General features: G+C 37.1%; 1 protein-coding gene across 1 annotated transcript; it reads right to left on the bottom strand.

Annotated features, from left to right (window-relative positions):
- Positions 1 to 57271: 57271 nt before the first annotated feature.
- Positions 57272 to 119651, bottom strand: Dthd1 (death domain containing 1). The gene is made up of 11 exons (XM_041671066.1): positions 119381 to 119651; positions 117062 to 117674; positions 112854 to 113184; positions 110305 to 110484; positions 108497 to 108747; positions 100189 to 100353; positions 96428 to 96717; positions 91918 to 92156; positions 71628 to 71685; positions 65621 to 65945; positions 57272 to 57415 (listed from the first exon to the last, which is right to left on the bottom strand). The coding sequence occupies exons 1-10, from the start codon at positions 119649 to 119651 to the stop codon at positions 65623 to 65625; spliced, it is 2721 nt and encodes a 906-aa protein (XP_041527000.1). The 3' UTR covers positions 57272 to 57415; positions 65621 to 65622.
- Between the last annotated feature and the right edge of the window lie 24417 nt (positions 119652 to 144068).

A 144068-nucleotide genomic window follows, 5' to 3' on the forward strand; every position in this document is an offset into this window, starting at 1 on the left:
AAAGATGAATTGAAATTTTTGAGGCTTAGAGAAATTCCTGCTCTTCTAAAATTGTATATTATTTTATTACATTAATGTGTGTATGTATGTATGTGTACTTATTGCCTTTAAAATGAAAGTGACCTGCTTAACAATGGATAATAAAAATAAAAATTGAGATTTGGTTCAGGGTTTACTAGATACCCTAAATGCCCCAAATACTGACCGCTGAGTACCTGGTTTATAGTATCATTAGTGCTGATTATTTTGGAGAAATGTAATAAATGACGGAATAAATATCATTTTAACTTTTAGCTTTTTACTTTTAACTCAGAATATAAACTAATTCACTAAATAAACATTTTAATGTTGTCTAATAGGAACTCATTGCTGGGCATGAGGGATCTGAACACAAATTGAGAAAAGAGCAGAGCAGAGAGAGGAGGGGGCAGCAGAGAGTGGATACAGTTCCTCCACAATTGCTATTAGTAGGATCTTGGGTAAAATCATTTCTGTGCCTCAATTTGCTTAATGTAAGACTGGGACAAAATTACCACACTTTAATAGAATTTTGTGAGAGTTAAAAGAAATAATCGATATAACAAAACAGACACATGTTACACATTAGAAAATGATGTTTTTGCTTTTCTTCTTCCTTTTTTTGTGTTTCTTTCTTATGAGCTTGTTCCCAGAGCTCTTTATATTCTTAATGATGGCCAAGGAAATTAAATTTTCTAACAACACCATATAAGAGAAGAGGACTAATTAAAATGATACTTTGAGAGAATTACCTAAGTACTCTCAATTGTAATTATGGAATTCAAGCCGCAAGTAAATAAAAACAATTTAATCAAGATTAAATTGTGTGATTGGGATCAGAAGTGGTCCCATCAAGCTCTCAGAGAGTTATTTGGACTTCACAATGCTACTCATTGGGCATCTTTACTCATGCTTTCTTCCTTTCCAAAAAACCCAAGATGGAAGTTTATCACCCAAGAACTCACGTCAGTAGTTATACATGCTTTTCTCCAATTCTGTCACAGATATGATTCTCAATGCCTTTCCCTCTAAAGAATGGCTTTTTCCTAGACTTCTGTCCAGTTAGGAATGACCTTAGGATGACAGTCTTGTCAAGAAAGATAGACAGGATGTCTCCTGAAGGGATTCTGAAAATTGTACAGTGTTTGAAAATGGGCCATTTCTTCCTTTCTCGATACTTGATCTCAAACCAGATGTCTAGAGTTTCCTTAATCATCTTAAGCTGAAATTAAATGAATAGAAGGCGTGATTGGAGGAGAATTCAGCTCTTTCATGAGATTGAGGTACAATGTTTCTTCTGTTTATCAACAAATCCCACATATTGTCAGCCATTCAGGAAAGAGAACAGAGAATAGTTGATGACAGGTGCAAACATTGGACATAAGCCCTGGAGTCACCGATAGGAAATACAGAATATGGGCTGAATCTTTACACTTCTTAAACAACTCATGAATAATCCAGTTATTGCAAAAACATTATTCATTAAAAACAATCCATTGCCAGAATACTCAAGTGGTACAATAATATGAAAATACGTCTTTAAGTATTTTAAATGCAAAAAAATTATTTCAAGGTATTTTCTTTAACTAACAACATTTAATAAAAAACAAAACACTTACTTAATTTGAGTACATCCTCAAGTAAGGGTAAATTAAGTTTGTATTTGAAATACCATTATTCAATAAAACATTTAAGTATTTTCAAAGTTATAAATACAAATAAAGAGAAGGAACATACTATGCAGCCTTGTGAATATTTTTGAAAATGACTTACTTCAAGTTTTATTTGTGAAGATATCATGATGCATGTTTACTTGATATAATAAAAAGATAAAGGGTTAATTCAAAGGAGCACTTGTTTAGATAGATCTTAAACTATATTGTTAAATCATAGTAATAAAAACAATATGGCACTGATAAAAAATCAGACATGTAGATTAATGAAAGAAAATTAAAGATTCAATATAACTATGCATCCAAAGTTTGACAAACATGCCAAAGATGCATACTGAAGAAAAGAATGCATCTTCAACAATTGGTGATTGGAAAACAGGATGTCCACATATAGATGAATGAAATTTAATCCATATCTATCAATTTGTACAAAACTAACCCCAAATGGTTCAAAACCTAAAAAAATATGAAAAACAGAAACTGCTGGAAGAAAATACAGGCAGAGACTTTTCTCTCTCATATGTGTGGCTTGGTTCCAAATCTTCAGATGTGTGGAGGTTGCCTGAGGTAACTGCAGAAGCAAGGGAGCAAAGATAAATTAATGGGAGAAGCAATAGCAAGCAGAATACCAGTATTAAAGGGGAAAAGTGAGAAAAATAAGTGGATGCTTTTGTTAGGGAAGAGAAGTAAAATCGTACAAAAGAAGAAAAGTGAATAGTGAATAACAGTAAGGATGTCTGAAAATTATAAAAAGCATATTATTTTCTATCTACTCTACTCAAAATTATATTTGGTACATAGAATTATGATTATAAACACACATATATATTTCATATATAGTTAAAATGCAGTTTTCCCATCTAGACTGACAATACTTCTGCCAAGTGTCATAGACTAATAAAAATATTCCAACACTAGACACAAGACACCTTAGGGTTGTCTAAGAGACTCTCATTTGTTGTTGTGTATTGGGATCAGTGAGACCCCAGATGCTGAATTTCTTGTAATCCCCTGATCTGAGTGCCTGCTGCTGCTCTGAGCACGAGACCTTCAGGAGTTCCTGATGGCAGGACAGTGGTTTCTGGTGGGTTTGGCTGGGGCGTGGCTGTCTCTATATAATCTGCCCCTGAACACAATAAAGGGGGCATTCTTGGGGAATTTAAGGATGACCCGTGTTGCTGTCTCTCTGTCTGTGTGTGTCTGTGTATTTTAACCTCCAGCCCCCTTGCCGGAAGCTCGCGAACTGGGTGCCAGCGCACAGAGCGCAGACACGGGGGCGCGGTGTGCGGCAATTGCAGGTCCCCACAGAGATAGCAGCAGTTGTGCTTGGTTGTCTCCCAAAAGTTGAGAGTAAGTCTCCATTGCTAATCAAATCATGCACTTGAGACATGGGACCCAGAGGATACAAGGTCAAGGCTGAAAGAATCTGCATCAAAGACTAGCTCTCGTGGTACCAGAAGGAACCACTTTGTTTCAAGTAAGGAAGGTTGCCACAAGCGACAACATACAGGTAATTGCTCCGCCATCTTTTCACAAGCAATTTATCAGAATCAAGGGCTCTGGTAAAGATTAAACTAAGAGACACCGAAACTTTGGCATTATTGCTTTTTGAATAGTGGCTATCCTTTGCTGTAGATTTCTCTGTAGCTACCTTCCCTTAGCTACATATTTGGAAGTTATTCCCATAGTTCAGAACTGTTTCTGCTTAACTACAAGTGAAACAGTTTCTCATTGCCAGGCCTGCAATCCTCTGTCCTAGGTAAACGCTGATATCTGTGTTCCTGAAATTATCTTTATCAGCAGGCGTTTGGTCAGTGGTCAGCCACCAGGAAAAAGTACTTCATTTAAGATATTCACAGATATCCAAGGACATAGTTACTACTTGCGCAAGCTTCAGCTCTAGTTTTACCCTACTAAAAAAATTCTTAACTCCTTATGATCATTTTCACCACAGTTTACTGATGATTTCAGTTCAGGAAATTTACATTTTATGTTTTAATCTCAAGGACATCAGAAGAGATAATAACTGCAACCCAGAGAAAGAACCACAACGCCCACGATCAGAACGGATTATAACAGCATACCCCGAAACTGATAATTTAGAGACTTGGCTCTCATCCTTGTCTCTAATGCTTAGGTGTATACTTCAGCCTCATAGGCCTGTAGAAGCTGCAACCTCTGCTGTATGTGCTAGCAGATCAAAAGCTGCGGCTTCTCCCTGACTATGTAGGTTGCTTGGTTACCTGATTCTATGCATGCTGGGAGAAGAAAAAAAGTGGAGCATTGAAAATAAACATTTTAGCTTTTTACTAATCACCTAAAATATAGCGTAGCACACTAACCTTCCCCTCTATAATTCCCTGATGATTTACCTTTTAAAACTAACTTTCTCTATTAAAGAGTTCACTGGACGTTCACTAGCCACCACTAAGCTGACAGACATGGATCTCTCTCTCTCTCTCTCTCTCTCTCTCTCTCTCTCTCTCTCTCTGTGTGTGTGTGTGTGTGTGTGTGTGTGTGTGTGTGTGTGTGAAAGTCCTTGCTTGTTTTAAGGATAAATATGTCTGGCGTGTGTAATTGGTAAAACAAGGGTAGAACAAAGTGGAACAAGAGAGAACGGATAGAAATAAGAAAGAACAATAAAGAAACATGGACAGATGGATTCCGTTGTTAGTAGATTTCTTACCGCTTAGACTTCTAGCCCCCCCCCCCTTTAGCTTATAGCAGTGTCTTTAATTGAACCCTGAAAGGAAGGCTTAAAGGCTGAAACTTTAAGGCTCCCAATAGAAGGTAACCAGTGGCTCCACCTAGGAATCAAGAATCACAAAAGAAGGGAATAATTATTGTAAGAGCTGGAGGAACAGAAAGTCTTCTGGGAAATTTCATGTCCTACTCTGTGGGAAGCTACACTCATTAAGTCTCATTAACATGGATGCTTAAATGAGACATGAACAAGGCCTTTCCCAACAGACCTGCTTACATGGAAGGAGAAAGGTTATCAAGCCTCCACCCTAAACAAATACCTATAAGCATCTAAGATATTTTGAGAGTGGAGAGAATCACCCTGTCCCAGAGGAAAGCCCCTAAAATGTTTTAGTTATTCAATGCCAAGTTCTCAGGCCTGAAATCATGCAAGTAACATTGTATGAATTGAGCACGTTGTAGTTGTTCTTCTCTCTCTCTCTCTCTCTCTCTCTCTCTCTCTCTCTCTCGCTCTCTCTCTCTCTCTGTGTCTCTCTCTCTCTCTCTGTGTGTGTGTGTGTGTGTGTGTGAGTGTGTCTGTGCTTCTATATGTGTATAACAACAATTAAAGAAATATAGGCCTTGAATTAGGGAGAAATCAATGGAGGTACATGGCAAGGGTTCAGGGTGAGGAAAGGAAAGAGGAAAATAATGTAACTATATATTAATTTCAAATATATATAGCACTAATCAAAGAGTGATTATATTCATCAAACAACTAGCTGAGCTAACAGATATGAACTAGCTGGCTAATATATAAAATCCCAAGCTTCTCCAAGCCAGCTATTAGTTCTTTTGTCATTACAACTCAGCCACCTTCCTTGCAAAGGCAGTGCTTCATCCAGCTCAACATCCATTGTACAATGTACCAATCATCACCCTCATTATTGCTGTGATCATGGTGTCTGCCTCTTTAAGAACTGAAATAAGAGTATCCAAAAAGCACAGCTTTGGGGCAGATAGACCTATACTTGATCCTTTTCTCTAGTTTTTCATTTAAAGCTTGTCTTGAACATCTTTCTTTCACTTTTCTGATCCTTAAATTTCCTCACTTACAAACTGGAGAGAATGGCCACCACTTCAAGTAAAACTGCTTATTTTAAGGGGTGCTGTCTCCCATGTGAAAATAACTCCATGTGTTCGTTTCACAGTATTTGTAGTTTGAATACTCGGTGACTGTGCATGAATTTCTCTTCTATGGTGTTGACTTTTGCATATCAAAGTGCGGATGATGTCAAACTTTCCACAGCACTGAATCCTAGTAAATCCACACTTACCTGTTTACTTATCTAAGTCTGCATGTTGGCAATACCCTAGGCATGCATGTTACCTGCATTGTGTAGTGCTTCTAGAAAGATGTCCTTAATTCAAATGTAGGATTTTGTGGGGAAAGAGTATACATCCTACTCATACCCATAATGTTTCATACTGTGCTTTGCACAGAAAATTTGAATATTTCTGACAAGATGTCCTTGGATGTAGACACAGATATCAAAATTCTAAAAAACTCAAGGTCACTTCTCTCTGTTTCTGAGTGAGTTTTCCAACTGACACCATATGTTAAAGGTTCTTACATCCCCAAGTCCCAGAAGAAAGCACAGCATGGGAAATAGACCTATTTTTCTCTTGACTTATAAATCTGTGTCTCTACCATGGTTTCAATAATAAGGTTTCAGCAGGAATTCAATGTTGAAGAATTACTGTCACCTAGGAAACAAATTGTAAATTTCTCAAAGGACTACAATTTTAAATTTCAGGCATCTTAGAAAAAAATACACTCTCAAAAGTATATTTTTCACTGGCCTGGAGAAAATTAATCAGATGAAACAGTGTTTACATCTCTCTTAATTCTGAAAAGTGTGCACAGAAACTTCTACTCCCAGATTTCCTTTTGGTTGTCTTTTCCATCAATACATAACTTCCAAAGTCAACAGGAAGTCAAAATTTATATGTTCCAATGTAATAATAAAGAATATTTTAAAATGATGTCCAGGTTACTGTGTTTCTTGATATATAATACCTAGAAGAGATTGTACAGGTAGAGGATAGCATAACAACATGAAATTCTCCACAAAATGAAGTTGCATAATTCTAGGAATAAATGCCTATCATAGTGTCATCTCTAGCCACCAAATACAACCGGTGCACACATAAAATATACTGTTACATTTTCTTACGTGGAGACTTAGTCTTATTACTACTGGTTTGTTCCAGTGAAGGATTTTTTTTTATTGGTAAGCAACCGGTGTTTCTATTTGTACTCTGTTTTCTGTCTTAACTATTTTCTTTACTGAGCATTTTAAGCATTAATGCCAACAATATCAAGCTTGATGCTGCTTAATTTTGTTACCATTATCTCTTTGCTTTTTCTTAAAAGTTGGTGTCTTGTCCAGACCAATGGCAGTCTTATCAAAACATTCATTCTGAATATGATTCCATTTGCCGTCCTGCCCTCTCCTGACACCGACAAAGTGATGGCTCAATCTAGGCACTATCCTTAGCAGTAAGATGATTAACTAACTATTGTTAAGATCCTTCTAGACAACAATCCACTGTGGTTTGAGGACTGCTAACTTACACAGAAATCTATTTTACATGGTCTATGAAATCACATGCAAACTGAATGAGAAGCCCCTTGCAAATTTTGCTAAGGAGTGAGTAAACTCTAGACTCATGCGTGGATATATTCTGGGTCCATGTTTTCTCCCTGTGCACCTCCACGCTTCTCTGTGCTTGCTGATCTGGTCTTCTCCCATTTTATGTCGGTTTCAGTGTCTTGCTAGAACATCATGGTTTCTTGTTATGTCTTTTGTAAAGTGATCAAAGTAAAGCAACTTTCTGATAAAAATAACTATAAGTCTCTAACTAGTTCTCTACTTATTGTGTTGGTCTCTTTCCCCAGAACTCACAGAATCACATTCTTGGGAATAGAAATCACATGTGCAGTTCACCATTGCCACATACAAGGTCACTCATACAGGAAAATCACGAGGCAGACTGACAGACAAGAGTCCAAAACCTCTCAGTACAGAGTATAAATTCCTTATATAGCTGGGAAAGAGGCTAAAACATATTTATTTAACAGTTTTCCAGCCTGATCCATAACTTTTTATTATTCAGACATATGACATATGGCTCTCCGTTTGGATTTCTGCTCTAGGCCTGGCAAATATTTAGAGATCTCTACAAAATGGTTTCCTCTAACAGAAAATAATATATTTTTTTTTCATTCTCAGCCTTTAAGTTACAGTTACAGAGAACATAAAGAGCCAGGGATTTCTGACGTAACACATTGAGTGGAACATGTGCAGTCTTCTGAAGCCTGCCAATAAACTCAGAGTGTGGCATGTTTTCCTTCTAAATACTATTAAGCTATTTACACCAGGACTTGTATTGTGCTTCAGGAAGGAGGAGTGCTAGAATCATATTAATACATATTGACAGGTTCTTTCTGATTTTCTGTCTTCAGAATCTCTCTAGAAATTTGGTCATATTTTCATACTGTAAAATTTATATTTATACTACCTTGAGAAGTATAAGCAATATAAAGGTGTATTTGTCATTAGAGCTCAAGATTTGAGGCTGAGACAAAATACTACCAATGAAAAAGAAAGTGCTTCTAAATGGGACTGGGCTCCTGGTATTTATTTATGATGGCTTCAAGTTTGTTCATTGAACTCTTGGTTCCTAGGATAAACTGGCTTACTTGGATGCATTTAACAAATTATAAATAAACCAAGAGGAGAAATGCAAAAATAGTTCTCTAAAATTCCACCACCAGCCGATATGTAACTAAGACTTTAGTGGCTGTACTTGCATATATATATGAAATATATATATTACTCTATTTTATCACTTCATTAAAATGTTAGATTTAATTTCCTGTAAATATTAATATGTATTATTCTTAATGCTGCATGTTATTCATTATGTAGCTAGATATGTAACTTTTCTTCTGCTTTAGAAAATATATTATTCTGATGCAAAAAAAAGTAGCCATCATCAAGAAGTTGATGGTTAAAAGAAAAAAAGGACAGTGATCATAGTACAGTTTCCTGTGATTCTGGTCCAGGAGAGGGATGGGCTACACCATAGAAACATCCCTTCCAATACCCTGTAGTCTCAGAAGTGCCAGTTTAACTTCTCATCAATTCCTGGTAGCATTAGGTCCTCACTTTTCTATCTCTTTACAAAACTGCTGACACATGGCCAGTGTTACAGATGCTGCTGACATCCACTGACATTCTGTCCCAGTCCTTCGCAATACAATAGAGAAAACACCTGGGTTTACTAGGACAGTTTCTCCTTATTTTGTTGCTCCAGTAGTTACCTGTAATTCCTTACCCCTGCTCCAGTCACACCTTTGTATGCAGCGAGGGCCCAGCACCTACGTAACTAGTCTTGCTGCTTCACATGCTGACCTGAACCTGCTTGCATCTGCCTGATCCCTTCCTTGTCTGTAACTAGATTATCTTTAACTTAACTAAAGCCTGTGGCTTCCCCTTTAATTTTTCCGGCTTCTGTGCATTTCTGCTAACAAATATCAAAAACATTTCACACCTAAAGCATTTTGTGATTGAAACAATATGTTTCTCAGCAAGAGCAAGCATAGTGGATGAGATGAAGCAGCTGACCACCTTAAGGAGCCAGCAAGCTGACCATTTAAAGCAAAACAAATGTCTGCATTTGTGTTCTTGTTGATGGTATTATATTTGCTGATTGTTTTGCCTCATTTTATTTTTAAGATAATGAATAGTTTCACAGTAGTCCATCTAAAATGAGAAAATATGGATGATAGAAATATTGAGTGTTTCAACAAACTGTTGGAAGTATGCAGAAGAACAGATACAGGCAGGTAAATAGGATGAAAGTCTGGTGCATAAACAGTACTAGATATCTCTCCAATGTTTCCCAAGCCTAAAATATAACCTCTAAATAAGCCAATATAAAAAGCAATTGTATTCCAGTAGGAGATGCTCTGCTGTTTACAATTGGCTTACTTTTGATAACTAACTTCTAAAAGAATGGGATTTTAACCAACAATGAAATAATAGTGATACTCTGAATTGAAGAATGCCCATCACATGTGAACAGGACTTGATACCAAAAGGAGAAAAGATAAACAACACCATGCGGAGTGTGAAATGGGAAACTCTGTCTTGTCCATGTAAGTTCCCAGGACGCTCAGACTATCTCCACAAATAGCCAGAAATTTTCCTAATAATAACTCAAACCTATCAGAGGGGTAAGTCAAGTGTGTGTATGTGAGGGCTGAAGAAAGAATACCTTAGTAATATAGAATGTTTTTCTTTGTATTCTTGTATTCTTTAAAAATAAGCATACATTTCCTTTTTCTTTAATCATAAAGTTAATTAAGTTAGTACTTGTACTAGTACAGTATAGTTAGTAATTTAAATTCAGTATCAATTATCACAGTAACTTCATAGATTAGGTATTAAAAGAGGTGGATTTTAGAGGTTAATATATTGTCCAAAATCATGTGTCTAATAAGCAATTAAGTAGTTTTAACAAACTCTTTCTTGTTCTAAACCTCAATCACAATTAAAATTTCCAGATCAGTGAAATTGATTTTTCAAAATGAAGAGTTTCTTACTTACCCACCCTAAGTGTGTTTCCTCTCCACGTTCACACTTTATCCAAGTAACTGGGATGAAGTCTGAGAGTACCTGGAGATCATTAGGTAGAAATTACATGGTTGCTATGGTACAGGTAAATTAAGTGGGAGGGGACTGTGAAAGGTTACAGTCCTTCTAGATTGAGATGTAAGAACTCAGAAATATGTTACTATGGGTGCAGCTTCCTGTGTACACATACACATAGAAAATTATGTTTCTACTTCATGCAATGAGGTTCTCCAGTGCCCTTAATTATCACTTTTAGAACTAATATTTGAGTGTGTTATAAATCCTCATAAAATTATGTCACTATCTAATATATAAAAAATAATTTACTAAAATAGGACCAAAATATAATAGAAACATTTGAAAGGATATACTACTCTGAAAGAATATTTTAATCAAAATGTAATCATTTCTTTTTCACCTTTCCACTTCTTACCTCTCCCATAGATCCAACCCCTTACTTTCTTTCAAAATCATACTCTCAGACATCTTCAGTTTATAAAAAGAAATCACCATTAATATCCTGTGGAAAATGTAGGAATTGCTACATCTAAAATGAAATAAAGTTAAAAATAAAACAGATGCAGGAATAAAATAAAAAATGGTAGAGAAGGGAAAATAGATAAAATATAATGGTAGGGAGCAAAGATTCATAGGATATTGAAGAATAAAGTTGGAGAAAACTTTCAGAAAGTAGAGCCAAAGCCGATGAGATAAAAAGAGAAGAAAATGAGAGAACAAATCCAGAAAAGTCCTTTGCAGGGCTGCCAGAAATAAAGAACAGGGGACAGAAAAAAATGCAGAGAACACGAAGTCATCAAAAGAATTTCAGGATTATTTCCAAGAACCAGAGAACACGAAATTTTAGTTTCACGGCGCCTATAAAAGGTTCATAAAAATGGAAGAAAAACAGATCTAGCCCAAAGTGCCTATAAAAGTGGAAGAAAGTTCTCAAGAGAAAATTTTATGAGCTGAAACAAAGAGAAAGTAGGAGGGAGGATGAAGAGGCAGAGATCACTCAGAGATCTTATCACTCTGTTATGACATTTTCAGGAACATAACACATTCAACCTGACTTCCATGTGACCATCCTAAAGAAGAGGAATAGGACCACTCCCAACTCACAGGATGGAAGAGCAGATACTGCAACGTGGGGAAGAGACAGAGAGGGAAAAGTAATTTTCAGGATGGTGATGGATTGCAGCACCCATGTTAACAATGGCAATCTATGTTGTCACCACAGGTGAATTTATAGTCTTCAAAAGTCTTCATAGTTATACTAGATATAAGAATAGCTGATATGTATGGATATATTTAACATGTTTTGATTAACAGCAGGGAATATCTGGTTCAGGATATTGATCTTTGACATCAAGATGTTTGGAAATAAAGAGTTTATATTAAAACTTAAAACAACTACTTTTGTATGACTTATATAAATCATAGTGGAAGAAATAATAGAGAAATGACAACGTGGGAAGAGCAAAAATAAAAATATATAAAGCATGAAATGGAACAATCCATAAAAACCATTTATCATATTTGATTCTGAAAGAATATGATAAATTTAAAAATAAATTCATTTTGAGCGATCATCTCTGTTAAGAACAGCCAGAGGAACGTTATCTCTGACTAAAGTCCAAGCATGCCAAGCTTGATATGGGTGATGTGGGTTCAGTGGTTAGAATACATGGAGAAAAGATGACAAACAAGGAAAACAAATTTAAATAGATTAGAGTAATTAACTTTCCATAAGAAACGATCTCATTGTCTTAACAGATTAAATACAAAATAATAAAATCCTAGAATTAACATACTGATTTGCTCATTAGTGGAAGGTGAATATGACTAAAACAATTATATGTGTCTTCTACATCTCACTCTAAACACTAAAGACGACTCAGGTAAGAGTCTTAGTGAGGACAATTATCATCTCATTTTCTTTCCTTTAAATTCAAGGGAAAAGAGAATCAAGACTTAAAATAAACCTAGAACATATAAATGTGTTCATATTTGCATTTATATTATTTATTCACATGCAAATAGCTGGCCACATATGGGGCAGGAGAGATAACCCAGTGATGGCATGCACTTGTTCGTCTTACAGAATACACAGGTTTGGTTCCCAGCACCCACATCAGGCAGCTCAGAATCACCTGTAACTCTAGTTCTGTAAGATCCTATGCCCTCCACAGGCACTGCACATATGTGATGCGAATAGACATGTACACATATACATAAATAAAAAATAAGTATTTTTAATTAAAAAGAGTAGAGTATCCTCATTGGAGCTAGAAAGATGATGCAGTGGTTAAGAACAGTTGCTGCTCTTCCAAAGGATCCAGTTCAGTTTTCTCATCCCCTGTCATGTAGTTCACAACCACCCTGAGAATTCAACACATGTGAGCCAACTGACTCCTATGGCACACACACACACACACACACACACACACACACACACACACACATACACACACACATACACACACACACACATACACACACACACATACACACACACACACACACACTTACACATTAACAAAATGACAAAAATAAATCCATCTTGAAATGATTAGCTACAGAGAAGAACAAATTGTTCAGTGGTGGAAATCACAGTAGGTATTAAATATATATCAATTATCCATTAAAAAGAAATTTCATAACACTGATATTTTCTAATCAAAGCAAATATTTAAAACAGCAAGGTGTCTTTCAATAACTAATGAGATGTTTTCATCAGGAAGATTTATGACAATTTGTTTGTTCCACATAATGGCAAAATTTGCTGCTTGAACACATTCAATGAAAGCAGCTATCTGACAGCATGTTTCTTTTTATAGAATCAACATGCAGTTTTGCCTGCCTAAGAATAGTGTACCTTTTATGCTTAACTCAATCCAGGGTTAGAGAATCCTTTCCAATTGCCACAAAAGCACTCAAATCTCACAACTTACATCATCAAAAACATACTAATGAAAACAGGGCAGATTGTGGGGAGATACAAGCTTTTATATGAATATAAACCTCTAGTCGCCCTTTTATGTTTTCTAAGTCATTGAAGAACAAATGCCAAAAGGAAGAAAAACTGAACACTAGCCAAAATTTTTCTTTGTACAAAAATCCTGGACTTTAAAGAAGACAAGGGGAGAGACACCATGTTTTCAAACTGTAGCATTTCTGCAAATTAGAGAATGTATTTCATCACTGGGCTATCTCTCCAGCCCCATATTTGGCTAATCATTTGCATGTAAATAAATAATATAAATATAAAGCGTCTTTTTGAAAAAAGAAACATTAAGACAACCAACACCACAGATTTCCACTTTCAGTTACAAAGTAACGCCGCCAAAGTTTGTTAAGCACAGGAAACTATTTCTGAATTCTAGAGTGCCCCCATGTGGAAGTAAGTAAGCATTACTGTCTTATACTAAGATCCATTGGCTTGTCTCACACCTGTCCGGAGGCTTATAAAGATTTTTTTTTAAATTTTAAATTGATTTTATTGAGCTATACATTTCTCTCTGCTCCCCTCCCTTCCTTCCCCCTTCCCTTCAACCCACTCACATGGTCCCCAGGCTCCCAACTTACTCATGTAATTTTGTCTTTTTCTACTTCCCATGTAGATTAGATCTATGTGTATCTTTCTTAGGGTTCTTATTGCTGTCTAGGTTCTCTAGGATTGTGATTTGTGGGCTGGTTTTCTTTGCTTTATGTCTAAAAGACACTTATGAGTGAGTACATATAATATTTGTCTTTCTAGGTCTGGGCTACGTAATTCAACATGATGTTCGAGATTTATCCATTTGCCTGCAAATTTCAAGATGTCATTATTTTTTCTGCTGTGTAGTACTCCATTGTGCAATTGTATCACATTTTCCTTATCCATTCTTCAGTTAATGGGCATTTAGGTTGTTTCCAGGTTCTGGCTATGACAAACAATGCTACTATGAACATAGTTAAGCACATGTCCTTGTGGTACAATTGAGCATCCTTTGTGATATACCCAAAAGTGGTATTGCTGGGACTTGAGGAAAGTTGTTTCATAGTTTTCTGAGAAATCACCATATTAGTATACAAAGGGGCTGTACCAGCTTGCACTCCCACCAACAATGCAGTAGTGTTCCCTTAACCCACAACCTATCCAGCATAAATTGTCATCAGTGTTTTTGATCTTGGCCATTCTTACAGGTATAAGATGGAATTTCAGAGTTGTGTTTATTTGCATTTCTTGATGGCTAAGGATGTTAAGCATTTCCTTAAGTGTCTTTCAGCCATTTTAGATTCTTCTGTTTAGAGTTTTCTATTTAGGTCTCTACTCCATTTTTTATTGGATTATTTGTTCTTTTGATGATCAATTTCTTGAGTTCTTTGTATATTTTGGAGATCAGTCCTTTGTCTGATGTGGGGTTGGTGAAGATCTTTTCCCATTCTGTAAGCTACTGTTTTATCTTGTTGACAATGTCCTTTGCTTTACAGAAGCTTTTCAGTTCCAGGAGGTTCCATTTATTAACTGTTTCTCTCAGTGTCTGTGCTACTGGGGTTATATTTCGGAAGTCCCTGTGCCAATGCATTCTCTTTTACATTTTTTATTTTTTAATTCTTACAAAAATTAAATCAAGACCAGATAAGCAAATTGAATAGACCTATAACTGCTAAAGAAATAGAAACCGTCATAAAAAGTCTCCTAACCAAAAAAGCCCAGGACCAGATGGTTTTGGCTCAGAATTTTACAAGATTTTCATATAAGAACTTATACCAATACTTCTCAAATTGTTCCACATAATAGAAACAGAAGGAACATTGCCAAACTCTGTCTATGAACCTACAATTACCCTAATACCCAAACCACATAAAGACATTACTAAGAAAGAGAATTACAGACCAATCTCACTCATGAATATTGATAAAAATACACAATAAAATACTGACAAATTGAATCCAAGAACACATCAGACACAACATCCAACATGATCAAGTTGCCTTCATTCCAGAGATGCAGGGATGGTTCAACATATAAAATCTGTCAACATAATCCACCATATAAACAAACTGAAAAATAAAAACCACACGATCACCTTGTTAGATGCTGAAAAAGCTTTTGACAAAATAAAACATCCCTTCATGATAAATGTCTTGGAAAGAGCAGGGATACAAGGAACATACTGAAACATAATAAAGGCAATATATAGCAAGTCAACAGACAACGTCAAACTAAATGGAAAGAAACTCACAGCGATCCCACTGAAATCAGGAACAAGACAAAGTTGTCCACTCTCTCAATATCTATTCAATATGGTTCTTGAGGTCCTAGCTGGAGAGGAAAGACAAGAAAAAGAAAACAAGGGGATACAAATTGGAAAAGAAGTCAAACCCTCACTATTTGCTGATGATATGATAGTTAACATAAATGACTCCAAAAGTTCTGCCAAGGAACTTCTATAACTCATATACATTTTCAGTAATGTAGCAGATACAAGATTAACTCAAAAAAATCAGTATCCCTCTTTCAGAGGTAAATGAACTAAGAAAGAAATCAGAGAAACATCACCTTTCACAAAAACCAGAAACAACAAAAAATATCTCAGAGTAACTCTGACCAAACTAGTGGAAGACCTTTATAACAAGAACTTTAAATCTTTGAAGAAAGCAATTTTAAAAAACAACAGAAAGTGGAAAGACCTCCCATGCTCTTGGTTAGGTAGAATTAACAGAGGAAAAAATGGCAATCTTACCAAAAACAATCTATAGATTCAATGCAATGCCCATCAAAATCCCAGCAAAATTCTTCCCAGACCTCCAAAGAATGGTACTCAATTTCATATTGAAAAGCAAAAACCCAGGATAGCCAAAACAATCCTGTACAGTAAAGAACCAATCCCTGACTTCAAACTCTACTACAGAGCTACAGTGCTAAAAACAGCCTGTTACTGGCATAAAAACAGACAGGAGGACCAATAAAACCGAATAGACGATCCAGGTATTAATCCACATACCTATGAATAACTGATTTTTGACAAAGAAAATTTCTTTTTTAAATTTTTCTTATTGATTTTTATTGAGCTCTACATTTTTTTTCTGTTTCCCTTGCTGTCTCTCCCTTCCCCATCAACTCTCTCCCAAGGTACCCATGCTCCCAATTTACTCAGTAGATTTTATCTTTCTTTACTTCCTATGTATATTAGATCTATGTATGTCTCTCTTAAGATCCTCATTGTTGATGCTCTGGGATTGTGATTTTTGGGCTGGTTTTCTTTGCTTTATGTTTAAAAACCACTTATGAGTGAGTACATGTGACTTTTGTCTTTTTGGGTCTGGGTTACCTCACTCAATATGATGTTTTCTAGATCCATCCATTTGCCCACAAATTTCAAGATATCACTCTTTAATGCTCTTTAGTATGCCATTGTGTAAATGTACCACATTTTCCTTATTCATTCTTTGGTTGAGGGGCATTTAGGTTGTTTCCAGGTTCTGGCTATGACAAACAATGCTGCTATGAATATAGTTGAGCACATGTCCTTATGGCATGATTGAACATCCTTTATATATATACCCAAAAGTGTCATTACTGGGTCTTGAGGAAGGATGTTTCCTAATTTTCTGAGAAATTGCCACAGTGATATCCAAATGTGGCCGTACTAGCTTGCATTCCCACCACAATGCAGTGGGAGAAGATTTCTTTTTGAGTATGGCTTCTGTTGAAATTTTTTTTTCCTTGTCAACTTCATACAAGCACAGTGCATTCTGATTTTTCTCACTCCCTTTCTTATCTCTGTCACAACCTTGTCAAATTCCTCCCACAAGTACCTCTCTTATATTCATGTCTTTGTTTTGTTACCTACAGTAATTAACCAGAGTGATCTGTAAAACCATGGATTTAGACTATCCATAAATAGAAGCTTTCCAAATCAACACAGAAAAACAACAGTTTATCGTGCTTTCTTTTTTATTTGGTTAAACTCTTAATAGGTGCACAGTAAAGATATAAATACACTGCACAATCACTGTGTGCATCCCTGCATCTTAATGCTTACCAAAGTTTCTGACACAAAGCAAAGAGATCTTAGTTTCTTTTCAGTTTTCATGATAAAATACTCCGACAAAAGCAAATTAAAAGGTCAACAATTTATTTAACCTCACAGCTTCAGGTTACAGACCATCATTATGGGTAAAGGCACAGTGTCTGAAGTTTGACACATTGCACTCAGAATGAAGATGCAAAGGACTTGCTTGCTGTTCAGCTCCCTTTCTTTACTGATATTATCCAGAATACAAAGTAGGGAATAATACCACCAACAGTGACTGATCATGCTGATCAAGCATTCATTGGTAGTAGAGGCTACTGAAGGCAAACAGCCTACTAACTACTGCTTTTTATTTTCTCAGGAAATAAATAGTTGAGGGGCGAAGAGAGAGAGAGAGAGAGAGAGAGAGAGAGAGAGAGAGAGTTATGGAAAAGAACATTTTTGGTTTGGAGGAATAGGAAGTTTGGTCCACTTTCTTCCCCTTCCCACATAACTGAAATTGTATAAAATATTTAATACTGCTAAGACTCAATGAATGACAATGAGCTGAAATATTTTTCCATGGTTGTCATTGCTTCATGCTTAGATAGTCATTCTGGTAGAGATTCGGAGAAACAACATACAGTAGCATGGGACCAAACTGAAATTTCAGTCTCTAGTACCGGTTTTTAAACCTTGCTAAGCTTAATATACTTTTTCTTGTTCTCATCAGTTATTACTTTGACACTTTAGAGACAAATATTTTGATGATTTTATGTCACTAAAGCAGTAAAAACTAGAATTATTTCCAGTAACAAAACTTAGAACCAGCAAACTAAAGCTTTTGCTATTGTCATTGAAATAAATTAAGTCAAGGACAATTTTAACTAGAATTTCACAACATTCATTAAACTTATTCATGAAGAAAAGAAAGAGGCTAAGCTATTTAATCTTGAGAATTCAAAGTACACATCTTATGAGAAATTATGTTTTAAACTTCTTTTGTAATCAAAATTATGAATACTTGGTTTAAATATATGCGGTAGAGTCTGAGAATTGATTAATAAAAAAAGTGAAGTTTCCCCATTACAATAATATAAAAAATAAGTTCTTACTATTCTACATTTTTGTTCTTCTCTCTGTTTCCTAGTTAATTTATAATTATAATACAAACAATGATGTAAAATTATATCCTGCAAACTAGAGCCATAGTCTATACTATTATTAAGAAATTTAAAAATGAGTTTTATAAATTCTCATTATAAAAATGTCAATCATGCACTTTAGATTTGTATACCTTTAGATGCGGTATTTTCTACATAAATTATCGATATGTATTTCTTTTTCACAGAAATATAAAATCAAGTTGACTACAATAATGCTCTCTTCTTTTTAAACAGGAAAATGTTTCATCTAGTAAATTATATTCTTTTGTGTTTTCTCAGAAAAAGAATAAAGTCTGCAAATAATTGAAGATACTTTTAGGAAAAATTAACATATATATGCATATATAAATATGTATTCTATAAAATACTAGTTGACATAAACAATATAGAAATCCAAGTCTTCACATGTGCATCTCAAATACAGATCTAAGAAAGAAATTTATGTATAGAATCCATAAAATTATTGGTTCTTGTAACACCAACCAACGATTTGACTCTAGTGAAAACAAGCCTTCGATGTTTTATTGTCCACAATCCCTTTGTGTAAACTCTGATTCTCAAACTGGTGGACCTTCATCTTCCTCCATCACATCATTAGATAAATACCAACACGATGATGTCACTTAATCTTCTTCACCAGGTTCTACTGACTTGAGAGAAGAGTCAGAGTTGATTTTCTCTTTTCTCTAGAAAGACTATCCTCCTTCTCCTACCTCACAACTCTTCCATCAGTAATTTCTGATTCTTCTAAGTTAGTGGGCCACAAGTCTCTGTAGCTCCTGCTGCTTTCTCTACCCAATTCTTTTCTCTAGTTCTCTCTGTACTCTTTTTAACTGTATCTGGAAAATTAATGGATTTAGTATTTAGGTCCCCCATGAGAGATGCATAACTTCCCACTTGGGCAAGAACCCATTAGACAGTACAATGCCAGTAGTGTCCATGATTCTATTACTCCTCTCATAGTTCATGCCTTTACTTATACTTCTACATTACAAGGCAACCATAAACCCGTAGAGATAAGGAACAACACATCATATAGCAAGCATCCTGAGGCATGTTGGATTCTAAATACATGTTTTGTGAGAAAGAAAAAAAATTGCAAAACTTTTAAGCAGAGGATCCCACAGGGGTTTCCATGTAGAAAATAACCAGGAAAGACTGAGTTCTTGTGGAAATTGTGTATGTGGTAGCTTTTAAACCAACGAGAACAGAATAATGGGAGGGAAATTGGACACTGAGGCCTGGAAACTCAAGAGGCTCCATATGGCTATTCAATATAAATAATTTCACTTCTGTACTTCCCATACTACTACTACTTTCATAGGGATTTACTACATTAGAATAGTTTACATGCATAATATTTTCATAATATTTGTTTAAATTGACTCATACTTTCATTAAACTTACTATAAAAAGAATTTTGTATCGTTATTATCTAGAGAAAATTCAGGTTTGTCCCAAGAACACAAATTATACATAAGGATAATGGGTGTTTGGTTTTAGCTAATTCCACAATAGGTAATTAGGACTAATCCTCCCACCAAAAACAACTAGGAAAGCTAAGAGGATATTTTTAAAAGTAGTTTTAACACATTAGAGATCTCCCAAGGCTAGGACAAAATAAAGAGAAAAATCTTGGAGAATACAGGACAACAAGGGTTGAGTCTCATGCCCAGACTAACCCCCTCCAAACCTCTTCTCCCAGAAAACCCCAGTTCTAATATGTTTTCTTTGTCAGATGTTGATGTTTAATGAAGACAAATTAATTCCAAGCCTCCCATTTCTCCTTCATTGCTGTAATGACGACCATGGCAAAAAGTAACTTGTGAAGAAAAGGGCTTAATTCAGCTCACATGTGCAGAACACAGTTCACCGCTGAGAGGGCAACACAGGGAATGAACTATAGGCAGGAACCTGGAGGCACCGTGTGAAGAAGTGTCATGGAAGGTCGTTGCTTGCTGTCTTGTTCTTGGCTAGCTCAGTTTGCTTTGATGTACTACCCAGGACAACGTGTCTAGAGAGTGGCACTGCCGATAGTGATTTGAAACTTCCAGTATTAATCAGTAATAAAGAAAATGCCCCGTAGACTTGCTTACAGGCCATCTGGTAGAGGCCATCCCTGGATTAAGGTTTCCTCTTAGCTCTCCAGCGTGTGTCAAGTTGAAGAAACTAAGCAGCACCCAGGCTGTTTTAGAAATGGAATCCATGGCAACAGCAAACTTTTATAATAAAGCCTTTTCCATAGAGAAATTGCCTAGAGTCGCCCAAATTAAAGCACAGCCTTATTTGGAATGGTGCTTTCTTCCTTTGTCTGCGTAGATTCTCTCACTTTTTCTCTCACTTTCTCCTGTGTGTTCACACAGTAACACTTCCTGGCTCTCACGGATCGTTCTTCAGTAAAGACAACGTAGGTCAGATGGAGATGGTTTCGGATCTAACAGTTCTACAGCTCGGCAGAGTTCTAGAGCTTAAAGAGAAACAACGTTCTGTTTCACATTAGTACCAATCCCTGGGCTATGGCAATTCTTGAAGAGTCTCAGTCAAATTAATCTGTCAGAAAGAAGGACAAAATTAATAAATTGATTTCAGAGTTTTAAAAATTAGAGAGGCTCTTATCCAACAGTAGGTTTACAAAGATTAAAACATTGCCCATGCTTATCTTTCGCCAGTGTTTTGTCAATGTTTTCCTGGAGTATTTTCAAATTTCAGTTATTCAACGAAGATTTCCTATTGATTTTTCCATTTATGTTTATTCGGAGTGAGGAAAATATGACCAAGTTTCAGTCATCTATATGTAAAAAGGCATTTTTCCATCACCATTTGTTAAAGATATTGTTTTTCCCCCACAATGTATGGATTTTTTGTATCTTTATTGAAAATTAGATGTTTGGAGCCATGTGGACTTATTTCTAGACATTCTATTTCTTTCCACTGGTCTATTGTGCCTATAACAAAAAGTCTTTGAGTCTGTAGTATAATTTTCAGGGAGGTATTATAATGACTTTACCATTGCCTTTTCTGCTTCTGCTTACTCTAGCACTTTATAGCCATTTGTTGGTCCATATGAACCCAATTTTTTCTTATCATGTGATAAATGTAATTGAAATTTTGGTAAAACTTGTTATGAATCTGAAAGTTACCTTCAAACTCTAGCTATTTTATAAAATTAATCATGTTAATCCATACATAGTGGAGACTTTTTCCTTCTCCAGTGTTATTTTATTTGTCATGTTAATTTTTTTAATAATACACACATTTTTATCTCCTTTGTAAGGTTTTTTCCTGGATATTTTATTATTTTTGTAGCTATTGTGAATGAGATTTTTTTTTTACCAATTTGGTATTTTTATATGGGATGACTATTGATTTTGAATGTTGATTATGTGTCCTGCTACTATGCTGAAATTGTTTGGGTCTAAGACTGTTCTGAGGGAGCTTTTTGTACTTTTATGCAAATGATCATGTCCTCCAAATAGGAGTAATCTAACTCCCTGCTTTCCTATTTGTATCTCCTTTTACCCCTTTCTCTTAACTTATTGTTCAGCTCATACTTTGTATACTTTATTTGATAGGATTAGAATAACAAGCAAAGGATTTTTAAAGAGAAATATAATAGTATTAGAAAAATTCTCAAATATTGAAAAATTGGATTTCATTAATTAAAAATTTGGATTACTTCTTTGGAGTTGTTGATCAGTAATGTCTTAAAGATTACCAAACATTAGAAGCTATTGAGATGTTCCTGGCTACCTTTGGAACTTGATGATAAGGCCTTGTTCCTGAAGATACCACGTAATTGAGTCATAAAATATGGAGGAATTAATCCTGTTCTGATCAGGAAGGTCCATTCATCCTGGCGGCTTTCAACAGTGCTCAAAGGTGTTAGACATTTTATTGTAATTGAAATGTAATCATTAATCTTACCCAGTCATGAATGCTTTGAGCTACAATAATGACTTGTGTTGCAAGACACATTCACAGATACTATAGTGTCGTGAACACCACAGGAAGTAACTAACTTCTTTCTGATTAGATTTACATTCTACTCCACAAATGAAGCCTATAATAGGTACCATGATTGGGTCAAGAATATATGGGTAGACAGGTCATAAACATATTATTATTTGCCAATGGCCACAGTGTTAAAACCAATTCTAATTATATACTGTTATAATATACTATTATATATTAATACATCTCACAGACTTCATTAGAGAAGCTATTTTTTAGTAGATGATGATTAACACAGAGACCCCCCAACTGAACAAAGAACATAAAATATGAGATTATAGAATGCTTACCTCTAATTGGAATGTAAATACCACACTCTCTTCTCCAAAGTCTCAAATATAATTGTACAGGAGGGGAGGGGTAGAGTATAGCGCCAGAACTGGCGAATGACTACAAGGAAACAGTGTCTTCTGGACACAATAGACATAGGCTCACAGCAGTTGTAGAAACCTAAGCCAGACCAAATCTCAACATGGAAAGGGGAATTGGGCATGGAACTCCACCCCTAAATGAGGTGCTATTGGCAATTATCAGCTAGCTTCTGGTAGAAGGAAGGAGAGATTTCCCTAATAGGGTGATCCCTGATAAGTCAACTGTGCATGCAAGACTATTTGGGGCTGCACAAATTAGTCTTTATGGTAATACAGAGCAGAGGCAGAGTTGCGTGGGTATAAAAGGAAGAATGGATCTGTGAGGAGTTGGAAGAGGGAGAAAGAATATGATCAAAACATGTTTTATAAAATAGTCAAAGAACAAAGAACACATATATCACCTTCTGGCAGGAAGTAGATACCACAAATGTGCTTTTCAGTTCTCTTATGTTCATTGTGATTGTTGCAGGACTAGGATCATAGCCTGTACCCCAATAATCCTGGTTTAGGTATGCCTCATCTATTAGATAATTAAAACAACAAATTTGATAATGAATAGCAGGAAAGATCTATTTTACTCACTGTGACCGCATTGGGAAGAAAGACAGAGATATAATGACGCCTAAGCTCATCTTCCTCTGTAATGATGCTTAATAAATCCTCTTCTATTTTGTATATTCCCAATAGAATCTTCACATTAACTTTTATTTGCATAAGACAATGAACTTGGAACCACTTGGAACAATGAACCAATCCCAAGTTGATCTTTGATGAGTATGATTATCCTGCATCTTAGGTCCTTGTGAGCTATGAAAGATTCTGTTACTCTCAGTTGAAGCAGCAGATACAGAGTAAGATATATTTCAAGGAACTGCTTTATGTCATAATCAGTATCAAATGGGAAAGACCAAAAATCCTGGTCAGGTTATCAAAAAAGACAAGTGGGAACACTTTGGTTCATGGCAAAGTTGCTGCTTAGTGGCTATATCTTCTTTATCACAAGTTTTTGAATACCATTCAGTAGATTGAAGTGGGTCTGCTCATGTCATCTAAAACATCTCTATTGCTTGAATTCAGTTTTATTGTTACAGCAATGACAGCTGCAAAATGTCTTTAAGCAGCATTCACATTTCGATTTGTAGCCCAGCCAAGCTGAGCTATCAATAGACACTAGGCTATATATTGTACATTAAAGATGGAGCAGATACCACACTTGCAATTGAAGTAAACACAGTAGGTACAGCATTCAATACCACATACATTTGTCTAAAACATAATCTCATATATTTGCCTTCCCTCATGGCCTTCATTCACATGTGGTCCAGTTTCTACATGTTTGAACTGTCAATGACTGGAGTGTAATATTCATAACAGTTCCTGCTAAGAAGGTTTAACTGATACAGTATCCAAAGATAATCATCTTTCCCTAAAATGATAGATTACACTTTCAGAATATTTCCTTTGAAGTCTGAAGAGTTCTATCATCATTTATACATTAAAGTAATAAGTCTGAATCTTAAAATGTGGGTGAATAAAGAGTGTACCATGACTGATCAATAATATAAAGATACATTATCAAAAATATTAAAAGGATGCTCTCTACCTTCATGCCTGTAATAGTAAAGGGATATTCCAGTTATACACAGCATAATACTACAACAGTCTTTTTTCTTGGAAGGGACTATTTCCACAGCAAATTCAATTGTGCTAAAGGCAAAATTGTGAAGTACCTTTAACATATTTCATATCAATTTATTTTGCTCTATAATCTTGTTTGGTCTCTGTCATGTTCCAAATAGTTCAACAGAAAGATTTTAAACCAGTTTCCCCACTAACAGTGATTCATTTTTCCAGGAAATATCTTTTCTGTCTCTTATCATTATAAAAGAAATTACCAGCTATTCCACCAGCAATTTTCAGAGTCCTTGGAAACAAACTCGGTGACTTCTTTTCAATAAAGATCCAGAGAAAGTCACATGTGCTCTGAAAACAAATTTATTTAACTAGTTTTTGAAAGGAAAAATTGCCAGTTTCCTAATTTAATCATACTATATTGAAAGCTATCAAAAATATAAAAGGAACAAGTCATATTTAAACAAATAAGGAATTTAAAATCAGATCCTACACAGCAAATAAGAGAGAGGACATGCTTTTTTAAAATTCAGTAATAATTATTTAACAGGAAACATTTTCTTCCTACACCCAACATTGTTGGCTATTCCTGTATTATATTTTCCTTTACCGTCATTGTCAAAAATTAAATGCAAAATCTTCCTTCTGTAAAATTGGTTTCTAGAAATCACTGGTTTAAATAGACATTTTATACTTGACCTCAAAGTGCTTGTGGGAGGAAACTGTGTGTATTCAATTGGATTGTTTGTCTTCTGTGTTTAAAAGCACTGGGTGGAGTTTCCTGTCTCTGACAGAGACTGATGAGATGCTAGCTAGAGTTTGTCAGAGGGCACTGCATTTGTCTTTGTCTCTAAGCTGACCATTCCTAAGATGGATGAGGTTAACCAAGACATCTCTATAATTCTTTACACTCTGCAAATCTTTTCTTGTCATATTGTACTATTTAAATGCTTAAGCATGATTTTCATGCTACTCCTCATGATTTTAAGTGGCTGAAGATTTCAGAAATTGAATCCAATGTTTTAGAGCACTTAGTTACATTTCTGACTCTGAATCACATAGATCTTTATAGAAATGAATTTGTGTCTCAAATTATATGTCATATTTATATTTATATATTATCAATTTATATTTAATTATATATTTTACATGTATGGGTCAGATGGCTTGAGGTTGGATAATGTATCAGAAGGCTCAACTCTAGAGAAGACTGATTCTCCCTCTCAACTACTTGCCTGTAGTTCTTCATTTGGGAGTGTTTGGACCTGGGTGATCTGTCCTAGCAATGTAAGCATATCAGCTGTACTGTTACAGGTTAGGCCATGTTTAGGCAACCATGCTGTTAAGATATGAAAAACAATAAACTTGCTCATCAGTATATGTGTGTGTATACTGTCAGTATATATTTTAAATCAATAATTTTTTTCTCATATATATGTATATATATATGTACATATATAAGCAAAAATAAAATTAAAGAAGAAGTCATAAAAGTGAGACAGAATGGGGAAAACATGACATGGTAGAGTTTGGAGGGAGAGAAAAAGGTAGAGAGAAATGATGCAAATATAGTATTCATGAATGATACATTTTAGGAAACAGGTTATATAAGAAAAGTTATGTAAGTCCTGAGAAAGAATCAAAAATTCTCTAAATAATCTAAATAAGAAGGGAATTTGCAGGTTCCATGAATTTTAGAGGTCTGAAGAAAATTAATTTTGTAGACAAATATAGATGCAGAAAATAAGCTAGCATAGTAATATAAAGAACTCAATAATGGAAAAATTAAAACTAGACATAGGTTCTTCTGATATTCATAGTAGTGCTGTAACCATTAAGCCATGTGCATCTTACAGTCCAGATTTTGTATTTATCACAGGGAATTTAAAATAATATCCCAAAGTCTCTAACAACCTAATAATATAAAGAGTGGAGGCATGTAAAGAAACTGATCATAGAAAAAGAAAGATGTAAAATCAAAATGAAATTCTATATAACAACAAATACAGTATGGGAGAAATGAAGACCATTAGTGACAGTTCATAAGAAGACAGTTCATCGCATCAGTGAGTAAGGAAAGAGAGCTTGGGAATACCTCTTAAGGAATCTAACATCTTGCTCACTCTCGGCCTCTATTTAGAGCTTCTTCCCAATGCTAAAAGTCACAGATGTATTGTTATCTCCTTTGTACACTCTGTCTCGGTCTTATTTCCAAACCTCTTACCATGTAGAAGTGCAGGCTACTATTATTTCCCTTATATAATGCAGTTGTCTTGATTACCATCTTTGTCCATATTTCATTTAGTTTTTTAGGACTTAAGGTATACATACTACCTTAATTCTATATGGAGGTAAATTATATGACTGTAAATGTACTATTTATTTCCATTTATTTTTAATAAAATATCATTTTATCATATCCTTTCTCATCCCCTACGTCTCTCAGATTGTTTTCACCTCCACAGCTATCCAGTCTCCTGTTCTGTGCATCAAAATAAATAAATAAATAAATAAATAATCAAAACAAATGAACTTCCAACAAGACAAACAGCAACAGAGTCTGTTTTGTTTGCTGTTTTGTTTGTTTTGTTTTGGTAGGGATACTGAAGAAGTTATAGGGCAAACATGGTTGGGAATAATACAAATACAGTATAACTATATTCAAAACGTGAAAAGTTTATTAAAAAAGTCATGAGTGTGGCAAGGAGATTTGTAGGGAGGAAGGGAGGTGTGTATGGGAGAGAAAGATAGGAGTTTAATAATCAGAGTACACATACATGGATGAAATTGCCAAGGAAAATACTTAATAAAAGCTTAAAATTTATATACTATTGTGTATATTTTGTACGAACAATCACTTAGAAACCTAGCGATATCTATGGATGAGGCAAAAAAGGTCTCCCACATTGGGTTTCTAGGATTTCACTTCAAGCCGATTGTTTGAAATAATCATATCTGGTTAGGCTTTTGGAGTCTAGTTTAGCTGGGTCATTTCCAGTGGGGGAAACAAGTTTCATTCTGATCTCCTCCAGCCACTTAGTCAAAAGGTTTTTGTCAAAATCCTCCTATATATCATATTGGGTTTGTCATTCATGCAATACAGAAAATGAGGGGAAATACACACACACACACACACACACACACACACACACACAGACACACACACAGTTTTAGAGGAAAGAAATAAGGAAGGAAGAAGAAAAGGCACTAAGTAGAGCGATACTCAACAGAATCAGTACTGTGTGTGTGTGTGTGTGTGTGTGTGTGTGTATCTGTGTATAAGTAAATCTAGTATAGAAAAAGAGGTGATGAATTCAAAAGGATGTGGTTGGTAGGGATACTGAAGAAGTTATAGGGCAAACATGGTTGGGATATATATTGTAAACAATAGTGATTAGCTAAATTACACAGAGAAGTCACAGTACACAAAAGTATGAACTAATCCTTTTTTAGAGTTTAGGAGCAGCTACCTTGAGGTGGCAAAATAAGCAAAACACCATCATAGCTAATCCAAAGTAAGTAAAGAATAATTTCATAAAGGATTTCTAAGAAAACACCCCAGATGGAAGAAAGTAAAAATAGCCCCCATGAAGTACATCATGATAGATAACAGGATGAAGGAAACGAATGTTTAGACTTAGAGTTTAGTCTAAAAGAATTACTGTGTAGGTGGTTATGCTAATCATTTGCATTCTTTTGAGATATACCTGCTATTCAGGCCCTTGATCCAGTGTCAACTTAGCCTTATGACAGCAGTAATATCAATCTAGAGCCATATTCATTTAGAACATGACCTGGAGAGTTACTACAAAAAACGTGATAATATTCATTGAATTTAATTAAATTAAGACTTGTGACTTAGTGATGGTTTGAATGAGAACGATCCCTATGGAGGATCATATTATGCCATAGACTGATATGTTTGAATACTTGATCTCCAGTAAATGGAATTGTTTGGGTTTGGGAAGTGATAGAAAGTACGGCCTTATTGGAGGATGGGTGTCATTGGAGCATGAGCCTTGAGGCTTCAAAAGACTCCTGCCATTTCCAATGTGCTCTCCACTTCTTCTTCTTCTTCTTTTTTTTAATTTTTTATTGGGAAAAAGAAAAAAAAATTCTGCCTGCTCCCAGCCTCGCACTTCCCTCCCCCTCCTCCCACCCTTCTCCCCCTCCCTCTCCAGTCCAAAGAGCATTCAGGGTTCCCTGCCCTGTGGAGAGTCCAAGGTCCTCCCCTCTCGGTCCATGTCTAGGAAGGTGAACATCCAAACTGGCTAGGCTCCCACAAAGCCAGAACATGAAGTAGGATCAAAACCCCGTGCCATTGTCCTTGGCATCTCATCAGCCCTCATTGTTCGCCGTGTTCAGAGAATCCGGTCAAGGAAGCACAAATCTTAGTTAAGGGAGCTACCTTAGAGTTGGCAGGAGACTTGAACCTAGAGTGGCTCCCAGGAGCCCAAGGCGATGTCCCCAGTTAGTTCCTTGGGCAGCTGAGGATAGGGAACCTGAAATGACCCTATCCTATAGCAATACTGAAGAATATCTTGCATATCACCATAGAATCTTCATCTGGTGATGGATGGAGATAGAGACAGAGACCCACACTGGAGCACCGGACTGAGCTCCCAAGGTCCCAATGAGGAGCAGAAGGAGGGAGAACATGAGCAAGGAAGTCAGGACCACGAGGGGTGCACCCACCCACTGAGACAGTGGGGCTGATCTATTGGGAGCTCACCAAGGCCAGCTGGACTATGACTGAAAAAGCATGGGATAAAACCGGACTCTCTGCTTCTTCTTTGCTTCTGGTCTGCATCTGGCTGCTTGCTATCTTTGCTCTTCCATAACACACTCTATTCCTTTGGCACTGTAACTTAGTGTGTGTGTGTGTATGTGTGCGTGTGTGTTATAGTTTTACATTAAAAACAGACCTAAGAGATTTCTACCAATATCCATGTTATGTCTCTGTCTTAAACATAATGTTTTATTAAAATGGAAAGCTTTTTCATGTTTGTCTTCCTAAGAAAATAATTTTAAAACTAAAGAAAATACAATGAACATGACGTAAAGGAGCAGGAGAAATAGTAGAATAGCATAGAAGAAGTGACAGAACAATGGAATTGTAATATATCTAATTATTATAATTACTGTGCATCTACTACCAAGTCACCTAGAGTTCAACATTGGATTAGAGTATATTTTTTATATTACTATACTAAAGTAATACTATCAGAGCTGTATCACAAGCATGTTATGGTTTTGATAGAGGCAGTAAATATGAAACCAAAGAGGCAATGTGGTAATTTCTATAATCAGGGGAATGAAATTAAAGGGAAAACTGAAGCAAAGAAAGGTAAGTAGAACAGGGTAATCCCCCTTTATTTTTATCTCTAGTTGTCACTGTTTTCTCTCATGAAAACACATCAGACTATGTATTATTCCCTGAAGTCAAGAGAATGTTCTTGTAGCCAGACCAGCTGAACATGGTAATGTAGAACTTCATCACTAAGCCCAGTAATTTTTTTCGATGAGTCAACTAACTCACCTTTTTGTAAACAATTGTTTTCAAGAATTATTAGGAAAGGTCAAAGTACTCATTTCCACTTAGAATATTGAAATTGAAACCATGAATTCATGACTTCTGGTAGGCATCTATAAAACCTTTAGTATGGACCAAACTAAACAAGAGAGACAGAATCAAAGAGAGAGACAAGGGCTTATTATGCCTGATATGAGCAATGGTCCATAACTACTAAAGCAGTGCAAGCTCTTGACCCTCAGTGGAGATAAAAGGAATACTTACTATTGTTACTATAATGAATTGTTGGTATACGTATTTTAAAGATCAGGATTTTGAATCTCAAAATCAGAGAGTAAATCATAGTTTTTGAACTTAAGGTTAATAAATATGGATTTTCACAATGTTCATTAAGCAATGGTAGGTCCTCATAATAGCGGACAATGAGGACTACAGAGAACTCAAGAACAATGGCAATGGGTTTTTGATCCTACTGAACGTACTGGCTTTGTGGGAGCCTATTCAGTTTGGATGCTCACCCTACTAGACCTGGATCGAGGTGGGTGGTCCTTGGACTTCCCACAGGGCAGGGAACACTGATTGCTCTTTGGGAACCCTAAAAAAGTGACCAGAGTTACAACCACTGGTCATTAATATCACTTAATGTCAATGGACTCAACTCACCTATAAAAAGGCACAGGCTAAGAGACTGGATATGAAAACAGGATCTAACATTCTGCTGTTTACAAGAAACACACCTTAACCACAAAGACAGGCACCTACTCAGAGTAAAGCGATGGGAAAAGGTTTATCAAGCAAATGGACCTAAGAAACAAGCAGGTGTGGCCATACTAATTTCTAAAAAGGTTGACTTCAAACTCAAATCAATCAGAAAAGATGGAGAGGGACAGTTTATACTCATAACAGGAACAATTCATCAGGATGAAGTCTCAATCCTGAATATCTATGCCCCTAATATAAAAGCACCCACGTACATAAAAGAAACATTACTAAAACTCAAGGCTGTTATCAAACCACACACACTAATAGTAGGAGACTTCAACACTCCTCTCTCACCAATGGACAGGTCAATCAGACAGAAACCTAACAGAGAAATAAGAGAATTAATGGAGGTAATGAATCAAATGGACTTAACAGACATCTATAGAAAATTCCACCCAAATAGGAAAGAATATACCTTCTTCTCTGCAGCTCATGGAACCTTCTTGAAAATTGACCAAATACTTGGTAACAAAGCAAACTTCCACAGTTACAAAAAAATATTCGTAACCACCTGTGTCTTATCAGATCACCATGGATTAAAGTTAGAATTCAACAACAATGCTACCCCCAGAAAGCCTACAAATTCATGGAAACTGAACAGTCAACTACTGAACCACACCTGGATCAAGGAAGAAATAAAGAAAGAAATTAAAGTCTTCCTTGAACTCAATGAAAATAAAGAAACAACCTACTCAAACTTATGGGACACTATGAAAGCAGTCCTAAGAGGAAAGTTCATAGCACTAAGTGCCCACTTAAAGAAAACAGAAAAAGCACACATTGAAGACTTAAAAGCCCACCTGAAAGCTCTAGAAAAAAAAAGAAGCAGACTCACCTAGGATGAGTAGAAGACTGGAAATAATCAAACTGAGGGTAGAAATCACCAAAATAGAAACACAGAAAACAATACAAAGAATCAATGAAAAAAACGCTGGTTCCTGGAGAAAATCAACAAGATTGATAAACCCCTATCCAAACTAATCAAATGGCAGAGAGAGAATATGCAAATTAATAGGACCAGAAATGAAAAGGGGGAAATAATCACAGACACAGAGGAAATTCAGAGAATCATTAGATCTTACTACAAAAGCCTATATGCCACAAAACTGGAAAATATAAAAGAAATGAACACTTCTTTAGATAAATACCATATACCAAAGTTAAACCAGGACCAGGTGAACAATCTAAATAGACCTGTTAGTCGTGAAGAATTAGAAGCTGTTATCAAAAACCTCCCTACCAAAAAAAGCCCAGGACCAGATGGTTTCAATGCGGAATTCTACCAGAACTTCCAAGAAGACCTAATACCTATACTCCTTAATGTATTTCACAATATAGAAACAAAAGAGTCATTGCCAAATTCCTTTTATGAAGCTACAGTCACTCTGATATCAAAACCACACAAAACTCAACCAGGAAAGAGAATTACAGGCCAATCTCACTCATGAACATAGACGCAAAAATCCTCAACAAAATACTGGCAAACTTTATCCAAGAACACATTAGAAAAGTTATCCATTATGATCAAGTAGGCTTCATCTCAGAGATGCAGGGCTGGTTCAACATAAAAAAATCTATCAATGTAATCCGTCATATAAATAAACTGAAAGAAAAACAACCATACGATCATTTCATTAGATGCTGAAAAAGCATTTGACAAAATTCAACATCCCTTTATGATAAAAGTATTGGAGAGAGTAGGGATACAAGGGTCCTACCTAAATATAATAAAAGCTATATACAGCAAGCCGACAGCTAACATCAAATTAAATGGAGAGAAACTCAAAGCCATCCCACTAAACTCAGGAACACGACAAGGCTGTCCATTCTTGCCATACCTCTTCAATATAGTGCTTGAAGTTCTAGCAATAGCAATAAGATAACATAATGGGATCAAGGGCATTCGAATTGGAAAGGAAAAAGTTAAACTTTCGTTATTTGCAGATGATATGATAGTATACATAAGCGACCCCCAAACTTCACCAAAGAACTTTTACAGCTGATAAACAGCTTTAGCAATGTGGCAGGATACAAGATCAACTCCAAAAAATCAGTCACCCTCTTATATGCAAAGGATATGGAAGCAGAGAGGGAAATCAGAGAAGCTTCACCTTTCACGATAGCCACAAACAGCATAAAATATCTTGGGGTAAATCTAACCAAGGAAGTGAAAGATCTATTTGACAAGAACTTTAAGGCATTGAAGAAAGAAATTGAAGAGGATACCAGAAAATGGAAGGACCTCCCTTGCTCTTGGATTGGGAGGATCAACATAGTAAAAAGGGCAATTCTACCAAAGGCAATTTATAGATTCAATGCAATCCCCATCAAGGTCCCATCAAAATTCTTCACAGATCTTGAGAGGACAATAATCAACTTTATATGGAAAAACAAAAAAACCCAAGATAGCCAAAACAATCTTTTTTTTTCTTTTTCTTTTTTTTTATTTAAATTTATTTATTTATTAAGGATTTCTGCCTCGTCCCCACAACCGCTTCCCATTTCCCTCCCCCTCCCCCGATCAAGTCCCCCTCCCTCATCTGCTCGAAGAGCAATCAGGGTTCCCTGACCTGTGGGAAGCCCAAGGACTGCCCACCTATATCCAGGTCTCGTAAGGTGAGCATCCAAACTGCCTAGGCTCCCACAAAACCAGTACGTGCAGTAGGATCAAAAACCCACTGCAATTGTTCTTGAATTCTCAGTATTCCTCATTGTCCGCTATGTTCAGCTAGTCCGGATTTATCCCATGCTTTTTCAGACCTAGGCCAGCTGGCCTTGGTGAGATCCCAATAGAACATCCCCATTGTCTTAGTGTGTGGGTGCACCCCTCGTGGTCCTGAGTTCCTTGCCAAAACAATCTTATACAATAAAGGATCTTCTGGAGGCATTACCAACCCTGACTTCAAACTCTATTACAGAGCTACAGTAATGAAAACAGTGTGGTACTGGCATAAAAACAGAGAGGTCGACCAATGGAATCGTATAGAAGACGCGGATTTTAACCCACAAACCTATGAACACCTCATTTTTGATAAAGGAGCTAAAAGTATACAATGGAAGAAAGAAAGCATCTTCAACAAATGGTGCTGGCACAACTGGATGTCAACCTGTAGAAGAATGAAAATAGATCCATATCTATCACCATGCACAAAACTCAAGTCCAAATGGATTAAAGACCTCAATATCAGTCTGAACACACTGAACCTGATAGAAGAGAAAGTGGGAAGTACCCTACAACAGATGGTCACAGGAGATGGCTTCCTAGGTATAACCCCAGCAGCACAGACATTAGGGGCAACAGTGAATAAATGGGACCTACTAATACTGAGAAGCTTCTGTAAAGCAAAAGACACTGTCACTAAGACAATAAGGCAACCTACTGACTGGGAAAGATCTTCACCAACCCCGCAACAGACAAAGGTCTGATCTCCAAAATATATAGAGAATTAAAGAAACTAGACTTTAAAATGCTAATTAACCCAATTAAAAAAATGGGGCACTGAACTGAACAGAGAATTCTCAACGGAAGAAGTTCAAATGGCCAAAAGACACTTAAGGTCATGCTCAACCTCCTTAGCGATCAGGGAAATGCAAATCAAAACAACTTTGAGATATCATCTTACACCTGTCAGAATGGCTAAAATCAAAAACACCAATGATAGCCTTTGCTGGAGAGGATGTGGAGGAAGGGGTACCCTCATCCATTGCTGGTGGGAATGCAATCTTGTGCAACCACTTTGGAAATCAGTGTTTCAGTTTCTCAGGAAATTCGGGATCAACCTACCCCTGGACCCAGCAATACCATTCTTGGGAATATACCCAAGAGATGCCCTATCATACGACAAAAACATTTGTTCAACTATGTTCATAGCAGTATTATCTGTAATAGCCAGAACCTGGAAACAACCTAGATGTCCTTCAATGGAAGAATGGATGAAGAAAGTGTGGAATATATACACATTAGAGAACTACGCTGTGGTAAAAAACAATGACTTCTCGAATTTTGCATGCAAATGGATGGAAATAGAAAACACTATCCTGAGTGAGGTAACCCAGACCCAAAAAGATGAACATGGGATGTACTCACTCATAATTGGTTTCTAACCATAAATAAGGGTCACGGAGTCTACAATTGGTGAACCTAAAGAAGCTAAGTAAGAAGGTGAACCCAAGGAAAAACATATAGTTATCCTCTTGGCTATGGGAAGTAGACAAAATTGCCGGGGAGAAAATTGGGATCTTGGGGGTGGGGTGGGATGGGGGTAAAGGGAGATGGGGAGAGAAAAGTGAGAAGGGGAGTATGGGGGGAACTTGTTGAAACAGGATGATTGGGATAAAGGAACGTTTGATAGGGGAGGAGGGAAGCACAATTCTTAGTTAAGGGAGCCACCTTAGGGTTGGCAAGAGACTTGAACCTACGGTGGCTCCCAGGAGCCCATGGTGATGTCCCCAATTAGTCCCTTGGGCAGCTGAGGATAGGGAACCTGAAATGACCCTATCCTATAGCAATACTGATGAATATCTTGCTTATCACCATAGCGCCTTCATCTGGTGATGGATGGAGATAGAGACAGAGACCCACACTGGAGCACTGGACGGAGCTCCCAAGGTCCCAATGAGGAGCGGAAGGAGGGAGAAGATGAGCAAAGAAGTCAGGACCACGAGGGGTGCACCTACCCACTGAGACAGTGGGGCTGATCTATTGGGAGCTCACCAAGGCCAGCTGGACTATGACTGAAAAAGCATGGGATAAAACCGGACTCTCTGAACATGGCGAACAATGAGGGCTGATGAGAAGCCAAGGACAATGGCATGGGGTTTTGATCCTACTTCATGTTCTGACTTTGTGGGAGCCTAGCCAGTTTGGATGTTCACCTTACTAGACATGGACGGAGGGTGGAGGACCTTGGACTTTCCACTGGGCAGGGAACCCTGACTGCTTTTTGGACTGGAGAGGGAGGGGGAGAGGAGTGGGGGGAGGGGAGAAGGTTGGGAGGAGGGGGAGGGAAATGGGAGGCTGGGAGGAGGCTGAACCTTTTTTTTTCCTTTTCTCAATAAAAAAAAATTATTGATGGGGAAAAAAAAAGAAATGGGTGGTGTTGGTAGGAAAAAGGTTTCTTGTCATTTTAGAGAGCAATTATAGATAAGTAATAGGGGGCTAAAATAATCTACATGGAGATATATAGAGCTAGTGACATCAATGACAATGCTTTGTAAATTACTGTAGTCTCAACTAGGTATACATTAAAAATATGTACATGTCTATGTGCACAGGAAGCATATATGAAATCATAAACCTTGCTGTAACTGCTCCAAGGACCTAAGCGTGACCTGCCAACCAGGGGCCATGAGTGCAATGCTCACATCTAATGATTATTGAAGAGTTGGCTGACTGTAATCCTGGATGTCATGTAAGGTGCACCAAGAGCATCTTAGTGGCTGACAGTAAGAAACTTTTGGGGAAGAAGAGGCAAAGTGAACAATCCTATTGTTGGAGTATGTTGAAGAGACACAGAAGCCAACTGATAACACTGTAAATTGACAAAGATGAAACAGTTTGAGTGACAAAATTAATAAGAATTTAATTACAACCCAAAGTATCGCTTCTGCCATACATAAATGACATATAATAGTCACAATTTAAATATAGTAGCGTTCAAAATAACCTGCATTGCTCTTTTATCCTCAGGAGTGGGAAGTGTTTTGTAAATGTTAGGAGTTACATTGACTCTTCCTAGTGTTTATCCATTGCAGATTTATTTGCCAGTACTTCAGAATGTGACTTTACTTGAAAACAGAGTCTTTGCAGGTAGAATTAATTATGGTGAGATCACAGAAAAAGGAATCTCTATTGAAATCTGACTGATATCTAGAAAAACATACAAATATAGTTGCCATGTAAGCAGGAAAAGAAGTAATGTATCAACAATAAATTCCAAAACTTGGTAGCAAATTGCCCAAAGCCAAGTGAAAGCTCTAAAACAGAACTCTTTCACCAAGCCATCAATACTACTGACACTTTGGTCTTAGCCTTCAAGTCCAAGTATGCAGCTACATGATTTTCCAAAGGCTCATGGGGTTAATATTTGTCTTCAGCTTGGTAGGATTGGCAATGATGAAACCCTTATGAGCTAGCGCCTAGTGAATGGAAGCTAGGTCATTAGGATTTTACTGTTGAATAGTATATGGGGATTTCGACTTTGCTTTTTCTCTCATTTCTGGGATGGTATGGGTGAACTGCTTTGTTCCTTCCCAGACTCCCCATACCTTATGTGCTGACTCACAATAGGTTCAGTGGTGATTGGTCAACTTATCATGAACTAAAACATCAGAAACCAGGAAATAAGCCATTTCTCCTTAAAAGTAATGGTCTCAGACATTTTGTCACAATGCTGGGAAGTTGAATAATATTCCATTAAGATGAGATGATTAATTTTTGTAAGTCATTTAACATGTGGTAATTTTTATATCAGCTCCAGCTAACTAATATGTTCACTTCAAAAAGTTCTAGTATGAAAAAAGACATAAATAAATAACTGTATAGTAGAGAAACCTGTTGTGTTTGTTTGAATAAGAATGGCACCCATAGGCTCATATATTTGAATGCTTGATCACCAAGGATTGGCACTCTTTGAAATGATTGGGCAATGTGGTCTTGTTAGAGGAAGTTTGTCACTGAAGATGGACTTTAAGATTAAGCCAAGCCCAGTGACTCTCTCTTCCTGCTGCCTGTGGGTCAAGATGCAGAAATCTTAGCTACTTCTCCAGCACCATGACTGCCTGAATGCCATCATACTTCCTGTCATGATTCCAATGGACTAAACTTCTGAAACTATAAGAAAGCCCCAGTTAAATGCTTTTCTTTATAAAAGTTGTCATGGACATGGTGTCTCTTCATAGCAATAGAATACTAAGACACCAGGCAAATACTTCTCAGCAAGGCTGTCGTGGTAATTACCATAGGGATGTGTCAAAGAGTAAGTGTGTACCCTTAATGTGACATGGTATCAGAGTAGTTTAGCTATAGTCCTCTGTAGCTATTCCAACTCAAGGGAGGGGAGAGCCTTATAATATCCAGAAAGCTAATGAAAGGTACAGAATCTGGAAGCTTCTGAATCACAAGAATGATAAACTCCTTCCCCAAATATATGTAAGTAGTAGTGACTGCTGAAAAGAGGAGAGAGTCCCATGCAGCTGAAAGTGAGTTACACAGACAACTCAAAGTTTAGTGGTTTTGTGAGACCTCACTCATGTGGGTAGGCCTTTGGGTGATGTAGCTATCTTAGCTCAGTCATGTTCCTGTGAGTAACCCCTCACGCATACTCTTTTGTGTGTGTGTGTGTGTGTGTGTGTGTGTGTGTTATTTATTTATTTATTTATTTATTAAAGATTTTTGTCTCTTCCTGGATGGAGGTGGGTGGTCCTTGGACTTCCCACAGGGCAGGGAACCCTGATTGCTCTTCACGCATACTCTTGTAAGTACCTCCTCTCCCATATTCATGTAAATAGCATCTTATATATCCTGTAAAATGTCATTTACCATGGTCCTATAAATAATACCAATAAACCCACGAGATAACTAGAGATGGGTGGAATTCTTTATTTGGTCTATTGTCAGAATCCTGTCTGGGATGAATAAACATTTGTTTGTGTCGCCCCAGAAAAAAAAATCATTCAATAGATTGATCTCACAAAAGCTACAATACAGTTTTTGTTGTAATAAAAGTATGAGACATGTTTAAGAACATACATTTTACAAAATACCTGATGAGTATTTCCCACAACTGTCAAGTCATGAAAGTATAGAAAAGCCTGGGGGACTATTGGAAGTATAAAAAGGAGATAGGGTAACCGAATAAATTATATTCTAACTAGAGTCTAGGAATAGAAAATAAACATTAGGTTAAAAAGTAGTGAAGTCTCAGTAAATAGGATCCAGTTACTAATAGGTGAATATTGATTAATTAATGTGTTATACTAATATAATTCATTAATAACAGAAAACTAGATGTGGAATGCATAAGAATTCTCTGGTTTAGCTTCTCAAATTTTATGTAAATCTAAATATATTTTATAATGATAAATTTACTTTAAAATACATTTTAAAAGTGTGAGCTGCACATAAAATATTCTAAACACATAAGACAGTCTAAAAATTTCAACATACTCATGAAAGTTAATGTGTATATTTAATAAAAAATATGATCATAAATAATTCACTCAAGTCATAGTGTTTGTTGAAGAATGTATATTTTTATCTTTTTGAAACCACAGTGAGTAAATTTTCTAGACATGTAACAATCTTTGATATACTATCCTTAGACAACTAAGTAAACAATTCATGCTTCATTAATTTCATTTAAGCAATATTTTATGTTCTACTGTAACGAAAGAAAACATAGACAACATCAAAATTTCATCACTAGGTTTCATCTAATGTATTACAAGCAAAATCAAAATTGCCTATGTGTCTGACCCTGAATAGCCCTATCATACCTCCCTGAGGACTTGTCAAACTATCACTTCTTAATCAATTGAAGTCAATGTTTACAGCAACATTTGAGGCATTAAAATTCCAAGTCATGTTTGGATGTTGTCAGTACGTGTGATGTTCTTAGTTAGGGCTTCTATAGCTGCAATGAAACACAATGGTCAAAAACTAATTTGGGGAGGAAAGGTTTTATTTCTCTTAGACTTCACCATTGCTGTTCATCACTGAAGGAAGTCATAACAGGAATGCAAATAGGACAGGATGCTGAAGGCCTGAGCTAATGCAGAGGTCGTGAAGAGGTGCTGCTTACTGGCTTGCTTACCCTGGGTTGCTCAACCGACCTTTTTATAGAATGCAGGGACAACCCACCATGGGCTGGACCATACCCCCATTGAACACTAAATGAGAAAATGCCTTACAGCTGGATCTCATGGAGGCTTTTCCTCAACTAAGGATCCTTCTTCTGATAGCACTAGCTTGTGCACACATAAAACCAGCTAGTACAGATTACTAGTCTTGTTTGTCAATTTAACTGCATCTAGAATTAACTAAAATTCAAAAATAGAAGGCACACCTGTGAAAGATTTTTGCTTAATTTGAAATAGGAAGATCCACTTCTGATGTGAATCTTTGAGGGAGGAAGACACGCCTTTAATTCAGATCTTTTGATCTGGGAAAACCCAGATCATTTGAGCTGGAAAAACCCACCTCTAATGTGGGCCACACCTTCTGCTGGAACCCCATATAAAGACACGGAAGAAAGAAGATTTTGCTCTTTGTCTGTTTCCTCTTGTTTCATTAACAAATCAATTCGGTCACTGGCATCAGAGTCTACTTCTTTGGCATTCCAGCATACTGAAGAACACGTGTGTGTGTGTGTGTGTGTGTGTGTGTGTGTGTGTGTGTGTGTGTGCGCGCGCGCGCGCGCGCACGAGAGAGAGAGAGAGAGAGAGAGAGAGAGAGAGAGAGAGAAAGGTTCATTTACAAGCTCTGTTACTCTAGAGAACCCTGACTATTGCATTAGGTAAACTCTTCTTTAAAAGAAATTAGGAATGTTAAGTTGCAATTATATAAATTCTGTCTGGGAATAATTAACACATCGAATCCCATTTCCCAAACTATTAGCATTCTTGTTTTGCTGATGACTCAACTAAAGTCCAATCACTAACGAGGTATCAGTCTAAAAGTTAGAGGAGAAGAAATTAGCCCAGGTAATAGACTTTACAAAATAGCAAGGAGTATGGGGCCAGAAAATAGACTCCATCAGTGACGAAGTTTCAAGGCATGTCCTGCTAGCTTCAGACAGTGAACTCCAAGTGGCAAGCCTATGGAAAAGCCAGTAGTATTCCCAGGTAGTTGTGGTGAGCAGCTCCAAATGTTAGAGAAATAAATGAACACCAAGTGAGTCATCTGTGACCATCTCCCTAACATGTAAGTTTGTGGGAAACATTTAATAGAATAATGGGCCCTCTCACATATCTGTCTTCCAAATTCAAATGAATAATTCTAGTCAGCATTGACTTTGAAGAATACAGAGAAAGGCAACTCTCCAGCAGAATCAGCTTAACCCCAAAAAGTACTATGTGCTCATCCAGGGAGTGCCACAGTGTCCTTGAACCTGACATCACCATCCATCCTAATCTGTATGAAGCTCTGTAATCATCTGACAAATAGAGGACACTTTATTATACAGCTGAAAATAATATTTTAGAACAGTTCTTACAAACCAAAGATTACCAATGATGCTGATTAAGTTTTACCTTTACAAGAAACGTAGAAAACAAAATAGAGAGTGTTCATGATGTGTTATTAGCGCATCTGTCTTGATTGAATAAGAGGATGCATCATATCTGGAGGCCAGGTTTGTTATGAGGTAGAAACACCTCAGGAAAAAGCCAAGGCAACAAAAGCAAGATGGTGGCCTGGGTTTGATGACACAGGGCCAAGGATTTCACAGAACATAAATGAGCACAGCAGGAGACTGCACAAATACCTCTCACAGCAGGCATCAGACAACAAGACCTCTAAGCCATGAAAGCCCTGAATAGGAGACAGCATTCACCACTGGAACCCTGCATCAGGAATTCAATCTTTCTAAGCTTCATCCATCTCATCCTGTAATTTCAACGACTTTACAATAGAGAAACCATTTCAAATGCTGAGAAACATTATTATTAGTGATAATTATATTTGCTTTTAATTTTATTCTTAAATTAAAATTTTAAATTAAATTTTTAAATTAAAAATTGATGATGATGATGATGATAATATAAACATGGCTATGAGACTATGAAAATTGAGCACAACTGTCCAGAGCACACAGCAACCCCAGAGACTTTATGTGTAGTGATTTAAAAAAATCTCTTGTTGTTCTTAGTGACTCAATTCCTCCTGATCTTGATTACTAGCCTTTAAGATAATTTAATAATAATTTAAATTATTAATTACTGGCAGGTAATTGTATTGTTATATATATATTAGAATAAATATATATTAGAATAAAATATATACATATATTAGAATAAAATTGTACCCTGCATGGTATTCATAACAGATATTAATGCACTCATTTGATTTGTTGGTCTCAACTATTATCCATAAATACCCTACCCTCAAAATATTTTAGGAAGGTAGATTTGCTGACTTCCCAATATTCTAGAACTTTCGAAAGCTTGGGTGTAGTCTCAGGAATTAGTGTTCTCTGAGATGCTCTTTTCTCAACAGCACTTTTGTCCCTATAACTCTTCACATGAGTGCCCTTTTAAATATTTCTAGTGATCTCCTTTGATTTTTATTTCTGGCCTTGAGCATTGTACCATAACTTTGCAGAACAAAATGCTGTAATTTTCCAGAATTACTTTTTAACACTAAAAGTCATATGTCATTTTTGCATCTTATTTTTTTTCCTTAGCTTCTAGACACAGCAAATGCCACTGTTGTTTCACGTAACCTTTGCAGTACCTTGCATTTAAAGTGAGGGTGTAAAATGTGTCCTTTTAAAGGCTAAGCCATCTCTAAATTCTAGGGTGTATGTCAAGATCCTCTTCTTGCTTCTCTAGGGGCATTTGTGATGACCCTTTTTATCTTATAGACTTAATAAATTGAACAAATGAAAATGTACAGGCCTCAGACCAATCCGTTGATAATTTGATTTTTTATTTAATCACATAAGAGGCTCTATTGAGTGTTTAGATTGAGTTTGTCTTGCAGAAATTGTGCTGTTAAATATATTGATTTCTATAACTGAGAGCAGGTGATAAGGGCAAGTAAAAAGAAAAAAAAGGAATTCACATCAAATATAGAGAGTCAAGACCGTAAAGTTAGATAAGAGGACAGAAGCTGTAAAAGATATGTCCTATATTCAGAGAACTCAAATTGATAAGTATGTCCAGCATATGAAAGGGAGAAAATTATCAACCACTTTCATCTTCTTTTCAACATCACAATTCTCTTTATTTTCAGAAGATAAATTCTAGAACCTGATGATTAGCATTTAAATCCTCGATAATTACTATTAGTTCCATATCATTATAAGATTTATGTCATTTTTTGGCTCATCACTGACACATCTATAAAGTGTGGATAATCATTCACGTATCAAATCAATCACAGTGTAACTAAGCACACATTGTTAGAATTCATGCTACTGCATTTCCTCTGTATTAGTTGTTTTTCTATTGCTGTTATGAAAAACCATGATCATTGCAACTTATAAAAGAAAGTTTATGAACCAGGCAGAGGTGATGCACGCCTTTAATCCCAGCACTCGGGAGGCAGAGGCAGGCAGATCTCTATGAGTTCAAGGCTAGCCTGGTCTTCAAGAGCTAGTTCCAGGACAGGCTCCAAAGCTACAGAGAAACCCCATCTAGGAAAACAAACAAACAAAAAATGAGAGAGAGAGAGAAAAAGAAAGTTTATTTATGATAATAGTTCTGGAAGGTTAAACTCCATGACAGCAGAGGGAAGGCATGACCGCAGGAACAGGAAGCAGAGGGCTCATATTTTAAAGAGCAAGCACAAAAATAAGACAAAGGGGATGGTGTGAGTCTTCAAACTCTAAAAACCCACTCCCAGTGACAAACTTCTTCCCCAAAATATATCTCAGCCTACTCTGGTGGAGCCAACAACTGAGGACAAAGCATTCAAATTCCAAGGAATATGGGGAATAAGGGAAAATTTTCATTCAAACCCCCACAGATTGTTTCTGAAACCAACTGCAAACATAGAACCTGATATTAGATATTTTTAGTGACACACTTAGGGATAAAGAACGGTATAGAATGACAGTCATCATTAGACACCCAGAGGCAACTTTAGGGGATAAAAAGTGCCAAACAAAACAAGACAGATTTCTATAATATGTAAGGGGGAACTTATAAAACTTTGGGAAGAGACCTACAGTTCCTGAAGCTATTTGCTGTGGGATCTCAGATTATGGTTGCTTGTGATGTGGGATTTCCCTCTGTATGTTTACCATTAATGAATAAAGAAACTGTTTTGGACCTATAGCAAGGCAGAATTTAGGTAGGCAGGCAGGAAAATCTAAACTGAATGTTGGGAGAAGAAAAGGCAGAGTCAGAGGGAAGCCATCGAGATGACGTAGACAGAAGCCGGTTAGAATCTTGCCGATAAGCCACAGCCATATGGCAATACACAGATTACTATAAATGGGTTAAATTAATATGTATGAGTTAGCCAATAAGAAGCTAGAGCTAATGGTCCAAGCAGATATTTAATTAATACAGTTTCTGTGCGATTATTTCGGGTCGAAGCTAGCCAGGTGGCTGGGAACCATCAAATGTCCTTCTTCTACATGCTTATGTGTTCAAAACCAATAACTTCCTTCCTTCCTTCCCATTTATAAGATAGGATTTCTATGTGCAGTCCTAGATGTCCCAGAACTTGCTCTATAGACCAGGATGTCCCAAATACAGAGATACACTGCCTCTGCCTCCTGGGTGCTGAGATCAAAGCCATGTGCCACCACTGCCCTTGAGAGAAGATTTTTCTAAGTTTTCTGCACACTTTGGCTGTAATCAATCTTCTTCTTTTGCCTTTAATTCAGCTTTTAAGTGGATTTCAGTATACTACTTCATAAAAGATTCTCTTTATAGAGATTGCTAGTGAGCCTGAATTGCTAAATCCACCTTTTCAGGTGATCTTTCAGAACTTTTGTCACTGCTTGTCACAATCTGATCTAGGAAATTCTGTAACTGTTGACTTTCCACATAACCCTTCTGTTAGTGTTCCTCCTCTTTTCATGGATGTTTTTCTTCTCTTGGTGGTTCTTCTCTAGCTCCTCCTTCTTTTAATTAAAACATATAACACATCTTTCTCCAACTAGATTTTTTTATTCAGTCTCATGGACTTAAATTTATTGTATATTATGATGTGTCACAATTTTACAATCCCTAGCTAAGACTTCAACTCTGAATTTCAGAGAATACAACTGTCTAATTTTATCTTGTGCTTGGAAATTAACATGCAAAAGCCATAGTTCCCTCTGGCTGCTCTATACCTTAAAAAAAGAGAGCTCCATTTCTATAAGTAGCAACTATTTTTGTTTCCAAAACTTACTAATTTGTAGGCAGAGATTTCCTGTTCTGGCAGCTGCTTCCAAATTACCTCACTGGGGTTTATATTACTTATGCATGCTTGGCTCTTACAATTTAAATCAACCCATTTCTATTAATCTACACCCTGCTACGGGGTTCTTGTCATCCTACATCAAATTTGTGGGCAAGCCTAATGTACTCCATTATGAAAGCATATTCACAGATGGACTATTTATTGCCTTCACTGCAACTACCCCCTAAAAATACCATTATTTCTCTTAATGCTTTCTACCCTTTAGTTTTAATTCTTCTAAGTCCATTGTATTCATAAACCACCAAATAAATTGACAATCATCATGACATACATTGATAACTTCTCAATCACTTTTTTTTAATTAGAAATACAGACAAAAGTGGTTTTTCTATAGTTCGTAGCCCTTACATCATTTGATATCATCTCAAAATACTAATTTCTTATTTACCTTCGCACCACTCATGGTGGAAACACTGTTCTATCATTTTATCCTCTTGGTGCCTAGATGATTCTTCATCTAGACTCATACTGCTAGTTCACAGATTGTCTATGGGTTGTCAACAGCCTGCAAATAGAAACGACATTAGGCATTTCAGAGAAAAAAAATTCAGTGTGGAACTGGCTGTTGAAGGATGTTGACAAGAGTTGTTGAAAGACGGTAACAGTCCTAGGAAGCATAAAAGTGAACGTGAAATAGTAAATGCAGAAAACAGCTATCACCTTTACAAACGGAGAAATTTCAGAAAGGTTGTGGGGTTGTCAGAAGATTATGGTTCAGAAAACTGTGATTCAAACATTTAAGCCTGGGCTATACCCACTTGGTGGTGGAATCCAGGGGAGCTGGAGGTGTTTTCTACTTGTTTCTGTTGCCTGTTGTGTGATTCTCATTTTCCGGCGAGGAGTGGGGAGCACATAGGGTGAGATGTGGAAGCAATGACACAGACTCTCAGAGATTCCAATTCCAATGTAAAAGGCTTTTTATTCCAAAAGGGTCGGGAATTTTTGTGGGGTTAGGGAAATTAAGTTGCCACAAAAATGTTTTTGGTTGGTGCTTTTGAAACTGGCAGTCACTGCTGGCACGTTATGATTGGTTAGAAGTGAGTGCGCATCATTAGTTACTGTGCTTTTGGTCCACTGAGTGGCTGTTTGGGCTAATGTTGTTTATTCATTGTGAGTTTGCATGTACTTGCTTGTGCTTGGGCTATTGCCATGTCTCACTGGAGGAAAAGTCCTATAAGATTTATTGTCACATCTAGAAGAAGTCTATGTTACAGGAAAAAAAAATAGTGTGTCTGTCACAATTTACATATCAAAGTCCCTAATGTGACTGTATGTCAAGATGGGAAATGTGAAAGGCAAATAAGAATAAACTAAATAAAGCATGAGGGTGGAGCTCTGACACAATATGACTGATCAGAAGCAGGATGTATGTACACAGAGCAGCAGGTTCGGGTAGCAATAGCAAGATGGTGGCTATTACAGGCTGCCGCAAAGGCAGTCCTCCAAAGTTTGTTTGTTCTTGAACTTTTAGACCCCAACATTATAGCAATCAAATCTTTTTTTCTTTTTTTAATTAATTAATTTATTTATTTATAAAAGATTTCTGCCTCCTCCCTGCCACCGCCTCCCATTTCCCTCCCCCTCCCCCCAATCAAGTCCCCCTCCCTCGTCAGCCCAAAGAGCAATTAGGGTTCCCTGCCCTGTGGGAAATCCAAGGACCACCCATCTCCATCCAGGTCTACTAAGGTGAGCATCCAAACTGCCTAGGCACCCACAAAGCCAGTACGTGCAGTAGGATCAAAACCCAGTGCCATTGTTCTTGAGTTCTCAGTAGTCCTCATTGTCTGCTATGTTCAGCGAGTCCAGTTTTATTCCATGATTTTTCAGATCCAGGCCAGCTGGCCTTGGTGAGTTCCTGATAGAACATCCCCATTGTCTCAGTGTGTGGGTGCACCCCTCGTGGTCCTATGCTCAACTATGTTCATAGCAGCATTGTTTGTAATAGCCAGAACCTGGAAACAACCTAGATGCCCTTCAATGGAAGAATGGATTAAGAAAGTATGGAATATATACATATTAGAGTATTACTCAGCAGTAAAAAACAATGACTTCTTGAATTTTGCAAGCAAATGGACAGAAATAGAAAACACTATCCTGAGTGAGGTAAGCCAGACCCAAAAAGAGGAACATGGGATGTACTCACTCCTATTTGGTTTCTAGCCATAGATAAAGGACATTGAGCCTATAATTCTCGATCCTAGAGAAGCTAAATAAGAAAGTGAACCCAAAGAAAATCATATAGGCATCCTCCTGAATATTAACCTTCATCAGGCGATGAAAGGAGACAGAGACCCACATTGGAACACTAGACTGAAATCTCAAGTTCCAAATCAGGAGCAGAAGGAGAGAGAGCACGAGCAAGGAACTTAGGATAGCAATCAAATCTTTATCCTCAAAGTTATCCAGGCTATTTTGTTCTATTTGACAGACAGAAACATTTAATAAGATTACCACCTGTTAGAGCCAGAGCTTCAGGAAATCAAATGAGAAGTTTGGAGAAGTACGTATAAAATTCAGAGGGAGAATTCCATTAATTCAAAATTTACAACAGAAGTTGAAAGCTAAGGTCATCTCTTGCAGAATGAAAGGACCACCTCTAGAGTGATGCCTACAGAAGCAAAATGTGGACAGGAGGAAGAGCTTTCTCTACTCCTCCACTTATTGTCTGCTGGGTAGAAGTTGAGATTCATCACCTCAACTTTGGTAACCAGTTGGCCCATGCTGCAACCAAATAACTTGCAGCATGCTGCTTATAAACCCCATTCAAGTGCTCAGCCTCTTGAAAGAGCCAGAATTTGTGCTGACAGCACAGCCCATTTTGAAACCATGCATTTTTTTTTCTTTTGCTACTACCACTGAATCAGGAAGACCTCTCCTAAAGGAGCCACAGAATTCCGCCAGCAAGCAGAGCTCGTCCAAATATAAAATGTGGCTAAATTTTGTTTTTTAGTGTCTAGAATTCCTTTGCAAGCCCTCTCAGGTTTTATGTGAATTTAGCTAATACACATTGGAGCGCCAATTCTGGCCACCCAGACACCCAAAATAACCACTCAGAAACTATATTAGCTAAATCACTGCTTGGCCATCTAGAATTAACCCATTCCCATTATTTTATATTTTACCACAAGATTTACAGCCTACTGGCAAGGTTCACGCTGCCAGCTTGTGTCTTCCTCTTCTGGTGCCTCCATGGTGTCTCCTGACTCTGCCTCCTTTCTCCCAGTATTCATTGTTTTTCTCACCTATTTTTATTATGCACTACCAGGCCCAAGACAGATTATTTATTCATTAACCAATAAAAGCAATACATATACAGAAAGACTTCCCACATCACCTGGCCATGTCTACTTTGTTGCCCCCTGTATTAAAATATGAACTAACTTTTATTAAACTTGTAATTTATTCACAATGACAAAGCTTTTGCTTTTTGTTTTGCTGGAAAGATCCTATGAGAATTTCCCCCTGAATTTCATACTCTGCTCCACTGACAGCAGTATACAGAGAAGAAACACATGTGCTGGACTTCACATGACATCTGGTGGCTAACCATGTGCATGGTAAATACCTTGGTTGTTTTTCTTCAAATACATAAACATAGAGCTTCCCAAGTCCACCTGCATGAGGACAGTTCCTCAAAAGCTTTCTTCTTTAAATAAGATTTCATTTTGCATAACCAAGAAATTCTAGAGTGAACGATAGTCCACTTGAAACATTTTAACTTTTTTTATCCTGTATCTTATTAGACTTGAAGATATGAACTGTGCCTCTCAAAACACTTTAACTAGGTGCAGCATAAAAGGAAATGGCTTAGGAGATTTTGATTGATGTAAAGCAGAAACATATTTTAATAACATGGAAGGTCTGTGCTAGGGTTAGCAGCTTGTAACAGCTCTATAGTCAACTTAAGGAAAACATCATTATCCAAAAATATATCTTAACATTTTCTTAAAATTCATGTTAGAAGACTTTGCATTAATTTAGATAGTTCCTTAACGCTGAATATTGAAATAGTGAAGTGTTTCCTTCTGAATCATTATTTGAATATGTTTCATTTTGAAAATTTCCTATATACATCCTTTCTAGAGCCAGCCTCAGCTTTACTCACTGCAGTGTTGGCCTAGGTAACCCAGGTTAGCCTATGGGTTGCTCTTAGATTGAATGGCCAGTGTGAGGCAATATAGGAAGTTGAGATACAGTATGAGTCTTGTTCATGTCTCTCCTGATGAAAGCTGTGTCTCTCAAAGGAGTCAAGTGTCTTCATGACTAACGTTCCTGTATAGGCTCTATCTAGGTCTAGCACTTTCTTCTGCTCTAGAACTTTCTTTGTCCAGGTCTAGAAATTCCTTCTTTTGAGGAATTTGTTGATAGTTTCTAAGTTCTTCTGCAACCCTTTGTTTGAGGTAAACTTTTTGCTATGTCTCTTGAAGAATGGCTTCAAAAATCAATCCTCATTTAAACTTTCTGTGTATGTGACGAGACATTTGAGGATATCTTTCTAGATATGGGACTGTTTACATAAGGGAAAAAACATAAAGGATATAGCATAAAAAGAAAGAGCAGTAAAAGGCCACAAAGCTATCAGACTGGATGCTATGTATTTTAAGTAAACACGAACTTCTTCAAAGTAACACATTTAGGTTCAGGAAGCCCCTAGCCTGAAAAATAGTATTATTTGTTTGGATAGGAAATGTTATATATTGTTTCTTTAAAAGTGGACTTCCTGAAAGTGTGATATTAATATTAATTAGAGTAAATATTTACCTCTTTGGTCTATCAATATCCAAATGTCTAGAACTTAGAATACAATCATTACTTAATAAATAAATTTTCAAATTGAAGAGGTGTGAGAGTCTTTATTTAAAGATACACATTAACAGACAATTGGGTCAATGATTTAACTTGTGGATTGGTAGATGAATGAACAAAAAAGTCCTTAACTATTTTATTTAAAGGAGCTTTGAAACATTGAATCTGATTTTGAATATTTCTCAGAAATACAGTGATGTATACTAAGAGAAACTCAGGAAAGATTAGCAGAAGAAGCATGCTGTAATTGAGAAGGCTGCCACCAAGTATTCTGTTGCCTAAAAATTGTCCAAATTGTATTTCTAGTTTTTTAAGTACACCGTTACCAAAGCAACCTGGGGAGGAAAGGATTTATTTTGTATTAAAGTTTGTGAACCATCATGAAAAGAAGTCAAGGCAGGAAGTCAAGGGAGGACTCTAGAGGCAGATACTGAAACCATGCTAGAAAGCTGCTTACTGGCTTGTTCTTAGACTTATGTTCAGTTCAGTTACCTTTCCTATGTCTCCCAAGGTCAATTTCTCAGGGATTGCAAGCACTACCTACAGTGGCCTGGAAACTCTTTTTTTTTTTTTAATTGAGAAAAGGAGAAAAAAAAAAAACAAGTTTCCACCTCCTCCCAGCCTCCCATTTCCCTCCCCCTCATCCCCCCCTACGCCCCCTCCTCCCACCCTTCTGCCCCTCCCCACACTCCTTTCCCCCTCCCTCTCCAGTCCAAAGAGCAGTCAGGGTTTTCTTTTTTTTTTTTTCCATAAAACATAAACTTTGCCATCTTGATCATTGACAAGTGTGTCGTTTTGTGTTAAGTATCGTTGTGGAACTAATTCACAAGAACTGAGACTCTGTCCTTCACACACACACCACCCTTGATCCTACTGCAGTTCTTAGCAGCTTCAAATGGCCAAAAGACACTTAAGGTCATGCTCAACTTCCTTAGCAATCAGGGAAATGCAAATCAAAACAACTTTGAGATATCATCTTACACCTGTCAGAATGGCTAAACTCAAAAACACCAACGGTAACCTTTGCTGGAGAGGTTGTGGAGGAAGGGGTACCCTCATCCATTGCTGGTGGGAATGCAATCTTGTGCAACCACTATGGAAGTCAGTGTTTCGGTTTCTTAGGAAATTCGGGATCAACCTACCCCTGGACCCAGCAATACCACTCTTGGGAATATACCCAAGAAATGCCCTATCATATGACAAAAGCATTTGTTCAACTATGTTCATAGCAGTATTATTTGTAATAGCCAGAACCTGGAAACAACCTAGATGCCCTTCAATGGAAGGATGGATGAAGAAAGTATGGAATATCTACACATTAGAGTACTACTCAGCGGTAAAAAACAATGACTTCTCGAATTTTGCATGCAAATGGATGGAAATAGAAAACACTATCCTGAGTGAGGTATCCCAGACCCAAAAAGATGAACATGGGATGCAGTCAGGGTTTTCTGCCCTGTGGTAAGACCTAGGACCTCCCACCTCCGTCCATATCTAGGAAGGTGAACATCCAAACTGGCTGGGCTCCCACAAAGCCATCACATTACGTAGGATCAAACCCCCGTGCCATTGTCCTTTGCGTCTCATCAGCCCTCATAGTTCGCCATGTCAGAGAGTCCAGTTTTTTTTGTTTTTTTTTTTTTTTTTTTGGTTTTTCGAGACAGGGTTTCTCAGAGAGTCCAGTTTTATCCCATGCTTTTTCAGTCACAGTCCAGCTGGTCTTGGTGAGCTCTCAATAATTCAATCACCAATCGGAAAACCGCCTTATAGGCTTGCATTCAGGTCAATCTGATGTAAGCATTTTCTCCATTGAAGTTCCCTCTTCATAGCTGAGTCTAGCATGTGTTATGTTGACAAAAAAGAATAAAAAACTACAAACATATTTATGTTATTTTTCTCTTTTTTTTTTTTAACTGAAGCTGAGGACTGAACCCAGGGTCTTCGTCTTGCTAGGCAAGTGCTCTGCCATTGAGCTAAATTTAGAGGACTTCGGATTTACTTGTAAACTCATGAAAATCTGAATATAGGAGAGTGAGGTGTTGCCAATAGGGATTTTTCTCAAAGATAATTTCAATTTTCAGTCTGTTTATTTGATAAAGGATATCAAATATGTATGAAAACAAAAACTTGCTTATGTCTTAATTACAACAAATATTTTATGAAACAACTGAATTCCATTTCATTCTATTTGACTTCTTCATATTTCTATTTCCTTATAACTTTCATTAGAAAACACCATAATAAAATGATATGAGTACATGCTGGAGTATACTAAATATCTCCAATGGAAAAAATACTTCATTTATAACATTTGCTAATTTTGTGGTATAAATTCTACCCATACTTTCATTCACTGTGAGGTTGCTCATAGTGTAAGACATCCTTCTTAGACTACATCTCTGATCCCGCTCCTATTTTCACATCACTTTATCTGCCCATAGGTGGGAAAGGGTCTCCATCAATAAGGTCTCATTGATGGGAATACATCTGCCTGCCTACACCAGTACACATTACCCAGCTCAAGGTCACTTCCTGTCAAGATATCTTCAAAGTCCCCTTTGCCAGATAAAGTAACATAACTACAAGTTTTGGACACTCAAAGATGCATTTTTCTTCAGAATGAGATTTGATAATATAGATAATACAAATAAATATAAAATGTAAAAAGTCAATAGATGTTAACCACAGTTTTCATGATCATTATCTTTTTAAACATTTTTATGTTAGATGTTAAAAGAACAAATGTTCATTTATACAAGGAAGCTAAGCAGTAAATCCCCATACAAATAGTGATCAAGTATTTAGAAAGCTCAAAGCTCATATCTTTCTCCAAGACACTGTGATTTATGCTCACAATGATTATTATAAAGTGTATCAGCAGGATCACAGACCTTCTGAAACTTCAAAGACAGATGAAATCGATCTGCTATGTTACTACTCTGTACTAGCCAATTTCCTATGTGCTTTAGTTGGAATTTTCTTGTGAGTACAATATCAATTTTTAATAAGGAAAAGTGCCCTAAAATTTAAGAGTAAGGTGACTTTGGATGCAGGGAAAACAATAATTCATATTAGGAACATATTCTGTTCAATAAGAATGTGGGTGAAACATAAGCAAGAACAAAAGAGCCAGGCAAGAAGGTTCCTTTAAGTTCAATAGGATTCTGACACTGCATTTTGTCTTGAACACCTGTTTCCCTCTTACTGAAAGAGGAAGTGAAAAGAGCAAGATAGGAACCTGCCAAGGACAGCATCCCCCAAAACTCATTTACCCTGACCTGGTTCCTGCAGCATTATACCACCTCAGTTTTAGAACTTCACAAAACAGAGCTTCTGTTTGGGGACTAAACTTCTAACCATGAGCATATGGAGGGCATCACATATTCAAAACACAATATGGGTATTCTAGTCTTTCCAATCACCTCCTTTCACTAGGAAATAAACATCATTTGGACCTTGGAATCACAGGATAGATTTCCAGGCAGTAATTGGCATGCAAAATATTCCTCTGTTTCTTTCCTACTTCTATACAGATTTTCTCAGAGATGGTATAGATCAAAATATTCACACTCATTTATCTCAATATAAGACAATTTCTATTATCACAGAAAATGTCTCTTTGACAATTTTATTATTATTGAGAATGTTAAGTGGTTCAAATAAAAGGATCATCTTTTCCTCACATCTCCAACATACTTGATTTTCCCTGTTATCAACATCTTTAATTGATGTGATGTATTTATTATCAACAATGAACCAAGAGTGACATAATGTTGACCTATAATTATGAAGAATAATACCAAGGCTCCACATTTTAGTCATTATGTGACCCTGTACTTTTGTTTTCTAAGATGACTACTCAGTTTAATTTTGATGTCAGATGTTGAAGAGTTTTCCTCTTAATTGGGATTTGATTAATGTTTCTACATTACTAGACTGTGTTCTGAGTTTTACAAAGAAAACCCCAAATAAATAATCCCCTCATGACATCATATCATTGTACGTGTGATCAAAGAGGACTTATCTTTTTACAATTAATATTTATTTTTTCCCCTCCACATGACAATTTTGGTGAACTGTTGGTGTTTTCTGATACATTTTCACTGTCTTTCCCACTGGATTTCAGTGTGAATACATCTGACTTAGCCTCAACTTATCTTTTTTCACTCATGTCAAGTCCACTGAGAAGTCAGTAGTTGTTATTTTTCATCTCCATTACTGTTCTTTGGCTTCTGTTTTATTTCTTTCTATAGTTTCCATCTTTGCTGAAATCCTCCATTTTTACATCCATATCCATATTTTCCAACTTTTCCTAGTGAGTCTTACAAAATCACCAACAAATGTTCAATGGTGCTTCCTGTGTCTTTATCATAATTGAGTTTTGCTTTGTGTAGTGTTGCTTTCCTTGTTCTGCAAGATTTTTCCTCCCAGTCAAATTCTTGGCACTTGCTATGATATTCTTAGTAGCTGATGGTGACAGACAGAAGTAGGGTTTCTGACGTGAACTAGCATCATGGAATCACGGGCTTTCTAAGTGATCTCTGCCTTACTGGTTGCAGATCTCACATGATCTGATTCGAATTTCCCACTCATTCCATAGTGCATGCTGCACTTGCCTCTCTCTAGTTTCAGTATATCTTAGCCTATGTTCAGTGTATTTTGAGGTTTACTACAGGTAACTAAAAGCTGTTTACCAAGAAAGAAGCACCAGGCAGACACTTGATCTTCCCTCAACAGGGATTTCTTTCATTTTCCAGGCGTTATAGTAAGGAAGCTATTCTGCCTTGTTACACCAGCCTTTATCCTTTCTTCTAAGTTCCCAGTGGAGAGGCAAGAGAACATTTATCAGGAGGGTACAAATTGCTCTTTTGTTTCCAGTTTCAGCAAGCTTTATAATCCCGCACTTGAACCCATTCCACTTTTAACAATTTTCCTTAAAATTTTGACTTTAAATCTTCCCACAACTTACTACACAACCCTATGTCCAATCTGTGACCTTTTATGCATACCGTTGGTTATGGATTGTATATTTTCCTTATAAAAATAACTGTCCTTTCTTCAAATTCAGCCCAGTTTATAACATAAGATCTATGTTACACTCAAGAATACTTATAATTTTATTCTGGCTTTTTGAATGTAAACAATGTCTTTCCCCACTTTTTATCCCTAAGCAGAAGAAAAAAGTCTTATTAATGTTTAAGTAGATTTAAAGACCATCATTTTTCACTTAAAATATTTGAGTTTATTATGAGTCTTCTACATACTGGACTTCTGGCGGGGCGGGGGGCTGTGAACAGATTTCAAGAAACCTGGACTGAAGCTGGTTAATTGAGTATGTGGACTGTTATTCCAATGATATGAACTTTCTTATCTACAAAAAGGAAGATATTCCTCTCTTTTATATTCTCAAGACTCTCCATAATTTTCTTCAGTGGTAGTTTACAATTGTTAGCAAAGCACATATTTTCAAAGGCTTTAACTTCATGTCTCAATTTTATGTAATGAAGGCTTGAAATTAAAACTCAGAGATACAGATTTTTCTGGCAGCAAATTCAGTCTTGATCAATTACCCAGAATGCGATTACTTAGGAAGTGGTGCTGGAAGCCCTAAAAACTACCTGAGCTTCACTGGGTGAAGAGTACTATGCTAACTCAACAACTTATCAAGGCTCTTAACAAAGTGTAGAATCAGCTGCTAACTGGAATAACACAGCAGAAAGACATAAGCCTTTCTCTAAATAGCACCCATAGAATTAGAATCCTAAAATTTTAATAGGAAGTGGAATTTTTATTTTACAGGAAATGACTTCAGTCTGTATTTTAAGGCTTTCTTTTTCTAAATGTATTTTTAACTAACATAGAATTATATCACTTTCCATCCTCCATCCAGATCCTCCATGCTACCCTGACTGTAACCCACAAACACTCATACAACTTTCAAGTTCATAGGTTCTTTCTTTTAATATTATTGTTATATATATACATGTATATGTATACAAAATATATAAATACAGTCTGCTACATTTATTTTTCTGTTTTTGTGTATATATTTTTAAGACTGATCTTCTCCATTGGATCAATAAGTTGGCTTTATCCCAAGATAATTCTTGTTCCAGCAGTTGGTAGTTGCCTTTAGTACTTTGTCTATAGTTGGGACACCACAAAAATTGCTCACTTTGAGGCTATCATACTCACTGATCCTGGTTTTTGTTCTATCTTTCTTCTGCAGCTATTTCCAGGAGAGATTGTTTCAGAGCAGACTTTCTGGAATTTGCGATTGTTATGTCCTTTCTTCCTTAGTGTCCCTTAGCCATAGATACGGGAGCTGTGATGGGATCCTGGTAATTCATTGACTTCTGCATATGCCCAGTTGTGATTTTCTTTGATACTTTCCACTTGTTAAGAGAAGTTTCTTTGATGAGGGGTCATAGCTATACATCTTCGTGTGTATACGGATAAGAATTAAAATGTAGTAAGCTATTTGTTGGTCTAGCAAACTGATAGTAGTGGGACTTTTTCTAAGGCTCATGAACTCACTATCCCTAGGAAACTGGCTAGATTTCCAGTAACAGAGCTTTGTTTCTAACCTCTTCTAGAGTTTTGGAAGTTGCTTTCAATGCACTTTCTGGTTACTTAGGATATTATATCCTTCTGGAGTCTTTGATGGAGTTGAAGAATTTATAGTTATAGGTATAGTTTTCCTTAGTTATGATAAAAAGATAAAATAGTCATAAATATTGTAACTGTAATTCTTGCTTGATACTTGTTTCTTTATATGTAATTTTACTATGTTAAGGTTTATTTCCTTTTTATTTAAAACAGAAAAGGGGAGGTGATGTGGGATTTCCCTCTGTATGATGTAAATACCATTGGTTGATAAAGAAGCTGTCTTGGGCCTACACAGGGAATAGAGGTAGGCAGGGAAAACTAAACTGAATTCTGAAAGGAAGGAGGCATAGTCAGAGAGAAACCATGGAGCCCCCACCAGAGACAGATGCTGGGAACTTTACCTGGTAAGCTACAGCCACATGGTGATGCACAGATTACTATAATTGGATTAAATTAAGATGTAAGAGTTAGCCAGAAATATGCTTAAGCTATTGGCCAAACAGTATTGCAAATAATACAGTTTCTGTGTGATTATTTCAGGTCTGAGCTGCTGAGCAGCTGGGAACCACCAAGCAGCCTTCTCCTATACTTAGTGTCATCAATTATATTTGTATTTGTCATTCCCAGAAAATTTCAAAAAGTTACACATTGTTCCTATAAACAATTCTACATTACATCAACAGTACATTGCTTTGGTTAAAGAAACTCAAAATGCATTCTAACTTAAAGCACTCTACAGCAGTTTCTTTATGCTTTGTTTTGTTGTATCAAATGAGTATGAGACTTTTTTTTATTTTATTGAAAAAAAGGAAAAAAAGGTTTCCGCCTCCTCCCAGCCTCCCATTTCCCTCCCCCTCCTCCCACCCTTCTCCCCCTCCCCCCACTCCTCTCCCCCTCCCTCTCCAGTCCAAAGAGCAGTCAGGGTTCCCTGCCCTGTGGAAAGTCCAAGGACCTCCCCGCTCCGTCCATATCTAGGAAGGTGAACATCCAAACTGGCTAGGCTCCCACAAAGACAGAACATGAAGTAGGATCAAAACCCCGTGCCATCGTCCTTGGCTTCTCATCAGCCCTCATTGTTCCCCATGTTCAGAGATTCCGGTTTTATCCCATGCTTTTTCAGTCACAGTCCAGCTGGCCTTGGTGAGCTCCCAATAGATCAGCCCCACTGTCTCAGTGGGTGGGTGCACCCCTCGTGGTCCTGACTTCCTTGCTCATGTTCTCCCTCCTTCTGATTCTCATTGGGACCTTGGAAGCTTAGTCCAGTGCTCCAGTGTGACTTTTGAGATAATCATTACTACTAGAACTGAATTTAGAAAAAAAAAATTACATTTGTAGTATATTGACTATATATCACATTCTTTCTTTTATTCTAAAATATTATTACTTAAGTACCATGCAAAATGTTTTTCTCAATATGTAAAGGAATTTCTTTTTAAGCTCTTGCTGCTTGCTGTCATCCTCGATTTTGTGTGAGACATGGGGTCCCCCTTGTGGTTATATTGATGCATTTGCACTGACCGTTTGAAAAGGAAAGTCTCTGAATGTATTATAGACAGTGAAGTGAGGCTGGGGTCACTTCATGGTGTAGGCCCTCGGTGTCTGTACAAATGACCCCAAATGAGTCTAAATAGAATTATAAAAATAGTGCATTCTACTTTAAGTCTTTTAGTGTGCAGAATATTGGAGTATAATTTAATCATTGAAAATGAAACAAAAAGTGAATTCACATCAACTATACAATAAGTGGCTTCCGGAGGAGTCAGCCCCTAGGCATGACCACAGTCAGCTCTTCTCATTTCAGCACTGCAGACCTGAGTTTCTTTCTTCCTGGGGGGACTGGGTGAGGACTTCTTCCCCTGCTCCACCCTCTTATCTTGGCTCTGGGCTCCACTCTGCTCAGCCTTGTGAACAGATACATCTTCTCAAATGACATCTCCAAGGGAAAAACTCTTTGTAGTCAGCATAGACAGAGTTTTCTCTGTTCTCTTTCTTCCCTCCTATTACTCTTGGCACAGTGCTAAGTACAAAAGTTAAAAATTGCAAGAGTGCTTTGGGCGGGACATAGAACACACTGAACACTGCCCTTCAACTTTATGAGAAAAAACATGACCTGAGGGACTTGGTGACTATCCATAGTACAAGAGTGATTTAGAGGGCTAAGTTCTCATTGTATGAAACTGATTTTAACAACCATTCCACATGCGTCAGAATCTATTTGACCAGAAAAGAAATCGTTCTTAACCTGGCTGCCTGTGAAGGACTTAGCCATTGTGCTTTCTAGGGCCTACCTGGGGCTAAATCAAGCAAGATTTACTATAATCAGCCACAGATTTATACTGACTTAATATAGAACTATTTTGAAAATTACTGTGTTATACAGGAGGATCATACAGTTAACACAGATTGGGAAGGACGACCAGGGACACATCTGGAACACAGCAAAATTGGGTTTACTGACTCAGTTTAACAAAGGAGGCTGAACATCAAAGGGATGGTCAGTGTCTCATTACACTAATTAAAGAGTCATTTGAGTACATGGGGTAAGGTTATTGTTTTAATGGGCACAAATCAAAACAGAACTACACATGCAGAGGTCAGCATCAGGTCTCCTGGGCAAAGTGGACCTCCCTGGTAACATTAAATCTGAGATGGATAAGCAGTCGTAGGTCTAGAGGCCTTTTATCTGGACAAAACCTGGGTCCTAGGCTTGTAAATCAAGAATACTTTTCTGTGTCAAAGCGGCTTCAAGCCTCTAGGCAAGCAAGGGACTTCTTTGTGACTGATACAATTTCAAGTGGTAATTCTTCTTACATTGGATAATTTGGAGAACAAAGTTTCTCTCTGTGTAAGGTATCTGCTGTCTCTTGTAGAGGATGCTTCAGAGGTATGATGTGTGGGGCAGTAGAGATTCCTATTAAATCTGTGGTCAGCTTTACCTATGGCTTGTGACTAGTGGGGATAAGTGTTAAAATCCACACACATTTTTCTCTTTTCAAACACGATATTTTCCCCACAAGGTTATCTTTTGAGTGGTTATTGTATGCCATGTCCTTTGCAAAACTCTGGGGCCCCACCAATTCACAAAGGCAAGGAATTGTGCTCAAGAAAGCTAAAAGGTGATTGGAAGAAAATATGCATCAATAGACAATTATAATAGTTTACAGACAGTCTGCAGCTGTATACTTGCAGGTAAGGTTCAATGGACATTAAACCTATCCTGGGAATTCAGGAAACAGAAACACACTGTCAAGTTTATAAGCTCTACAAGACTGATAAGCAGGTAGGGTACTAGCTCAGGGTAGAAGTAAAAGGACTTTGAAACAGAATTTTCTAGGGTTTTGGCTATTGTTTCTGTTTATTTTGGGTTTTGAGACAGGGTCGGTTAAAAGCACTACCTGCTCTTCCAAAGGTCCTGAGTTCAATTCTCAGTAACCGCATGGTGACTCATCATCATCTGTAATGAGATCTGGTGCTCTCTGGAGGAAAAGACCTGGTCAGTCATCCTCATCAACTTAAACCATGAAACCAATACTGACAAGTTCAACAGAATTACCATATATGGGCTGCTTATGTATGCTTCATCATTGCCAGGACAAAAATTTCAATTCGAAATGTCTTCTTATATTGCTGAGGGTGGTTTGAACTTGATGTTCTGCTGTCTCAGCCTCCAGATTACTGGCATTGAGCACAGTTGCCACCACAGCCAGCTGAGTCCTGGTGTCAGAGTTCTGTGTAATAGGAGTATCCGAATGAGCAGGAGACAAGCTCCTGGTCTTTGTGTAATGTGCACAGAAGAGGGTGCTGACTCACAGAATGTAAACAATGGTAACAAGTGAGTAAACTAGTTAATGTGCTAGATAATAAACTGGAGAAGATTGGACGAGGTAGTGAGTCAAAGATCGAATGACTGACATGACATCTCTGAAAAGGTGCAGAACTTGCTGTGACTTTCTGTGAGGTTAGATTACAGAAGCAATGCTTGGGTGAGCTTCTGGGAATCCCCTAGCCAACATCCGCCCTGACATGGACCTCACCCACTCTTTCATTCTTACCCCATGCTGTTGCCTTTTTAATTTGAGGGGACAAGACTTTGTACCTTCAATAAATCTCTCACTCCACAACAGATTTGAATTCCTCACTGAGAACGAATCTGCCTGAACAAAAACAGTTTCTTGAAGATACCAATAGTAGCTGGAAAGTTTTGTTTGGAGCCTTCAGAACTTAAATACTTTAGGTTTCCTTTTGTCTGCCCATACTTTACATTAAACCGAAGGTTGAGTCAAGGGCTTACTTCTTACCACATTCACCTTCTTGCTCACCAACCCCTGTCTTTATGGGGTAGAACCTTGTGGAAACCATGTAACTAGTCATGGGATCTAGGGGATCTTTAACCACTTGGTGTGGAGACAGAGATGCTTAATGTACTGAATTCATGAACCAGTTCAATTAAGTTTTTTTTATTAATTTCTTCTCTCATATATTATATCTCAGTTGCAGTTTTTCATTTTCTCTTTCCTAGCCCTGCCCCCATTCACTCCTCTTCCATTTCCCTTCAGAAAAAGGCAGGCCTCCCAGGGATATCAACCAAACATGGTAAATCAAGTTACAATAAGACTACGCATTTCCCATCATATCAAGACTGGAAGAGGCAATCCACTAGGAGTAAAGGGGTCCCAAAAGCAGGAAACAGAGTCAGAGATATCGCATGCTCCCACTATTAGGAGACCCACAAGAAGACCAAGCTACACAACTATAGCATATATGTATAGAGCCTAGGTTAGAGCCAAGAAGTTTCCATGATTTTTAGTTCAGTTTCAGTGGACTGCTATGAGTCCAGGTTTGTTGATTCTGTGTGGTTTCTTGTGGCAACCTTGATCCTTCTGGCTCCTAAAATCCTTCTTCCCTCTTCCTCCGCCCTTCCACAAAATTAACTGAGCTCAGCCTAACATTTGGTTGTGGGATTCTGCACATCTGTTCCCATCAGTTTATGAATGAAGCCTCACTGGTGATCATTCTGACAGGCTCCTGTTTCTGAGTATAGCAAAGTATCATTAGTATGAATCTTTTGCCAGCCTGTTTGGTTCTATCCTAGGTCTCTGAGCTGTCTGGTCTCTGGTTCCTGGCCCTCCAGGCAGTATCTGTGGTGGGCTCCCTCTTGTGGCATGGGTCTCTAGTTGTATCAATTTTTGGTTGGCCACTCCCACAATCTGTGCCATCAGGTTAGATATTTCTTTATGCAATATTCCATTTAAAATATCATAATGTCTTTCTGAGAAGTACTAGTTTAGAAAAATAGACCTTTATCTGCAGACATTAACTCTTCTGAAAACTGAATTATGATGTTCTCAAAGCATTCATTACTTATTTAAGACCTTTCTATTTTTCTATGAAACACCTTGAATTTTGTACTCCAGATACAACCATTTAATCAAGATGACTATGGTTAAGCACCATAGGTTTTGTTAGCTTGAATAATAAATGTTGATTTTTATCTAATTTTTAAAACAAGGGGCTCAATATTTAGCAAAATGATGTTGGTAATAGGCTTTCACTGGTGAAGCTGGTGACTAATGTAAATGGTAAAGCATCCATAACCCTGCGTCCTATAAAAGAAGCATTGAGGTTAAATTAATTTTACCAGCCTACACTTCATTCTCACTCTTAGGGAGAGGAAAGAATGCATATGCTTGAAAGTATGCTAAAATAAAAATGTATGCCTATATATGCTGAAAGTAGGCAAAGTATTTTCATATTAGCCCTGTATATGACAACCTGAAAATAGAATTCATTTCAATGCCAATCTGCAATAGAATATATGAATAATTTGCTGGGTGGTGGTGGTGTGTGCCTTTAATCCCAACATTTGAGAGACAGAGGCTGGTGGATCTCTATGATTCTGAGGCCAGCCCGATTAACAGAGCAAGTTCCAGGACAGCCAGGGTTACACAGAGAAGCACTGTCTTGAAAAACCAAAAAATAACATTAATAAAAAGAATGTGTGCATAATTTTATTTTTTCATAATGAAATATTGGGTGAGTATGCAAATGACCAAACTATGGCCATGCACAGCAAAATGACTTCATTTCACCAGCATAAAATTGAAATAAAACTCAAACATCACAGAATACATGTTACATTTCTCAATGTAAATATTTTGTAAAATTAATGATGATATATCTTTTATGTAAAACACTTAAAGTAATTGAAAACACACATAATTAAATAAGACATTAATATTTGAAACTATGAACTGTATACAAATTATATGACTCCCCTTGTAAATATACACTGCCATGTTTCTAGCAGGGAAGGTGAGGTTGAGATTTCAATAAGAAAGAAGTGGGATAATTGAGTAGACACAATTAATGGAGCCTTGTCTTAAAAGAAAAGGGAATGCATGGAAAGCTGATGTGGGATTTCCATAAGTATGCTGTGAGTATGTTTTATTGCCATTGGTTAATAAAGAAGCTGCTTTTGGCCAATGGCTTAACAGAATATAGCCAGGCTGGAAAAGATATATAGAGAGAGTAGACAGAGTCAGAGAAGATGCCATTTCACCACTGCAGGAGACAGATGTTGGATGCAAGACAGAACCTTACTTGTAGACCACAACCATGTGGAGATAAACAGATTAATAGAAATGGGTTAATTTAAGATGTAAGAGATAGCTAAGAATATGCTAAAATCATTGGCCAAGCAGTGTTGCAATTAATATAGTTTCAGTGTGATTACTTCGGGTCTGGGAAGCCGGGAAAAGAACAAGCAGCCTCTGTCTACAGGAAGCAGAAGCTTCCTCACAAGGAAGTTGGTAAAAACTCCAGACCTAAAGAAAGGAGCAAAGCAGTTACCAAAACCCAGGGGAGTGTGGTTTCCTGGGGAGGAGTTTAAATGAGAGATACAGCTTTATATCCACAATCACAGGGAGGAAATTGGGACATTGTGTAACCAGCTCCCTCTCTCCAGGCTTTTGCTAGGTCTCTTCAGTAGGCACCCAACTGGAAGGCAGTGGTTCTACTAATGTGATCCAGGTAGATTAGCACATCAGACAGCATAGGACTAGGGTGCGGCTGTAGGGAATTCTGGAACATTTTTATGTGTTTCCTTATTGTTTTAATGTTTCAATAATATGAGAAATGCTTTAACACTGGAAAAACTGTGTTAATGTGTGCTAAGGGATGTATGCATATATTTTCTTTTAAAATAAGCATTTAAAAGTATGTGAGAGAAAAAGAGGTAGAGGAAGAGTAGACTTTGTACAGAATGTATGAAACAAAAGTGTGCAGGTACAGAGTTTTTGTGTGTATGTATGTGCTTGAGGATATACATGTTGAATATGTATATGAGACATGGATGTAGACTGCTTGTGGCATAATATGCCTGTGAATCTATGTGAAAGTATCCAAGTAGATTTGATAGTATACCCATGTGTATATATGTGATTATGCATATGAAAAAAAATGTGTTTGAATAGGTGAATATATTAGTGGTATGTTGCTTACAGTATTCAGATACTCATGATGTACAAAGATAGGTGTAAGATGGTAAAGTAGATCATATGATAGAGAGTGAGATTTTGGGAGGGGTTAAAAAATTGTGCTTGTTATTGTTTATTTTTGGCTCTTTGCGGGGGGCATCAAGCTCCCAAATAATCACAAAGAGGTTTATTCTTACTTATGAATGCATGGCCTTACCTTGGCTTGTTTCTAGCCAGCTATTAACTTAAATTACCCTGTCTACCTTTAGCCTCCAAACATTTATCTTTCCTAGTCTATACTAGTCTATATACCTTTCTTTACTCCTTTCTTTGTGGTTTGCTGTGTAGCTGGGTGGCTGGTCTCTGGCATCCTCCTCTTCTTCTTTCATTCACTTGTCTTTCTACTCTTCTTCTCTTCCTATTTGTTTTCTCTGCCTGCCAGTCCACCTATACTTTCTCCTACTTATTGGCCTTTTAGCTTTTTATTAGACCATTAGGGGTTTTAGGAAGACAAAGTACCACAGCTTCACAGAGTTAAACAAATGTAACATAAAAGTGGCAGGATAAAACAAACATTAAATCTTTCTGCAATTAGAAAGGCACTAAATATTTTACTTTGTTCTCTGTAGTCAAGAACATAAGCAAATATGCATTGTCCTTTTGGATGCTGTGTAAAAGTATTTCTTGACGAATAACATATGACAGTCAATTGTGACTGTCTTAGAGAAGTTCTCAATATGCTTGCTGTCTGTGTAGCTTTCTTTCTGAGAATTTCTCTTCTTTTTTAACCCTCATGTTGATGCCTATATTAAAACATCTTTAGTTAATGCCACCTCTGCTTAATGCTAACTAGTTATGAATTTCTTTTCTGTGTTGAACCCACTAACCCCAGTTTGACCTGAGTTCAGGTCCTTAATAAAGAGAACATCTTAGCCTGTAGTATTGTGCCTCCTTCGCTGACCTAAACCCCAATGTTTATATAATAAGATTTCTCTTAATTGTGTAATAAACAACCTCTATAAGGAATTGAAAGAGACCTTGGGTTACTGTATACAACTTCATTTTTTTCTGTATTGCTTCATTTCCCTGATAATGAGTATGAAAAGACACCAATTCCAAGCAATCTTGTTATGAAAGAGCTTTTGGCAGAAAGAGGCTGAAGTGTTTTATACTACTAACTTATTTTAAGAGTTTCAGTGTCCTAAATTTGGCATGTTTCTGCCTATCATTGGTATCTATTATTTTACATTGTCACATGTGGGCTTTTGTCATCATGTAAATGGAATTGATTGCCTGGAGTCATCGAACAACTAGTTTAATTTTATATAACAATTTTTAAAAGCCATTCTCTATATCATATATTTACTTCACACTTAGTAAACAACCTTATCTATTAAACTGCAAACTGGTTGTGGTGATTTGCAAGTGAATGGACCCCAAAGTGCATGGCACTCTTAGGAGGTATGGTCTTGGAGTACACGTAGGCTTGCTGAAGGAAGTATGTCACTATGAAGGCAGACTTTGAGATTTTGTATATGTTCAAGCAATGCCCAGGGTCTCAAACCATTTCCTGTTTCCATTGACCTGTAAGTCAAGATGTTGAACCCCCAGCTCTTTCTCCTGTATCATGTCTGCTTGCACACCATCAAGTTGCATCATGATGATAATGGACTAAACTTCTGAAAAAGTAAGCCAATCCATTTAAATGTTTTCCTTTATAAGAATTCCCATGTTCATGGTGTCTCTTCACAGAAATAGAAACCGTAACTAAGACACTGGGAAAACTCTGCTGCAAATGCCTGTAAGCTTAGGTGAACCCCTGGTGCTATTAGTTACTGAAAGCATATCAGTCATCACTGAAGGTGCAGACGCCCAGAGATGCCTTTAGTTGTTTGAGGAGTCTCCTTTGTTTCCTCCAATCACTTCAATATCAAGTCAATTCACTTCAAATTGTCTTAGTAACTGGAAAAAGTTGACACCCAGTCTTTAAAATCCATGAGTCATTTTCTAGGATAAAAGAAGAATCAACACACCTTTAATCGGCAGCCACATCCAACCAGGGCTGACGTTCCGTGAACACCTTATGCTCCCACTTGAACTTGAGCTCTTCTGCAAGATCACCCCGGCCTAGCTTGCGGAGATGGCGAGCCAGGAGGCGAATTTTGTCCATGGAAGTCGGGAGTGATCGTTTCCAGAAGCAAAGCAGGTCGTGGATCTGCTCTGTCAGATCGTCTGGGTGCTTGAGTTTGATGAGCTGAACTGTGCTGCGGCGCAGAGGAAGGGATGCAGTGAGGATCTCGACACCTTCTTCAGAGAGCTCCTCTGCCAACCAGTGAAGTAAATTATCCCAAAGAGCCTCTGTCAGGACACGTGTAAGGTTAGGTGAGATTAGTGAGGTTAGGATTCTTGTTTAGTCACTTGCTGATCTAACGCTCCTCACCAGGTCATGTGAAATCTATCTGCTTTCAGGTCTAGCCTCTGAGAAAAGAAACTATGAGACTACCGAGGTAGGCTGTCGAATGTCTGCCAGTACTAAGGTCATCTGAGGGTACCAGCTACTGCAGAGGCTTAGCAATGCTAGCATCCCTAGGAACCAGAAGGGCTTGTTAAAATGATTTTTATACCCCATTCATATAATGTTTGAGCAGTAAGTACTAGGGTAAGATGGGCATATGGTGGTTTTAATGAGCTCTCAGTAGATGCTGATGCTGGAGTCCAGACCACTGCTTGAATAGTACTGTGTTGGAGGATGTTTTCCAGGTACAAGCAGATATTTTTTTATTAGTACTAATATAATGAATAACTACATCAGCTAGTCAATTTTCACAGGGATATAACTACACATATATCCACAAAAGCCAGAGTACTCGGAATGCATTTCTATGGAAGGTCCTCTAACAAAAATTTCCAATGACCTCTGCACAATATAGACTTGCAAATACCTTGAGTAGATTTAGTATGATCAACACAGCTCTGACCAAGTCTGGAAACCTGTTCGTCTCTTGCATTTCTGATTCCATTTTGCAGTCATTATTTGTTGTGGTGTGTAATTTAGACCATCTGTCTGTGTAAGGTCCCCATGCCCTACTCTCTTCTATCACGGCCACTTTTCTCCTGGTTTGCATTCACTCTCAGCTTCGACTACCTGCAGGAACTACTGAATGCACTTTCCTGTGAAGATTACTTAAGAAAAGGGGCAGATACAACCTGGTTAGTTTCCAAACAGTGTTCTCCTAGCATCAGGCAAAGCACACATTTTGATGTTCATTGCACTTCATAGCTCATCCTCTCTCCATGTCTTTCCTTCCTTCTTCTGAAATTAGGAGGCAGCCTTATCACCAGTCTCGCCAATAACTGTTCACTCCCCTAACCACAATCCCTTTGTCCTGTCTTGTGTTTCCAAAACAAATAGAAGCCAGGCTTCACATTTCATTTTCTTTCTTTTCCTTTTTTCTTTCCTTTTCTTTTTTTCTCTTATTTCCTTTCTTTCTTTTTGCATTGCTAAAGATCAAGACCAGGATTTGCTCCATGGTCACTAGTTTCTCTACCACATCGTAGACTGTAATTCTACCACTGAGCTACATCCATCCACCGTCTAAAAAAAAAAAAAAATGTGCTTCATAGTCAATGAGATTGCTTCCTCCTATGTGGTCTAAATTTCTCAACATTATTACTTTCCTCTACACCCTAGACTTCCACAGCTCCAGTTCCTCTGTTCCTGTGTAGTAAGCACTTTCCTCCATCACTAGCAGCTATCTGCCATTTTCTCACTCATCCATGCAGCTACTTCCGGCCTTATCCCAGTGCTGCTCTAAAGGCTCACCTCTCTATATCCATGATGGTCTTAGAATCAAGCTAAAATGTTTCCTTTTTCTCTTCATTGGTTCCCGGTACCCAACCTTAATCCTGCTTTCTTAACATTTTCCAAACTACTTGGGCTTCCCATAGTCATGAAAAATATGTTGAATGCAACCAGCTATGCTACTTTCTATCAAGCATATTATCTGAGATATTGACAAATGCACTTAGAAATCTTTTTTTTTTGAGAAAAAAAAGTTTCCGCCCCCTCCCAGCCTCCTATTTCCCTCCCCCTCCTCCCACCCTTCTCCCCTCCCCCCACACCTCTCCTCCTCCCTCTCCAGTCCAAAGAGCAGTCAGGGTTCCCTGCTCTGTGGAAAATCCAAGGTCCTCCCCCCTCCGTCCAGGTCTAGGAAGGTGAACATCCAAATTGACTAGGCTCCCACAAAGCCAGAACACAAGGTAGGATCAAATCCCCGTGCCATTGTCCTTGGCTTCTCATCAGCCCTCATTGTTCGCCATGTTCAGAGAGTCCGGTTTTATCCCATGCTTTTTCAGTCACAGTCCAGCTGGCCTTGGTGAGCTCCCAATAGATCAGCCCCACTGTCTCAGTGGGTGGGTGCACCCCTCGTGGTCCTGTTCTCCCTCTCAATTTAAAATTTTCTATACCCAATACCAGCAAATTCTTTCTTCTGTCCTAAGCCTACTCAAACTGTTCTAGAGACATTTGGTTACTACTTACAGCCATTGGCTCTTGGTCTGCATCTTCTGTGACGCACATTGACCATGTTGTTGTTGTTGTTGTTATTATTATTATTATTATTATTATTATTATTTGCAGTAGCAGCATTTCATGGCTACCCTCTTTTCTCTCTTTCCTCAGTTCACTCATCTCCGCAGTGTAACTCATTGTAACCTTCCTGTGTCAGTTCATTTGAATTTTTAAGGAACGTATTTTTTTTTTTAATTTATTTATTTATTAAGGATTTCTGCCTCGTCCCCACAACCGCTTCCCATTTCCCTCCCCCTCCCCCGATCAATTCCTCCTCCCTCATCTGCTCGAAGAGCAATCAGGGTTCCCTGACCTGTGGGAAGCCCAAGGACTGCCCACCTCTATCCAGGTCTCGTAAGGTGAGCATCCAAACTGCCTAGGCTCCCACAAAGCCAGTACGTGCAGTAGGATCAAAAACCCACTGCAATTGTTCTTGAATTCTCCGTATTCCTCATTGTCCGCTATGTTCAGCTAGTCCGGATTTATCCCATGTTTTTTCAGACCTAGGCCAGCTGGCCTTGGTGAGATCCCAATAGAACATCCCCATTGTCTTAGTGTGTGGGTGCACCCCTCGTGGTCCTGAGTTCCTTGCTCGTGCTCCGTCTCCTTCTGCTCCTGATTTGGACCTTGAGATTTCTGTCCGGTGCTCCCGTGTGGGAACGTATTTTTTTAAATCTAATTTTTATTCAATATTTGTTTATGTGTATATGTCTATGGGTTACATATGAGAATGTGAATGTACATATGACATAGTGTTTATTTGTAGGTTAGAAGATAACTGGAATTTGGAGTCAGTTCTCTCCCACTGTGGAGTACAGGGATTGAACTGAGGTCTTTAGGCTTATATGGAGAGCACTCTACCTGCCAAGCCAACTTGCAAACCCCAGATATTCAATTTCTTATGTCTCCCCCCAATGAATTCATGTAATTTTACCTCTCTCTTACAGGTAACATCCCTCAATCTACTATAGATTCATCTTTAGCTTTGTTTTTCTTGAACATACTCTAGAACTGAAATATTTGCCTCTTTGTGAGTGATGAACTTATCTATATTACTATAGAACAGACAATTGAGATATCATATTTATAAATCTGAAGCTATCAACCTTTGGCTTCTTTCCAGCTGCCTGGGTCTTGATTCCATTTGTTTGCTTCTTTGATTTTTTTTATTGTGGTAGTTTGCCTGAGTAAGCTTAACACTGCTATTATTCAAATTTCTCAAAGCCCATGTCACATACTCTTATGTCTAAATACTCTCTCAACCTTACAGATTTCACCCTATTAACCATTCTTTCTGTAGTTGGGATCTTAAATATTTTATTTAAAAGACCCATGTTTCTTAGCCAGAGGTGTTATTAAGAGGTGGAGGGATCCTTTGGAGGTGGAGCCTGGTGAGAAGAAGTTATGTCATTGGGCTTTTCTTGTTGGGGGAGCACTATGACCCTGAGGTCTTCCTGTTTCATTCCATTTTTTCCTGATGGGATGATATGAGCAAAACTCCTCTGCCATATCCTTCTGCCACAGTGTACTCTCCTGCCAGAAAGTCAAGGTGAAACTGAGCCAAAACAAGCTTTTCTCATTTTAAATATTTTTGATATTTATTTGTTTTGTTTCACATGTGTTCATGTTTTAACTGTGTGTATGGCATACCATGTGCATGCAGCACTAACACGGGCCAAAAGAGGCCGTCATATTCCCTGTAACTGGAGTTACAGATAGTTGTTAGCCACCATGTGGGTACTGGGAATCAAATGAGTTCCTTTGCATAAGCAACAAGTACTCTTAACCATTGAACCATTTCTCTAGTTCCCTTTCCCATTTTAAAAATGATTTCCTCAGTTACTCTGTCACAGTATTGGAAGACTGACCACTACAAAGTTCTATCTTCTTGCTGAAAGGAATTAAAGTTCTCATTCATATTCTTGCTATTAATTTTGGCTTGCTTTTGAATTTGACACAGCTAATAAGAATTTGAGACTTGATCTGATCTTGTTAATCACATTTTATAAATCTATTGAAAGGCAGTCTTTGTTGTGCAGGAAAGCTCACTGTACACTGTGGATGGGACAGAGTGCAGAATATTCTTCCCACAAGGTGGGCTTCTAAGAAGAATCGCATAAAGTATGATAAGTGAATGCACTGGAAAGCAAGGTCATGGAGGGAATGCGATGGTCTGTTCTCATTAACCCCATGACATGGACAAGATGATAAGGTATAACACCAGGTCTATGCACTTGTATTTGCTTAATCTACCTGTAAACATCACCCTATCCTTTGTTTGCCTCAATAAAATTAAGAACTGTTTTGTTCGCACTACCCTTTTAGAATTCTGAAGCCTGGAGTCCCCTAGTTTGTCTCCATTCAGATCTTTAGAATATATCCTTTGTCTTTCAGACTTAGCCTTGCTGGTCATGCGACAGGTCAACAACCCAAGTCTAATCCCATCTATGATCATCCTTCCATCTGATGACACCTGGAACTTCCTAATACACATAATGAGGAGTGCCATGTTTTTGTACAATCTGATGTTCATTGACAAAAACAACTATTGTGTTTTTATTTAAACATTAAATTTCTTTAAAAATTAACAACATTAAACTTTCTGAGATTTCACTCACTTCAGCTGTGCAAACTTCACCTGTTCTCTTTTAAAATGTATGTCTTTGATAAAGTATATAATAATAAAGTTTATTCTTATTCTGTATACAATGCAGATTAGGAGTGCCTGGATTTTCTGCACTAACCCATAAGGACTGCTAATCAGGATTCCAGTCCATTCCTGGTGGATCTAGTAAAGTATGGTGAACAATATAATAAATTTGATGAGCACAAATTACAGAATTTGTAGACTTTACATTATTAAACAATACATTTAAAACTTAAATAAAATAAGTATGTCAAGTCCTATTTGTAAACTTGCATCTTTGTTAGGTAGCTACATTCTTGTTAATATGAAACCTCACTAATTATGAATAACCACAACCAAATATTTTCCCTCTGCTTTCAGAGCTCAAAGTGATCAGCATTACACAATAAAACCTTATCTTTCTTGTTGCAGTGAAATGCACACCTCAATTTCACCTTTACTGACACCTAAGACAATCTTTAATTGACAACATTTGGATACTGACACATGGAAATTAGAGTTAAAGTTGAACAATTTTGCAATGCTACAAAACTATAGTGTATTTACCAAACCTTGAATTTCTATGTGAGCAAAATGCTTTATAAAGCTCATATTTCTATGAATTACAATATAGTTATAATCATATATATATATATATATATATATATATATATATGCTATTTGAGGTTACATGTACATGAATTCTCAAAGAAGTCCATTGATGGGTTTTCCTGCAATGATTAAGTGTTACTATCTCACTTCTTTTATATAAAAGAATTCAGTTACATGTAAACTCTATGACAATAACAAGTAATTTGACTAGGACAAAGTGAAGGGTCCTTACCTAGAGGGTCTGTAAACACTCTTTTGGTGCTCTGTGGTCGGTTGATTACTTTTTCGTGCTGCTCAGAGAAAGGAAAGCACAGTAAGTGAAGGAAGTTAAATTCTGAAGAACAAGCTCAGTCTCCACCCAAACCTCACCCTTGTTGGCAAGACTCAAGCTGCACACCTTGCAAACTGAGACTGTGTGTGTGTGGGGGGGCGGTGTTCACCAGTAGTTCTGTGTTAGTTCAAAGTACAACAACCCAGATGCCTCAAAAAATTTACACTTAGTCATATTTAAGCATCACCATAGAAACCACATGAAGTCCAAACAAAACTAAAATTGAGGATAATTTAAAAGACAATAGCATAAAGCACCCCATGAACTCTATCCCCAAACCATGATATTTCATAAAGTCAATGTATGCCAGGAACTGGACCTTAACACTCAACTCAGGACTTGGTAACCAGCAGAGACTCAAACAACAGTTTATGTGAATGATATGCATATAGAATACAAGAAACAGTTAAGTTGTTATGCATATATCTTAAAACACATTTTTCAGAACTAATCACATTCCTTTTGAAACTACCTGAAAAACAATTTGTACACAGTTAATGTGGAAGAGTGAAAAATAACATATGACATGAAGCAAGAATGTCTGGTTTTAAACAGCTAATTAGAGGCTGAGAAGCAAAGTTTCTTTGAAGCATTTGACACCTCAATCTCTGTGAAAGATAGTTATTAGGACTGTGTCACAAAATCTTGAACACAGTTCATTACAGCTTCATCTATAATGACAAAAACATAAATGACCAAGATTGTCTTAAAGAAGTGAGCACTACTCCGATTATAGAAGAGTACTTACTAAAAAACCAAAGACAAATAATTGAAGGACAAAGAAGGATAAAAATTGAAAGATGCCACTTTCTAAATAGAAGTGCCATAGACTATTATGCTAACTGCAAAACTTTTGTTTTGAAAAGTTACATATTCCAGTTTCTCTGAGATCATGTTCCTAAAATGACTTTTTTTCAACCATGGGAAAAATTTCTAGTGATTTCGGATAGGTAGGGATCAAGGAGACATGACAATAAAGGGGAATAAAGAGGGCATTGTTGTAATGAACTAATCCTGAATCTTGATGGCATGATGGGTATGCCATTCATCAAGCTACAAGGTAGCAGAGAGCTACACAGAAACATGTATTGATGTCACCTTCCTGGCTTTGACAATATACCACATTTACATGGAGTACAGATGCTAAGGAACATTGGTTGAAGAATAAATAATTCTCTCTACTATCTTTCCAACTTCATAAAAATCTATCTTTCCTCCACCCTCTCTTTTTCTCTGTGTGTGTATGTGAAATGGGACTGAACCAATGACAACATGCATACTAGCGAATGTTCTAATACCAAGGTTGAGGTACACTGCCAGCACCCTGTTTTTTATTTAAAAAATCCTACCTCACAGCAATGACAATAAGAACAATAAATGTACTATATGTCAATATGTAACATACCTTATGTACTTAAAACAACAAGTTCACTGAATCTGAATACTTGCTTTGTAGCAATGCCTTTCATAGAAGTTCTATGAAAGAATATAAAACAAATTAAGAAGTTTAATAGGAGGAAATTAAGAAATAAATATATGTTCAGGTATATTGTATTGTACCACTTCAATCTAAATTAACTTGGATGTAATGATTATATGACAGACCCTTTAAAACTGAAATATAAATGTCAATTTATTTATACTTTTAAATTCAATTTATGTGAGGGTAAACATCTTTGTGTGCTTGCATGAACATACACACTCAAACATGTGCAGGGACCCATTGAGGCTTTGGTGTCAGATGCCATGGAGCTAGAGTTACAGATATAGGTATCTGCGAACCAACATACATGGCTGCTGGGATCTGCGCTCTGGTCCCTTTGGTTAAGCAGCAAATATTGCTAAATGCTGAGTCATCTTGTTACCGCCATAAACAATGCAACAGAATCTGCCTCTCCATCAATGGACCTTGCATGGACTAAGCCAATGGCAAGATATAGGTATCAAATTGCTTTCTTTCTTTATGTATCAGTAAATTTTTTTCCTGCTCCCAGGATATTATTCTTTGTTCACAGAAGTCTCATAGCATCTTGACACTTGAAAATGTTTCTGATGCCTAAATACAGAGGGATTTTCACACATATGTGCATCCAATTTTCCCATAAAAGATACAGTTTAATATTTGGAATTACAATATGATTATATTTCTCTCTTGGATTTCCTCTACCCCAACCCTCCTATATACACCCTATCTACTCTCCTTCAAATTCATGACCTCTTCATTCATTAATAGTTACTGCATGTAAATATTTATAAACATACATATTCCTAAATATAACCTCCTCAGTATGTATATATAATATTACTTCTGTATGTATACCAAGTGGTCAGTCTTGAAATAATAAGTGATGTTTATTATCACCTTCCTGTGCTTCACTTTGATGGAGGAAGGTCATTAGTTAAGTAATAAAGAAACTGCTTGGCCTCATGGGTTAAAACATAGGTGGGAGGAGTAAACAGAACAGAATGCTGGGAGGAAGAGGAAGTGAGCTCAGAAGCCATGCTCCCCTCTCCAGGGCAGACGCGATGAAGCAAGCCACCAGGTCAGACATGCTGAATCTTTCCCAGTAAGACTGGTGTTACACACATTATTAGAAATGGGCTAGTCCAGGTGCAAGAGTTAGCCGAGAAGAGGCTAGATATAATGGGCCAAGCAGTGTTTCAATGAATACAATTTGTGTGTTGTTATTTCAGGGCATAAGCTAGTCAGGCGGCTGGGAGCCGGATGGAACACAGCCTGCAGCTCCCTACTACATTACTTGCCCCTCCCCACTCCCTCTTACTGCTTACTGCTCCATCCATTCTCTGCATGGTGCACAGTTCTTGTCCTTATGCTATTTTGCCTGGAGCATTGCCTTTCAGACTTCCTGGTGTCCAGAACAGCCCCCAAGGCCAAATAGAGTTTGCATGCCCTCATACAGTCTTTATAATGATCCCAGTGTCCCCAAGCCCAACACCATCCTTTACAGAAACAAACAGCTCCACTTTTATACTTTCTGCTTTCTCTTTTTTTTTTCTACTCAGACGATGCCAGCGTGTTACCCCAGCTACATACTAAAGGAAGCTGTGTTATTTTTATTAGTAGCCTTTTTGTATGTTAGCTAGTATATTTTGGCATGTTGACTATAATTTCTTCATCACTTTCAACTTTCGTGGTACATGAAGATTGTTGAATAAATCAAAACATGGCTCTTAGCTTTCAAAGTTTTTTCTTCAATACACTACTCTCTTACAAAGGAGACTAGCAACACTTATGTGGGGACATTTACCGACGACAACCCTCTTAAGGATATCAGCATAAACCATAAATAATTTGGATATGTACAGGTACATATTTATATTGCTATTTATAAGTCACTTCTCATAAAAAAGTCAATAAAAAGAACTGAAACCCAAAATAGCCACTTAGGCTTGAAGAGGGTATGATTATTGAGTTTTAAGGCTTCTATTATCAGGATTCTAAGCATTGCTGACTATTCTTTCTGTACTCCCTAAGAATAATCCTCTTATTGAACTATTCAAGTTTACTAAAGAATTTAGTGGAGCTCATATCTGAGAGTTGAGTTGCTTCTCTGTGTAATTCTCAACAAACTGACATAGAGTTATCTATTAAGCTCTCTAGTTTTAAGTCCTTTAGCACTTCCCATTTTCCCCCTTGTAGGTCTTTTCACTCTCTCAGAATAAGTCTGATCAGTCTTGGCTTTCCTTGTTATGTTAGTATTTTCTGTATGTTGGCAATCACAAACTGTTGTACTATTGCAATATATGTACATATGCATATCTATATTGATAGAAGATAGATAGGTAGGTAGATAGATAGATAGATAGATAGATAGATAGATAGATAGATAGATAATCATACTGTTTTGTAGACCCTAGAGTTAATTCCTTGTAATTGTTCACTGGTTCTGTTTATAGCAGTGGAGATTCAGACAGAGAGCCTGTAAAGCCTTTTAAATGTCATGGCTTGGGTCAGTTTAAGTCACATTTTTTATCACACAAGTTTGGAAAGAACTGGGTGTCATTTTTGCATATACGAAGGATTTCTACAGCACTAACATTCTAATAAGTGATTGTCTGAAGTTTCATCTGTAATTATGATATAAACAGAGGTTTAGGTAATCAGAAACCCCATCAGTCAATGTCACCATTACACAGTAACCTCAGAAATAGTGTTCTATCCTGTGTCTCACAGCAGCATCTGCACTAAGCTATTGTGGACCATTTGAGCTCTGACAGTGCTTTGATCTGGAAAATACTCAGCATTTCAGTATCAGTTATGACTTACATCCATTGTAACGTGTTTTCAGGGAGCTTATGATGGTGCATTCAGTAGCCAAGCCAGCATCACTATAGAAATACATGTGTGAGAATAAAGGAAAAAACATTGCAGAGGAAGAATAAGCCATTGTGGGTGATTTGTTTGGTGACATCATATTATCATTCCACCCTCCAACCTAAATGGTTGAATGTGGGTCATAGTTGAGAACACAGCAAAGATGATGGGGTGACTCAAGTCCAAGTTCTACCACAATAACTGGTAAAACACAAAATGAAGCTTTAAAAGGAAAAAACTCGGGAAACTAAATCATTTAGACTATTTCGCACACATCTTTTTTTTTTTTTTTTTTTTTTTTGCGCCATCCGTCTGCCTGCCTATTTCACACACATCTTAAGTGGTTAGGTAGAAACAATGATATAAAAGTATGCCTTTGAGACCTGGAGCAATACTCTATTTTAATTATACCTTAGGTGGTAAACTAATTTCAAAGGCATCTAGGAAAATATTGTTGTAATTTGATAGATGTACAAGTAATAAATGATAAATTTGTCTTATTTAGTTTCTAGTGCATTCCAATACAGGTTCTTCCAGAGAAGAGCCATTTTTTTTATCAGATAATTATGCTAGAGATTCCCTGTTCTTTTGAGTATCCTTATATATTGATGCTGTATAGTAGAATGAATAACAGCACTTAATCATGAATATAAACTCACAGGTCCTTATTATAGTGTCTTGTGGTAACCGCTATTTCATCTAGTTATACCTCACACTCCTCACACTTCAACCATCTTGCCACAGATTTTTTTTTGGTAACCAAGTAATTAGTTATGTTACTAAAATACACACAAGTTTATTTTAGCAACAGACAACAGATGAAAGCATGTATCTAATTAGTATCTGTCTGCATACCTTTAGGATATCTTTAATGAACTAGCAATAGACCCCAAATGCATCTAACTAGTACTCGTCTGCATATCTTTAGCATGGGTTTTTATAAGGAGCTTTAAACCACAAAACAGGCAAGTTCTGGATTTGACTGTTAAGGTAATTTGAATGAGAATGGCCTGCATTGGCTTACATATTTGAGTACTTGGTCTTTGGTAGCGGTTTGGAAAGTATTAAAAGGCGAGCTCTTGTTAGAGGAAGTATCACTAGGCGACAGGCAGTTATAAAGCATCAAAACCCTTCCCAGTGCGCTCTGTCTACCTTCTGCTGTGGAATGGGTTATGAGCTCTCTGCTGTTGTTCTAGCTGCATGCCTTCATGTCTTCGCTCTGCCACCATAAATTTTAATTCTCTGAAACTGTAAACCCAATTAAACATTTTATTTTATAAATTGCACTGCTCATAGTGTTTTGTAAGAACAATAGAAAAGTAACGAATACAACTGCTTACTTTAATCAATTTATTTTCTGTGAATGATTCTTTAATAATAATTATCATTTGCATTAGAGAGCAGTTATAGCAAAATAATTGTAAGCCATTTTCTTAGGTTTGTAACTGATGGTTTACAATGATTTCTTAATGATTTCATACTATAGGTAAGCTAGACAGACTATTAATCAAATAAGTAATCTGTTATAAAACTAATATTGAAAGAAATTCTATGATCTTTATAGGTTCATCATAACTGTCTGTCAAATAATAACTTATTGCAGTATTGTCTCAGTCTATGCTTTATGACATTATTTCATTCCAAAAACAAAACAGTAGTTTGATTAATTATCATTTCTATTTCACAAAAGTAAATTTATGAAGTCAACATGGTTAAGAAATTACAAAACTAGATTAAAAACCCAGTTCTTTTTAAAACTCTAATTAGAAGATAATGTTCTCTGATTACATATTCGGCAATGATTTTGATTAGTAACCACAGGTTAGGAGTTACTCTAAAGAATATAACCTGTAATCTTTGCAGCAAAATGCAGTTTTGTGAGTATCCGATGAAGTAGTTATTATGTATACTTTACAGATGAAGAGAACAGATTTAAAGAAAGAAAACAATTTGGTCAAAAATGTCCATTTAAAATGACAGACATACCATTCAACCTACTATCTATAAGAAAAATCAGATCCTAAGTTTACAACTGTAAGTTAAAACTTGCATAGAAAAATGAATATAGCCTACAACTTTGCATTTAGTTATCCCAGTAACTTCTACATTACATGCATGATTCATACATGCTAACTTTGCTTCTCTAGACTTGGAGGTAGTATGAGGTGGAGGTTTAAAATCTGACTTCTGGCACTGGTACTCATTTAGTTGTGACCTTGAGCAAAATATTCCCTTTTTCCTTGGTTCCTCACTTTAAGCAAGAATAATAGCAACTGTTCCCCAGTGACATTGAAAGGAGACACTGAATTATATCATGCTCCTTTAAAGCATGGCATAATATACAACAAAGTGCTCAAAATATTACTAGCCATGACTTGTTTATTCTTAAAAAATTACTATTTGCTGCCTACTTAACAGGAAGTTCACATATATAAACAAAAAGAAGCTCTAAAAATAAGTGCAATTAAAACAAAACAGCATTGCTAAATTCTGTTTCTAGCCAAGATTTCTGAACCTGAGAAGAATTCACAGCTAAGAAGGGAGTTTTGCAAGTGATAGAGACATTAACACCAGCCTGTGTTCTATTCACAAGATCATAGAACGGGACTAAAAAGAGAACAGCTGCATCACCACGTGGATCTATTTTTTATTTAAAGGTAATGTATGCATTAATTTAAGAAATAAAAGGAAACACTACCAGAAACTTCAAGACTTGAGGACAAGCATTGTGTGAAAGAAGCATTCTTTTTTTTTTTTTTTATTTTCAGGTAATGACATCACTCAGGATAAATAGGTATGGACAGTGTTTATGTCTTTCCAAGCTCTAGAGAAAACATTTTAATGGCATGGGAGTAATGAGTCACCAAGGGAATTAGACTCTTCTACATCAGAGAAAGCCAGATCCGGTGGGTAGAGGGATGGCTGCAGTGTCTGCTCAACTGTCCCTAGGAGCTGTGTCCATATAGGAGTAGAACAAAAAATCTTACCAGCGTGTCCATAAGTGACTAAGCTCTTAAAACCAACATGATTATGGAAGATTGCTTCTGTTGTGTGAGAATTCCCAGGTGAGCAGATGACCACGATCCAAGACTCAACTCCAAAGCTGAGTTTCAACAAAAGAGTTTGGTTATGGTGTCTTGGAGGCCTGCTATTTTTCTAAAGGCAAATGGAAGGGGAGTGGATCTGGGAAAAAGGAGAGAGGAACTGGGAAGAGTGGAGTGGGGGGAAACTATGGTCAGTATGTATTGTTTGAGAGAAGAATCTATTTTCAATAATACATAAATAAGCAAACAAACAAGCAAATAAATAAATAAAATTGCTCATTCCCTTCTAAGGGGGTAGAAAAAGACTCCGTAAGAGAATGGAAGAAGCTAAATGCTGTGACTGGGTCATATTATGACCTTGTCCTTTACAAATCAAAAGAAAAGAAAAAATATGTTTCTCATTGAATATAGAACATAAGCTTGCTGGTGCTTATTATGGAGGAAAGGAATGTATTGTGATCAATTATTGCAATCACCCTTTAGAAATGTATTTGCAAGTATTTTTTGTAGATGAATTGGTAGGTCATATTTTATTTTCTTTAAAATTTTTCTACAAGAAGAAATAATACCATCAAATCAAGGTGTAAAATGATGGAAGAAGTGTTTAGTAAAGTTCTTTCTGCATATTCTTTACTTTGTGGCACATTTATGTGTTTACACACCAGCATACCCAAAGTTTGTTTTTTTTTTTTTAATATTTATTATGTATACAACGTTCTGTCTGTGTGTATATCTGCAGGCCAGAAGAGGGCACCAGACCTCATTACAGATGGTTGTGAGCCACCATGTGGTTGCCGGGAATTGAACTCAAGACCTTTGGAAGAGCAGGCAATGCTCTTAACCACTGAGCCATCTCTCCAGCCCATCCCCAAAGATTTTTAAATAAAGAAATTAAAAGGCACCATCATGGGCTAATAACCTGTGGTTGTTGTCACATAGACATTCTGATAACTCTATAATCAGCATAGAACTTCGCTGACAACCTATAAAAGACGATCTGCACTCACAACGAAAGGAAGTACCATCCCATGGAGGAGCATAAAGACCACCCTGAACCTACAGGCAAGTAAAACCATCAGAGAACAAAATATCAAGAGCAGAGCCAGTTTTGTCTTTTAATCTAGATAGCTCTCACAAGGAAATAAATTGAACAATTAAGTTAGGTGCCGCCAGGGTAGAAGTGCTATGGAGCCTCACTGGCCTTGCTCAGACCGTTCTTTGTTTTAAGCCTATTCTTGTTTCTGTGCAGCAGATTTTATAATTGTTTCTTCATTACTTTTACCGTTGTTTAAAATTGAAACTTTATTTTATTTTTTTTAAGGTATAGTGTTATTATGCTTTTGTGACTAAGAAAAAAACAAATATGTTCCCCTTGCCTTGATAAATCTAGTCACAAAGGAAGGTAGCTTTCAGGCCTGTTAAGAAGATGAATCAATTCACGAAAAAGCCAAGGAATCTGAGGAACTTGGAAGGCGGGAAGAGCTTTGTCTAACCAATGGCTGCATTTGTAAAATGAGAAGAAATCTAGATAGTTCAGAAAACATAGAGGAGTATTTAAAGACATTCAAAAAACAGTCTGGAATAGAATAATATGGGTCTTAAATTGGTATTCCTGGCTTCAGGGTTTCTCATTTGTTTTTGTTTTTGTTTTTTTTAAATGAGAAAAGCAGAAGCTATGTTACATGAGTCAATGAAACACTTCACATATACCAGAACTTGATAAATATCCACTCTTGTTAATGAGAGTTTTTAAACCTACTCAAAATTCCAAGTCGCTTTTTGCAAAAATCAGGTCTCTTTGAACCACAAATGTAACTAAAAGAAAGGTGCTAGTTATTTTTATAAAACTGCTCAAGAAAACAGGAAAGAAGCCATTCATTAGAATTTATACTACACCCAACAACCTTTTGTGATGTCTCCACTTTAATATTACACTCATTATAGATTTGTCAATCAGAAGATCCACCAAGGTGTCTAAATTCTGAGAATAATTATTTCTAGAATATTTTAAAAGATTTTTGATTTCCTGATTTGTTTTATTTTGTCGGAATAGACTTTCTGATAACAGTGAAATGAAAGTTCCAGAAAGGCCTGGACATTCACAAACATAGTCCGAGGTTGTACACAGAAATTCCCACAGTAACCATGACTTCCCAGTCATAAGAGGCGTTTGCCTGTTAGCTGAGTAGAAAATGGATTAAGCTTTTGTCAGTTATTAAAACACATTTCAATTGTTCAAGATTTCTATTAGTATCTATTCATTTATTAAATAATGAGTTCAGTAAAATATTATTGAAGGCATCTGAGGAGAGAATATTAAAATGAATGAGGTCCTCTATCCCCAATAAACTTGGTCACACCTGGTGTCATGGTCAGGTGTGCTGACATTAGAATCAGATCAATCTTGTCTGTTGTACTATTAAATTACATGTACTATTTCTCCTGAGGGGAAAATTTCACTGTTCATCTATTTCTTCAGCAATGTACTTTTTTCAGAAAACCATATAACATTGGTAAATGTTTAATCCAATTTCTATTAGAGTATGACAATCAGTATTACTAATTATTTTATATAAATAATAATTGCAATGGACCATATATTAGCATATGTGCACATACTTTGGTAACAGTTATTCCTCAGCACCTATAACCAAGTTTCCTTTTAATTGTTTAGTAGATGGTAGGGTTTCTCTAAGGAGGTGACAGCAGTTCCAAGTGCAAAAGTTATTGCTAATGTATGAACTTATGGTAAGAGATCCAGAAGTGGTCATAATGATGATGAGTAATAGAAATGGAGCAAAAGATGTTACTCAGGGCAAGGCATCTTGTAAAGGCTATAGGGGCAAAGGGATGGGAGTTTTGAAGGGCTTCAATGCTAAGGTGACCATGGGTACCAACTGCCTATTGAAGAGTCCTTGTAAAAATGATAAAAAAATGATAAATTTCTCATTGAACTTTGAGAAATCCCATGCTTTCAGTTACATAAAGGCTGGTCTAGAGTAGAAAGTGGCACTGATCACAGATCCTCAAGGGAAAATAGTTTCAGTGGGTCTGTACTAAGAATAGAGATGAATGTAAATCTGAATAATAAAATACTGCACTGATCATACGACAATGGGTCACACCAGTTGCCAAAAGCCCCTTCCCACAGCTTCTTCTGTTTTTCAATGTACTTCTATCTCCTAGCTCCACCCATAACCACAAGTCCTTGTTGTCTCCATTCCTAAACATCTGTGTCCTTGTTCTCTTCTTACCAACATCACCATCTTATCCATGAATTATTTAACTGTCTCTTTCATTTACTGATAGTAACTCATCTCCTGAATATATTTCCATCTATTACAATGAAACTGCAAACAAAGTTTTACCATTTTCTTGCCTGGTTAAACTTCTCCAATGGCTTGTTATAGTTATTCCTATTCTATTAAATACATATAAATTAAAATTAAATTAAATTGCTATAAAATTAAATTTAGTTTTAAACTAGAAACCTGGGATTATTTGTTTACTATGTACTATACCACATACTGTCTCTCTGGGTGGATGTTCTCTGTGTCACAAAATCCATAACATCCTCCTGAAGAATTAGATAGGTGACCCAAACATGGAATTCAAATCCCTCCATAATCAATTCTCAACTTATTTCAATATGATGTTTCCAGGTCTTTCACTCCGTTCTCATTGGTCTCATTACATGTTCCTGGAATACACCTGGTGCTTTCCCTGTAGAAGTTTCTGTTCACACTGTGCTACTTTCTCTTAACCCTCTCTAGATTCAAATTTCTTTTGGGTATACAAATTATAGCCCACTTATTGAAGAGTTAACATCATCCATATATAAGCAAGAATGTACTGTATATGCCCTTTTGAGTCTTTGTTACCTCACCTAAGATTATTTTTAGAGTTCCATTCATTTACTGTAAATTTTATATCACTTTTACTTATTGTTGTTTTGGGTTTTCATTGTATTGTTGTTTACGTCTGATTAATAGCCTCTGTGAAAATGTATATTTTCTTTATCCATTTATATGTTGATGACAACTAGGCTATTTCAAACTTCTGATTATTATGAATAGAATGGCAATGAACATGTTTAAGCAAGTGTCTCTGTAGTAGGATGAATTGTCCTTTGTATATATGTCTGTTAGTGGTATAGATGAATCTTATGGTATTTATGGAGTATCTTAGTGGTTCAGGCTGATAAGAAAAATACGTTTTAAAAATCATCCTTATAGGGCAGGAAGAATGCAATGAACATCCAAAATCAAGAGAAAGTGATGCTTCTGGCAAACCAAGGCTTGCAGCACATCCGCACCCTTCCGGCCTTCAACATGGTGTGCTATTTAATGTGGCGGAAGCGTAAATGCTGACAGTACCCTTTTTTTTTTTTTTTTTAACTAGAAGTGGTGAGATGAAATGTCATGAGTTCACAGGGGTTTTTTGACTGTTTGTTTTTTTGTTTTTAAGGAAGTTCAATCTCAGCAGAACTCGGTCTGTGTTGCTTACATAAGCCTGTCATTGAGGTATTACTGGGAACTCCAGTCTCAGGTACCCTTCATCCACGAGACTGAAGCCTTCCCTATTCAAAGCAAAACCACTGAACAGGTGGGGGAAAGACAATGTAGTCACAGCCCAAGCTGACGAAAGCAACCAAATGTCATATAGTCAGCCATCTGGGAAATTTCAGAAGCACACGCTCTAGCACCAAACATTCTAACCACTTCCTTCCACCCCAAAACTCTTCATCTATTTTTTAAAGGTACTTTCTTTCTTCCAGCGCACAAATGCATATAATATCAATAGAAAGTTCTTGAGCATCTCTGAAAAAGCGTGTTTAAGGCACAACTGAGGAAATGACTTATAGGCAAACTATGGTCCTTTGTGGCCACATATTTTACACATATTGCTGACATGGTCATTTTTAGAAAAGCATCTTGATTACCAGGTACCACTAAGACCCTTTGTTTTTTTCTGGTAGACTTTGTAGCTACCACTGCATATTATCCATGATGATGTTTCTTAAAGGCATTGTAGAGACTAGGAATCTACTGTTTTCTTTACCTCATCTAATACTCTCTGAGGAACGTAGATAAAGAGGCTTCTCATCGTGAGTTCCTCTTCAGCCCAGACGTTAACTCACTGTTGGCCTTCTGTGACTGTCCTAATTTAACAAACATGCCACTAATTTTGTTTATCCTCTGATGCTAATTTGTTTTCTTCCTTGACTTTTCTCATATTCTTCTCTCACTTTTATTATCTGTAATATAAGCTATATTTATTAATACACTCAAGTAACCAGCATTTGTTTAACATGTAATCTAGGCCAAGCATTGTTCTACATCCGTGTTACTAGACAATGATGGGACAGAACAAAGCTTCCGGCAGTCACAGAGCTTATTTACATTTTTACTGCTTGTTTGTCCGTGTTCTTGCAACATACCTAACACATGAGGCTCCAGTGCTTTAGAGGGAACAAAGTTAAAGTAGGCTAGGGAGGGGCTAGAGTATTGGATTAAGAGAACAGAAATGTATTACCTATTAAACAGATTCAGAGGAGGATTTAGAGAATGTGAAATTTGACCAAGCAATGAAAATTGAGCTATTGGCATATAGACAGATATTAGGAGGACCATTTAGGTCAGAGTAATCACTAACACAGAGATTTAAATAAGACTGTGGTGTGTTCTAGCAGCAGGAACAGAATAACTGTGGGACTGGAGCTGAACAAGTGAAGGGGATGGGATACAAGGATCTGGAATCAGTGGGCACCTAGGTCACATAGAGACTTTTGCAGTAGCTGTCTCTTATAAGTGGTTTGTAGTTTCTGATCTCAGTATCTTCCAGCCTCTCTGGTAACATGGTCAATTAAGGTTAATAGAATTAAATGGAAATTCTCAAAAATAAAAAATCATAAATCTTAAGGAACTTTTATTATACTAAATTATCAATTGTTCCATTTAATTGATAGTCATGCTTGCTAATATCTTACTCTGTGTAATTTATAAAGTACAACTTTATCATAGCAATATATACATAAAGAAGTCCATTCCCTTAGGTCCCAATAATTTCTAGCACCCACTGGAAATCATGGAACATATTTCCATCACATGAGTGGAGCCCTTGCTCTAAGGGAAACAAGAGTCATTGCAGGGTTTGCAGCAGTCATGTGATCTGAATGATACTTTAAAAATACCGCTTCCTAAAAACAAAAGATGGACCGCAGAGAAGCAAAGGAAGGTTTAGACTGTTATCATTTTTCTTCATTGTCATCTTAGGGGAATTTGGAGTTACCTGGGAGACACACCTCTAGTGTCTGGGAGAGTGGGTACATTGAAGTTAGAAGGAGAAGGGAAGACTCACTCCGAATGTGGGCTTCAAAATCCCATGCAATAGGGGTCTCACATTGAATTGGAAGGTAAAATGGAGAAAGGAAGTCAAAACCTGCATTTGTTTCTGTATGACTCCCGAAACACACCAATGCATGAACACCCCAGTGCTCCACCTACCAACCACGCTTGACACCAAGCCTCTGTGTCACGATGGGCTTTTCCATCTCTAACTGTGAACCAGAACAAATCTTCATATCTTGCTTTTCACAAGGTATTCGGTTGCAGTGACAAGGGAAGTAAATAATATATGATCCATACCAGATCACTATTGTATATGTGGCCCTTGGCATACAAAACATGTTTTTTTTAAGGAATTAATATATGAATGAGCAAAGTAGGAAAGTTGAAGGATATAAGGTATTCTCACAGGCAGGAAGTAAACACACAAAAATTACAAATAATCATCATTGTTTGCGAAGCCTCACGGTGCATTAATATTATACCTTGTGTTTACTTGTGTGCAAATATGTGTGACTGTATACACACATAACACATAGTGACCTCCTGATGACACAGTGTGTCTTTGAGATGCTTATTTTTCAAATATTCTTGAAGTCTTGACCTTACAGGTAAAAAGGACATTCAGATTTTATTTTCCCTGAAACAATCACTTAGCTCTCCAGACCATCTCACGTACTAGGGTGGACTTGTTTCTGATGGAGTTTACATGTTAGTATGCTTTAAATTAGAATCATTTAAGGGGATATGGTTTTCAAACTGTTCTAAGTGGTGCTTAATATTATAGTTTCTTGTATTAATGGAAAGTAAGCCACAGCATTTATTCTGTTAGAAGTATTTACTGTTTGCCTTCTGTGAATACTTCTATTCACTGAAAAGTAATGCATTTTTATGCTCCTTATCTGAGCTGGAAATATTTTTCTTACTCTAAACTTTGTGGAAGTAGTCTGTTCACACGAAACAAAGGTCACAGTTTCAGTTCCCCTTGAGGTACACATTAGTGATAAAAGGGGAGAAAAGCTTCCTCAGCCACAGATTCTTTCTCAGCCCCAAGGAACTCATTTGCAGAGGCTTTTTGTAAAGCTATGGCCAAGAATGTGAGTCTGGAAAGCCCTGTACAAACCCATCTGGGAGGAAAGTAAAGTACAGATGGCATATTGATAGTCAATTAGTATATGAAAAGCAGCAGATATTTAAGACACTCTATCTTTAACATGATGATGTAGTTTCAAGATGGTAAGTTCCAAGCTTGCTGAATTGTAACACTAGTAGGAATGACCTCATTGATCTATTCTCTTATAAAGCCACTCTGAAATTGTGCTGTCAGATGCACAGGAGAGTTGTGTAGAAAAACCTAAAAGTTTGTGTTGTCAGTCATGTCTTCCCAGGTGGAGAAACAAAGCCCTCCAGGAGAGATGTCTTCTAAATGTGACCCAAAGAAGACAGGGTGGAGGGAAGAGAGAAGGAAAGATGAGGAGATAAGAAGGAAAGGAGGAAGGGAGAGAGGGAGGGACATTCTGAAATATTCAGAAAGTAGTTTCACAACATGCTTATTTAGAAAAATACCAGTGTGTTCCCAGGTTGGAGGATGTCTTTTCTAGCCATGTGCTTTGGATCAACATTATAGAACCAGGTCTGTATTCCTACATATAGAGTGGCCTTCACATCCTATTTTAGAGCAGTTGGTTGTCTCTAAAATAGTAGGGGTGGTGGCACTATTGAATCAGGAGGTATCTTGCCTGGCAGGTCAATATTGCAGCAAACATAATCCATAGCTGAGTGAGTTTTCTTTCCCAGAAACTTGAATAGTACATACTAGCACTGTGGCTAGTAAGCAGAGGGAGGGGTGGAGTAGGGGAGTCCCGCTTAGTTCCATTTTGATTTCTGTGTTTTATAACCAGAGCATGTAGTATATTCAAGATACAGTTTTATCAGCATATTCTGGTAGGGAACCAAGAGCAATGACGACAGGCTGTTCTGGAGCCTCTGAGACTTTTCTGGTCAACAACTCCTAGGGAGGTATCCCACATCTAATAAAAGTTTTGCTTAAAAGTCTATGGCTTCATAGAACAGAATTAGTCATCCATAAAGGAAAAGTACATCCATTCCAAACTTTTTAAAAACTTGTTTTTTAATTGTGTAAGGCAAGGCCATAGGCTTTTACATGCTTTTACATGGACCTTTACCTTTTGGTAGCCCTCCAAACCCCACCATTTCCCCAATCCTACTTAAGTGTTTTCATGCCGATGCAGCAATACTTTGCTATTTATTATTTATTTTATATTTGGTAATTCCCTGACTTAGTGCTTCCCTCCCAGTGTTCCTTTTTTGCTTCCTAGTAGATATTTATATTTTTATCCATAACTAGTTCTACTTTCAGCATGGGACAGATATATGGATTTTTGAGGAGGGTGGCAATTAATTCAGAGACTCATATTTGTTCAAAATGATGAGAATCAGTGACAAATGGGTGCTCAGTCTTGAACAACATAATACACACACACACACACACACACACACACACACACACACACACATCCACGCACGAATGCACTCACCCGAAGGCATGGAGAACATTGCAGAAGAGAGGTCAAAAAGAAGTTAATGGACAGAGGATGTATAAGTGGGCCATGTATTGCTGTCATCCAGATCTGACATTGTTCTTGCTAGACTGAGTAGTAGCTATGGACACCAGCATGAGACTGGGCTCTCATGATTTCTACCATGGATACAGGAGATCCTCATGAGGCCTAGTTCCTGCCTGAAGAGTGAACGACTGCTCACATCTGCTAGAGGAGCATGTATCATTTTCTCTACTGGTGTAGCCACTAGGGGACTAAATGGAAAGAAGACGGTAATTGGAGGAAAAGGAAGGGGAATCACGAGATCAAGGCGAGTATGAAAATAAAAACAATAAATAATTTATGTCTATCAAAAAGTTAGAATTTAAAAAAAAAGTATTTATGTGTCTCCCATTTAAAGCGCACATTTGTACATACATAAGCAAGTATCTGTAATAGAATTTCTTAGGGGTTCATAATGGCTCGAGAGAATGTCTAAAAGATTCTCAATGAAGGCAATAAAAACAGTAACGTGGAAAAGTGTTCGTTGAGAAAGAATAAGCAAGGCATTGTCATGAAATGCAGTAACCAGAAAGAGATAAAGTACAGAATCCGTTCCTGCACATATGAGGAACACCGAGCTTAGACTAGCTGGTGAAGTCAGGACAGCTCCCTGGGAAAGGTCACACTGAGGCAGAGGTTCAGAAGGAAGTCAACAGGAGCAGGCTACTGGGTGAGAAGTGTGTGTCAGAGTCAGAGCAGGAGAAGAGCTTGTGACACATTTACGGTGATCACTTACAAACTCTCACATGGAAAATCTCCATAAACTCCTAAACTGACTACCTTGGTTAATCCACCTAAAGATTTCGAGAATCATACAGGCCATAGAGGAAATATGGCTAACTGAATGTTCAATTTATGTCATGTTTGTATTGAAATTCCTTTTTCTGTATATAAGTTGTCTCTTCCCACAGCTTGCCACAGTGGAACAAAAGTCCTGGCACTTTGTACGAGAAGGTCCTACTGTGCTCAGTTTAGTCTCCCTCTGATCGTGCCATAGCTGCAGAACGACCCCGCTCTCTGGAAGAAGCATGCTCACTTAAACATCCTGGAGAGCAGTCCTCATGGGCATTCTCAACTCCCTACCTTTATGTGTTCACACACATCATCTCCTCGGGGTGACAGGCAAGGGCTTGCACAACTAAGCTCTAAGATCTTAACCTGAGAAAGTCCAAGTGTCCCATCCAGTCCGCAGCCGGGATTCCCAGGGAAGCTACTGAGGGCTGTACACAAAGCCCCTCTCCCATGTAATCACACATATTTCATGCCTGATCCGAGTCAGGTTGTCTTCTCACCAGTTAGGACAGGAACTGGGCAGGACAGGCTAGGTCTAAATACAGCAAATAAACTTTGCAAGTTCAAAGATACCTAGTAGATGGAGGATAAGGACAGCAAATAGCATGTGTGCAGGGACTTGAACGTTAAAGAGCCAAACATAGGAGATTATTCAAATTCTTCCTTCCTAGGTATTTTGAAACAATGTTTGAGGTGATGGCTATACTAATTATCGCAACTTGATCATGTATATATCAAAAATTCTACATCATAAAGTATGTATATTTCTCAGTTACTGCTGATGGTGATTGAAGCCAGAACCTCACATATGCTAAGCACATGCTCTATAACTTAGTACATCCCATATAGTACATAAATTGTTTTGCACATTAGACTCAAAATAAGAGCTAAAGAGACTGTTGAGTGGAGAGAGGAGAGAACCAGCTTCCCCAAATTATCCTCAGACCTCCACTGTGGCATATATATATATATATATATATATATATATATATATATATATGACACATAGGGACATACAACACACTATATATTATATAATATATTTAATATATGATATATATATATATAAAATTGGGCTGGGTGTTCATTTAGATGACTATACTCTTCTGAACATTAAGCTCCTCTTCACGGAGGCTGCTTTAGTTTTGCTTAGGTTTGGCTGGTGTCCATGACATGCTATATGCTAACTTTTTCTAATAGTTGGCCTATACTCTTTCCTTTTTTAAAAAAACTTGGCCTAAAACTTTTAGGGAAAACTCTAGATACCTGCAACTCTATTCTGCTTTCTGGTCTAAGAATAGACGTTATGTCTGCTAAGAAGCAGCAGCAAAGGGATTGCTGAACACCTGAGGATCAGATTTCTTGAGTTGGAATCCTTCCTCTGCACTTGGCTCTAGGACCCCAGACAACGTGACTGAACCTGCTCTGTCTCCACTTCCAGTAACACAAGAACAATGGCACCGAAAGATCGGTAAGGATTTAAGGACAGTGCATGTAAAAGCACTTAAAAGCATTTTTGTATTTTAGAAATTATGGTAATGGCTTTAATTGAAATGTGAATTTCTGCTAAGATATTTCTATTGTCCCAATCAAAAGCATTCCATTTCTTTGCTGTAGGCCAGTTTTCCCCTTGTGTCTAGTGGTTAAAGTCCCAAGAATAAAACAGGTTAGAAAAAAGTGATGCAATCATCACAAAAGGTCTACTGTTTTCAGCTTCCTGAGATGCTCTTTTCAACTTCTGAACAACTATTAAGGCATTATTTCTACCAATATCTAATTAGTTTTATTATTCTAATGTACTTTTATATACATGTTTTAAATACTCTATTAGGTTCTATTTATCTAGGAAAGTGTTGGGCCACAGAAAAAGGTTTTGAGATATATATTTCAATTTAGCACTTACTTAAGGAAAAATAAAATTGATTTATAGAATATATTATTTAACCTGATCAAACCAAAATATTATAAATATGCCATTTCATCATTATAAACAGGTTATGATTCATTCAAATCTCTTTATTGGATCTATCTGACAGAGGATGTCCCATTTGAGATTAACCATATATTGCTCCATGTTTGAAGATAGCCACGTGGGCAGTAGTTACCATTCCCGACAACACAGCTTCTGACTACATTTTCTATCTATAGCTCTGTATTAATGATAACATGTAGAAGAGCATGTCTCTTTCAGAAGTACAATTAATATTCATTAATTAAGATCAGTACAAAGACTGATTGTACACCTGTAATCCAAGCACTTAAGATCTAAGCAAGGGGATTTGGGGTTCAAGGTCATCCTCAGCTATGTAGTAAGTTTACGTATAGTCTGAGCTATATGACTCCTAAAAATGTACAAAATCTGTATATGAAAAACATGTTCTTCGACTCAAAACACAAACGGTAAGAATAGAATAAAATAATCTAGCTTTCTTTAAAAGTAACAAATGTCTTTGCAAGACAGTAATAACATATGATTTTTCAGCATTACTTCCATTAAGAATATAGTTATACTTATTTATAGAAAGAAATTACTTACACAACAATAAAATGTTTATGTATTTTTATGTGTTTGACTTTTCTAAGAGGTAATTTAACCCGACTTTTTGGCAGGAGGCAGATTATTAGCTAATAAAACTTTGTAAACGTGCTGGAGTTATTTAGTCTTAGTGAAGTTATTTTGCTGTTAGTCCAATATTCAGAATGGTCTGTCCTTCAAGTACGCTCTGAAATGCACTCAGCGCTTTCACAAATGATGTCTCAGTTTTTTAGATGTAGTTACAGAAGATGAATGACATTGTTTCCATGGTCATTAACAACCTGTTGTGAAAAACCAATCGACTTCCATTGCTCTAGTGAGGAAAACTAACATCAGCAATAGCAGAAACCTGATACATATTCTGTCACTCTAGAATTGGCCCTGCCTATTCCTTTATCAAATTTATTATTATGTGTTTTAACCTTCTGTAGCCGTTTGCTGGCAGAACTGATTGTAATAGGGAATCAGAAAGATGCAATAAAAATTGTTACATAGGAAGATCAGGAACTTACCTTGGGCAATTTCAATGGTAATTTGCAAACTGGCAACTGGTAAAGATTTTCATGAAGGGATTGATCCAAGCTAGGGACAATCTTCTCTCTGGGTAACTTATAAACCACAATGGCACCTTTATAATGAGGGCAGCTATAGTTCCCAAATTCATCCACCTCTTTGATGTGGAGTTCTAGCCTCGGTTTTCGTTGCAGGTGGAAAATGAGTTTGTAGTCTTTCCCATAATCCTTCCCATTGCCTACAAAGAGATGCATTTGTCACCAATAAGATAATCCTCTTGCTTTTGTTTTTGAAATTCCAAGTGACTTTTCCTTTATCAAATCTAGTCACAGTGCTTACCTATGCCATCTCTTGTGGACATATAACAAGAACAACAGCGGGGTTATTGTAGATCATTAGGAAGATTTCTCACCTGTGATTGGACCACATATTCTCTCGAAGCTCCTACATGGAATCATTTTTGCTTTTCTTTTGCCTGTCCACGATTTTCCATCAAGAAACTTTTGGAGAAATACTCACATTTTCCAGTATTTAGAAAGTTTTCCTCACTTTCCAAGAATTATCTTTCCCCTCCTCTGTGCTGTTCCTATCACACTGTGCACTGCCATGACCTCACATTGAATATTTTAGGACTGCATACTCCTGGGACATGTGGCAACTTAAATGTAAATTAAAATTAAATTAAAGACCATTAAAAATTCAACTCTTTGACTTCCTAGATGTAAAGTTGTGTTTGCCACAATGAGTGATTTCCTGACTTCAATCCACAGATCCCATGTGATGGAAGGAGAGAACAGGCCACTACAAAAGTCCTATGATCTACACACACACACACACACACACACACACACACACTGTTTAAAAACTTAAGGGTGGAGGGCTGTGTTTCTTAAGAAGGGTTCACATTAGCATTTTTTATGATAAATTGTTTGGGGTGATTAAAATGTGACCTAAATTGTAAATTAAAGTTTTCAGATCCCTTGAGTAACGCCAGGTTAGTTCTGTGTTTTCCACCCCAAGAATTATCAAAAGAAACAACACTACTCCAGTCCTAGTAAACTATGACTTAGTAAATTTCTTTGTTGTTGCTGCTGCTGTTTTATCTCTTCTTTCCCTGTGAGATTTACAATCACTTATAAGTGATGATTAATATGTAGGATACATACAATGTAGATAACCCTAAATTGGTTAAATTCAGATCTAGACTCTGAAACCCTATCATTGCCAGTCAACACCTTATAGAAACTAGTAGTATCTATAAAGGAACTCTAAAAGTCACATCTGTAAATTAAATAGTGATACAACTATTGATGATTTATCAGTAACAAATGTTTGGCCTTATGAACAACTTGTTATGTAATTTTTAAAAATTTGGGCTTGTGTCATTAAGAAAGAACACAATATTCTGAGGGCCATCAGTCTCTAATAAAAAGGAACAAAAGGTTAAAAAACATAAAAGGAATAATAGTATTTTTCATCTTCCTCTAACACATATAAAGAAGTAAAAATGAAAGTGACATTTTAAACTCACAAAGGACAGTTTTGACTGGTTGACCTTTGGAGAGTGTTTTCCCTTCTCACCATATAACACACATAGTCCTTAGTAGACAATTGAGACAATCACTATTGCAGAAATACTCGCCATGTTAAAAAATTATTTATCTTTTGCGAGTAACTGGAGTTTTCTTATAGCAATACATAATTATTCTCAGAAGCGAGGGTTACATGTCTTTTTTATGTCATAGGCAATACACACACGTGAAGAAGTGCTTTCCCTAGAAAAGTCAGATGAGGAAGCGAAAGTGCTAGTTATACCAGGAAACTAAGTATCCTGAAGCAGTGTCTCTGGGTGTTTTTTTTTTTTTATTCTTACCCACTACCCACAACTTCTACTTGAAGGTCTGCCATGGTCTTACAAAAATGGCTCAATTACAGAAATGACTCATTAACTGGTTTCTTCAACGTGTACAGTGGAGCTAATTCTTAACAGAGCTGTGGTCTAGCTTGTCATGTCGCCCCTCTGTGGAACACTCATCACAACTGATACAATCTTTGCAATGGTCCTAGGGATGGTCATTGTTCATCTCCTGGTACCGCTCCTCATGCCTTCTGATCCTAGGTGCTGGGGGTTGCATGGTGCCCCCAACCACACTGCCTCCTTCCAATGGGGGTCTTTATAGAGAAACTCACATTAAGTGAGTAAATAGAAAGTGGCATCTGTGGCAGGGGACACAAAAGAAAAGGTGAACATGTATGAAAATAAAATAAGCAGGAATGATGTGATGAGAAAGAATAAGGAAGACTTCCTCGAACATGACCACCGAGAAGATGAAATGGGAGTCATTAGGGTAGGAGAGAAGGCATCAGGGAGGAGATAAACGCAGAGGACACCTGCAGTTATCTCTTTCAGCTTCCTGGATTCTGATGAAGATAGGGATCAGCTCTTTGTGGAGAGTCCTAGATCCAGAAATTTCTAATGAGGATCCCAAAATAAACAAGAATCTCCTGGAAATGGACAATAGAAAGAATATGGATATCTTGCCTGCCTCCATTTCTTTGAATGACAATTAGATCATATTCATCCCTCATAGACAAGCTGGCATACACGCTGCCAGTCTTTCGATGTCTTAATTTAGCATGGGACCCGTGTCAGTGAAGACAAGTTCCCTGCCTGGGAAGACAGCATCTCAGTGCTGTTTAGCTGCCTCTTAGGTATTACAGAAAAATCCTTTGTACCATTAGTTAGGGTGGAGTATTTCTGAGCTCTGACTATCTCTCTTTAGAGAGTTTCCTTGAGTTTGCACTGTGGTTTCTGCTTTAGAAGTTAAGTAGGAAGGTGTCATTCACATCCTGCCTCTCTCCCCTCCTCCAATGACAGCGCTGCTGTATGTAAGAAGGGAAGAGACAGTTTAGACTTGGAGATGTTGGGTAATAATGAGTCTCACTTATCCTTGTGAGGGCTAGGGCTGGCTTCAAACTGCATTTTCTTTGTGAGCTACATACAACTACAATATAGGGTTTGGGGGCCCTTTTCTGAATGAGAGCTAGTAGGCACCATGGATTCAATGTTATGTATATTGATTTATAAATATACAACGATTACATTAAGTCAAGGATGTAACAAGCTTCCTGATTCAGAAATCTCCACAAAATTGGAAATTGAGTAGCTGATGAAAACAAATGCCCAGATGGCAAATCCTCTGAAGACCTTTCATTCTGTGCCTTTAGCTATTGCTTTGCTTCTCTTCTCTTTTCCTCTCTTTTCTTCTTTCATTTCCCATTTCACTGCCTTGTATCTTCTTCACCTCGCTAAGCACTCACTTCTCCCTCCTCTCCAGTACTTCCCATGGCCACCACCTCATTCTTTTTCCTCAGCACTGTCATAGCTTGTACATTCTCTACAGTCAATGAAAGATCGTGTTGTGAGGCTTAGAGGACCTCAGACGAGGAAGTCCCCTGAACTTCCATTTCAGTGAAGAGTATCTCCTGAGAATATGAACAAACCCTAAACCTGGGAATCAATAATTTCTAATTTGAATGAGGTTTATAACAGAAATAAAATTAACACTGGGTAAATGTGGGAATGAGAAAGACTGAGGAGTGTCTCACCCTCATTCAATATTCCTAAGCATCTTTTGTACCTCAGACCACTTTCCAAAAGCAGAACACACTTCTGAGAATATAATTTAAAGTAAGCAACATAAAACGTATTTTTATGTTTTATTTATGGGTCTACTGACCCATGCTGGATTCTTGAAGGATACATTAAAGACTATGTAGACAACTGTAGCTGCAATGGAAGCCCATACAGTTCAGAAGAGTAACAGAGAGATGCTCCTGGACTTGTGATGCTGTCGCTTTCTTATAAACGTAACAAATTGAAAATATCATGTCAAAACTGCATTTAATATACTTCAAATACTTAACGCCATGGCTTAGCAGCCCAATATATGACAGAATATTAGTTCTTTCTCCTTGAGACTGGGTGCCCTACTAAGAGCTGTGACGTCACAGACTATATCATTCCTGAAACCACTAAACTGGAGAAAGATCAAAACCCAGAATGTGTTATTTCTACTTGGATGTCTATTACTATCACTTATCATAAAGCCAACTTTTCTGTGTCAAATCATCATAAGTGAGAGGTCATCTGTCACATGACATGCTTCTCAACAGATTATTATTACTGTGTGTAAACATTCACATTACCGAGTGGAAGCAGGGAGCATTTAGAAGAGAAGCTGTCAGAGGGAAGAGGTGAGGCTAGCCGAAATTCATGGGGGCAATCACAAAGATGACTGTTTCTAAAAGAATGTCACTTACAATCTGTCTGTAAAAACACATGTGCCCCTGTGAAGAAAATGATTAGAGCCTAGATAGCTTAGTCTCTAAATGTTTCCCAAACTCTCCAAAAGGAAGTCTTTCTTAGTAATACAAGTCTAGGGTATTGCAGCTAAGGTTTGTGCTTTGTAGTCTTTAGAATATACAAGACAATTTCCTCATACTTACTTGAGCCAAATATGTTTCCAGTAAACCTTAAAAGAAGTTGTTCTCCTTCTCTTACTTGGAAATGTCTAGATGATTCTGGAAGTCCTCCAAACCCTTCCGAGCGCAAGCTCTTCAGTGCCAGATTTAACTCCTTAGAAGGTACCACTAAAATAACCACTCTATGTGGATTGTCCTTCTGGTGGGACAGAACAATGCAGGCCGTGGTGCTGAGGGAGGCTTCCTCTAAAGACTTCACAAAAGAAACCAAGTGGCTATTATCCGCTGAGGAAGACAGGTGGAGCACAATAAACCTGTGCGAAGGGAAAGAGGCAAGACTCAAGGGGAATAAGAAGCATTGAAATACCACAGACCCAAGAAAAAAGTTACTTTTCTTAACTTAAAGCAAGAATTCTGATGATCTAATACCTATATTAACGGGGGACTTTAGTGAAATCCCAGACAGTCAAGAAACTAGTTCAGATCAGCTAAGTTCTTTGTTGTTTTTGTCTGTCTGTGTTTCGTGCACGTTGTTTGTGTGGGTGTGTACATCTGTGTGGGCACATGGATGTGCATTCATGTGGAGGTCAGAGATCAATGTTAGATATTAGTTATCTCTCCATCCATTTCCACCTTATTATTTGAGATATAATATCTCATAGAGTGTCTTGGTGAACCTAAGAGAGTTCATCAGGTCCCCTAGCCTTGCTGGCCAATGAGTTCCAAAGATCTGCCTGTCTCCACTCTCCTCAATCCTGGAGTTGCAGATGTGAGCTGTCATGCTAAGGTGTTTGAATGCCGGGGGACTGAAATGAGGTCCTATTGCTTGCATGGCAGTTACTCTACTGACTGAGACCTCTCCCTAGGTCTCAAGCTAAATTCAAAACCATGCTCTTGACTACTGTTGAGTGGTTTGTTCCTGCACTGTAGCCCAGCTAGCCATGAACTCACAACCGTCCTTCCTCAGGCTGATGAGATTACAAGTCAAAATTACCTACCCCTTCTAAAACATAGCCTTAAAGTAATAATCCTGTATCAGCTGAGTTCTAAAAGTGGTCCCTTGTTTTCATTATAGAGTCATGCAACCCACATCGTCTCAATCAATGACTACTGCATTTATAAATATAAATATAAGGGAGCTGAGAAACTTTATTGCTTAGTATGTTGCAGTCTTAACACCACAGCACAAGCTGTTACCCATATCTCTATGGTGATGGTGGTATGAAAAAACTATTGCCCTGCCAAGTGTATGACATTTCAGCAATATAGTTATGTGCAGTACCTGATACTGGATGATAACAATAAGCAACTATATCACTTCATTTTGAATTTAATATATTGTCTTATTAGTTTATATTGTACTCCTATCTACATAAGGTTTGCCATCCACAAGGGGCTCAGAAAAAGGCACTGCTATCATAAGAGATGACAGTTCCAGCTATGTTGTTGCCCCGGAAGACCTTTTAGTGGACAAAGTAAAAAGGTAAACGGCAGTATTTGGGTGACTCTGATGCTATGTAGTCCTAGAATAATGTCAATTTGTGTCTTAAACTTTAACAACAAAATTTAATTAAATAAATCTATATGGATTGGTTTATATCAGTAATTCCAGCAGTAAGGAGGTAGAGGCAGGAGAATTTCTATGAATGTGTAAATAGAAAGTTCCAGAGTGTACAGGGCAAGCTAGCAAGATCCTGTATCAAACAATACAAAGTAAATGAATGAATACCAATTTAAAATGAAAATGTGCAGAGAATGAAGAGGGTAGATGAAGGCATATAGAGATTTCTCAGTGGTTAAGATCACATTCTGTGCTAGTATAGGACACAAGTTAGATTCCTAGCACTGATGTCAGGATGCTCAAAACCACCAGTACTCTCAGCCTCAAAAAATCACACACAATCTTCTGGACTTCATAGATCCCTAAACTCTTAAAACAATAAAAGAAAACAATGTAAGGAAAACAGTTTTATATAGCCAAACAGTATCTTTCTGTTTTAAGCTAATTGATAGTATAAACAATCCAAAATTCTAACATTTGAAATATATGAAATAATCAAATAATAGTAAGCAATATTGTTTATGATTGAAGAAAATTATAATACATCTAGTCTCACCAATGTCACAGTGTTTTTAAATCATGCACAGTGTAGACTGGCTTCCTGGGTTAAGATTCAGTGTTCACTGATATTCCCAGAACCATGCTCTGTCCTGCCAGCTCCATTGCACTATATAGGTACACTTTTAAAAACATCTTTTATCCTATTATTTTTACTATGCTGAAAGTCGTTTGATAAACAAGCTATTTTACGTTTAAATCAGCTGCAACCATACACGCTTAGATTTATTACAGACTAGGCCACTCAGGTTTGTGTGAGTATGCTGTATTCTGTATAAGAATGTGCAGTTGGCAAGGTTTGAAATTTTCATTATTCAATAATTAAACAGGGTAAGGCACTTACACTCTGTTGCAGAGTATCAAAGTAATGCTTCAAAACACGGAAGCAAACTATGGTCAAAAAAATCTATTTCTGTAACACATGTAGGTGGGGATGAAATACTAATCTTCAATCCTGTGGTGTGAGAATTTTTGTGATGGGTCATGTTTTGAGATTAATTTTTGTCCCACCCTACATCTTATCCTCAAATAGCAACATTTTATGTTACTACAGAAGTATATAAATTAAGGTAAAGTCATTAGGATGACCCCAACTCAGTATTATTACTGTGCTTCAAGGAGGAGTTTTTAACATAACAGAAGCATGCAGAAAACACTGTGTGAGGAGGAAGAGGGCCATTTGTAAGCCAAGGACAGGCTTCCAGTAGATTCTTCTCTTGAAGTTCTCAAAGGGAGCTAACCCTATAAAGATTCTGATTTGGAGACACTGAGCCTCTAGAACTGTAAGATAATAGATTTGTGACATTTTGTTACAGCACTCTTGGGAAGCTGATATAGTCTTGGATCCCAGAATGGGACAAGTTAACCATTGTTTGTTCTCCAGAGAACAGAAGCCCTCTTCCAGAGCAGCCTTCTCTCACAGACAAGGACTGTCAGGTGTAACTTTCAAAGCAAACCACTGTGGTATTCCAGAGCTCCCCTGAAGCACCAGGCTGGAGGAAATCCAACCCAAACCAGCTTTCCCATCATCCTCCATGGTTTCCTCTTCTTTCATTCCCTCATATGATCTTCCAGAGAGGCCTTCCTCAACCAGTCACTTGCCCTCTCATCTCACACTGTGTTTCTTCAGAATTTGGCCTGAGATAATCATAGAGGTAAGGTCGTCATTACGAAAGAAAACCTATCTTTAGGCATGTATGTGATTGCCTTTCCTCATGAGTGTTTACTCCTCATGTACCTTAAAACCGTCTAAAACGCTCCTTTAATGGGCCGTCTAGAAAACATGGAAATGAGAAAGCTAAATGAACTGAAATAACAAATTCAGGTTATATCTACATAGTTATGAGATGAGCATAATACGAACAGTTAATTACTATCCTGTGGAATTTAAGAAATGAAGGTGCTGTTTTGAAACTATTTTGGTGTTAAGAGAAACCTATAAAAATAAACCTATGCTGCAAGTCGTTTCAAAAGTTCTAGTTAAACTATCAGGAGCAAAATCACCGTAGATCCGTGTCAATTGTGGTTTCCTTTTTAAGTGCACTCCAAAAGACAGCTTGTATTTCTATCTGAGTAATAAAAATATAATCCTTGGATTCCATTCCTACCCATTAATTACAGGCTGGAATAGAGTGTCATCGCCTCTGAATGTTTCCTATGGTCTTACCTCTCTAAGTGTTCACATAATTCAAAAGATACCAAGCCATTCTGGACAGTTCTCACCACAACATCATCAATCCCAAACCAACCACTGTCTCTGCTTCTGAATCCTAGTAGTTTCAAGCTTTCACAGGCATTGTTACCAGGTTTTCTGAGGGAGGCACTCTTGGTCCTACAAAATGATAACAAAAATGGGTAAAAGTTTACATAGCACAAATCACACTTAAAACATCTACTTTTCCTGAAGCGACTAAGCCAGTAATAACCCATCATGAGTATGCTATGTATTACTAATTACTTCTGACTTCAAGAATAGAAAGATGGGATGGTTATAGCTGTTGCTTACTGAAGTATCCATATATTATCATAGTATTATCTCTTTACAGCATGGACCATCAGGGTGGTACAAAGAAGGCAGAATGAGTGAGTTAGGAGCAAATATAATATTCAAGGATATTTGCAAGGTAAATTGCTTGTATGAAGAATAGATTTTTAGAATGAAATACATTGTACTAATGGTAGAAAGAGGATTAAAAGGGGACTCTTAGAAACGTAAAAAACCCAGAGATGAAGTGTGGATGCTTTAGAGATACACAAGAATGATTTATAACATGCTGGGTAAAACCATAGACTCCAGCTGGGCGGTGGTGGCGCACGCCTTTAATCCCAGCACTCGGGAGGCAGAGGCAGGTGGATCTCTGAAAGTTCGAGGCCAGCCTGGTCTACAAAGAGCTAGTTCCGGGACAGGCACCAAAGCTACAGAGAAACCCTGTCTTGAAAAAACCAAAAACAAAACAAAACAAAACCATAGACTCCAACACTATTTCTTCTCCTGGCTGGGACAGAAGTCTCTTATAATGAGACTGTCATTTGTTATCATGTATGGTCATTTGGTTATCACATTAAAAGAATACTGTCTTTATGACAGGATTACATATGCAGGAATTGATACTTATGAAGCAGTCATTGAAAGTGTTAAGTGGTATTAATATCCCCATACCACTTTTTACAGCTAGCCAATACACAATCTTAAATGCTTTTCATGTTTATCGAATATGTCCTTCCCAAAGACTGACAGCTTTAAGTACTGCATGATACTGTTTGCCAACTAGAGATCATTCAACAGACCAGTTTCTAAGAGTCAGGTAACATGATTTCCTTTCTTTGGCATTTGGCTATGTAGGAATGCAGAGACTGTGGCTTATCCTTTTGCTTTGGTTTCAATGCTCTGGACTAAGGAAATTAATTAAATATGTCAATATTAAGAAGAACCTCTAGATGTTAGGGGAATAAGGAAAACAATCAATGTGAAAGAGACATGGAGTCTTCAGAGATTAAATAAGAGGTCTTTCAATGAATTGTTTTCTTCCATTCATTTAGGTAGCATCTGTTCTTCACAGTCAAAGATGAAATCCATTGATACTAGATAATTATTGAGGAAAATATCCTGCAACATGCTGGGAGACAGAAGCAATCTAGCTAGCTACTAAAATCAAGATTTCTTTCTGTCTCTGTCTCTGTGCGTTGGTGTGATGTGGTGGTGGTGGTGGTGGTGGTGGTGGTGGTGGTGGTGGTGGTGGTGATGGTGGTGGTGGTGTGTGTGTGTATAAGTAGAATTATAAAACTTACCTCAGTTTCACAGACCAATATGTCCCATGATTCAGAAACAAAGAATTGGTCTGAACCTAAATTATCTTGAAAATCCTCTATTGGTTTTTCAGGACTTAGACAGAATAGTATAAAAATTAGGAAAATTGGCTATCGGACATTAGAATATAATCACAGATATAGTAGTTTTTTTTTTAATCCCTGAAGCTGAAAATTAATTCACATAGAAGGATATACTCACATTGAATCATTCTAGAAATCAATTCCAGCTGGGTGGTGGTGGCGCACGCCTTTAATCCCAGCACTCAGGAGGCAGAGGCAGGCGGATCTCTGAGAGTTCGAGGCCAGCCTGGTCTACAAGAGCTAGTTCCAGAGCCGGGCGGCGGTGGCGCACGCCTTTAATCCCAGCACTCGGGAGGCAGAGGCAGGCGGATCTCTGTGAGTTCGAGGCCAGCCTGGTCTACAAGAGCTAGTTCCAGGACAGGAACCAAAAGCTACAGAGAAACCCTGTCTCGAAAAATCAAAAAAAAAAAAAAAGAGCTAGTTCCAGGACCAGCACCAAAGCTACAGAGAAACCCTGTCTCGAACTCTTCCCCCCCAAAAAAGAAAACAATTCTATTAAATACATTGCTGTTCTACAGCTAGGATGGCAGCAAAATACTGTTTATTCTATGTTTAAGTACATGCATTATAAGCGAGAAGCAGCCTTTCATAGCCATGCAATGAGATAGAAAGATTTGTTGTATAAGTATGACGAGATACAAAGGATTGTTGAGAGTTTCGTTATCTCTTCATAACATAGGCTGGCCTGTACTGTATGTTCCTTCTGGATCCAGTGATGAGTTTCTGACATATTTGGGATAGGCAGCCATACATATAAATGAAGGAAATTCCTATCTTTCTCTAACTTGAGTTATGAAGATGTAGTAGGTATCATCTGTATGAGGTAAAAATATGTCAGGAAATATAACTGTCTGAAGAAAGAACACAAACGAGATACTATGTTTTATTACCAGCACACAAAACATAAATAAAGGTACAGTACTTTTTGATTAAAGACTTTGTTTTTCTGTGATTTAAAAAGAGTCCTTAATAGCCAAGGCTAATAGCATATTCCTGTACTCTTAGTACTGGGGAGGCTGAGGTAGGAGAGAGGAGAATATGAGGCCAGTAGAGCTGCACAGCAGATACTAGAAGAGCTATATAACAAGAGTCTGTCTCAAAAACACAAGAAAAAAACAGCCCTGAATTATCAATCAGAATGTGCAGAAATAGACACAAAGTATCTTTAAGTCAAATAACCACATGGTATATCCAATATCTCCCAGGATTAACAGCTCTCTAACTAGACTATGCCCTTAACCACTTATGCACTATAAGTGAACTTTGAATAATAATGTTGCCTAGCAATGACAGGTACTTGGTTGAGATCAAAAAATGACAACATTCTGATGTTAAGGCATTCTCCAAAATATACGAACAAGGACTGAAGAGATAGTTCAGTTAGCACAACATGGAAAATGAGCATGGGAATTCTGTCCCCCAGGACCTATGACAATGACAGGTAGGTAGATATGACCGCTTTTTTTATAATCCCACTGATCAGGAGGTGGACATAAAGAATCCTTGAAGCAAAGTGATTGGACAGGCTAGTTGATTCAGTCTGTTCCACATTCAGTCAACCATGTTGGTACCCTGTTAGTCAACAAAGTGAAGAGTAATCGAGGAAGATACCCAACATCAGCTTAGGATCTCCACACGCGTGTCTAGTTGTATACACACTCTTACAGCTGCACTTAGGAAAAAAATAAAATAAATAAAATATATGCCATTTTCTAAAAATGGTTTATTTAAAAATGTTCATCTCTTCCCCAAACAGAATCAGGCTCTTTGAAGACACTGACTAAAATAAATATGTTACTAATGTCTAAGAAAACATGTACTGCATGCAATTACATCATCAAATTCTCATATCACATTTGACTTTGTGGTTTACATAATGTATGAGCCTTTAAATGTGAATGTCATTAACATTTTAGAATCTACTTTTTCTCAGAAAGCTAATTTAATTATTAAAGTCCTGATTTTTACAAAGAACTTCTTTACTCAAAAATTGAAAACAATTCTCATTTTAAATTATGCATGTTATGATGGAACTGTTTTAAAAAGAAGTGTTTCATGACTATTACTTTTGTTAACTTGACACAAGATAGAGTTACCCAGGAAGAGAAACCTCAAATGCAAAGATGTTTCCATCAGATTGTCTGTAGGCAAGTCTGCACGGAGTTTTCTTGATTCATGTTTGACATGCAATAGACCACTGTGGGTGATGCCACCCTTGGGAAATTGGTCCTGGGTTGTATACAAGAACATGCTGCACAAGTTATGGAGAGGAAGAAAGCAGCACTCCTTGATGGGCTCTATTTCAGTTACTGCCCAGTTTTTCTTCAGTAATGATGCACTATGATGTGGAAGTATAAGCCAGATAAACTCTTTTCTCCCTGGGTTGTTTTTGGTCACAATGTTCATCACAGTAATAGGAACACTAACACAGAAAGTAAATGGACCAGGAATGTGTGCAAGTCATATTGGCTAGGGTGTATGACATACTGAGGAAATTCTGGTGGTCTATTTTCTACATAGTTTTGTATTTAGTTTGAAAATTGGTGATGATTTTCTGGGTCAAAATGTGCACTCTGAGTTTAATATTTGTTTACCAGTATAATCCCTATGGATTTCAATTCAATGATTGATAATGAGAGTTAAGCTTTATTTTTTTTTCCTTTTCCTGATTCAACTATTCTGTTTAAATGATCAAGTCATAAACTTTTGGGGTCTTGCTTAATTGGCAATGTTCTTAGTTTCATTTACACTTATCAAGGACTCCATAATCTAATCTACTACATGTCTGTTCGTGATAGCTGAGGATTCCTCATGATCTGTCAACATTAGAACAACCAGCAGCTCATTCCTCTACTCCAAGCATTATTTTTCAAAAATATAAAAAACACTCTTCAAGGTTAAGTTCACATATAAGTCATGTACCATTCCCTGAGACTGTGCTCCCAAAGACACTGAATGCTAAGCATTAACATAAACATTTATTTTTTTCAAAAGTGAAATTATGCACATTGCCAACCTGTCTTAATTTTCAGCATGATCTACCCATTCAAATCCCATTCTTTGTGTGTTTTTTCTTCCCAGTAGGCTTCCCAATATCTAATTTAACAAAGAAGAAATATTTCCACAATGCTGTACTTCATGGAAAAAGCATGGTGGTGATTCCAATTTTTATTCAGAAGTCTCTTGTTTCTAACCTGACTATTTATCTACCCATCCCCAAGGCAATGAATACCGCATGCCAAGGAGTATACAAATGAGGTAATATTTGTTAAGATTCTTTTGGGTAAAGAAAGAAAGAAATACACTTTACCAAACTATAAAATGAAGCAATTAATATGAATGCATGTTTATTAGTGGAGCAAATAGAGAAAGTAGAAAAATTCTATATAGAAGAAAAATCATCTTTTCCTATTTTTCTCTTCATCTTAACTTTCTTTTTCTATATTACCAGTGAGCGTAGCTTTTGAAGCAACAGAAAATTTACGTTTTATGTTAAAATGTGAACAAACCAAGAAATTGTTGTTGCTGTTTCGTGAGTCCAAAGCTCTTCTCATACCAATGGCCATGCATTCAGAGGAAAACCTCAGCTTACTTAGGGTTAAAAGTTTCCTTACCGCAGTGACACTAACATGGAAATCTCCTATTGAGTTGATGTGGACAGAAAGGTAATCCCTAGACACTAGATTGATTTTGCTTGGACAATCTGCCAAGGAGTTGGATGATAGATGCGCAGCCCAGGGTACATTGTCTCAAGCCCAGCAGTCACCTATTACTACATGTTTGTCAATTTTCCTTAATTCCTTAAATACTACATAAAGACATTCAGAAGAGTGTCCCTTTATAAAACATTCTGTTTATAGTCACTTCAATATTTTATTTCTGTGAGTGGAAAGACATACTACTAAAGAGTGTTCAAATGGGGGGTTTCTCCTTGATTTTTCCAAACAGGCTTTGCAACTCCTAGGAACTTACTACTCTTGAATGCAATAGTATATGACATATTTGAAGACTTTACAAAACAATAGCTTCAGGTTGAACCAATGGAAAAAATTTTATTTACTCCATAGCTGACCAAGCCAATGATTCATGAAGATTGTGTCATTATTATGATATATGGGACTTTCCTGTATGGCTCAGACAATACTAGCACCTAAGGTAAAACAGCATGTGTTATGTTTCTATGTAAACATTACCATTTCTTTCTGAAGTTGATTCTCTAAATGATTTTATATTTAATACATATAACACAGAATGATAAGTAACAAATTGGAATGGGTAATCTGAGGATCTTTCCTCAATAAAGCAAACTGGTTAGATGATAATAAATATGATTTTTAAATATAATATTTTGGCTTTCATAAGACAAGGAACTCTAAAAAAATTCCCCAAATTTTCTACAATAAAAATATGTGTAAGGTCAGAGTTAGAGCAGAAGAAACAATCAGAGTGGAATGAAGGGATTTCCATATGGACAAACACCCTTCCAATAACCAAGACAGAGGAGGCAGCAGCAGTAAGCAATATTTGAATAAGCAGAATATAAGTTCTCCATCCGTGGGATCACAGGCACACTGGGAAGATGAACTTGAAGGCTTAGCATATTGAAACTTTTGAAAATAGTCCATTTGAAGTAGGAGTTGGATCTCAACAGAGACAGAAATAAATGCCATGTGAGGAAATTGGCTCCATTTCATGCCAGCAGAAATACTATGGTACACATCCAGGCATTCAAGTTCCCAAATAAAGATATAGAGCCATGACTGACAGTTTACAAAAGAAATGGCCCCAGATAGGAATTCTCAAGACTAAGGTGTAAGCAGCAAGGAACTATTAAGAATCTAGGAAATTTTAATAGGTGACAAACAGAGAATTTAGAAGAAGATATTATAAATGATAATTCAAATATCATCTGAAGAGTATATTTTACAGGTCAGAATATTTTTAACCATGGGGTGTTTTGAACTGGAATGGGAAAAATTATATGTCACATTGCCATATCTATCTATCTATCTATCTATCTATCTATCTATCTATCTATCTACCTACCTATATACCTTCAGCTGCTGAAGTTGAGTAACAAAATTGATGTCTATTTCTACATTCTCTATCATTTGTCTTACAGTAAAGAATGTTTATTTTCTCTTCTCGTCACAAACCAACATAGTGTTGCCCAAGCTTCTGAAGCTGCAAACATAATAGGAACAAGAATATAAATCTTAACCCAAACAAATGATGGCAAGTCGATGGAAAGGAAGCATGTGGGCTCAGTTCATGACTGCATCATTCACTAGTTAGCAGACTTGCAATGGTTCTTCATGTCACTACCCCTACGTCTCACATTTATGCGATAATGCAGGCAACAATATACAAAACAAATATGCTGCAGAAGGACTCTTGGGTAGTAGTAGCTATTACTCCTGTTTTTCAAGACATGTCCTTTCGTGTTTAATGGGAGTATCCACTTTTGCTTTCTCTGTTATCAAAGAAAATTAATGCTAAATTAAAAAAATATAAATTAAGATCAGGTTTAAGGTCCTACAATATATTCTATTTGTTAGACTTTCATTTTTGTTTATGTTGACTGGTGAGTTAATATATATAATATTTGAATAAAGTCAAATATATATATATATGACTTTATTCATAAATATGTTGTTTGATTATATAACTTGGGAAAAGGAATACACTTGTAAATAGATATAAATTCAAATTTAATTAATAAATAAATAAATTAATTTTGAGACAGGATTTCTCTGTTTAGCTCTGGCTGTCCTGGAACTTGCTCTGTATACCAGGCTGGCTTTGAATTCACAGAGATACTCTTTCATCTGACATAAACCCTGGGATTAAAAGCATGCATCACCACCACCCAGAAATTTTAATTTATTTTTAAAAGATCAAATTTATCTTATTTGATCATTGAATGAAAAAATTATAAGTGCTATGTTGCATTCTCATAATTAACCATATCATAAATTCTTAAAAGGTTTAATCTTGTATCTATATTATTAAAAAGCACCAGTTTTTCACAACCTGCATGAGATTGAACAAGGCGCCACTGAATGTGGATGTCAGCTGTGTGGCTCGGGCAGTTTGTGGGGCCACTACGAGTGGAATTAGGATTTATCCCTAGTGCATGAACTGGCTCTTTGGAGCCCATTCCCTATGGAGGGATATCTTGTTTAGCCTAGAGTCAGGGCGAGGGGCTTGGTCCTGCCTCAAGTGATGTGACAGATTTTGTTGATTCCCCAAGGGAAGCCTCACCCTCTCTAGAGTGGATGGGGGTGGGTAGAAGGTAGGGGGAGTGAGAGGACTGGAGGGAGAGTGAACTGGGATTGGTATGTAAAATAAGATTGTTTTAAAACTAAAAAAAAAAATTAAATGAAAAAAAGCATAATATTCTCACATGACACAGTTTTGAGTCCATGAAAACTGAAACTCTTTCCTATTGTGGGTCAACGATGAGAACATTCTTCACACTATTTTCCTCAGATATGTAAATATAAGCCATCTGATTATAGTTAATCATGGAAGGTTCTTTGTCTCCCGTAAGAATCGTTAGCAATAGGAGGTCTCTGCCTCACCTGTTGAAGTATGAAGGTGTTGGCACGCTTCTGTGCATTGCGGCACTCTCTGGTCTCCTGTGATCTTGTTCGGATTCAAGATTCTTTTTTTCAGGGAGAGGGGAACACGGCAGGAACACTGTGACTGGTTTCTGAAAAGGATGAGTGGATGGATGCTGGACGTGAATAAGAGGACTTGTGGACTGTACTGAATAGGAAGAATCTTGATGTGCTTTTAAATACGACACCAGAGAAGAATCGACTGGCTGAATCTAAACAAAAAGGAAGGAAAAAGATGCCCGTGGATATACCCTCAAACACAGATATACATTCAGAAGATGCAAGTATTAGTATGGTCCTACAACAATTTTCTGTAAATTTAAGGGAATACATTGTCATGTGTTTCTCTGTACATTCTTGCCTAGAAATGAAACTCTTTATGTAAAAGCACACAATTGAGTAAAATCTCTTAAAATGTTGCTTCCTATTCACACATGCATGCACACGCACACACACACACATACACACACAAACTCATGCATGGACTCATACATACACTCACACACATGTATACACACTCACAAACACAAAATACATGGGTTTAATTATGCATATATATGTTTGTGTATGTATGTGTTTTAGAAACACACTTAACTATAAACATCATGATCAAGAAAATAAAAATGACATTTCATGTCATTTTTTAATTATCACTATTCTTAGATCATGTGAACAACAAAAGTTGAAGAAAAGCTACCATAGCTCAAAGTTTGCAGAAACTATTTTCAAAGAAAATATTGCAATCAGGCTTTCTTCCCAATCTTTCTCCTTATTTTTTGTGATAGGAACTGGGAGAAATAGAAAAGAGAGAATGGGGAAAACAAAGCTGGAATGAGAAGGAATATCATTGGAGAATAAAATCTTCTGGGATGTATAGTGTTATAGTATTACATATTATGAATATAGTGTTTGTGTACATTAAATCATTGTTTCAAAAAAATCTGATTTTTTTTAGTAGATAGAACCCAAAAATCTAGGTAATAACCATTTAAACAGACTAGTACCTTCTTTTTTAATTTCTTTTTTTGAATTTATTAGATTTTTTAAAAAAAATACCAATCCAAGTTCCCATTCCCTCCCCTCCTCTCATTCCCTCCACATCCCTCTCACCCCACCCCATCTAATCCTCAGAGAAGGTAAGGCACATTGCTTTGTGGAAGGTCCAAGGCCCTCCCTACTACATCTAGGCTGAGCAAGGTACACTTCCAAAGAGAACAGGATCCCAAAAAGGCAGTACATGCAGTAGGAATAAATCCTGGTGCCACTGCCAGTGGTCCCTCAGTCTGCCCCAGCCATGCAACTGTCAACCACATTCGGAGGGACTAGTTTGGTCCTATGCTTGTTCCTTTCCAGTCCAGCTGGAGTTGGTCAGCTCCTATTAGCTCAGGTAAACTGTTTCAGTGGGTGAAACCATCATGGTCAGCCAGTAGCTTCTTATCTTTCTCTATTGATTCATTTGGAAATCTGGATTTATAGAAGTGCCCCCAAATTTGTCAGTAGTTGTTTTATAGGTATTCATCAAATATTTGCCAACAAATATTAACTAGTAATACATAAAACTATTTTGAAAAGCCTTGCAAAGAGAAGCAGAGATGTGCTGTCAGATGTGGTAAAAATGTTGACCGTGTCATTCAACTCATCATAGATGAGCCCAAGTACAAGAGAAGTTGAGCTTTATGGCTACAGGAGAAACCTGCATCCTCTGCATCTTTAGGACCATGCTTGGCCCACTAGACAGGATATAATTAATTTCCCTTTTTACTTTTTACCTTTAGTTGTACAAGCACTGGAGAGCTGAAAACTCCTGCAGGATAACTGAAGGATACTCGGGCATCCACAGTTGACTTCAAAGTGAGCCCTTTTTTTGTTACAGTGAAAGACTGTTTCTTTAAACACGACACCACTGAAAACATACCCAACTTGTAAATGTTCACGGCAGCACAAGCTCCCTATATGGAGTAAAAAAACACTTTCCTCAAGCAAGCAGTAAGCATTATTTTTGGGAAATACATATATAACACATATTCTGTTGGCTGTCAAAACAAACAAAATATGTGTATGCTACCCATAAAATCCCCCATGGTGTGAAGGAATCTCATTCACTGAGTGTGGATGGCCCTCTCCTGAGGCAAAAGATAAGTAGATGTTAAGACTTTCTTAAGCTTGGTCTTTTCAACAGAGAAATGAGAAAGGAATGAATTTGTTTTGTAACAAGTTAAATCTTCATATAATAGGTAGCCATAACAGCTTCACAAGTTTTAGTTACTTCTGGAATCTTAGTCATTTTGGTTAGAATGATTTTCTTTTCTTTTCTTTCTTTTTTTTTTTTTTTTTGGACAGAACAAATTTTATTTGTAGATCTTGTCTAGAACTTCCTATGGTATTTTACAGAATTCTAAGGAAAAGATTTTAACACTTGAGCATTTTACTCTAACATTGCGCAAATGTGTTGTTGGAAAAATTCTTACTTCTGACAGATCACAGCATCTTCAGATGCCATAATAAATTTATTGTCTCTATTTCTTTCTGCAGTTGAAACAGACAACTGTAGAGTATCACACTGCTCCTTTCTTGTGTATCTATATTCAAATAAATAATCGTATATCTAACCACGCACTCATCAGTTTTTATCATGCAAAATGGAACTGAGTCCATTAAAGAAATGAAATGATCTATGTATATAATGATCTGTGTATATAATGACCAATGCTTTAAACAAGGAGGCAAACTAAGAAGCAATTTTCTCTCTTCATGCTTCTCACAATACCAGCTAGTCTCCACCCAGCATGAGTGGATAAGAGCGCATGCACACACACAAACATTTCAGGGTTCTTCACAATGGAAAATAATCTATCATTTGAAAGCTGACTAAGGGAAACATTTCCCAATCTCACGGTTGGGAAAATTCTGAGCACAATGATCTGTCTTCAGTGGCCAGAGGGAAAGTAGTCAGAAGAAAAGGTCTCCTGGGAACAAGTGGTGGTTGCTGAGCACTGAGGCAACATTTGGCAGAAACTGGGGAAACTAAAAAGGCTTTTGGGAATTAGAGCGTTTAAATGTCATAGGACCCACATAAAACTTTGGAAGGAATCCAGAATTCAAATGTTCCCGATCTAAAATTAGCAGTAACTCTCATTAGATTACTATGTAAAGAAAAGTACAGTTTTTGGTAGACAATGATCCTCTTAATTTTTCTTGTGTCTTGATTATTCATTTACAAAACATCGTTTGAGCCCATCTGGGAATGGCTCTTGTACTGTGAGCCGTTTCTAAAGTACTTGTTATAAAGGACACATAGACTTGCCAAGATTAAGAAGTCTACTCTAGAGCAATGCTAATCAGACTCCCATATTCATAGGCAGCTAGTCTAAATCTAATAAGATGAATACGAATAATGAGAACAGATGTGGCTTTCTTATCTAACTATATAACCTAGATTTGATTTGTAAACAAACCATAAGGACAGAATATATTATTTGCATAGAAAAAGATTAACACCGTAATTAGTTAAAAATAAATTCAGTAGCCTACAGAAAACCCTTAACTTGAGTCCTCATCAACTCTCTAATACTAAATGTAGCAATTCTGGGTTCTGTCTCAGCAACATTTTAATTTTTGACATAGATATCCTTAATAATATTACAATAAAATCCATTTCAAATGGTGAAAATGTATTAACAGCTCACAGCGGTTTGTTTATTTAATTTTTGCCATATTACCAGGCAGGCATTACTATAATATTTTCAAATAGAAAAATTGGGTCACAGAGAGGTGTCTTGATCCAGCTTAGTTCCACTGCAGCCAAATGTGGAAACCAGATTTCTTCCTTTACTGCCCACAAATAACTACCAAATATAGATTTTTCAATGTTTAGACTAATCCCATTTATAAATTTAATAAATTAATCGAACCATGCACATACACAGTGGCTCCATTTTATATATGTTCTTCCAACCTGTGAATAATAAAAAGCAAAACTATAACATCTTAAGATTCTAATGCAGTTGTCAAACATGTTACATATGTTTATGAAGTTGGTATAAACCATGAAGTTAATTAATTAAACTATGATGTTGGTTGCTTTTTAGGAGACAAAATTAATATTTCTTGAGTGAGTGCTAGGCCCATTCTCTATTACTGTAATTTCTCCTGTTTGGAATTCATAGACGGTATTTAGGAAACAAATCATGAATGTTCTAACACAAATGTGTCCACACTTATACAATGGAAGAATCATTATTACACTACAACAGAATATTTTGAATTATAAGAAGAAAAGAAAAACAACAAGTGCAGTTGTCGTTCAGGCCCTACTGACCTTACAACCACCCCTCATTCCTTCCAGTGAATTTGGAGTTAGGTAGCTTGACTGAAAGGTTGTGTCAGACATTTTCACCATTATGTCTCTGTAATTTCCCTTGTAGTTTGCCTTGAATGGAATCGCAATGCATATTGGGAATGGAATTTTCTTTTCCTTATCGGAGCATTCAACAGTGACGACATTGCTGACCAACTCTTCGTTATCACTCACTATAAAGGAACTCATGCCATTCACTATGTGGCAGTCAACCTGCTGCAGGACATGCAATGGGGCGGTGATGTAACAAGACACTTGAGGGTCAGCTCCATCACTCAGCACGTCAAGATACCTGCAGGGAAAAAAAGGTGAGCTTCATTTTTAACTATTGTATTCATGCACTTTATACGCAACTGTACAAAATCACAATGTTTGATGCACATTGCTTGATGTGAACTTTAGCCCTTCCATTTTTTTATCTTTGCACTCAAATACCACAATTTCCTCTAATATGGCGTGAAAATGATAATCTACTTCACAGGAAAGCTTTGTGTTAAATGTGTTATTCTACAGTAATTATACAGAACCCTTACATTGTAAGGAACCCTTACATTGTAAGGAACCCTTACATTGTAAGGAAGCTATCTATACTGTATTGACTATATTGGCTAAGAAGATAAGCCATAATTGCTATTGACTAATTTTATTATTAGAGTTATTGCTTTCTTCCTCACTATTATTTTTTCTATAATAAAGTGAAAAATAAATAATGTTTTTAAAGAAATGAATGTAACTGTGGAGAGCGATGCCCTTAGTCCTCTAATATTGCAAGAATGGATTCTTTTTCTGATGATTTGAAAGTGAAAAACAGATGAGAGAGAAGTCCCAGCAGTCATCCAGTTTTACTGAAAGCAAAAGTACACATACACGTGCATGCACCCAAACCCCAGAGAGGGGGAAGGAGAGAGAGAGAGGAAGTCAGACAGAGAAAGACAAAAGGAGAGACAGAGAGATAAAGACACACAGAGAGAGGATTAAAAACAGTGCAGAACGTATTCATACTCTATATGATTAGGGGTGGGGTGGATTCACTTTCTTCCTAAGAACTGGCTAGTTTGGCTTATTGACGGACCCTGAATAACCCAGACAAAGAAGAAAAGCTACCTGCTCCCTTTCACAGGTTCGCCTTTGACTCCCCACCTCTCCTGGGAGATTTGAAAATTCTGAACAGTTCCTTTTGTAGGGAAAAAGGTAAGCAAGTCCTTGACTTGGAGAGGAAGAGGAATGAGGAAGTTGCTTATCTTAAATGCTTATGTCTAAAGTTCACTTATGTACCTAAAATCTCTTATTTATTTGCCTGTCTTCTTGCCTACCAGGGATCTGTATGACTCCTACTGCCTCAAGAAGAAGTAATGAAGATGAAGTACAGGAATTTTCCAGGTACACTAGATAAAATAGTGATATTTATTTAATTTTTTGCACATTAGTCCTATTAAATAGGAATAGATTATTTCTAATCCTCAGATTATCATTTGAAAAGTTTATTGTAACTATTTTATTTTCCTCAACATCATCTTTGCAAAGATTTTTAGAGTCTTATTAATTTGAATTCAAATTTGAGAGCAGGCATCTCCTATTTGTTTGCCTATAAATATCACAACTGCTCAGAATTGTCAGTAGTTTAATGCTTTCTGTTGGTAAGATTTGAACTACAAAGTTTTATCTTAATTTGTATAGCTTCCGTGTCAAGTACTACTATCTTAACTACTTTACAGATAGAAAAACTGAGGCTGAAATTTTTAACTTACTACAAATCTCATATGTTCAGTTTTAGGACTAATAGTCAACTCCATGCATTTTTAGTGTGGAAGTAAAAGCTCTCAAATATTGTCATGCCTTTTTCAAATCTTTCCTAAGTACTGACTACTCTATCCATTGCAACTTGACACTAATATCTAATCTACGATCTTGGGAAGTTTGAATGAGATATATTATTTTAAGCCTCTTTAATACTAATGGATATTCAATAACGATTTGATCTCTTTGTTAATATCATCAACTTGGAGTTCTCTTCTTGATGATATTTATTTCACATTAGAGAAATAATGAGAACAAAGGCAATGTTGAAGATAAATGCCAGGATCTATGTCATCACAGCATTATTTTTTTTCAGTTATACACTAATAAAGTTTTAGCTGCTTTTTGTTTACTGCTAGTACAACTTGAAGTTTACTATTAAATACAACTTACATTCTCATAAAGAAATGTAATACAACATTTAACTCATAGAGGTTGTTTATTGACGTAAGCAATTCTGAACTTAGAAAAAGATCTCCAGCATGCTGATCTGCTTAACGTTTTTGTTAGAGATAATGATAATTGAGAAAAAGCATTATTCAGCAGAAGATTCAGTGAACCAGCTTCATATAAGTTCAGAAATGCTCTCTTCTGTATCACAGAAACAATCTCAGTGTAGCCAGCCTGTATGAGGTGTGGTTCCCGAATAACAGATAAAAATGTAAAGGAGATATGTAAGTAAATACATTCTCCATAGTCCTAAACAAATGTGACTAGTTTTGTTATTAAATAGATTACACTGGTTTACTTTTCCCCTTTGTTTACACATAAGTACAGCTACCTCCAAAGGATGGGGCTTATGGAAAACTAAAGGTTGGAAAAAGTTCCCAAGCAAGGTTTTGTTTATCACATATACTTTTATGTGGTGTGTGATGGCTTAGTAGCCTGGGAACTGCAATGAAGAGTCATCTTCGCAAATATGCAAGCCAAGCACATTTGGTTCAATGCCACAAAGGAAGTCGCTAACCAGGGAACACCTAAAGGAGGTGTTAGAGGGAGTGGTGCAGGCACTGACTCACTAGCTGGTGTTTTGAGTCATTTCTCAATGGGAGGAAACGAAACATCAATGTTTTTCTCAAATGAAATGGGCAACCACATATTGACAATTTTAGAGGTTGTTTGTCAGGGGCAATAATTCTTGCAAACCATGCAGGTCTGTATGCATTGAGAGATTCATCTTTAGAACTCATTAAATTCTCTTTGCTGTGGATACACTACTTTCTTTTCTTTCCCTTTTTTATAATGTCCCATGGTCAGTGTAAGCTAATACTTGCTGAAGGACATACAGACAGTGATGTTTTCCTGGGAACGGTGCTGTGCATCTATATAGTGGATCAGCAGCGTGTTATGGATCCAGGGGAGAACAGAAACGAAGAGGGATAGGACTATGTAAGTAGCTCAGCATTGAGTCAAATAATACGCTAACATTAAGCTTAGTGTGAAATATGGCTGAGTGACTCGACGCTAGGCCCCTCTGTGATTGTCTCATTTCCTATCAAATGCTCCACTGAAGGAGAAAGTACTCTTATAAGTGAGAAACTGAGACCAAAGAACAAACACACAGACAAAAAGAAAGAAACGGAAAACAAAAGTTGCCCAGTGACAAAAAGCTGACTCATAAGGAGATAGCAAATAAAAATGAATTTTTTTTCCTGCTCCCTAAATATCTTCCCACTATAACACATTGCTAAGGAAGATGTATTTATATGGGAAAACATAATTAGAAAATATCAATTTATACAAATCAAGAATCATTGTTACCTTACAGTTGGGAGAGGGAAGATAGTTCATAAAATACATCAGTCTTGTTCCCCTTTTTATTCCATGGGCTTTTAAAGAATTTAGGAAGAAAAAAACAAAAGACTCATACCTATTTAGCTCAGAAAATTTTCAGGAGTCTTTTGTTTTTTTCTTCCTAAATTCTTTAAAAGCCCATGGAATAAAAAGGGGAACAAGACTGATGTATTCCCTCATATCTAATATGTTGAGATTTTATCCCACAGGGAACTGTGTTAGGACACAGGGCCTTTGAGGGACCTAATTAGGTCATAGCACAGTCCTCACGGATGGGATTAGTGTCATTAATAAAGAAAGGGCCTTGAAACTGGTTAGTCCCTTCAAGCTGATTCACACCATTTGAGAACAGAATAAGAAGGCACTGTCTGGGAGTCAGTGAGTTGTCAGTTGATACTGAATCTCCGGTGCCTTGTTTGCCTCCCTACCTCTAGAACTGCAAGAAATTAGCTTCTTTCACTCAAAACAAACCAGTCTGTGGTAGTTTGTCATAGCAGCAGGATGAAGGCATTTAGGAACAACAGAAATAAAAGTAGCAATAGGCATATATAAGCATTTCTCATGGTGCCTTTACTTACTCCTTTTCCATTATGTTATTCTTTTGTTTTAGACTCTCTGACTCATTATGAAGACTCTTCCCGTTCTTACTGGAGACATCCCATGCTGTTGGGGATGTGGTAATCTCTTCTGCTTGGCTTTCTGAGATCTCTTGAGTGTCTCTTGCTGTTGTCTGGATTACATCATGAATGTCTCCCTTGTTGCCATTTATGTTCTCAGCAGTCATGTGTTCTATTTGTTTTTCATCTTCATTTTCTGCATTATCTGGGGACACTGTGTTCTGTGATTCTTCTTGCCCTATTACATTTCCACTCAATGATGCATTGTTTTCGTTTTCCCCTAATTCAGAATATATCTGAGTTTTATTTTCTTTTAACTGGACCTGGTTTGTGTAATGACTTTCCCCTGCATTTGCAGGAGAAACAGTGGCTGTTTCCATGACATTTGGTTCCCTTCTTGGAGCAATGTCTGTTGCTTTGGTGTCTTGAATGGCCGATATTGTCTGCTGTGGAGTACGGTCCTCATGCATGCTGCATAAATTACACATCTCTTTTTCTTCTCTCCGTAGAAGCATGGCAGTGTTCCCCAAATGTTCATTCATTTTCATGAGGCAGTCTATGAAAGCAATAATTTCTGCACATGTACACACAAAGAAAAAGTAAAAACTAAGTCAAATTACGCTTCTGCCCAGACGAAGGAAATATTTGCACACTTTGCCAGCTTTTAACACTTATGTAACTAGAAGGAAAGCAATCTCTGCTTTAAACATAGTTGCCAAAATGTGAAACTGACCCTTTTCACCCACGAGAATGCCTTAAACTTTATTTAAAAAAAAAAACAAAACATGAGCATACTCCCAAACAGGATGAAAACAACAACTCCTCAATGATTTGGTATATTTGACAGTTGTTTGTTTGCCTTGGAAATACTATACAATATCAATTGTCCATTTCAAATATCAAACATAAATTTATCTGAACACCCCAAGACAGGTTAACAGCAGCAAAGCAACAGCTGTGTTATTTATGATGACACAAATGCTGTATTTTAGCGAGAAATTCAATCCTCCCCCTACTGAGCATGTGATTATTAAAATATGTCAAATTATTCGTTCAAAGAGTAACTTTGACCATATTATTCTCTGACTGGATCCTGCAGTGGCTAATCAATGACACCCAAACTAAGACAAACTGCTTTGCTCTAAGCCGAAGCATCATCAATAGCTGAGTCACTCCACTTGTCACTCCATCTCGAGTTCATCCCAAGCTCTCATCTTTGCAGCTTGCTTCTCAAGCTTCTTTCTGGCTGGACCTTTCCATCCTCTCGTCTCTGAGCTGGGAGTCTGTAACTGATGTCCACACATCTCACCAAATCACCTTGCACTAGTCTGGGCTTGCCTCTGCACTGCAGTTCTGACAACTTTGTCTTTGTCTTGCATCTGAGATCCCATGTTTATTTTGAACTCATCCCTTTTGGTAGCTGAGTACTTGCCTTGACTTGTCTAGGACTGTGTTCAATACCTCTAGAGACTGACTGGTCCTGAGCTCCTGCTGCTGATCCTGGGTTCACACAGGTTTGTGACAGATTCTCTGAGGTTCACTGTTTGTCCTTTGTTTTGTCTGCTTGGGATCCCTGTCTGATGAGGACTGTCTGCTCACTGTGACACTGGATGTCTGAGAGCTGGATTTCATAATGCCACCTAGATATTCTGAAAACATTGCTGTTACGATCATATTCTTCTGATGCTGCTTTCTCCATACTTACTGTACTTTTTAGCACACACACACACCTGGTCATATTCCCAGGAATTTACATCCAGCCTTCAGTGTGTAGGCATCCAGTTTCTTCTAGCTCATCCAGTCTTTCCAGTGTTTTTGTAATTAATAGGACTAGGCTCAAATGACTCTGGAGTTAGAACATGCTATTCCAATTTAGAAAAACTGCCTCTTCTGCTTTAATTAGTCCTGAACTTTTCTACCTCTAAGACTTGCGTCTTGCAAATAACAGACAAAGCTCCTGAATTTCCAGTTGCATGACTCCAGTTCGTCATTGAGGTGTCTGTTTAAATAGCACTATTTCCCAGCCGAGTCTAAATTCCCTTCCTCAAAATGTGATCCAGCTACTGGAGAAAGCTGAAAACATTTCATCTGTGCCCAAGCAGGAGGAGCATCTGAATCCTGTGAAATATTGCCTTCCCCTACTTTCTCTATAATAGCAGCAGTCTCTTCTCAGCAGGTTCTACTTTCATTGTGTTTCTATACATAGCTCCTCTTAAATACTGACCAGATGAGCATTTCAAAAGAAAGTGTAAACCCAAGCAAACAAAATAAACTACTTGCCTTGTCTCCAGATGTGTTGATTATCCTTGTCAAGTAATATGTACAGCTGCTGGCAGGTGGACTGAAGGGTCCCCGCTGTGTGTTCCAACAGTTGACGAAGGGCTTCATTGAGCCCTTGGCCCAAAAAGATCACTGTGGCTACCCAAGTGGCTCCACCAGCCACCTCACAGAGATTATCACCCAGGAGCGCCTGCTTTAACATTTGGTTTTGTCTCCAAATCTGCTTCAATATTTGCCCTAATTTACCTAAGCCCATGTCTTCTGTATCCATTTCTAAGCTCCAAAAATAATATATTTATCTCCTGCCAAGAAAACCTAAAGGTTTAGCACATTCAAGCTTGGCAACGGTTATTTCTCCTAAAATCTCGGAGATGATCCAAGTCAGCTAGCCAAACATTCTTCTGCAACCTAAGAATTTATTCGGCTTGTTGTTGACGAATGAGAAGTTTCTAGGTGACCAGAAGAGGGGTGTTCCTGAGCCCAAGTGCTATTGTGTACACAATAGATTAATCACTGGGACAAAGTTAGCTCGCATAATCATATGTCCATGTAAAATTTACAAATTAAATTTGCTATAGAAACCCCACATGCTCTTTCATTTTTGCAATAGCAAAATATATATCCCAGGTTGAAGATCAACTTTACAAGGAAAGTAAAATATTATTTTTTTCTTTTCTGTTTTATTACAATACTGATAATAAAATTTATGTGTATATTTTTATAAATACTTTTTAATTAAAAATATGTTTGCTTTAAATTGATTTTGATATATAGAAATAAGATCTAGATACATAAGATTAGCTTTAAAATTATAATTTATTGGAACTGGATGTAGCTACACGTGGGGTCTTTTTAACTTGCAGACTTGTGCAAATATTTAAAATAAAAATAAAAAATCAAAAGAGGTCCAGCATAGTGACTTATGATTCTAATCACAGTATTTTGGAGTTAGGAGCAGGATGATTGCTTCAAGTTCAAGACCAGTCAGAGTTCCATAGTGAGACATAGTCAGAAATACTCAGAGTGAGAGTTAAAAGAAAAAAACTTTCTTCTGCTGGAGCGTAGCCTAAGTACCATGGTTTAGTAAGTATAATTACTACTTTCTTATAGGTAAGTGTACATCAAGATTGCGATAGGAGCTTGGTCTCCGCTCTTCCCTTTGATAATTTCTCTCTAATTGTGTCAAGTGCTTCTTTACAAAAAGAAAGCATCCTTGAAGATTGGCTTCCTCTGAGCTGCCAAGGAGTATTTACTACCACTATAATTAAAATTCGGATGTAGCATGTTCTCACCATGAGCCTGTCCAGTTGGCACATTATCCATGGGATCTTTGCACTGCAGAGCATGACACAGGGGAGGCTGAGGTGTACTGCGAACTGACTGCCTCCTCTCCGCCAACACTCCCTTTTCTAAGAAAAGAGAACACACAACCAAGGGAGAAGGGTCTGTGAGTTTAAAAACAGCACATGTTCCCTAGAGGCCCTGGATGGAAATAAAAGCTTTCCGAAGGGGCCTAGAATGCTTTCCTCCCACCAGCAGCATCATTTCATCCCAAGTGTAGAAGTTCTTAGGGCATCACTCAGGATATGTGAACCACTGGGGAAAACAGTCCCAGGGAATGAAGAACGGAGAATGAAAGCTCAGACCTGTAGCCTGCACAAACTGCCACGGTACATAGATTCCAAAGGACAAGGAAAAAAACACAAAAGAGCTGGGGCTCCAGAATGCATCCCCCTTTAAGATAAGTAATAACTGCTGAGAGAGGAAGAACTTGTCACCCGCAAGGATGAGTCCCTCACTAGCTATCCAATACCAAAGTGTCAACACTGAAATCATATACATATAAGCAACACTCAGAGGATTCGAGAAGTTGCATCTATACACTTCTGTGTTTTTATGTGCGCATAGACCCCCCCCCACACACACACCTGTACACCCAGGAAAGACAACAATAATTGAGGAAGATGGAGCTGCAAATTTGGGAGGGAGAGGGCACATGTGGCAAAAGACTTGGAGAAAAGAGAGCCAGGAAATGATGTAATCTTATTTTCATTTTTAAAAAATTACAAATTAAGTCTTATTTTCCAGTGAAACTGTCTTTTTTTTGAAATATTAAATCACATCATAGAAAAGATTACGTTACATTTACAGGAAAATCATCGAGACTGTGTTGGAAATATAGCAAATATGGCAGAAGAGTATTGGCAAACGTTTGAGCATTTTTTGTAAATCTGTAGTGAATGAATCCTGAGTATAGAAGGCATTGAAGAAGACCTTATACATATATAATTTAAATATTGAACAAAACAATATTAAATACAAGATCATAGGTCTATTTATGCGTATTTCCTCATAGATGTGTGAAAAACCTTCTCTGTTATGATAAGAACACTTGAAACCTTCTTTCCTAGTTCCAGCACCACTTGCTCATTTCAGGTCTACACTTGTTTTCTGTCTAGTTTCTAAAGAATAGGAAATGTTTGCAAAATAAAATCTACCAGAGATCATGCTGCATGCACTTGTTAAAGCAGGTATTCAAATGCTTATGCATTTTGTTGTCAATTAATTGATGTCACTGACCTCAAAAAACCCGGGCATTTACAGTAGAGACGCCCAAATAAATCAACTGCAAAAGTTCATCTGAATGGTTTTCACACTTCTTTAGATGCATCATTGCTGAGGTTTATTAAGACTGCTTCTTATTTCCTACTAAGCATCCTTTATTTCGCTAAGCTGAAACAAATTAACTCATGGTCTTGAATTCATATAAAATATAAGGTGAGAAGGATGAAAGTACATGAAAGTACTCAATCATATATAAAATCAGGAAGTAGGATAGTTACTAGTAGTTTCTGTAGAGAAATAAAACTATAATAGTAGGATAAATTCAAAACAAAGGATGAAAAGAATAAAGTGTTTATTGATGGCTAGTCGTTCATAGTTCAGATGTCAGCACAAGAACTTTAAATATAAACTAAATGTAAATATTGTCAATGTGCTTATTCGGTTTACAATGTTTCAAAAGATCGCCATATGGAGGAGGAAAGGACTTGGTGGAGGGTGGTGAGGAGGGAGCTTGAGTGAGAACTAAGAGTAATGGTGTGTGTTTATGAAGACATGAAGATGCCTCGATAAATCTCATTATTATGCATATTAAAATAACTAAATAATATAAAGTAAGTAAATAAATCAAATAGTAACAGTCAAAGTCAACACTTTTGGTTTTAGAGACAGATTTGATGCTCCTCTTTTTTGTTTTACTCTGCTTCTTCCTTGAATCCCCAGAAAAGGAGAAAAAACAATATATTAATTCCACTAAGAAAAGAAAATGAACTATAGAAGAAAGAGGTCAACAAAGGCCAAGACATTTGAAAGTAGTGAACTATGTGACAGTGGAGGAGAATTGAAACTCAAGAACATGAATGGTGAAACACGGGCTGGCATTCACCAGAGATGCTCACCAAGTCCCAGCACAGACAGTAGGTAGTTTTTGTCGTCACTGCTTGAAGCAGGCATATTTCTAGGGCCAGACACCACCATCTGTTTCACATAGTCAGGACACCACCTTTCTCTACTCACCGAAACTTGTGATTCTTTCTATAAAGAACATCAATAGAAAAGGTGAAGACCTTGTTTTAGCACCAACTTGGTGAGAGATTCCATGCCAACCACGGAGCTATGTGAAAACCTGAAGGCTTTACTTTTTCTTCCTTCCTTCCTTCCTTCCTTCCTTCCTTCCCTTGTTTCTCTCTTTTTTCTCTTTCTTTCTTTCTTTATTGAAAACGCATGCTTTTTCACAAAACAGATTCTGATTATGGTTTCCTCTCCTCCAACTCCTCCAAGATTCTTTCCTCCATCCTGATCCACACCCTCTTCTTTCTTTCAATAGAAAATGAACTGGCAATTAATGAAATATTAAATAACGAGAATCTGCTCTGTTGTTCTGCTCACCTCTAAGAGTGTAGATGGATGATTACAACCTCCTGGACAAAAGGCAGAGTCTTGGTCATAGCATCTCTGCACTGTAAGAGATAAACAACTGGGATTGAGTCATTCAATGCCCCTCTCCAACTCCAAGCCCTTCAGAACCTGCGCAGCCTGCACAAGATTGTTCAACCAACAATGAGTCTCTTAGTCTCAAGTCCTACCTGTGAATGTCAAGCTTGCAAATAGTCCATTTCATGCCTCACTTTTAAATACGGGGAAATAGCCAATGAGGTGAGGCATCTACAAAAGTCTCTAGTTTAAAGCTAGCGACTAAAGTAAGGAAGCCCAAATAAAGCATTTGAAAGAAATAGAGCCAACACAGTGAAAAGAAGAAAATACCAACCAGGTATTTAATTTTATAAATTTATAATTTTATAAATACCAGGTACTTAAATTTATCAGACTCTAGGAAAATGTACACTTTCCCCCATCAAACCAAAAATAATTTTCTTTGCAAAAATGATAAATTTGTCTCTTGAGAAAGAATTCAGAAATTAAAAATATTAATGGAAAAAAATGAAACTAGTATATGATCAGAAAAAAAAAGTTAAGAAGACCTGTAGAAAGGTCAAAGAAAAAAGTCAGAGATTGATACTCAGAGGTAGGGGAAAAGGATGTTAGTTAAATTAAAGATTTAGTGGGGTAGTCCAATTAATATGAATTCTAGGAAAAAAACAGAATAAATATAAATGTGTTCCAGAGTAATTATTGGTAAACTCACATATAAAACAATAGTGAAGCCAGGATAAAATTAACTTTTGAGGAGGTTGTGCACTTATAGTCTACTCTGTAGCACTGATATGACTAATATTTACAAAGCAAAAGTGATAAAAAAAGATTTATCATTGTTTAAAATAAATATTATAAGCCTGTTACTAAGAAGGGTCCAGGAAGTGTTTATCTAATAAGTATATATAGGGAGGTATATGTGACAGCAAAAGGCCTTATTACTCAAAGAAGCTTTCACTTTATGACAAAATATGTCAAAACACAAAAATTTAAATTTAAGAATTTAAATGGGATATGATACAGCAGTTAAAGTCCTTGCCATATAAGCATGAGAACCAGAGTGAGGACACACACAGAACCCACGTAAATGCTAGATGGGGATGTCATCATGCCTGTGAGTTCAGAATCTGAAAAACGAAGTCAGATACCTCTGGAGCAATCTAAATAATCAGACTGTCTGCATCATTCATCTCTGGTTTTATTTAAGAGATCCTGCCTCAATGAATGAGGTGGGGAGCAGTCATTGAAGACACATGGGGTCAGTCTTGGGACTCTGTACACCAGTGCATACACATACGCACACATACTTCTGCTCATGCACATGTAAACACACATGTGTCACACATAAGCATGCTCTTCAATGTGATGGCCTTTGGAAAGAAGGCCACAAGTTGAAAAGCAACTCTTGACTTCTTGAGACTGTTCTAGCATTGCCTGGTTTGCTAACATCAGCAAAGTCACAGCTAACAGTTGGCATTCTCACACTGAGAAACCAAAGATTTTAATATAACCCCAATATCCTGCTCTGGCTTTCACAGCTAGAAGTTGGCAATCTCACATTGAAAAATAAAAAAAAATATTAGAACCTCAATATCATGTGGAGACAAGAGAAAACCAAGATCCCCATATAATCACATATAAATACAGGTAATATGTGATCATTGCCTAATCCATGAACTACCACATGTACCTTTCTCCTAGCATCTGTGCTAGCTGCTTTCAAACAAATGCATCTACAGTCTCGTTATAGTCTGGTCTTCCTGCAGAGACTTAGTGAGGATTGGGCATGGAGTGTAGTTCAGTGGTAAAGCATTTGTCAGCACTTACCTAAAGGCCTTAAATTCTGTTCTCAGCACCAAATGAAAAAAAAAATGTATTGAGACATTGATACATCCAGTAAAAAGCAGAAATGTCTCCTATTTTCCATACCATTCAAATTCAGAATGAAACGGTCTCCAAAACACCTTGTCAAAGCACACATCAGATCATCTGATGAGACACCTCACTGCTCTTCACAGCAAGTTTTCCCTCACTTAATTCATGGAACTTGGTTGTTCTCTTTGACAGTTTCAGGTATTCATGGTAGTCTTTGATAAACATTTGAGCATTTGAGGTGGAAGGAACACAAGTTTGAGTGATCTACTGTTTTCCTTTAGAATTATCATACTATATGACTTTGTAAATGATATGGCTATACTCTCTAAGCATAAGGCATATGCATACATTTTGGAAGAACTTGATTGAGTCTTGTCATCCCTACAGATCTCTTGGCAAGGTATTAACATTGGCATAATATATCGCATCTATGGAATTACTTCAAAGCAGTTAACGTAGACTCTGTTGACTTTATAAAGAAAAGAATTATCATTTGAAAATGCTTTGAATCCAGTGCCAAATATTTAATAGTGAACAAAAATCTAATTGGCTGTACAAGACTTTCAGAGGTGGAGTGATCTGCAATTGAATGTGACCTGGAGCCAAGTACCTCATCTGAGTAGAGTTCCAGGCACAAGCCAAAGCCAACAATTGTTTGGTGATTCAGTCAAAGATGAAATGTCATAAAACTCCCCCATATTCTTTTTAAAATATTACCATACCTTTTATCTACCTTTAAAACGAAACAAACAAAAATCTCTCTTAATGTCATAAATATTATCAAATATTTTGAAACATTTCATAAATGTAAGAATCTTCTTACACAATTCCTAAAATTATAGTCTAAAGTTTATGAAGGTGACTGACTGACTACTTGCTAGTAATTTTAAAGCAAATTAAAACACCCGAAACTCATTTTTGTAGGTGTACTTGCCAAAAAGAAATGGTAATGGAACAAGTTAATCATAGATTTCAAACATCTTTCATTTTTGTCATTTTGTGCATGCTAATGAGACACAGAAGTAAAATACTTTGTTCAAACCAAGTTACCCAATTTGGAAAATAATAGGAGACTTGTTGACAGAGATGTTTTTATTCCTTTGTATGTCAGTGAATTCATGAATGTTTACCATCCAATTAAGCAAATTCACCAACATTTAACATTCAATTATAACTGTGAATGATTCTGAGATGGTTTCTTACATATAGATGTTTAGTGTTGAAACTTCATTCTCCTTGGTCAGGTTCCCAATTTTAACAAAAAGCAATGGTTTATTCTATTCTGCATGTCAGGAGGCATCCTTGACTTGACAAACAATTATGTATTCAATGATTTGATTGACAAATCTCCTTTCCAATGGCATTAATGGTCTCCAAAGAGAATGCCTGTGCTTCAGATTATAGCCTTGCTACCCTGAGTCATTGTTGTGTTTGTAAAGACTCTGAGTTTGTACAGTCATGGGCCTATCACATGAAGCCATGAAATAACTTGCCTGTGAACTGAAAACTAGATGGCTTTCCCCTCTGCCAAAGTTTTCTGAAACAGATTTTCACAAGAGGGTGTGCCCAATGCATTGCCACACTGTCCTTTGCTGTCTCCGTGTTTTGAGTGCTTGTTTGGCCTTCCTTGTGTTGATGTTTCTCAGGCTACAATTGTGGGTTGGAACAACAGATCCAGGGGGAAAAAAGACACAAATGAATACAGGATATTTTCTACAAAAGCGAGGAAGAAGGTGATTCATATGTTTTAACTTGAACATACTTCACTTATTTCACCAGGTCCCCTCTAGGTGATTTTTGCCTTTGTATTCTCTAAGTCTTATCACAATAAAAGTTCTCTTCTACCTACCCCATGACAGCCTAGAAACTGTAATCCCACACATACTCAAAGTCTCCTCCCTTGAAAGTTGAACTGTCATCAGAAATCTGATTCCCTGCACTGCAAAATATAAACATAAGATTTCCTCACACTGCCAAAAAACAAACAAAAAAAAACAAAAAAAAAAAAACTCCTTTACAACAAGATAGTTCATAAGCATTAAGGGCACATTTACCATCATGAAACTGTCTGTGGTAAACAAGAAAGCAATAGGATGCCCACTACCATGCTTGTCAGATATATATGAACCTATTCAGCTCCATTTGAAATGATCTGGGGTCACCTCAACACCCCATCATATTCATCATGACCAGGAGAGTTATACTGTGCGTACCACGGTGCCCATGTCTTTCAGAAATAAAGTTCATCTAAGGTGGAAAATCTTTGACTCCTCAGAGATGCAATTAATCCTTTCTTAAACTGGTGTTCTCATCACCCATTTGGTCAGTCAACTACCATCCTATGTAATCTCTATCAAATTATTGGCCATATCCCAAATCAGAAAAGAACATGGTTAATCTTTGTTTCATATCTCTCTTTTCCCTTTCTCTCATCACTATGTTCAGGACTTTGAAGATCTCAGGGAGGAGCACTGTGGGGGAGGAGGAGAATCCATTTTGACCTTAGGCAAGACTTTTCCTACACAAATTTATCATCATTGGTGTGTCTTTTCTGGCCCTGTTTCCTACTCCCTTTTCCATTTCAACACACTTTCCATGTTGTTTTCTCCTTGCTGTCTAGCATCGCCCACCAAAATCACCCGCATAAACCTATTTGTACTCGAATCTTGGCAGGTCCAAGAATCCTCGCAGGTGTTATTTGAATATTTAAAGAATGACTTGCAACAGCAGTTCTTAGGGCTTCTATGCTGTGCCTGCTCAGGAACCTGTCAGCCTGTGCATTAGGTCTGCACAGTGAGGTGGCATTGTAAGATACTCCTCTTCGCATTATTTTTGAGCACTTCCAGAAATAACATGATTATTTACCCATCCATTTCATATTTCAGAATTAGCTATATAAATTCCAAGGAAACTGCATTTAATTTAAATAATTTCTCTTTCAACTTCTCAGGATAAAAAAAATGAGAACAAGAATGAACTAATTTTATTCTCTAGAAGAAACGACTCTTCGGACACAGGCAATCTGGTACTTTTTAATGATATATTTGCATTTCACAGTAGACCCAGATAGCAGCCCCACTGTAATCCCAGATTCCCATATTGAATTAAATCTGATCTGGGTTATTTGGGTCACAGACGGAAGAAGTGTCCTTTCCGTGTCATTTCTCTGTAAATAGTGGGTGCGTTTAGCTTTCCTCTATAATGTGTATTTATTTTTGGAGCTCATTAAAGAGGTTAGTCAGTTTAAGTAGGTCTAGTCAGTAGTTAGGAGCAGAGGCTGAGCTTGGAAGTGCTCTCTGTAGTATTATCTAACCACATAAACTGGGGTCCTTTTACATTCCGGGATGCTATCTGCAAAGGATTGAAGAGACGCATTTGAAATTCAGGCCTTTGAATTAGGTCTACACTTCACATGGAAAAACTTTTCATTGATTTTCATACTGTCATTTCTGAATGACAATAATTTCATTTTAAAAGCCAACTCTCAAATGCACCATGAGATTTATAAAAGCTGTGTCATCCAGATGTAGAATCTGAAAATTTACTTAATCCTATAGATCAATTTGTCTTCTTCAGCTCCTTTTTATTCTTCTAATATCTAAAACCAACACCAGAAAATTTTAAAAAGTGCTTGTGAATTAATGATTAAGCTGCACTTTAGTAATTTAAGCATAGATATACATTCAGTTCTACAGATTGGTATGCAAGTTTTTGACTCTGTATAGGAAGTGGCCTTCTTAAGCTTTGAACGACTTAATTCTTCAAGTGCTTAATTTTTGTTTTAAGAGGGCTTGATGGTACTAAGATATACATATGTACATACATGCATACATAATGCATATGTATATGTAAGTGTGGGATGTGAGCATGGATGTGCATGCACATGTGTGTTCATGTATGTGTGTACATGCATGTATCTGTTGTGTGCTTGTGTGTGTGTGAGAGAGAGAGAGAGACAGAGAGAAAGAGACAGAGAGACACAGAAAGACAGAAAGAGAGAGAATGTGCATGAGCACCTGTGTGTATGAGTACTCAGTTCTAGAACTCTTTTGTTTATTTCTAATACCCAGGCACATTGTTATGCTCACCCTAGGGAAAGCTGCCTCCTAGGATTCTACACTTTTAAAGTCACAATTGAGTCTAAGTTTTCTGATTTGAATGTTACAGTTGAACATTGTCCAAGTAATTTCTAAAGAATTGATAATAACCGATGAGTTGAAAAGTGCTAAAGGGTTTTTAAAAGAGGTATTTAGCATATTCACAATATTTTCATTAAGAAAAGTTAATATTTAAAGGGAGGAAATGGATTCCTAAACACTTTATGGCACTTCACAAAGTCTCACTTAAACAACACATTCTAAACTTAGTATCTGGAAAACAATTTCAACCTTCATAGGGATTGAGAAAGTGAAACACAGGGATATATGTCAAGGAAAATGCTGGAGATGTAAAGCACATGCCCTCCAGTATTTAAGTTTTTCTGAGACTCATTGACCCATAGGAAAGATATTCACAAATAGGACTACCACTGACAATTTTAAAATGAGAGTTGGAATCCTTATCTTTGTGCAAAGAAACAGAGGATGTTTCCATGACCTTGAAGACAGATACTTAGAGCTATTACTTGATCCAACAACTATGTCAATAGCCTTTTGTGTGATATACAAAGAAACAACACAGAATCAGAACAATGAGTTCCATGTGTTAGAATGTGTCCCTTCTGCCTCCTAACATGATGTGGTCTCTTTGCTGGGATAACGGTGAGAAATCGCCTAAAGTTTAATGGAAGCTCTGAGTCAATGACAGATATTATAGCTCCTTTGAGAAGAGCTTTAATCGGCATCACCTATGAGCTACTAAGAGCACAAATCACAAGACAAGATTCCTGAGAACCATCCACTCCTGAGAAAGCAACTGGTGACCACCAGATTTCTGCTGCCAAAGGTTAATGAAACTGCCCTCTCTCTACCAACACAGTTTTAGACAACAAACACCCTAAAGTGGGCATTTTGAGTGAGTAAAATTGCATTTTTTAAAAAACAGAAGAAACCAAATATTGGCCTTCAAAAAAAAGCAGAAAGAAAGAAATTAGTCACATGTTAGAGTTTTGAAGCAATATCTAGACTAGATTGAGCAAGGACAGTAAAGGAAGGGAGGGTCACATTGGATACGGGCAACTGAGTACAGTAATATGTTCAATATAAACAGTATAAATAATCCTTTCCAACAGCTTCAACATGAGGAAAAGTCCCAACCTTAGGGAAGAGCAGTGAAACCACACATAAAACAACTATGTAAGTGTGAGGAAAAATCCAACAGTAAAACAACCCTCCTCCCGACCCCTAGACTCAGCCACCATGAATGAACTGTGAAGGAGCTGTGTCTTTCCTCATATGTTACAGCTTGTACTAAGCATACCTTGTTTCCACGGGAACCATAACTGCAAGGCAGCCATATCTTAAGATAGAAGAGTCCTCCAGGTTATCTGTCAACTTACTTTTTATGACGATACTCTTCTGTTTGATCCTGAATCTCAACCTGGTAGACATAATTCTGTTTGCTTGGTCCAGAAAAGGTTTCATAGATATGAGTTTGAACAAAATTCTAATCACGTTTTCTGTGACCTACAACATGTCAGACATTGAGAGGGTTTTTCTTTACTCAAATCTGTTCCATCTGCAGATTCTACTAGAATTTCTAGCTCTCCTATATATTAAGTGTCCATGTGACTTTACTATATTTACCATGTTCACCCTATAATAATTTGGGGCTATAAAATGCAAAACTAATACTATCAGATAATCACCTGCATACCTTTGAGACAATTGTTGAAGCCCAAAGTATTTGGATGTTTTATAAGCCATCAATCAAGTATTGTGATTGTTTCTGTTGCATCAAAATACCATTTTCTTCACAGGTCTGAGAACTATACTTTTTTGGAAACCCAAAGCATCAAGATACAATACAGTTTACAACACTTCGTAAGTTCAGACACAATGGATCCCACCAGTAGATAATTCCCTTTATGAGGCTTCAGATAAAATATCAGTAACCACATCAAGCAGTTGTACGATACTCCAGAAAAAGGAATTAAAATTAGTGAATCTGAATATGTGTACATATGTATATAACATGTTCACATGTACTCTATGTGTTGTGGAAAGCCTTTCTACTTTGATGAGTGCTGATAAATCCAATTTTTGACACTAAATTGAGTAAAAGAACATAAGACATTTTTATCCCTTTAACACATTTTATTAAGCATTAGTCTTTTGCTTATGTTGACTTATTTAATTGTTTAGGCACTTGATAAAACCCCCATTCATACACACTCTATTATATGCGTCACATATCCTGTTTGTGCTTAGTCTACAAGGAAGTGCTAGCTAGCTAACAATGAAAGACTGGCTTATGTTATATAAGCTGCCTGTGTATATATACTTGCCTTTAGAGTCCTTTTAGTACTATTGGCAAATGAGTAGTTCTTGGCCTGTAGGGGCATGTTTAAAGATAATCCCATATTTCACAACAAAGTTAATGGTGAATTCTTTCATGTGTAGTACTTTTGTTTATCTTGAATGTTAGTTAGAATAAGCATTAACAATTCTGCTTGAAATAACGTAAATTGCTATACAGTGACTCTTGTTAAATAGTTATTGAGACTTTTCTTTTGTTATCAAGCTTATATATGGGTTTTCCACATGATCCATCAAAAAGCATGATTTTAAACTAGTAAAAGTATCACAAAATTATTGTGATGATGAAGAAATAGTAGATGTTTTTGGTTATGTTCTCCCAATGAATTAGATCTTTTCACTGCATAAGGATTTATTTTCATAATATCAGACACTTAAATGGAATTTTGGGATTTTAGAACTCAAAAACTTTATTGTGTGAAATAATATTCTAATCTACTTTGGAAGGAAATGCTTTAGTCCAGTCTATTTCCTGAGAGTGTCTTTGTAAATACACAGGACATTTGAAATTCCCACAGAGAAAGACCATCTCTTTTTGCCCTTCCTGACTGTGTTCTCCCAGGATAATTAGGTGTTTAAGTGGCAAGATCTAAAAAAACCTAAATTTAGAAGGAATTGTACAGTTCTAAAACTAGAAATAATCCTTTAAGGCTCCCTAGTGAAGCTCCCTTGTTTTACAAATGATGATCCTGAAGAGAAAATGACACCTCTTTTCAGCCAACCAGTTCCATGTGTTCAATATGTCTTTTCTGGTCAAAGAAGGGGTATACATTGTTTCTTAAAAAAAAAAAATCTGTGCTATAAAATCACCAGATTAGTTAAACTGAAACTCTTGACTTCCTTACAACTCCCTTCAGTTTTTTTTTATATATATAATTGTATATTTGTTTATGGTGTTTACAATGGAACTCAGGACCTTGTAAATGCCTACTAGCAAGGGCAATAATCTCAGGCAAGAATTAATTCTTTCTAAAAACATGTTTTAGTGGTGCGTAATTGTGGTTTGTATAGAGTAAATATTAGTACAATACACTAGAAAGTTTATACCCTACCTCTTACCCTGCGTTTCAAAACGGTCCAGATATCTAAGAATGCTTAAACTCACAAACAATTTATTATTACAGACAGAATGAAAAAGATCAGATATCATAAAGAAGAAACAAAAGTAAGGATAATATTGGAACTGAGATAATAACATTTCAGACAAGGAAATCAACACCGAGTTTTTTGGTCAGTAAGGCAGAAGATGTTAATTTTTTCTAATATAATTTTACCTTCTAGATCTGTTTTTTTATTTTTTATTTTGTCTAGTTGGAAAATGTTGTCTGTCTGCTTCTTGCAAAAGATTTATATTTTAATTTCTTTCATGAATCTTTGGGTCCTTCACATAATATACCCCAGCTTTGTTCACTTTCTGGCCCTCCCATAATCCCCCATCCCTGCTGCATTTCTCCCATAAAATAAAACAAAACAAAGCAAGCAAGAAAACAAGGAAAACAAAACAAAAAAACAGCGAATCATAACAGAACAAAAACCCACACCTGAAACGCAAACTCTCTGCTTCTCTTTCTCTTCTGCCTCTCCATCACCTCTTCATCTTTATCTAAAAATATTACTATAAAGAAGAACGTCACCAAAAGAAGGTAAGAAGAGTGCTGTATATTTTCATGTCCCTTGTACAGATTTAAATGAAAGCATTTGAACTTCCAATTATATTCCTGCGGGGAGATTTCAAATCAAAGGACTATTTATGGAGCTATATTATGATAACGCAACTAAGGCAGGGATATGGGTAGTACAATTTAAGAACGAGCAGTTACTGATTCCTTTCAGTCCTACTTAAATATTAGAAGATCTGTGCCTGAGGCCAGAAGAGATCTGGTCTGGTTCATTCAATGTTCCCTTGTTAACAATGAACTAAGACAGATTTCTGCTCAAATGAAATTTCTTTTAATTTAATTGCTTTATTAATTATTTGTTTTATTTGATTATGTTACTTGTTGTGTTATTTATTTTATTAATTTATTTAATAAATTAAATTTCCCTACTCAATTTAACCTAATTAAGAATGGTTAAAGTTGACACACCTCCCTGGATATTCTCCCCATAATATCATCATTCTAAAGATCCAGTGCTGTAAAAAAGCTTGGAAGAGTTTCTTCAGGGCTCTATCAGTATGGGCTCAAAACAGCAGGATGTTCCTCTCCTAAGTATAGAACTTGCTGGCTAGACTGACATCTGTGAGGGAGAACAGGATGTGTGAACTCTAAGTGTAAACTGCATTTTCAAAAAAAAAATAACCTATAATTTAAATTCTGCACAAAGAAGGATGTCTAAAATTAAGAATTCATTGTTGGTAGACTACGGGTAATTTTTAATTAATGTCGTGTTTATTAATTTTTCCTTTAGTAGAGTGTCACTTCTAGTCTTGGTTCCTGGTCTTCTTTTATTTTTATTTTTATTTTTTGATTTTCTTTTTTGAGATGAGGTCTCCGTGACTTTAAACCTCTATGTAGCCAAGGCTGTCCTTGAACTCCTGATCTACTAACCTCTACCTTTTACATGCTAGACTTACATCTGTGCTCTACTGCCTCTTGCTCTATCTTATTTTCTTACATGATGACAATTTTCCTTGCGAATGTGTTTATCTGTATACTTTAAAAAAGGAAACTACCTATACCAGGCTAAACATATTTGAAAAATTAGAAGTGGGAGAAAGGGGAGGGAGTAGGAAGAGCCTTGGCCTGATGTTGTATGAAGGAAAAGTGAGAGGATAGGTGGCGTAGGAAGAAAGGTATAGAATCATGATATACAGCAACTCCCAGAAGTCTCTTTCTGGGAAGGACTAGACAAAGTCTACACACTCTTTCTAAGGTCATGATGACAAACTGGAGTTCAATTCCGCCCTAGTTCATCCTGGAGAACTAATGAGTTACTAGGCTGCCTTAAAAAGCATGGGTGACTCCAAAGCAGCGACAGTGGAAACATTCCATCCAGAACAGATGCTGATTCGTCCATGGCTATGTAGAGTGATCACTCTTGTCAGTTAATTTTCTTCAGTCAATGCTCTGCAGTTTCTCCTGGAAACCAAGCAACCACATGTAGTAAGGGCAGAATGGCATACTACTGTCTGGGAATGGACTGGCTTAATAGTCAGATGAAGATCCAATGACACTCACTCTCCCATCCTTTTATGAAGGAATATCATCAGTCAAGATGCCTAGTTGTGACTTTTACAAGTAGACATAGCTGTTCTTTGGAAGAAGGCCATTGTTTGGCTTGGGGTTAGTGTTATACAAAGGGTAGGCCTTTCAATTTTAAGGAAATTTCCACGTGGCTATTTATATTCTAGAACACACTCTCCTAACTTTTATCACCATACCTGGACCTTGGCGTGGGGGGTCAAGTTGAAGAAGGGGTTCTGATGCAATGAAGGCAGTGGGTTCCAGAGTTTAGGGACTGGGACCATTGGTTAGTTTTCCTCTCAGTAGTCAGAAACCTAAGGTAACTTCTTGTGGCATCCACAGCAAAGTACATATGATAGCCTTGATTTATCTTGAGAAAAATTGATCATACAAGTTCCCCCTTTAATCTGATATATCACATATACATGCATTTGTACTGTTGCATACACTGTTCAAAGCTTTACAGATTTACTAGTATTTTATTATTTCATTCTACCACTGCCCCATTACTATTCACGCCTTAAACTTTACTTAGTCTAATTTCTCTCAGAATCTGTGACAGGCTACTTAGTCTGCTTAAGCTAAGAATGGTGGATCCTTTACTTATGATTAACAGATAAAAGAATGTCCAAGGGATTTGAAAATTGGAAATTTATATTAGTTATTTTGCCATTGCTATGGAAAACTGTGCTGACAAAGACAACTCCGTGAAGAAAGGGTTTATTTTGACTAACCATCGAAAAGGGATAGAGTCCATATGACAAGGAAGGCATGGGAACAGTCAGGGAAAACATAGCTTCAGGAGTTGGAAGTTGGCTGATCATATTTACACATGCTCACACACAAAGACACACACACACACACACACACACACAGAGAGAGAGAGAGAGAGAGAGAGAGAGAGAGAGAGAGAGAGAGAGAACAACAGGAGAAAAGCAGGGAGTTCAACAAAGCTGCAAACCTTCAACATCCACCCAAAGGGATGTACTTCCTGCAACAAGGCTCTATGTCCTAAAGGCTCTATAACCTGCCAAACAGTACCACCAATTGGAGACCACTAGTTCAAACACAGGTAGCTATCGAGGACATTTCGCTTCCAAAGCACCACAAAAGTCATCTGCAGATAACTGCATACTGCCATCTCTAAAAGTTGGTTGGCAGGCCAATGAAGTGCTGGAAAGATGATGTGTTACTCCGTTGATTTCCACAATAGCTTCATGCCCCCTCGCTTGCTTGTCAGAAGGAAGTTGCAGTCTTTCGGGTGTCCTGGTCAAGGGTGGTCTCACAGTTTCAACAGATACTTGCCTCTATAAAGGGAACAAGTGCCCATGACTTCCCCTTTACAGATCCAATTGGGTATCTGGATGACGTGTTTTTCTTGGATTGACTACTTTCTAACTTCCCTTGTACTCTCCTAAGTCTCCTCTCAAAGCTGTCCTTTTCCACTTGTCATTCCTGTTTGTTCGGTTTCTAAAGCACACAGTGACTCTGCTCCCCTGCCCAGTCCCTGACTCAGTACAGCAATTATCTGGTGAATGAAAGGATAATTCAAGCCAAACCCAAAGACTCAGACCTGTGTAGGTTGGTTTCAGAGTTGAAAACCCACATTTCTGCATTAAACCAAGCACAAATAATAGAATCAAATATGAGAAGAAAATTTTGGCAGTTGTTATTGAAATTTCAGTCCCTCTCTTGATATATAAAGTGTCTCACCCATAATTTCTTAACATAATTGTTCTTCCTGCCTTTTGTAATGCATGATGTACACCAAAATTTTATCAAAATAGAAAAAGATCATTCTTGTGTGTACTAGAGCACTATGCTTTCATGTACAAGAAATGAGATAGCATGTTTCAGTAAACTGTAGGAATAAATTGTACCAGTCAAACATAATACTTCTGGATTTTTAGTGTAGATACTTAATATACATGTAAATACATATAAATGCCTGTATTGAAAAACATTTTTTGAAAGATGAGATGGCTAACAGTTTGTGTAACTTTTGAGAATAATTGTGTAACACATTGAAATCTTCTGCTTTCACACTTTATGTTTACAATACAAAATTAAAGGTAGAAAAAATATTACTAATGGCACCTGGGTGAAAAATTTTAGGGCCGCACTGAGAGTCACATGCATGACTTACCTGTGAGAACTCACTCTATTTATATGTGAAGCCTTAAAGCCATCCTCTGTGTGCTTCTGTGTGCTGTGTTTGGCCATCTAATGTTACTCTGGGTTTTGCTACAAAGACACTGAAGTGTCTCAAGGATAGAGAAGGCATAACACCATTCTCCTCTCTGACCTGTAATACACAGCATTTTTCACACGTTGAAAATGTTCTTTATTGACTTAGTATGCATATTGATATCACTTATGAAAGAGAAGTATCTTGTAGTAATTGAAATATAACCTAGTGCCATTAGTGATGATAGCGCACACCTTTAATCCCAGCACTAGGGAGGCAGAGGCAGGTGGATCTCTATGAGTTTGAGACCAGTCTGGTCTACAAGAGCTAGTTCTAGGACAGGCTCCAAAGCTACAGAAAAACCCTGCCTCTAAAAACAAAACAAAAACAAAAAAGCAAAAAAACAAACAAACAAAAAACAAGAAAACACATACAGAATGTTACTTTAAACTGACTACACTTTATTAAATATTGCTCAAATCATAAAGCAATTTGATCTTCAAGTTTGTAAAATGCTAGATGTTTAAGATTGGGTTACTGGGCAGTGGTGGCTCATGCCTTTAACCCCAGCACTTGGGAGGCAGAGACAGGCATATCTCTATGAGTTTGAGCCTAGCCTTGTCTAAGAACAAGTTCTAGGACAGACTCCAAAGCTACACAGAGAAACCCTGTCTCAAAAAAAAAAGAAAGAAAGAAAAAGAAAAAGAAAAAAGGAAAACAAACAAACAAAAGGATTGGATGTAGTAAACCAACAAACAAATCTGAGTTAAGAGTCTCTTCAGCTAGCTTTACGAAAGGTAGGTTGCTTAGATTTCCTCTCCCATTATGTACATACCAGGTAAAATAATTTTGAAATCATTCTCAGACAACCAGGAAAGAGCCGATTATCTCATTTCTTTATTTCTATATTTACTCTGAGAACTAGCTAAAAATCTTTTTTGTCTTTTTTCCTTTATTTCTTTCATTGAAAATCTATTCTTTTCTCCTACATTATTCTGATTATAGTTTCCCTCTCTCTACTCCCACTTCCTCCTTCATCCTACTATCTTTTATTTTGTCATGTTTTGTTGCTATCTCTTAGAAGCCTGTTTGTTCGTAATGAGAGAAAGAAAGTGAGTGGGTCTGGAGGAAAGGAAAGGTGGGGTGATGGTACTTTTACTGGAGAATTGAGCATTTATCCTCATTCACTGTAGTATCTGCAAAACCCTTGAATTAGAAAGCACTGAACACACGAAACACCAAATAGGCTGGTGGGATGAGCCCTTTCCTTCCCTCAGCCCCTCTGGCAAGAGATATGATCTCTTACCCTTTGTCCTCACAGTCCTGGAGGTAGCTGATTCTGCTCTTAGTCACTCTGGGTTTACTAGATGTTTGTTCATGGCCTCCAATATCCAATTCACCCTTTCTTATATAAACTCATTTCTGTGAAAGACCTCTCTACATCCTGTCTAATGCAGTCAGCATCTTATAATTTCTAGCATATGAAAGGGGTCTTAGATCTTTTTATACATCTCGTTCTTCCCTCCGAATATGTTTTAGTGTTTCTGTGATGTGTTTTAATTGTCCCTAAGAGGTTTCCTTTCAGCTGTCAAGACATAACAAGCCCTGGAACTTCTGTGTTCGGCTTCTTCCTGCTGAGACTGCAGGTCCTGTCAGAATTTCCTGATGATAGACATCACAGATTCTCCAGATGGGTCCTGTTGCTCATTTAGCTGTCCTCACTCTGCTCTGGAAATACCTTTCCTGATTTCAGCTCTCTGTCCTGCATTGTTTCATTTGATATGTTTTGCAAAGTTTGTTTCTGTTGAGTTTTTGTATCTTTCAGGCTTGTAGGGAACATATTTCTTCTTAGCAATATACTTAATTGAAGGTCTTATTCTATTACAGAGACCCTAGTCCTGGGACTAACCTCACGGACAGACTATAACTGATAAACCTTAGTGTTTTGCATTACTCATGGTACAAGAAGAAGAGAGACCTCAGCCTACCCTTCTTCTGCTAGATTATCAATTTAATTTCACTTTCATTTTATCTGAAGACTTCATTTGAACAAAGAACTTTCTGCCATGAAATATTTTCAAAACTTTTAGCATTAACGCTCCTCCATGTGTTCATAGGTTTCTTCTGAATTCAAAGACAAAATGTCTGCATTTTAAGAAGAGACATCCTTTAAAAGCATATACAAAATGTTATATGAGTCACAACACAGAATTCATATATATATATATATATTCTCTCAGGTGTTATAATATTTTGAAAAGAAAGTTATTTCCCCCTTATTTATTTAAGAGTATTGCTATTTGCTTGCAAAATACACAGAAATTCAATGCCTATATTACTTGAAATTTTCCTTGTGGTTCCAAATAACCACAAGGTTATTTTAGAAAAGGTACATTCAGCGAAACCTCACAATGCCAGATTATAAGATAAACTCTCAAACTTAAAAAGAGGTATATTTAATTCCCTGGATTTAATTAGCCAAACAAGATTAAATTAAGAGACATATTGAGCGCCCAGGATTCTAAATCATTACACTTTACATTAATATGTATTAGTTCCAAGGAGAAGTGAAAATTATATATGAAAGGATTTGCAAGTTATAAAGTATTAAAAGGAATGAAATGCATATATTTGAAGTTCTCTTCTCAATAAAAGTGAATACTGGAGGAAAAAAGTCTAAAAAGGCAAGGAAGAGAATGACAACGTAGAAATGACAGTGTAAGTGTAGGTAAGTGGAAACCATATAAAGACAGGATTCAATTCACTTACCTGTCTCAAAGAGGCAAATTCACAATATCACTGTCTATAGTGAAGATAAGCAAATGTAAAAACATTAATTTTTAAGCATATTATATTTGTAATATTTTTAATATGTTTAATATGTTTTCCTTTTTTCAAAAGTATAAATTTCTACAACAGCCTTTATTCTTTTATTATATTTTATCCATTCTGATTTATTACATGCTTTCAGTATATTTTGATCATATCAACTTCTCTACTTCTCTCTCTAGTTTCCCTTAGATCAACCCAACTGCCACAACTTCTCATCAGCTTTCTTGTTCTCAGTAACTCCCTGAGTTCCATTAGCACACATGAATTTGTGGCCACCCACTGTAGTATAGGCAACCCTCCATTGGCCATGTGTCTAAATAAAACAATTTCTACTCTCTCAGCAGTCATCAACTACCAATCGCCCCCTCATCTAGAGCTGGAACCTCAGAAGGACCTCACCCTTACTGAAGTCTGACTGCCTTGATCTTTTAGGCTGTTATGAAAGTAACAACAGCTACTGTAAATTCATGAGTGCAATGCTCATGTCATGTCCAAAAGGCCACATTTTCACAGACCACAGACCTCCTCCCAATCCTCCAGCTCCTACATTGTTTTTCATCCCTCCCTTTCTGTAGTGTTTCCTGAGGGAAGATGCTATGGAGGCCCACTTTAGAGCTAAACACTCAGCACTCCACAGTTCTCAGCTTTTAGACTTGTTATAAGTCTGCATTAATCACTCTCCAGGGCAAAAAGCAATCTCTGAGCAAGGTCAAGAGCAGTACAAATAATCATGAAATTCAGACTCCAGTTTGGCAACATGAATACTTGGTAAAATTATGATAGTAGTGATAGAGTGTTTGTTCCTAGGTTCCATGACTCTGTAGTCATGAACTTTTGAGCAAATTTCCAGTACCAAGCTTGAATTCTCCCCTGTGAGCAGGCCACAAAACACAGAAAGCTGTTGATTACTCCTGTAACAGGCATGCCATTATTGCACCATAGTGCACATCCTGCCTAACAGGTTGGTATTGTAGGATGCAAAATTCAGGGCTATGTAAGACCATTGGCGGCTTTTCTCTCCCATCTCACTGAATAGCACTTTTTTTTTTTTTTTTTTTTGCATTTTGAAAACTACCCAGCAGAAAGGAAGTTTCCCAGTCAGTTCCAGAGGGATTTCCATATGCCTTACATTAGTGTGACTAGTGTCTTCTAAAAGAGCCTTACCATCTAGTCACTGTTGTAACTAAAAGTGATACCAACAGGTTATATTGTATTGGTGGTCTCTGGGGTGTCCTCGACCAATACCTTGTAGAGTGGCAGTCCAGGTCTGACACTGAATTTTGCTTAATAATCCATGTCTTGTAAGGACATCATTGTTCGTCATGCAGGGCTCCACTGTTCAAAATTATTTTTCATCTTTAAGTTCTATTTTAAATTTATCTTAAAAAAATTTGTTGCATGTGGCTTTTCGTATCTTAGTTTTAAGTAAACAACCTCCTATCTTCTCTCCTCTAACCCCCTGTCCCAATGTTCACTTAAACTTTTAATATGCTGCATTTCCTCTCTTCCCTTCTTTCATGTCAAATATGTTCTAAAAACAATTTTAACTATAATGTTTAATTGGGTTGCAAGATGTATGTTACAATATGGCTGTTTTACACATTCTTCATTTTGTTAACCTTTTCTCCTGCCTTCTCTTCCCACATCCTTGCATCCCTATTTGCCCCCAATATTTCCCTTCTCCATTTACATTTCATCTACATTCTCCTCTCTTTCCTGCCCTCATGAACCACCACCCATGGCTCACTTCTACTTTGTTGCCCTCTGTGTGTACTCTACACTAAGTGCAAAATGCGAAGAACTTGAGCTAGGAACCACATATGATAAAGAAAATATGACATTTGTTTTACTTTTAAGCCCCCCAAATTCCATTGTAATATGTACATTTTTTATTCATTCATTAGTTGATAGATGTATAGATTAGTTTAATTGCTAAATATTGTGAATAAAACTTCAATGAACCTGGGTATGTAAGTATGTCTCTATAGAATCTTTTTGATGTGTTGTATCTTTTTGGATTAAAAATGAATTGTTGGAAAAAAATGACATCTTGAAATTCAGAGGCAAATGGATGAATCTAGAAAGTATCATATTGAGTGAGGTAACCCAGACCCAGAAAGACAAATATCATATGTCCTCACTCATAAGTAGCTTTTTGACATAAAGCAAAGAAAGCCAGCTTACAATTCACAATCCCAGAGAACCTAGACAATAATGAGGACCCTAAGAGAAACATACATGGATCTAATATACATGAGAAATAGAACAAGACAAGATCTCCTGAGTAAATTGGGAGTATGAGGACCATGGAAAAGGGCAGAAGGGGAGGGGAGAGGTAGGGAGAAGAGCAAAGAAAATGTATAGCTCAATAAAATCAATAAAAAATTACAAAAGAATATATTACTTCCAGGTGGTGGTGGTGGTGGTGCATGCCTTTAATTTCAGCACTCCAGAGGCAGAGACAGGTGGATCTCCGAGAGTTCCAGGTTAGTCTGGTCTACAGAGCAAGTTTCAGGTCAGGACCAAAAGCTCATCTGTAAGCTTTTTTGCTTTCTGTCTTAATCACCTTCAAAAGTCCCATATCATACCCAATCCTATCATATTTTTTGGGAGTTTTGGCAAGGGGCATAGTTAGTCTGTAACAGATGGGATGAGTCGGATGATGTGGGGGACTACATATATAGGAAATCAGAGGGCAACAATTGGTTTCTCTAGATGACTAAAAATTGGAAGTTCTCTATTGTATCCTAACTTATAGAAGCCATGTACGTAAAAAACTGTGTAATGCAGTGGATGGTTCTCACTCAGTTATTTACTTGCTGCCTGAATCTGAACAAATGAATTAAAATCCAAGAGATTCAAGTCCCTATGAGGATGAGATAGTTAATCCACATACGTGCTTTCTTCTAAACTTTACAAAAAACTAAGTCTTCAAAAATATTTGTTAGTGTTATAATTAAAATAATTAAAGTTATATGTCAACTCTTTCTATTGTGTAGATGAAATGATAGCAAATAAAAATATCAAGTGTTTCTTAGAAGTTACATTTGGTCAGATAAAATTTTTTAAGTATAGCCAATCCACCCCCACTGCCCTTTTATTAAAAATAGAATATTTTGTCACATGATACATCCTGATTTCAGTTTCTCTTCCCTCAACTCCTCCCAGGTCCTCTTCACTGCCCCTCCCATTTGGATCGCTCCCCTCATCTGTCTCTCATTAGAAAACAAACATATTTTAAGGGGTAATAATAAAATAAAATAAAAAATTAATGCATAGGACTAGGACAGAACAAACAGAAGGGAAAGAGTACAAGGAAAGACACAAAAACTGATAATAGATGCAGCACTCAACTTCTTTGTCTACTCAGGAATCCCATAAGAACACTAAATTGGAAACAATATTATATGTGCAAAGAATTTGTAGGGTAAGAAGAGAAAAACATATAAATATAGTAAAATAAAATTATAAAAATTAAAAATAAAATGAAATTTTAAAACGCACATGCAAATAGGGACCTCCAAAGATGACTTTTGGTTCATTTTTTTGTCAACCATCTACTGCTATGCATGCAGCCTGTCCTCAAGAACAGACTCAAGAATCCCTCGAAGAAATCTAATTTTTCATTTGCAAGTGGTTATCAATTGTAGATTATTGCTGGGTTAAGGATGGGCCCACTTCTTTGATCTATAAGACTCCGTTTGGTCTACACCCATGCAAGATCTGTGCGTCCTATGTCAGTCTCTGAGTTCAAATATGCCTCAGTCCTTCTGGATTTAGAATACTTTCTTCTCCTGGTGACCACCATACTACTTGGCTCCTGCATTCTTTCCACCTCCACTTCTGCAGGTTTTCCTGAGCTCCAAGAGGATGAGTTTGATGAAGACATCCCTTTGTAAGGCAGAATGTTTCAAGATCTCTCAGTCACTAAATATTGTTTGGCAAAGGGTCTCTGTATTTGTTCATATCTGCTGCAGGAAGCTTCTCTGACAATGGCTGAGCAAGGCACTGATCTATGAGTATAGAAGAATGTCATCTTGAATCATTTTATTGCTACGTTCTTCTAGCCGAACAGTAGTATTTAGTTCACCGTAGGACATTGAGCTATTTAGCCTCAGGTCCTTGGTCATCCAAAC

The sequence above is a fragment of the Microtus oregoni genome, unplaced genomic scaffold (genome assembly GCF_018167655.1).
Source record: "Microtus oregoni isolate MIOR12 unplaced genomic scaffold, Mior012 000021F_ref0000039, whole genome shotgun sequence".
Taxonomy (NCBI): domain Eukaryota; kingdom Metazoa; phylum Chordata; class Mammalia; order Rodentia; family Cricetidae; genus Microtus; species Microtus oregoni.

What these genes read in the sequence shown, in the direction of transcription:
- Dthd1 (XM_041671066.1), bottom strand. Translation starts at nt 119,651, where the DNA reads ATGGATACAGAAGACATGGGCTTAGGTAAATTAGGGCAAATATTGAAG. An exon ending in ACACCTTCATACTTCAACAG is followed by an intron (nt 100,354 to 108,496) that starts GTGAGGCAGAGA and finishes ATCATTTTGTAG; the next exon opens with GACCAAGAGTGCCTCCCTCA. An exon ending in TGGAAACATATTTGGCTCAA is followed by an intron (nt 92,157 to 96,427) that starts GTAAGTATGAGG and finishes ATCTCTTTGTAG; the next exon opens with GCAATGGGAAGGATTATGGG.